Raw genomic sequence first — 139,255 nt, 5'->3', positions numbered from 1 at the left:
ATAACATAAACTTTCATGTGTTCCCATGAGAAAAAGAAAAAAAAAGAATCAGTTTTGCTTTTGTACAACAAAAGAATGATATACAGATATTTGTCATGTATTTCTGATGAGATCTTTGTTTTTATGTGTTTATTGCAGATTTTTCTGTTCTCTTATTGTTTTACTTTCAAAATATTTAGGTATAAAATATAACGGTTGTGTGGTCTTATTGGACCGAAAACCATTGATTCCATTTGGACTCACTAATGGACTGCTGCTTTTTGAGATTTCAATACCCAAAAGGTTTTAAAAGAAATAAAAAGAACGTGTTTATTAAGTTGCTTGATCGTGAATGAGCAGTATCAATAGGGCCTGTTGGTTAAGGGTAACAAACTGATTTTGATTTGAAAATAATGTCAAATTCATATTTGTGAATAGTCTTCAACCTCACAGTGATGAGAAATTCTGTTATTTAAACACATTTTGAAAAAGGTAAATAAAGATATTTTACATTCATATCAACTGTGGTTGATTTATTAGAGCCTTACAAACACTGAACTTAATAATAAACAGGAGTAAAATCCAAAAAACCCTGTTCTTTAGCACTATTTCCCAGCTCATTGTGGATGACCTAAAGGTGTTCCCTGTCTGAAAAGGGTATACATTTCTTGAACTTCTGTATTTGTCCTGGAATCTTCTGTATAAGGAGGCACACTAGATGGTGTCAACTTCTTTACCTCATTTTAGATGTGGAAGAGCCCAAACTCCCTGGATGATGGAACTACGCATCCCAGCTCCACGTTGTGCAGATACTCTCAGAGAATACACTTATTTCAGATCTCATTTGTACTCTTTGGCCATGGTTCATACCTTTGCAACATGGACACACCAATAAATTTAAAAGTTTACTCTTTCCCTGTGGGCTAGTCAGTAAGAAGCAAGAAGGTTCCGGGTTTGATTCCCGGCCTGGGGTCTTTCTGCATAGAGTTTGCATGTTTTCCTTGAGTATGCACAAGTTTTCTCTGGGTACCCTGGCTTCCTTCCACAGTCCAAACACATGACTGTTAGATTAACTGGCTTTTTTAAATTATTGTACTTGGGATAGGCGTGACGAAAGATGGATGGATTAACTTTTTCCCTTCATTCTTTCTTTAATGCAACAAAATAGCCTGCATTAGGATATATTAAGCCAACATCAGCCATCATCCAAACCAAAACTTCTCTTTTCGTGACCAGTGTCTGACAGAACTAGCTACATTTTGTGGCTCAAAACAAAGCCCTCCGTTAAAAAAAGTAGTATTAAATGCAATCAGAGAAACTTTATTTAAATGTTGTATCTCCCACAGTAGATCTGTCATTGGGTTGTCAGAGGTTTTTGGCTGTAGGAAGGAGGGCTTTGTGTCTCCTGTAGTGGTCAGCCTTACAGAAGATCTGGCAAAACTTCAATTGAACAAACTGTTATTGTTCGACATTCTTCTAAAGAGGGTTTTCCATAATTAATTTTTATTATCATCTGTTTGTGCCCTGTGATGGACTGGCGACCTGTCAATTCAATTCAGTTTATTTATATGGCACCAATTCACAACACAAGTCATCTCAAGGCCAGGGTGTACCCCACCTCTCGCCCATTGGCAGCTGGAGATAGGCACCAACACCAGCACCCCTCCCAACCCCACTTGGGATCAGACATGTTAGAAGATCGATAGATGGATCTCTGTTTGTAGCACTGTTGCCTAGCAGCAAGATGGTTCCGGGGTTATTCTTAGAACATGCATACTCCACACTTTCTGAGATTTTGCATGTTTTCTGTGTGCTTCGGCCTCCCCCCACATTCCAAAAACATGACCGTAAAGTTATTTGGCTTCTCTATATTGCCCTTTGGTGTGTGTGTAGTTGTACATGATTGCATATCTGTGTTGCTCTGCAACGGACTGACTTGCCCAGGGTGTTGTCTAACCTCTGGCCCATAGACTACCGGAGATAGGCACCGGCCCCACCATGACTCTGACGGAATAAGCGGGAGAAGATGGATGGATGGAAAATCTGATACCAGTTTTGGTTGGAACCCTGATCCAGCTCTAAAATGGTGGTATTGGTATCGACAAGTACCAACAAATAGGGCACCGATACCATTTTGAGAGCCAAAAGTTTATTCAACTATTGTCACCAATTCCATTTAGGCAATAAAAGGTTCTACTGGATTCACTTTGTATTATTCTTTTTCCTGCTTCACAAAGGTAGGAAGCAGCTTGACAAAGCCATGATGGCAATTATTTTACATCCAAGTAGTATGCGGTTCTTCATATATACACACACTCATCAATTTCAGACAGATGGTATCTGTATGGTATCAGTATCAGCCAATACTGCACAGCCAGGTATCGGGTAGCAGTATGGTATCAGGGGGAAAAATGGGATCGGTGCAACACTAATATTAAGGTCACCCAGAAAAACATCAGAGATTATTGTCATAAAGGAAAAGCTGATAATGTTGATAAAGACATTTACATTAGTCACCATGGACAGTGCTACCATGGCACGGTAACAGACACAATAACAATTTGAAATCACAATTTAGGTTTAAGCGTTTCCACACCTCCTAAAGAGTGAAAATAAAAGCCTTTAGGAAAAATCCAGACCTTGCAACTATCGACTCACACATTTAACAAAAGTCAGCTTTCCTAGGACTTTTTACAAACAACCTCCACAATAAAGGCTAATGTACGGAAATTTATTCCATTAAGAAATCTTTTCTTACCAAGTAAACACAACACACCACTTGGAACCATCTTGGTTCCAGATAAGTCCTACTAGTCCAATTGTCTGGGGCTAGAATATCTTTTCACTGATGCAGAATTTTACCAGTTCCTTTTATCAGACAGCTTTAATAACAGGCTCCACATTGAACTGAGAGGCCCGGATTTATCACTGTGCATAAGTTGATTTGGATATAATTTACTTTAAGTAAGACTTGCCAGGTCTTCTGTAAGGTTGATGTTGAGTCACACACCAAAAGAATATCAAACTGTACACAGCTGCACACACAGACTCTGGTGTGATCTGTGAATACAGACTCTGCCTATTGTAACATTAAATACCTGCAATTTATCAGTGGCTTCCTCTTCTGTGAGGTCCACTTTTAGCAGCTGCTACACTGGGCACCCAGAAGTGGTTTAAAAAAAATAGGTTATTTATTTTTGAAGTAGATAAAGTGCCACACAATCTTGGCTAAAAAGAGTGAATAACATGCAGTGAATATAAACATTTTACAAAGCCTTGTAAAAACATCAACTTGGAATTAAAATTAAAATCGATCATCAAAGCCTCAATTAGAAAGTGTTAACTAAAGAGAGGGACATTCAGTACAAATCCCCAAGCTGATTGGGTACCTGCCTCCCATGTCAAGTTTTTAGCCAATCGGAGCAGCAGTAGCAGCTTGATTTGTTTTTACAACTAGTGGAGTAACTGATTAATCAAACTCTCATCCACAAAAATGCAAAATTCACGTCGTTTTGCCCGTATTTTAAAAAGAAATAGAGAGAACTCCTGCTAAAACTGATGCAGACATATGTGTTTTGCTTCAGCCTTCCGCCTCTGTTTGACATGTTGACGTCATACATGTCACTGTATATCATTGATTCGAAACATTTCTGTTTCAATGCTAACATATCTCCTGGCTTCTGGCAAGAAGTATTTTTGGGAGTTTGTGAATTCACAAATCTTAGAACAGTTTATCCTACTGTAAGGTAACATGAGGTCCTTCTTTAGTCTGACATGCAATATACCCTCTGGAACTTAAAAAACACAAAGAGGAAATAAATTAAAAGCTGCAGTAACGTAGTTTTATAAACTTATTGTTGAATGAATATGTTTGGAACAACTTTCCACTTTTGGAAAAGGGGCCATTTTATTTGTTCTGGCGATCTAGTAAGTATGCTTTCAGAACTGTTTCACAAAAGAAGAACCATGATATAGACTCACTAGGGAGCTCATATCTCAAATCTGGTGAAAATATTGTAATAGGGACCCCCAGATTAGCTTGAAAAGGTAGCTGGAATTTTCAGTTAGGCCATTGCTGTCATAGACGAGACAGGTGGACCCAGAATTCAAGGTGAGACAGGCAGTGGGAAAGTTTAAAAATTTTTATTGGAAAAGTCTATCGGCTCTGCCAGCCTTCCAGGACTTCCAAACCAGCTGTGGTGCAGAGCCATCCAGAGGGTCCCCAGCAACCCGCAGCAACCCCAGCGAGCAGGCAGGAATTGATGCAGGTCAGGAAAACAGAACAGGTAGGAACAGTTCTGGAATCCACACCAACAGATGGATCCAGGGTTCCAGGAATCCACAGAAAATGAAGGCAGGTTCAGAGTTCCATGCGTCGAGCAATGAGCTCAGACAGAAAAACACAGATGCAGACAGGCAGAATCCAGAAGGAGTCTAAAGATCATACAGGAACGGACAGACTCAGTGGGTGAGAAGAAGAACAGAATCAGGTAATCAAAAACAGGAATCACTGAAACGCTCTCACCACTAGCTAGTGAATAAACTCGCCCGAAGACAGTGGCTCATAATCTCCTCATTGGAACAGGGACATGAACCTTGAACTAACTCAAACTAATGAAACAGAACATCCAAAAAATCAAACAGCAAACAATGAATGATCTGGCCCCGATAGCTGGGCTGAACCGTATATATAGCACAGGGAGCAGGTAAATAAGATGAATGATAATTAGAGAGTGCGGAGGGCATGGCAGGAGAATGAAGTGAAAAATTAAGGTCAGCTATACGGGCAGATCATGGCAATTGCCCAGCAGGAGTCAGTCTTGGACGAATAGAAGATGGAAAGATTAGGACTGTCAAACTACTCTTTTTTAGGGCGGGGTTTACCGCAATAGTTTAGGACAGTAGGCTGACAGGAAAGGGGCTATGAGAGAGGGGGAGAGGCATGCTGCAGAGGACCACAGTCCTGATTTGAAGCTACTATTTCCTTTTAAAACATGTTAAGCAAACAAATATGATCCAAGAGTTTAGAACACAATAATTTACTCCATTTATCATGCATGTTTTATGATTAAATCAATACTTTTCTTGCATTGAAACCGTTTACAGAAGTACAATAGAGCAAAATATAATATAATAAGACGGAATAATGGAATTAAGTATTCAATTCAATTCAGTTTATTTATATAGCGCCAATTCACAACTCATAACATCTTAATGCCCTTTACAGATCACCAGATCATACAGTCAAATTGATTCAAAGTTTTCTATCTAACGAAAAACTGTTAATTGAATTGACTCATTGACTCAAAGGCAATCCCTCACACTAAGCATGCTTGTAGCGACAGTGGAAAGGAAAAACCTCCTTTTAACAGGAAGAAAGTTCTGCAGCGTTGTTCAGCAGATGTTGAAGGACCTCAGCCACCTCAGAAGATAGATACAGCTCAGGCCCTTTCTGTAGAGGGTATTTACGTTTTTAGTCCGGTACATTTTATTGTCCAAGGGCACCTCTAAATATTTCCAAAAAAAGTTAAAAAACAAAACCACTGGACATTTTTTTCCCAAGTTTGAAGATGTTTCGCTTCCCATCCAGAAAGATTTCTCAATTCAAAATGTCTGGAGTAATGTGGAACTTAAAGCTATATAGAGAATTGCCCCACACAGCTTTATTATGGCTGGCTTAGAAAACATGCAAATTGAACAAAAACAGGTTCACCCCTTTGTAATGGGGAGTCGTTAAGGTCGTTTTTGACCTGCAAATTAAACCAAAACTGGCCCACACCTCTGTAATGGCGAGCCATTGGGGTCATTATTGACCTGGCTTACAGGAGCGATGTTTTGATCACCTGCATTGCGACGAGGGTTGAGGTGATAATGGGAAGGAATTAACTCTAACAAATTTATAGGCTTTCGAGAGCTGAGTCATCCCCCTCTGTTTAAGTTTTTTTTTTTTTTTTCTCTTAACATAAATGGCTTCCTTCACATCCCTTTAAAACCACTCAGACCATTGTCAAATTATCTACTGGTTAATCATTATGTCACTTTACAGAGACAACACAATCAGATTGGATAAAAGTTTCTGTACAGAAAATACAGCCAGCATCCCTGACTATGAACATTACCAGTTATGTTAGCCTTTGTGTGGTCCTAATCTTCTGTCTCTGCTTCTTAGAAGAGCCTGCGGACCCACCGCACAGCAAACCATTTTCTCCTAGTAACATTCAGTCTACCACAGTCAGAGTCAATTTTTAATGAAGAAACTTTTGACCTCAACCTACCTCACTGCTACCACAGATATTTGACTAATCCCTTCAATTCTTTAGCCATTTGCCAAAATTCTTGTGCCGACTTCTTCAGAATGTTAAACAAAACTGAGGGTTTTTCAGCAAGAGTGCAAATGACAGGGTGCAAACCCTTATGCAGTAACCTCACAAGGTGATGGTGTCCTGTGAGATCCTTTTATTTTTTACTCATGGGATATATTTACTGGGCCCAATGCTGTTGATGGATGAAATGTATTTGCTGCAATAATACTCCGGATTAAATAAAATATTATCCTTATTTAAATGTTCAGTTTTATTTAGTCAGGTTTAAAACAGTAAGCCATATTTTGTTTATGAAAGTTACTGCACATTGCTCTATTTCTATTTGTAATTGTGTTGCATTCTTACCCCACTAACAGTTTCCAAAGAGCAGCAATACAGCAATAAAAACATTGGATTGTAAAGTAAAGAAAAATTAAATATGTCGTTTAATTTTTTCTTTGCTTCAGGAATATAGACATAGGAATTGTAGAATAATTTTGAAGTTCAAAGACATAGAATATTGAATTTGATATAAACTGGCTTAGTAGAGAAATTATGAGACTAAAGACATATTCTGATTGCATTAATAGAAAAACAGGGTTGGTTACAGGTAAGGATGGAAGTTGAAGACACCTTAAATATGTTGTGCTTTTACAGTAACTGATGTTGCTTTTTTATAGCAATACAGTCCTAAAGTCGATCTAAAGAAAAAAAGGTTGCCTCCTTTGTGTTCAAGTGTCTTGTGTATTTTGTGATAATCATTGTTTTTCCAAGGTTTGAAAATGCTCATCAGGTGCTTATCATTCCTACTATCATTTCTACTCACTATTCCTATACTAAAAACACTAAAAAACATATGCTTGTGTTACAATAATAAAGTAGTATATGCCAAGCATTCATCCTAATAAGTCTGAGAAGAACTTTTGCGCCGGGCATGAACAGCAGACATAAGTACTGTTGTACGATCTCGCCTTCTGCTGGCAATACTCATTCATGCATCCACATGCTTTGCAACCCGTAAGTCTTTAGGTCCCACTACAATGTTCATATCGTATTCCGGGACACTGCACCTGCCTTATCCCTCTTGGCATAAAAAAAAAGAAACTAAAGCAGCTAAGCAAGTTAGCATCTTCCACCAAAGCCGATCATTCAACTGTGAAAAAAAATTATTCACAATTGGAAAAGAATTTCAGTAGCATTATTCCCAGGAATGGACACTCTAGTACATTTAACCAAACACAAGCTTTGCAAAGCTCCGTAATTTTAAAAGCCTGAGAAATAAATTCAATTAACCTAACACCTCACTGATCATATATGTTGTAAACTGCAAGAAAAAAACAGGATGCATATGGCTTCTTCATACAGACTGCCAAATTAAAGCCTCTTTTCTCTAAAAGGAAATAGGGTGAAGTTGCTGCATACATGAATAAAGCTCTGCATAGTTTTTTTTAGACATCTGAAAAGACAAGTTCACCATAATGTTTTGTGTTATGTTTGTTAATATACGGTATCTAAAAGAGTGCACCCCTTAAGATTGTTAATTATTATTTTTAATTTATGAAATATTAAACATCTCTAAAGATAAAATGCCTTGATGCAATATAAAGGAATTAATGTACAGCTTCTATATGAGTGTACATTGGCCATCCTCTTAAAATATTCCAACATACTGTCATTAATGTGTGAGTCAGCCTTTCAAAAATCACCTACTGATAGCAAACCAACCATGCTGCTCACGGCTGACACCTTCAAGGCTATTTGCCTCATTCAGTTGCTTTGTGTCTTTTTGGTCCATTTACATTCTTAATGTACACGATATTTATAATAAAGGTAATTAATGCTGATGAAAAAAAGTTAGCATTTTAATTATGCCCTCTAGTGCATACAGGTGCTGGTCATAAAATTAGAATATCATGAAAAAGTAGATTGATTTCAGTAATTCCATTTAAAAAGTGAAACTTGTATATTATATTCATACATTACATACAAACTCATATATTTCAGATGTTTATTTTGTTTAATTTTGATGATTACAAATGACAACAAATGAAAATCTCAAATTCATCATATCAGAAAATTAGAATATTACTGAAGACCAATAAAAACAAAGGATTTATAGAAATGTTGGCCAACTGAAAAGTATGAATATGAAAAGTATGAGCATGTACAGCACTCAGTATTTAGTTGGGCCTCCTTTGGCCTGTATTACTGCAGCAATGCGGCGTGGCATGGAGTCGATCAGTCTGTGGCACTGCTCAAGTGTTATGATAGCCCAGGTTGCTCTAATAGTGGCTTTTAGCTCTTCTGAATTGTTGGGTCTGGTGTATTGCATCTTCTTCTTCACAATACCCCATAGATTTTCTATGGGGTTAAGGTCAGGAGAGTTTGCTGGCCAATTAAGAACAGGGATACCATGGTCCTTCAACCAGGTACTGGTAGCTTTGGCACTGTGTGCAGGTGCCAAGTCCTGTTGGAAAATGAAATCTGCATCTCCAAAAAGTTGGTCAGCTGCAGGAAGCATGAAGTGCTCTAAAACTTCCTGGTATGTGGCTGCGTTGACCCTGGACCTCAGAAAACACAATGGACCAACACCAGCAGATGACATGGCACCCCAAACCATCACTGACTGTGGAAACTTTACACTGGACTTCAAGCAACGTGGATGAAGTGCCTCTCTTCTTTTCCTCCAGACTCTGGGACCTTGATTTCCAAAGGAAATGCAAAATTTACTTTCATCAGAGAACATGACTTTGGACCACTCACCAGCAGTCCAGTCCTGTTTCTCTTTAGCCCAGGCAAGACGCTTCTGACGCTGTCTGTGGTTCAAGAGTGGCTTGACACAAGGAATGCGACAGCAGAAACCCATGTCTTTCATACGTCTGTGTGTGGTGGTTCTTGAAGCACTCACTCCAGCTGCAGTCCACTCTTTGTGAATCTCCCCCACATTTTTGAAGGGGTTTTGTTTCACAATCCTCTCCAGGGTGCGGTTATCTCTCTTGCTTGTACACTTTTCTCGACCACATCTTTTCCTTCCCTTCGCCTCTCTATTAATGTGCTTGGACACTGAGCTCTGTGAACAGCCAGCCTCTTTAGCGATGACCTTTTGTGTCTTGCCCTCCTTGTGCAAGGTGTCGATGGTCGTCTTTTGGACAACTGTCAAGTCAGCAGTCTTCCCCATGATTGTGTAGCCTATAGAACTAGACTGAAAGACCATTTAAAGGCTTTTGCAGGTGGTTTGAGTTAATTAGCTGATTAGAGTGTGGCACCAGGGGCCATCAATTTTGAACCTTTTCACAATATTCTAATTTTCTGATATGATGAATTTGAGATTTTCATTTGTTGTCATTTGTAATCATCAAAATTAAACAAAATAAACATCTGAAATATATGAGTTTGTATGTAATGTATGAATATAATATACAAGTTTCACTTTTTAAATGGAATTACTGAAATCAATCTACTTTTTCATGATATTCTAATTTTATGACCAGCACCTGTATTTAATCTTATCACAAGATATTTGTTCAGATGTATCTATTATTACATGAGATGCTCCTTCTGGTTCATCTCCTTTGAATAAACAGTGTGACAATTATCTTATCATAGCCCCCTTTAGTATGTGTGAAAACTGTACATCTGAGTGAAACTGTTTTTGAAACTTAGCCAATGTCATGATTGGCACTGATGACTGGATTATTGGTTCATTCCTTCCACCTGCCTAGCTCCATCCAGTTTTCATTATCTTTCATCAGATTCCTCGTTCAACCTTCTACTTAAACTGATAGGTCCCAGGCATCAGTGCCCGGTTTTTGGAGCCGTAGTTGAAAGTTGTATAGAGTAACCAGTTTGTTTGTTCTTATAACCTGATCCTTACTAGATTCTGCCTTGGACCTCTGAGCTTGTCTGCCCCTGTTTTGATCTGTTTGCTTGGCCTGTCTCCAGACTCCTGCTGGATTCTGCCTGCTTATGACCTTGGATCTGTCTACTGACCCCTGGCTTGGATTTTCCTACGGTACCTCTTCGGATCTCTGATCTTCTCGCCTGAACTTCTGTTTGCCTAATTGACAACCACTTTGGCTTCTCCTTCTGGAATCACCTGCTCTCCGTCATCTGCCAGCTTCTGTTCGTCAGTCAGCTCTGCAGCCTTTAGTTTTTGACTCCTGGAAATAAACCCGGCAGTGTCCGTTGCGTGCTATGGAAAGTCATTTGGCTGGATTCCAATAATTCCTCTGGGCTGGGACTGAACCTTGTAATAAGGTTCGTGAATCACACTCTCATAATCGCCCTCCGTAAGAGTTTTGTGGTCACTAACCTGTGTTTTCCCCTGTAGAGAGTTTCCGACCTTTCTGTTCTAGCTGCTGAGTCTCATATTCATTGAGACTAATGCTCATTCACTCTGCAAGGAAAACAGGAAAACCCTCACTCTGTCAGGACGATACCATTATTCTAGTTAACAGTGATCAAATGCCTTGCCAGAAGCTTTTCACTGATAATGTGATAATAAAAGCATATTGCTGAAGTACAATTTCATAAGAGATGTCTACTAAATACTGTTCCAGGTCAAGGTTTAACACTAAAGCCCCATTCTAATGAAAAGATTATGGGAGAAGTTTAACATAACCTATTTACATGTTTGGTAGAACACAGGTTCTACTGTAAGTTTGATCTTTGAGGGTCAGACCTCAGCACTAGCTTCCACCGTCTTCCACTAAAGACCTTTAGCTGATTACATGGTTTCAGAATACCAAAATCTTGTACAAAAAAAAATACTAAGAGCCAAAATACCAAGGCATCAAGCAATGTTTCAATGTTTAAATTTGTAAATAAGACCTTACTTATAAATAGACCTTACCTGATTTTATTTTGGCATCTTTTTCTTTGGTTTGTTGCACAAAGCACACTAAAAAAATACACTTACTCTTGGACGTTTATAATATATTGTGGACAATATAACTTTGCTTATTTGTCAAATATCACTCATATATTAACTAGTCCTACAATTCTCTGCCAATATAACTATTGGTTTTTATGCATTTTATTCTGTGAAAATCAAAAAGAAAAAGTAACGATTTTCACTCAGTTTGTTTGAGTAAAGTTACTCAAATGTTGTTAGTAAAATGTACCTGTCAGCTGTGCTGCTGCCATCAACACCTTGTTTATAGATGTTCGAGATCGGCCTGTTTTTCAGTATAGTCCTGTTTCTCTCACTATGACTGACTGGATGTGCTCTCTTTATCCTCTGACATGGGAGCTGGTTTGGAGCTTGTCTACCTGGGTTTTACAGTTGTCTTCCGCATCTCTGCTTCTGTCTCCTTGAACCCCAGTCGGCCTCGGCAGATAGCCGCTCACACTGAGCCTGGTTCTGCTGGAGGTTTCTTCTTGTTAAAAGTGAGTTTTTCCTTCCCACTGTCGCCACAAGCATGCCTATTGTGAGGGATTGCCTTTGAGTCAATGAATCGATGCAATGAACTGGTTTTCCTTAGATAGAAAAATTGAATCAATTTGACTGTATGATCTTGAGATGACCTGTGTTGTGAATTGGCGCTATATAAATAAACTGAATTTTATTTAATTTAATTGAAGTATCTAATTTCATTCACTATAACCGAGAGATACAATTAGGCTAAATCTGCTTTACATTGCAATACTATACATAATCTTAGAAGAATCTCCATGCAGAAAGATCCTTGACTGGGAGTAAACCCGTAAACCCACTGTGAATTTTGCCTATACACTTTGACTCCTCAACTGAAATCTGTGCTGCTTACCCAACAGGGCATCTAAATCACAGTGTAACGATACAATATCAAAATTGCTGTCGTATTCAAATAGAACAATAAGAAAACATAATTAATGTGTTTTATATAGACTTAGAATGAAGATATTAACTCTAATTTTGAACATTGTACAATTTTTCTGTGCAGCAGAGATTTTACTTCCTGATATTTTGAATTACAACCAAAAATTTTTGTTTTTATTTTATCAGATTACTTTATGTATTCTTGTTTGTTTATCCATCCATCCATTTTCTTACACGCTTATCCCAAGTGGGGTCATGAGGGGTGCTGGTGTCTATCTCCAGCTGTCTACGGGGGAGAGGCGAGGTACACCCTGGACAGGTTGCCAGTCCATCGCAGGGCAACACAGAGAAAATCAGGAAAAAAAACATTCATGCACACACTCACACCTAAGAGGATTTTACAGGAGCCAGTTAACCTAACAGTCATGTTTATGGACTGTGGGAGGAAGCCAGAATACCTGGAGAGAAGCCCTTGTTTGTTTAACAAATGTAAAATATATTTTAAAAAACAGCTTAACTCATAGTTGATTAGTTGGCAGGTTTAGTAAACAGATAGATATCATCTGTTCTGAAAATGAAAACACGTGGTTTGGACAAGTGCGGTAAAACTAGTCTTTGGTTTGCGCTGAGGGTAGGACAGCCATTCTTTTTAAAACGGGGCCTAGCTTGTTTGACATGGAGGCAGGTGGTGAATTTTGCTGCAGTGCCCCTCAGCTACCTTCCAGTCTACTGATATCTGGTTTGTTTTCTGTTCTGCTTTAGCATGGTGTGTTAAACGTTTACTGGCCTTAGGCTGTCAGGAAGGAAGGGGCTGACCACAAACCGTCCTGTGGTCAGTCACACATGCAGTGAAATCTGTCTCCACGTGTGTGTTAGAGTGCTATGGAGACAGAAAGAGGTTCAACACTTCCACCCTACATTTTTTTGTGAGGACATAGCTGTGAACGTTTTGATCCTTCTATTATAATGTAAGTCCATGTGCCTATCATCTGTCCCTGCATTTATTTAAAGTTGGTTTCAATAGTTTAATGATTGTTTTAAATTAGAAATATCTTGTGATGGGGTGAAGTGGTTTTTAACAAAGGACCCTCAATCTACAGGCTTACTGGTAATTACAAGTATGGGAGGCAGATCTTTTAGTTATGAGAAATAGATTTCCAGTTTAATCTCTAAGGTGGGAAGCCTGTCTTCAAGACTAGGGTTGTTCTTTTTTTTTTTTTTTTAAACTAGAGTTTGAGTGGCTCAGGATATCCTGAACTACTGTATCGCTATGTTATATGGCTATAGGCTGCTAAAAGACAGGGGGACCACTTCATATCATTCTGTTTCATTCTTCTTCGGTTTACCAACTCTGCAGTATTTTTTGTGTAATCCCTGACTTTATGCTTGCCCTTCTTTTTTTGCCACAGTAAATTTATCTGGCCTTGTTCTTTTTTGCTGTCAGATCATCCTGGAAAGAAATATCAACTGGGCTGCTGCGATCAACGTCAATTTATATGTTGAATTTGGGTGTGTTTTCCAGTGCTTAGTCCTGTTTCTCTCCTAGACATGTGCTCAGCTTTCACTGTTATTAACTACATGTGCTCTCTTTCATCCTGTTTGAAATGAAACTGGCTCAGAGCTCATTCTAGACTGTTTTTGTCCTAGACAGAATCACCTATTGGGCTTATTTACTGTTACCATCTCTAATATAGAGATGGTGTTTCTTTTGTAAGTCTGCTTCTGTTTTAGTGAAACCCCAGTGGGCCTCAAAAGAAGGCCACTCACAGACAGCCTGGTTCTGTTAAAAGGGAGTTTTTCCTCTCCACTGTTGCTGCATTCATACTCGGTCAGAGGGATTGCTGTAAAGTCAACAAAACAATGCAAGCAAATTTCTACTATCCCAAAATGATATTCCAGGAGGAAATCCTGAAAATCAATTACTCAATCAGCTGGGTTTTCTTAGACGGAAAACCATTAACCAATCTGAGTGTATGAAATGATTTAATAATATTTGCAAGATTACTTAAAATTACATATGTTGTGAATTGGCACTATATAAATAAACTCAACTGAATTGAAGAAATTTAACTAAAGTTGTCATGTGGGTAATATTTTTTATATAAGGTAGAAATACGGTTGAAAGAAAAATTATGTAGTGATTTAAGTTAGAATGAAAGTAAACTTATGGCATATAAGGTAGGTACTTTTACCTTAATGACTATTAGCATTGTGTCACACAGTGCATCTAATTATAGAACTACAAATAGTTTGCTGGTGTAAAATTGATACTCGCCTAGAAGGTTTTAGACTCTTTTTGTTGAAAATTATGGTAATTACAGTCAGGGTTAGATTCAGGCAGACTTATATAATTCTGTATAGTCTTTGGGTCTGTGTGTGATATTTAGTCCTAACAAAATAATTAACTTGGCTGCTCAGTGCAGCAGTGGGTGGCACTGCTACCTTGAGCAAGAAGGTTCCGGTTTCGATTCCCGGCCCGGTTCTTTCTGCATGGGGTTTGCATGTTGTCCCTGAGCATGAGTGGGTTCTCTCGGTACTCCGGCTTCCTCCCACAGACCAAAAACATGACTGTTAGGTTAATTGACTTCTCTAAGTTCTTTGGTGTGAGTGTGTGCGTGAATGGTTGTTTGTTCTGTTTGTCTCTGTTTTTGCCCTGCAATGGACCCGCCTCTCACCAGTAGATAGCTGGAGATGGGAACCAGCAACCCTTGCGACCCCACTTTGGATAAGCGTGATGGAAAATTATAAAATAAACTCAAATGTAAAACAAATACAATCATAACGTTAAAGTTTCCTAGATTCATTTAACCCAACAATAAGCATAAAGAATGAAGTAAATTGTTGTTAAATAAAAGTGCTTCTTCTTCTTCCTCTCAGACGAAAACACAGAAGTATGGTGGGGGTGCGAGTGAAATTGAGTTATTTCTGTAAAATTGAAAGACCGTAGTAGCCACTTCGCTCAGCCATGTCTTTGTCCAAATATTTTGTTGCCTTTTTTACACAAATTGCCAAGGCAGCGCGTTTCACTCTAGTGAGCTTCATATTTAACAGTAGACATCAACATTTCTGTCTTTTTCCTCCTCTTCTCGTTTGCCATCAAAATAGACAAGTCTAAATAGCGCCATCTCATTGCGGAGCTTAGTTTGACGTGGTTCTTAGATGTAGAGCTTGAGCAGGTAGATCATATCAGAGCTGTAGCTGCATACAAAGATTGAAAAAATCATATCGGCTTAAAGCGGCCCTTACTCTGTGCTCCATTAAGAGCAGCATAAACCTTTAACAGAAAATGTCCCGTGTAAATGGTGACATTTCCTTTCTCTTTGTTTTGAAGCTCATAGTCTTAGAAATGTTGAAACTCTGGAGAGATAATCATCTTTACAGAGTTAGATTAGTGCATTTTTGCTGTTATAAATGGGATGTTGGGATAATATGACCGTCAGATAAAGACAACCTCAGCAAAGAGCCCCCCCCACATACAAACGAGTCAGCGGTTGTAAAAATAGATTAAACTTTCAAGAGTCAGCATTTGTTTGTACCAGCTTGAAGGTGATAAATAATGAAGAGGAAAAAAAAAAAAGTAAGCATGCAGACAACAGGCCCCAGCTGTTCAGAGACCACCGATGACACTCCTGACCATCACGACAAAGCACTGCCCTTCTTTACACCCACATCCATGTGGCATCAGCCGAAGCTAATACTTAGGGATGCCTGAGTACACAGCCAAGATCCAAACATGCCTCGTTCTGAAACAAAAGTTGGAACAAAACTGAAAACTAAACATGTGGATACATTTTTTTCCCTGAGTAAAGATGTGACACCCTCACAAGGAGTTTGAACAGAACCTGCTGGAAGGTGGCATTAGTCTATATAAAATAAAATTACTTGGACCTGCTAGGAGTAAGAATTGATAAGTCTGTCATTTTGCAATGTCAGAACAAACCAGTAATGTTCAGCAATCCCCTGTGTGGCTGATGTTTGCTTTCAGCCTTGCTCTCGTCATTCTCTCGTGTTGCGAAACCTCAGAAGCATCAGTTTACCGCAAAAAAGGTAAGCAAATCTATTTATTTCTGGCTGTAATTACTCAAAACTGTATTGTCTTGCCAGAGCATACGTTTGCACATTTTCATGATTAGTTTGTTACTGTCAGCAGTTGAAGCAACTCTAAATGGCTGAAAACCAACTTTTTGTCCTCTATGGTTGACTTTGCATTTGAAGTCTTTAGGCTCTTTGCAAAAGAACAGTGTGTCTCCTCTGACCCCCACTTCTCAAGGTGACAAGCCGCATGAGGAAAGCTTTTCACAGCCTTTAGGGGTGGAAAGAGAATTTACTGAGGACATAAGTTAAGCCTTTAGCATGCATGATCCCTTCCAGCAACCTTCAGATGTTCCACAGAGAGAGTAAAGTAAAAGTCCTTCCATTGAAACATATATCAAGTACAATTTCACTTAGCATGGTCATAGCTTTGGATACTTGGAACATGTTGCTGCAGGCCACAGACATATGTCACCATAGTGCTCCTTTCTTCCTCAGGGATCTGTTCATACAAGGACAAGTTCTTCAAACCTGGCGATACCTTCAGGAGAGGCTGTGACAAGTGCTTCTGTCATGAGTTTGGGTTTTACTGCTACTCGTGAGTAGATTTTTTCTCTCATATTCATTACTTGATTTTAAAAGTTTAGCTTATTCACAATTCTCTCCACCCCTATTCAGACCAAAGAAACCCACCTCATGGCCGAGGAAGTGTTATCGGGTGCAGACAGACTGTGGATATATGGTTGTTTACAAAGGAAACCCACTGGTGGAGTGCCGTGCTTACAGCTGGATAGGCTAACTTCAGTGTAGAAAACAACATTGCTCATGCCTTATTACTTTTCAGATTTGTTTAGATTTTGTTTAACAGATTTGTGCATTTTGCCTTTGAAATTTTTAAGGGTTTCAGTGAGGGCTAATCATATAATGAATTATGGTGTTAAAGAGCTGGTTAAGTAGGTTGATGGTGAGAACAAAGGTTAAGTGACCTTAATGCATGCTATAGTTTTGTGTGCTTTCTCCACTTGTTTCTTTTTAACTCTGGAATGTGGAAATGTTTTATTGATCAAGGTTTTTATGAGGTCAAAGTTTTATCCATTGAGCATTTGTAAGCCCTAATTAAAAACAATAAGTGGTGTTTTAATGCAAGGATCAGTTAGTAAGATCCCCAACCTTTTTGATAACATTTGATGACACCTAGAAGATGAGACGCATTAAATGTTACTGATGATAAATTACTTTGTCATTATCACAACATTTCAGGTAATAGATGAGAATATATGGTACGTTGAAGCTCTTTATGCTGTCATTAAGCCCAGGTAAAATTTACCTTATCAAAATGAAAGCTCACTGAAAGAAATATAAAAAAGAAGATAATAGCTGTTTGAAATTATTTCATTTTCTTCTAGACTTTACATTTTTATTGCTTTATTTGTTGTTTGTTTTTTCATTGTCTTTAGTCTCGGACTGGAGGGATTGCTCTGTTAGTAGGACCTTTTAGTTACAGGTAGTAATTAGTTCTTTAAGACCCAGCTTTGGAATTAGTCTCGAAAACTATTGTATTTCCAGCATATATGTTGTAATTCTTTTAATGTGGTATGAGGGATTAAAGTACAGGAAGAGACAGCACATTTATCAATAATTCATCGTCTGTAATAGTATTGAGATTGTGTCCAGTTCTTCTTCACCACAAAAAGACTGACTTCCTCAGTTTCCTTTAGCAGTTTGCACCAACGATGTAGTTTTTGTTTGCAGTTTTTAATTGGAATCCAGTTAGTGTGTTTGGACAAAGTTTAGAGAACTTGTCCCGCTTTAGAAACTTAATATGCTGCTTTCAGTATCTTAAAATATTAGAACAGATTTTTTAGCTGTATTAGACGAGGCTCCACTATGCTGACATCTGGTGGGAGCAGATAGAAAGCTGCAGCAGCTGATATAGTCTCTCTTTTGCTTGGAATGTTTCGCAAGGCTTGTATGTGAAACCATGGTTGATGTTTTTAAAAATAGGTCAAACAAATATCATTCAGGTGGCACACAATCCCCGACACAAGACCAAAAACAAGTGTTTGCTGGAGAACTAGTAAAAATAGTGATCAGCTCCAAAATGCCTTAAAGGAATAGTACACCCAAAACATGATTAGCCTTCATTTTCTACTCACCCCCATGCTGAACAATACTCTGTAGTACTTTTTTGATATCTCAAATGCATCTGGAGATCTGGGAGGCTTCTTGCTGTCTGCTGACATTCAAATAATGGAGGTCCATGGTGCCCGAGACAGAAAGGTCCATAAAAGTCCACAAAAAACGTGTCAATATTCCTCCATACTGCTCGTCCAAAGTATTCCAAGTCTCCTGAGTGGGTAGCATTCAGAATTTACTCGAAACGAAGTCATTTAGAATGTTTTTAGAGCATAAACAGTAGTGTATAGGATTTCCTGAAAGCGCGCACATGCGCGTTCATGATGCTACGGAAGCCGGCACACCAAACCAGATGAAAGTGCGCATTCAGCGTCTGCTCTGCCAATAATGCAAGCGTAGAAGAAGAAATGTGCTGTTTACCTGTGCAAAGAAAGAAACAACGAAAGAAAAATGTCTGAGGACTTCAGTGTTGAGGAAGAGCATGAGTTCTTTGCCGAGCTGAATGCGCTGGTTTGGTCTGCCGGCTTCCGTAGCTTCGTGAGCGCACATGTGCGCGCTTTCAGGAAATCCTATACACTACTGTTTATGCTCTAAAAACATTCTAAATGACTTCGTTTTGAGTAAATTCTGGATGCTACCCACTCAGGACACTTGGAATACATTGGACGAGCAGTATGGAGGAATATTGAAACGTTTTTGTGGACTTTTATGGACCTTTCTGCCTCGGGCACAATAGACCTCCATTATTTGAATGTCAGCAGACAGCAAGAAGCCTCCCAGATCTCCAGATACATTTGAGATATTAAAAAAGTACTCCAGAGTGTTGTTCAGCATGGGGGTGAGTAGAAAATGAAGGCTAATCATGTTTTGGGTGTACTATTCCTTTAAGACAAAGATACTTAGACTTAGATTAGGACATTCCTTCAATTAGTCATTTCTGATCTCATTAAGACTACAAAAGATTTTAAATATCAACATATAAAATCCATATGTAATGATGATGTTCTTTATCCCATCTTCTCTGATTTAATTTATTATGACTCTGCTGTATCACCCACTCTACTCAATTGTACAAAATATCAAATGTCTATCTTTGTTTTTACAACAGCTGAATGAAATAAAATCTGTGCATTTGTTCATAGTACTTGCTCAGGTTGTCTGTGTGTCTTCAACTGAGAAAAAAATTATTTTAGTTCCACTAATAATGCTAGAGGGATGTACACTATGAACCCCTTTCTCATTTAGACATTTAAAAAACATAAAGATTCACATTTTTTTCTATGAGAAATATTAAATGCACACTTTCAGAGGTTTATATCTGTGGTGAGCTACGGTTTCAGACAGTCATTGAAGTCCACCTTTCACTGCAGTTCTTTGAAAATGGCCGAGGGTCGAAAGAGAAAAAGTGTCTACGAAGTGTATGAGAAGAAAAGAAAGGCCTCAGAAGAGGCACATATATACCAGAATGCTTTGTGCAGAGAGCTCTCCGCACAAAGCATTATGGGATTTGTGACATCCTATTTCCATAGTATGTCGCTACCTGACAGCAGCGACTAATAACAAAGATGATGCAGGCACTGCGTGGTGGAGGAGTTACGTGACTAACAGGGAGCAAAAAGCAGTGATCATCTGTCTGAACGGTCAGTTAACTGAGTCACTATAAAGTCCACTATATAGTCCCAGCTCTATATAGTGATTGAGTAATTTAGGTGTTAGGGCAGACATTCGGGCACAGTAAGCTTGTATGAGCTATAAGAACAGAAATTTTTAAGCAGAGCGTACACTAGGTGAAATGGCCTTCTGCATGCTCTCGCACACGTTTAATAAGCTTACCTTATTGGGAGCAGGTACCAGCTTCTGCATATGCATTTTTTTTTTAATTCGAAAAATTTGTGAAAATCCTCAACAATACCTTTAACTTTGAGAACTTTAGTGACATGGAGCAAGAAAGAAATACAGACCAGGACTCTTTATAGCAAAATTCTAGAGTACACAGTTAAAATTCACTCAACATTCTTTTAGCATTTCTTTAATGAAAAATGAAAACCAATGATTTTGCTTTTAAAAACATTACCTAAATGCTAAACATTTGTCAAAAAAACAGTCAGAAAAGAAACAAATAAATGAACTGCTGAATATTTTTGCTAATCTGGACAGTTAAGGTTCCAGTGTTTAGACAAAAACCATAAAGCTTTATACCAAAGGTCTGACGAAAAAACTCAGGGGGAATCAAGAAAAAAAAAGGAAAAATGGCTAAATTTCTTATAAAGGTCAAGTGGAAAAGATCCTCTTTCTGATGCTAAACAAATGTAACAGGAATTCCCAGAATATTAAAATTCAAAGATGCCCTGAAGCTGTCAAGGTCTTGCATCTGAAAGCATGTGGCTGCAAGAACTTTCCATGGTCTTTAGGCCTGCAGGCTCTTTAGAAGGTCAAACGGAGGTCAACCATGGGTGTTGAAGGCACTGTGCAGCAGTCACCCGTCTCTCAGAGTGATAATCCAGCATAGGGAGAAGGAAATCTGAGAATTCAGAGGCCTCCCCTAAGAGGAAGTTATATTTCTCAACTAGAACATCATAAAGTCTCCAGGGCTTCAATGGACCTACATGACGGAGATCACCTGCATAGCAAATACCATTTTAAAGTTCACATAAAACATTTTGTAAACTTCAAGATAAAAAATAGTTTAAAAAGGTTATCTTGAAGAAGAAGGTGTACCTTTGCGGTTGAAGTATTCAGCTGAATATTTACCCGACAGGGCAACATCTGGTGGAATTTTGCCGAGGAGCTCAATGATCTGGGAGATATGGTCTGAGGTAGATGGAGACATCACAAACATTATACAACAGATTCACAGTTTCAAGACAAATTAGCATCTACAGCTACAATGAAAGCATGCAGTAATCCCATTTAATCCTGTGCCAGTGCATGTTTCTTCTCAGTTAGTGTCAGCTCACTGAATTAAACCCACCTTCCTCCAGGGAAATGAACTCGCTGGCTTTGGGATGGAACAATGAATCTCCAGTGACCAACTCAAAGGCCTGGGAGAATTCAGAAGAACATTCAGGGTGACATGTGTGGCAAATTAAAGAAGGAAGCATAAACTGTTACAGATGGTTTGTGCCCGCATTGTTGTCATCTTCAGACTAACAGTCAGTTAAAGAAGATTTATTCTATACAGATATTTTCAAAGGTTACCCCAATGTTAACTGCATTTCATATAATGCTTACTGCACAATTAGCAGCATTTGCAGCTAACAGATGTGCAAAAGCTCCACATCTGTAAGGTTTGACTCAGTGAAACCTCTTTATGCCTAGATCTTGAAACAATTGTCAAAATTTTTGTTTTTTTCACTAGAGCTTTCATTAAACGACAAATTCGTTTGTTCAACTTTTGTGTAGATTCCCCATTTTCTACATGTGTCTAGTTGTGAAAGTCAGAGTTTTCAAAAAGAAAATTACCAAACTGATGACTTTGTGTAAAAGGGCTAAGTTTAGATACATGAATCTGAAATCTTAACTCTTTGCCGTAGGGTAGCATATTTAGTGTTGATGCTTTTATTTTGGTCAGAGTCTTAGCACATATTATTTAACATAATGCTTTCTAAGAGCTTGTGTTTTTAATCAGACGCACTGGGAAAAGATCCTAGATCCTGATCGATGTATTGATCTATTTCAAGCAGAAAAGCAAGACAATTTCCTTTTTGAACATAGTATCTGGAGACTGACGAAAATTCTCGTATCTCTAGGATTTCTAGTGTTAATGGTTAAAAAAGAAAATAAAACATTTCTAATGTCGATCCTATGACTTGTATGCAATGGGAAATAAAAAATAAAAAAAAAGATTTTCGGTATGCAGTACCTCCTGACTTTGTGGAAAAGTTAGCATCAAACCTGACTAACGAATGTGTAAAGTTTCACTATGCTGCTCATTCTGGGGCCATTTAACAAACAATATAAAAATATTTAATTTTCCAGCATTTTTATTGTCATCACTCTGTCACGAGTACAGAGCAACAAAATTACAGTAACTCTCTGCATTTAACCCATCCCCTTGGGGAGCAGGGGCTACCATTGTGCATCGCCTGGGGAGCAACGTGGGGCTAAGGGTCTTGCTCAGAGAGCCAGTGTGGCAGTCCATGGGAGTGGGGCTTAAACTCAAAACCTCGATTGCACTACCCAAAGTGGGCATTAGTGTGAAGGGTCTTGCCAAAGGACCACACTGATAGCTCATTCCCCCAGACTTCCTGCTTGCAGGACGGGTGACTTACCACTTGAGCTAGCTAGCCGCTAAAAGTATTACTACAAAGGATGTTCAGTATGTTCACTCCAACACACGGGTGCTATTTCATGTAGACAGAAATGTATTGGCAAAGAAAAATGCTGAGTTGTTTAACAGATGATTTCTCACCATGCACGCCACACTCCAGATGTCAGCTGGCGGACCATAGTCAGAACCAAGCAGGACCTCTAAAGAGCGATACTGACGGGTCTGGATCTCCTCACAAAAATGCTTGTACTGGATCAGGGCCAAGAAAAAGGCAGCCAGGAAAAAACAAAGCAGATACATTTTTCAGCATATGTAAACTATCTGCACTTTTTTGCACAACAAATACAAAAAAAAAAAACTCAGCTTGAGGCAACAAAGAGGCAGCAAAGAGCAGTTCCTAAAATAGTCATAGAAGATAATTATGGAGTTAAACTAAAGGGTTAGAAAACAGCCTGCAAAGACAGATCCTTACTGTTGAATGTGTATGAAAAACAGGAATACTAACCACCCAACAGGAGCTTCCCAAATCAGCAATCTTTACTGAAATTTCCTTTAATCTGTACGGGTTCACTTGTTCTGTCTCTGAAGATGATAAATAAGTATGAAGTTAGAATAAAATAACTTCTAAAAACTTCAACTAATGTAAAAATAGCACTGTAGTATTCATCATATTTTCCACCTGAAGGATGTTTTGTCCTTTTTTCATTTCTTAACTGAAGTAGGGATATTTGCTTCATTTGCAGACATATTACAAACTTTGCCTAATTCAAGCTTGATAGTATTAAGAGATGCGATGCACATATTGTTGGCTCATAAAACAGAGAAACACATTCTGTCAAGCAGAGATTTGCATTTGAAACCCTGCAGCATGTGTAAGAATCTAGAAAACATCTGTGCCTGTGTTCTCGGTTTCCTTTACAGCTGGTACAGAGAGGAAACTGCTGCCCCCTGGTGGTGTAACATGGGTCTGCTCCTTTAGGTGCAGCAGGATGTTATCTGGTTTGATGTCTGTGTGAATGATTTTGCAGCGAGTGTGAAGGTAGTCCAAGCCTTGGAGAACCTACAGAGAAATGAGGAATTGAGATGTTGCTAATGAAAGAGGAACAGATGAACCACAAACAGCTGATTCGTCTTGGAAATGGTCATCTGAACAGGTGTAGATCTCCCCTATTGCTTACCTGAGTGAGTATTTGTTTAACCCAAGGCTGCAACAGGCCTGGATTTCCAAAACAGAGTTGCCAGCTCCTGAGGTTGAGTCCCAGCAGCTCCAGAACCAGGCACATGTCTCATCATCACAGGTTAAGGACAGTTTTAGAATCCACATACTTAAACTATAATACATCACTCAGCATGTTCATATGCTGAGTAACCATAGCACAGTGGGAAAGACCTTAGCACTCATATATATAAAGTTTTGAAATCACCAAAGATACGGACACCGTTGACTCCAGCAAGCTTGAATTCATCGAGCAGCTGAACAACCCTTTGGCTGTAAGGGTGACGACTAACAGGGCCACTGGACTGAAGAACAAGAGACAGTAAAGAATGAAACAGGGAATTGGTGTTTTAGTGATGCTATGTATATTTTAACATCAACAGAAAGAGGCGGCGAAAAACTGACGTATCGTAGGAGAGTCAGTTCATCTTGTCCTGCCTGGGTAAACTCTGCTCCGCTCTTCAGCACCTTAACAGCAACTCGCCGACCTGACCTGCGAACACAAACACCAAAGCAGTGCTTTCTTTTTATTTTATAAGGATATAAATGTGCAAAGTATAGAATCCCCCTTTGAACCTTTGCACAGTGGTTTGCAAATGACAGTTGAAGTTTATTACATTTTTCTCATCACAAACATAAGCCTGTGTTTCTTTGGGATTTTATGTCACAGATTAACACAAAGCCTTGTGCACAAAGTATGGCATAGAGCAGGGGACTTTAATGTTTACCAGGCCAAGGACCCCCAAACTGATGGTGAGATGGAGCGGGGACCCCCTAATTATATATATTATATGAAATTGTGTTATATCAAACTGGTCCTATAGTCACTCTATTACAGATAGAGGATGGGACAGGTGTTGTGAATAAAACCGTGCCCAGCTTGAAAGAGCTCCTGCGTGTTGCTGAATGTATGAATTGATGACTGAAAGATATCTTCTGCCTTCATTTATCTGTTTACTACAGTGTTCAATTCATGTTAATGTGTATTTAAAGACATTTCAATTAGTGAAAAAAATTGCGACCCACATGCAGTACCTCTGTGGAACCCCTAGGGGTCGCGGACCCCCTGTTGAAGACCTTTGGAGCAAAGATTACATGGTCTTACATTTCATTATATTTAAAAATCTGAAAAGAGTCATATTAGTTTGTAGATTAGCTCACAATTAGTCAGACTTCATCAAGGCTTCTTTCAACAGCAAGACAATGAATTATGTTAGGATTGTTTTTCTGTCAGAAAAACAACCCTAATGCTACAAGAAAACAAAGTAGAAACTCTGTCACTGGTTCTACCAGGTTTTTCTTTCTGAAAGACCTTGGATTAAGTTCAGACCATCCAAACATCAAACTAAGCTTTCATATTTCTGCTTAAGATAGCATACCCACAACATGACACTATTATTGACAGTACATGGTGGATACACACAAACTATGTTGGTCAAATTTGGACTACGGCTTTCCAGAAAAGAACTACACAAAACAAAAAGTTACACAAATGTAACAAATGGCTGCATTTCTCCCTTATAAAAACTAAAATTCATGATGGAGAACATTTGCATATTTAATACACAATACATGTCATGGAATAACAATTTTTGTATTTAACTCTGTGAGCTGGGCTGTCATTAGCCTGACGTAGTCCGACTCAATTCTAGTCAGAATATGAGTCTGATACTGCTCCATAGAGCTGTGATTATGGGGCGTGTTTCGAACGAACCAGGAAATAAAATGCCTCTGCACTCAATTGGATAGACCTACAACCAATAAGAGCAACGGAGTGCGTGACGTATCTTAAGCGAGGCATAGTTGTTGTCCACAAAAATCAAAGCGTGCAGTTTCAAGCCTAGAATAAGAAGATGAGACTTGATCGCGTTTCTCTGTTCCTCTTTTAAAATTAATTTGCTGTCGATATCTTCTAGAACAGACTTAATAGCAGAATCTACTCACCCAAACTCTCCAGCGGCAGCCATTATTGTTGTCACCCAAGCGCGCTTTGGTCACGTGGTTGATTACGTTACTCTTGATCATCTGTCCATCATCGTATAAAGCCCGCCCTGACAATTTGATTGGATCGCCTGACAGTGGGCGATAATACTCGCGCTACTATGGAGCAGAGCCAGACCGAACTTCCCCGAACTCAAACCTTGTGGGCGGGACTAAGTTCGGACTGGCACCCAGGCTAGGCTGTCATTATGTTTTCTATCACTATAGCGACTGTGGGCGATTGTATAGCTCATAGCGGTGGCTAGAGATGCAAGGAAGCATTCCTGGCTCTTTCTCACTGCCAGCACTTTCGGGTGGCACTCTTAATGGCCCCAGCAGATACACTTCTGCCTGTGCTTAGAGTCCTTACTGATTTTTAGTGTGTTCAGGTGACATGAGTTAACTTTCTGCAAACACAGTTCAGTGTTTAGCTTGTAGGCCAAAAGGTTCAGGTATCTTTATATCAGCAAACTACAACACTGCTTTGCACAAACTAAAGAAACCAATCATACAATTTTAAAGTTTTTAGCAGAAAAGAAAACTTTTTATCTGTCTCCAATAAGCCTTTGTGCAATGAATTAGTGTTTTTCCCTCAACAGATTTGTCCCCCCTGAGTTTCAGATCTCTGCAGGCTCCCCAGAGTTACAGTGAGCTGCTTCTTCTAGTTAATCGTTTTTGGTTTTAACGTAGCAAATCATGGAAAGGTTCACTCAGTGGTGATGTTGGCAGATTTTGGAAGACACTGTTTTCACGATTCCTCATCTTTGTTGCTAAAAACCATACCTGAGGTCTATGCAGAGCCATACCGTGGCAAAGAAGCCCCAGCCCAGTTTAGACACCACCTGATATCTTCTGTTGAAAGTGTCCCCAATCTGGACGGGATGGTAACCACCTGGGGAGATCCACAACTGTAACAAAATCCTGGATTAAGCACAGAAAGATCCAGCAGTACCCAGCGATTTATATAACCCAATGTCAAACGTCTCCTAAAGTGATGTGAATATTAAAAAGGAAAAGGAAAAAAAAAAAAACAAGTAGGAAGCTTCAGCCACATAGTTTATAGAGCTTGAGCTATTTCTGGCAGAACAACTTCCTCAGAGCCCTAACATGTCTATTGGTGAGTAATATGCTCAGACCTGCCTGCAGGACACCAAGGCAAGATGCTGGATTATCATGTTCCTGTCCTCATTTAACCCACATGACACTTTCTTATTATTATTATCTAGGAGTTAGAATAGGATCTCTCTTTCTTATATACCAGAACACCATATGAGGTGGTATGTAATTTATGACTGTGTCAGGCATTTTCAGTATCACAAGGACAGCAGAGGTACTGATACCTGCACAGCTGTAACACAATGGAACGGGAGGCAAGGTCAGGTGAAAAAACATGCAGATTACTGCGGATTACAGCATGTAAGTGAGGGATCCAGGAAGGCTGTGAGGAGCTCCTGTTATTTCCACAAATCTCTACCAAGTATTGTTCGTAATCTCTGTGTTTGCTTTAAAATAGAAACAATTTGCAATGAAAATGGAACCTTAAAAATACCCAACCCAATATATTAAAAAACAACACGGACACAGTTCAGTTCATGCTGCTTGTGTCGGTCAAGAGGTCATATATGACTATTTGTATTGTTGCCCTCCAACATGTTTAAAATTCTGAAGATCAAAGTTCAGTGCCATATACACAGAGCAATACTACCTCGAAGTGATCAAATTATTAGGAGAGATTAGCCAAAAAAGGTCAAAGACTCTCTATAGGAGCGGATCTAAGACAGTTTACATGAAGGAATCTTCATTAGTGCAAATAGAGTGTTTGCTTAGTGTAAATGAGATTAATTAATGTAATGCAGTTAGATTTGACCAGCTAATGTGTGCCACAGCAGTACCATAGATATATATCTCAACATATGGTAGCTCAGAAGTGGGACACATATGCTGCAGAGTATTTCACCAAGTCCACATCCTCCATGCCTGCCTGGGTTTGTCTGCCTAGAGATGAAACTGTATAAACGGTATTTATACAGCGGAATTTGTTGGAAGGTGGTGGTAGAGGTATATTCATAGAGAACAGCATAACTTCTCCCAGTATTACAGGGTCAAACCGATACAGAATTATTTTTGCATGACTTCAGCTATGACCTTACAAATTACATACTGTTTTATTTTAGTAGGAAAAAATTTCCTTATACTGTATTTGTAAGTATTTGGTGACCTGTCCAGGGTGTATGCCGCCTCTCGCCCATAGACAGCTGGAGATAGGCACCAGCACCCCTCGTGACCCCATTTGGAATAAGCGTGACAGAAAATGGATGGATGGATGGATGGATTTTTAAGTATTTCCCATGACTCCTAAACTAAATACAACAGCTTGTGCCCCTTCAGCATTTTTAGAGCCCTTAACTCCCAATAAAATATGGATTTTTTTTTTTAATACAGTGAATCCCTGATTTGATTTATTGTTTTGCCTCAAGCAAGCCGATTCATCAGACTGATTGTTCAATCTCACATCTGTAAAATACTGACTCCAATTTTGTTATTTAACCCTCCTGTGAATGAGACCTCCAAAACATAATCCACATAAATCTCAATCATTCCTATTTCTGTCAGTTTTTGATTTGAAACAATCTTTTCATTTTCCCAGATGGTTTCTTCTCCTAAAATATTATTCTAATACTCTCCTGAAAATTAAACTGATTCAGTTGAGGAAGCTAAAGATTAGGGTTATGGTGAGGAGCCCTTCCAAATTGTGTGTGACAATTTTTTCAATACTCTTTTTGCTACTGTAAACATTAGAATTTCCCCATTGAGTGACAATAAAGGGATTTTCTTTTCTATTTTATTCTATCATATTTTAAATTCAGTCTGGAAGTTCATTACCAAAGATGAATCATCTGCTCAGACTTATTAGAAGGGTTTGATTGCTTTAATCCCTGGTTTTTTTATGATTTGTAAAGATGAAAATTATTCCTCCATTCCTTTCATATTTATTTATTTTTTATCAAACTGATATGCCTTTTATATCCATCCATCCATTTTCTGTCCCACGTATCCCTTGCTGGGGTCATGAGGGGTATTGGTGCCTATCTCCAGCTGTCTATGGGCTAGAGGCGAGGTACACTCAGGACAGGTCGCCAGTTCGTTGCAGTTGCTTTATACATTGTTTATCTTTAGACTGACTCTTATCAATTGAGAAAAAGAAACATCTGCCTGTGCTTTACATACCATAGCAGTATTCTCTTGGGTCTTCACAGTCCTGACCTTCCTTAGAACAGAGCTGTTGGCCTTCAATGGTTCCAGAATCATGAGAGGAACCACCACTACTCCTACAAACACAAAGAGCACATACAAAAAAGAAAATGCACTTCCTTGTTCATCTCACATGTGATCTCCAAGGTATTTCTGGCCCAAACTCTGCATAGCACCTGGGCCAAGGGCAGCTAAGCTGTTTTTAGAGTTTCATGCAGTGACACTATGCAGCCGAAACATGTCTGACTGCCAGGCTCAGAAGCGACCGAACCATTTCGGAAGTTGCACTATTTCTGACAGCTGTTAATCATTTCGTCATGCAACCAGAGAACTCAGCGTCCCAGCTGCCACCCATCTCTAGTCACAACTTGACTGGAACCTTTGTCAGAAAAGAATTAGCACAGATTTCGTTTCTTTGTTTGATGCAAAAGACTCTCCTGTATTGTGTTGTGAAAGTCTTTGCTTCAAGCAAATAGTGATATTTTTTTTGTCCTGGCCTCATACAGGTATATAAGGTTCCTTCAAATTATTTTCTTATCTTTGCAAAAACCAGGAGGCAGTTTGAAAAGAGAAAACACATTTCAACATGGAAATTTAACATTTGACTTTCTGGAAGATCGTCAGTTTAAGTAAACTGTCTTGAAAGTTTGCAACGTTTTACAATTTTCTTCAAATTAATTTTATCTTACACAATCTTGCAGTAAATCCAAAAGTAGATCCAAAAGGAAGCATGCAACTGAGGAGTAAAATATACTCACATGAGATGCTGCATCGTGAGGAGGCTCAAGAGCTGAGTTACTAACCATTAAAGTAGTTGGATATTTCCAGCCTGTAACAATCGAAACTTGGCTTCAGGTTGAAACAACAGACAAATACAGTACCAAGAAATGAATGGAGCTTTTGCCTTCAATTCTGCAGCAGTTGAAAAGCAGCAGAGAAACAGAAAAAGGGAAGGTGGGGGTGGTTGGGTTGATCCCTTCCAAGGCTAGAAATACCAGTAGGAGTCAGCAGGATCTAAACATGGAAATCTCCAGCCGACACTGAACTCAACGCCTGTCGACCTTCACCTGGCTTCTGCCAAATTTCCCTCTCAGTCTCTAGCTGAGTTTAAATCTTTGTCTCCCTGTTTCATTTATTAATATGTTGTAGTCCTCAGTTGTGGGAAAGAAACAGCAGTGTGCAAAGAAATGAAGGAGAAATGTCCCATAAGTTCAAAACACATGAGGACTGAGCTAGAGACAGCTGGTGATTTTTTTTTTTTTTTTTTTTTACTTTGGACCCATAGGAAGGTCGACCTTTGGGCTAAACTTGGCATCACAATAGAATTCCTAACTTTAAACATATGACTTAGTTTCAGAAGGAAAGAAAGTGGACATTTCAGGAATGGAATACATTTAATTCAATTTCAGTTCAGTTTATTTATATAGCCCCATTTCACAACACAACTCATCTCAAGGCACTTTACAGTTCAACCAGATCATACAGTCAAACTGATTCAAAGTTTTCTATCTAAGAAAAACCAGTTGATTACATCGACTCATTGACTCAAAGGAAATACTTCACTCTTAACATGCATGTAGCAATAGTGGGGAGGAAAAACTCCCTTTTAACAGGAAGAAACCTCCAGCAGAACCAGGCTAAGTGTGAGCGGCCATCTGCCAAGGCCGACTGGGGTTCAAGGAGACAGAAGCAGACTTACAAAAGGCAACTGTAAAAGGCGGCCCTGTTCAAGAAACACACAGTCAGGCAAGCTCCCTTTACACCCCTAAATATGTCCAAGTCCAACTAATTGTCTCATTAGACATAATTATTTTATGATGCAGACCAGTGTTTACCAACATTTTTTGGCTCGTTTAGCCCTTTGGGCATTTGGTCTTGCCATGATTACTGCTCTCAGTCAAAAGTATTGATCTTTTTTTTTTTTTAAGTGGAACGTACAATAACTGATTATTTAAAAAAAATAATAATTTTACTAAATCTTTCATTTTTTTTCCATCTCAAATAAAAAAAAAAAAAACAACATAAGTACATTGTCTGGAAGTGTCATGTCCGGCTGAACCTTTCTGACCCACATGCAGAATCAGGCATGGACACAAATTATAGCGAGGAGTTTTATTAAGCCTGTTCGATATTTTCAATCGTTGCACGCAGCTACAGCTCAAACTGTATGATAACACAGCAGGGTTTAAAAGTTCACAGCTCATGATGTATATTCTCACACTGTGTGGCCCGACACTCTGATGCGATCTACCTGCTCACACTACAAGTCCAAAAATCACACATCCATCTAGTTAATCTGGAAGAAGAAGAACTCTCTTTTTTGCACATGCGTAGTGCTGGAGGCTCTGGTAAATTGTCTCCTAGCTCTGCTTCAATAAGATGATTTTTCCACAAACACCTTAGGACTGCCGACTGAATTTCAAACATGTTTGATTTTCTCCCGACCTTACAATACCTGATCGAGAGATGGTCGTGAGAGTTGTTACCCCCTGTATAGTACACGATGCAGTACGCAGGAGGAGGCTGAAAGTTGGTCTGATCGAAAAAATTCTCATAAAACTGAAGGATTGGCCCGACTACGGCAAAAAATGGTACAGTGTATGCCCGGCTTTAGAAAACTCAGCCAAGCAGGAGGGGGAAAGGACTGGCAGTCCATGGGGGAACACAGCTACTGGCTTTGCAGGATGGAGGCTCACTCTGGAGGCGGCCAACATCCGAGAGGTGGGTTACACTGAAGGGCGGGAACTGAGTCTCAGAGCTGTCTCAGAGTCGGTAGAGAGCGAGCAGGCAGAGTGAACCAGACCTGCAGATGGGACAACAAGTGAGCTTGACTGGTATTTTTTGAAAAACAGCAAGAAGAAGGCAACTACAAACCCTACTTCCAGTTTAAAAAAAGCCACATATGGATGACAGAAAACACATGGAAGTAGGTGAGAAGGGCAAATAAGACCCAAGCTGAACATTTCTTCCTACATCTAGAATGGTATGTAAGATAAAACACTAATCACTGTGAATGTATCACTGATAGTGACAACAGCTGGTAGCATCATGCAATTTAAGCCGAGATAAACCACTTAGTAAATTATTACATTATTTTCTAGTTTTTATGTGTGTGTCAAATCAAATGCCATTAAATAGGTTGAAGTTTGAGGCTGGGTAGAAGGATTTAGATTGTTCAGGTCGGTTCTGGACCATGGCAACGCTATCTAGCATACAGCTGATACTGTTGAAAGGCCAGTATCAGCGTCTCTAAAGGCCCGCGTTAGAGACGCAGATAAAAGGCAACGTTTATGGAGATATGAAGGAGCACTTGACCTCTTTTGAACAACAGTTTCTACTGACGTTCACACAGCCACACCTTTTAAATATGGAACACAATGCATCTTTGCAGAGTGTGCATAGAAAGATAACTTACCAACCTTTCAAGGTATTTACTTTTAACATCTAACAGACATATACCAGCTAAATTCGATGACAGCATATCGGATGTTCCAAGATTAAAAATAATAAAACAGTGATGTGGATTTTTTATCATCCCAGAGATTAATGATTTATTAGACTTTTACAATGACCCAGTTGTTTTCATGAACTAAGAATTTGGTATTACATCAAGTGGCAAAGAACAGTTTTTAACTTTTTAACAGTTCTGAAGAAAAAATTACATATAATCCTTTTCAAAAGGTTAGGAAGTGACACCTCATTTTATTTCAGTGTTAAATTCTGTTTAAAGTGAAAGATTATAAAAAATGTCTGCAGACCTTTTCTTTATTTAGACCCTGCTGATTTTTTTATTGGTTACCCCTGGTTTAATGTTTATAAATGTTTATTTCACGTCATGTGCGCCATCCAATGCAGATCATTGGCTCCATCCACATATAGTGAAAACTAGTGAAATTGGATGAGTCATATAACGCAAAAACTCATTAGTTAGCTAAAGGAAATTATTAGAAGCATGCAGGTGTTCTTCAAACTGCAAACGTGAATTCTATGCCATGCTACAATGTCGGATTCAGAAAAAGATGTTGAAATGTCTGAAAGGTCGGACACAGGCGAAAGCTTATCAGGAGATGGAGACGGACGCCAACAAGACCTCCCTCATCCTTGGCCCTTGATGTTTGTTTTTTTTAAGGTTACTTTATACTTTAAGTAGTTTTTGGTGCTCATACTTTTCACTTTTACTTGAGTAAAGAGGTCAAGTTTATACTTCAACTTTACCATAATGTTTTAAAACTGCAGTATCTATACTTCTACATAAGTAACAAATGTGTATACTTTTGACACCACTGGAATTTAGTTTGCAGAATAATACAATCTAAGGAGTTTGAGATGTAACATTTTTTTTTGACAAAGTCCAGCAGGAATCACCAAAGAACAAGCAGCTAAGTTTTCTGTTCAAATTGCTAATTTTGATCATTGTTCTTCAGGAGCTAAAACTTTTATAAGGTAGAACTTGGAGCTCAAAATTATGTCAATGTTTCCAATTTGAAGGTCAGTTGTGCTCATGGTCGTATATTCCTTTGACTTAGACACACTTTGTCATTTTTTACATAGGAGATGGACAATTCCCTGGGCCATCTCCTATGCCTGATACGAAAATGCTTGGAACACCTCCTTATGAACGTGTCCGGGGGGCTTCTGAAACAGATGTCTGAGCCACCTCTGCGGACTCCTTTCATTGTGAATGAGAACCCACTCTTTTCTGAGCCTGTCCCGGATGACTATGCACCCGACCCTGTTTCTAAGCAAGTACACCATGTGGATGTCATGCTTCCTGGCACTAGAGCTGGTCTGATTCCATATTTAACACACCTGTTAGCTCCATCCTTATCCCAATCATCTGCTCAACTGACTATATTACCACCCTCACACTAGACTGTAGTGCCAGATTATTACAAGCCATTGGTGAGTTTTGTTCAGCATTCCAGTTACCTGTGTGTCTGCCTGATTTTGATTTGATTCTGCCCCGTGATTCTCTGAGCCTGCCTGAACCCTAATGGACCTGTTACAGTGTGTTTTTTGGATTTCTGACCTGTTTGTTGCGTCTAACTGACTTCCACCAAACACAGTTGGAAGCCATGAAAAAAACAAGAAAAAAAAGGGTTTTATCTGAATTTGAAGTGCCCAACTTAAAAAAATGTGGGGGATAACTGTAAAAAGGAACAATTTCTAATTCTCATTTCTGTTTTTGTAACATTTCTGGAGATGACGTGTTGTGAACTGGTACTAAATAATTAAACCTGTGGTGAATTGGATTTAGGTCTGGACGTTGATTGTGTCATTCTTAAGTACAGCTCTGGCTCTTACTGGAAATCCACAGTCTTCTTTCCCAGTCTCCAATAGGTTTTACTTCAAAGACAGTTAAGCTTTTGGTAATTCCCATCTACACTTATCAATCCGGGCTGCTCAGTGGTGCAGTGGGTAGCACTGCTGGGGTTCTGGGTTCAATTCCTGGCCCAGGGTCTTTCTCCATTGAGTTTGCATGTTCTCCCTGAGCATATGTGGGTTCTGCATACTCCCACAGTCCAAAAACATGACTGTTAGGTTAATTGGCTTCTCTGGTTGTCCTTAGGTGTGAGTGTGTGTGTGAATGGTTGTTTGTCCTGTGTGTCTCTGTGTTGCTCTGTGATGGAATGGCGACCTGTCCAGGGTGTACCCTGCCTCTTGCCCATTGACTGCTGGAGATAGGCACCAGCACCCCTTGTGACCCCACTTGGGACAAGTGGGTCAGATGGATGGACTTATCAATCCATAACAGAATCCCAGTCCATACAAAGAGAAGCTTGGGTCAAATTTGACTAGAGGACCCTCTTGGACATGTTTACTGAGACCTTACATATCTAGTAACAAAACTTTAACTACAATTCTTGCCATTACTTCATAAAAGACAAATTTGTGGAGTGAAGGACTAACAGCTGACGAACTTTGAATTTTTTATGTTTAAAACTTTTAAAACCACAACCTTCTCCCTCACCTGTCTGCTGTATTATTAGGGGTTAAATTCTATATGTCTGTTCACTTTCTCTGTAAGTCAGCTAGAAGTACATTCCAATGCTGAAGGCTAAGATGACCTATAATGACCTTTGAGGTGCTGTTTTTACCTTATATTGTATGGTTATGCTAAGGTCTGGGACAGAAGCCAGGACACTGACTCTTGAGAATTTGGAAGAGGCGCCTCCTGGCTGGCTGTGGAATGTTTGGATACATTGGAAAACATTTAGTGGATCTGGGCCATTTAGCTGTTCTAACAGAGGTCGAGAAGGCAGGCCTAAGATAGAAGGTGAAGACTTCTTCTGCACTTTGTGCTTATATGAACAATTTTGTTAAACATGACTGGAATACATTCTGTCAATACTTAAATGTGTTTTTTTGTGTGCATTATCTGAGAAGCATTCCTCCTCAGATTTTAACCAGGTGATCAAACTGATGATCGAAAAGTCTGCATTTACTATTTTCTACTTTTCTATTTTTCTACCAATTGATGATAAAGCTACAACAGTTTTTGAAGAGAAAGTAAAAGTAAAAACACACACTAGAACCATCTGTGTACATACACTTTATTAGAACAAATTAAGAGGTTGTTAGGCTTGTCCTATCAGTTAGTCAGAGAACTCTATTTACTGGGAAACAGTATGCATCTACAGGACTGACATCAGAACTCTGACTATCTGCTTACACATAATCTGCAGGCAACATTAATGTGCATGGTGAAAAAGAAAAGTCTATGTAATGGACAGTTACTGCTTGCAGCAATGTGAAATCGTAATCTCTAACTAGCTTATATGGGAAAAAACGGATTCATGGGAAATTCTGATTGTGATTTTGACTTGAATCATTACAGTTACCTTAGAGAAACAGCACGCGGTACAAAGACAGGACATAGTATCTTTTCTATAGTAAAAACAGGAATCCTATTTAGAAGGGCACAACAAATACAGCTTTGTAGGTCTGACTGAAAAAAAAACTAAAGAATAAATGAGAAATAAATAAAACAATAAATTAAATTCAAAACAGCAACTAAAAGCATTTCACATGTGGCGTCAAGGAGCAAGAGGCACATTGTTTAAAAGTAGTCCTACAGAATGAATTATTAACAAGATCAGGAGCTTCGCTCTGCCACAAAACTGCTAATTTCTGACACTTTGACACTAAAAACATGAACGTTAAAGCAAAAAACTTAGCATGGGCACATCTGATTCATCAGTGAAAACATCTGAGTGGATAAAACCAAATGGAGGAAACATTCAGCCCCTCTTCATACAGTAGTAACAAGTAGAGCTGATTCGGCTCAGAATTAAAAATAACCCTCCTCCTAAATAAAAAAAGCAAAAAGAATAAATAAAAAATAAAAGACATGAGGCCCATTTCACAAAGCAAGTTTAACAAACTCGGACTCAAATCCTCAACTCTAAATTTATCGAGCCTGAGGTTGGAAACGCAGAGTTTTCGGTTTCACAACAGCTGCTGTGGGTTAGTTGAATCAACTCTGAGTAGGTCCACTTAAAGAAGAGGCATCATCAGTGGAGCACTAGTTTGATGAGTCACCATGACAACAGACAACAGAAAGTGACTGTTTTACACCATTGGAACTACAGATACAGAAATGGGAAAAAAAGAGGAGAATGTGTTTCAAAGATAGGGAAACAGTGCTACAGCTGCAAAGAAAAGGGAGATGGTGTAACAGAACATTGACTGAGTCAATGTGTATAAGCTGAGGTGTATTCTGTTTTGGCAGGCTGTTTTAACATTTATTAAAAGCACTCTCCTCTCTAAATAATACAAATTTTGATTAGTAACAGTAGGAATATGGAGATTTGACAATTATTTTTGGACATTTAGAAAGTTTATTTTAGATAGAAAATGTTGTTTTGGTTGAAATGCTCATTTGGACAAGAAAAAACGTTCAGATATCAGAAGTACATAGTCAGAGAACCTAATAGATATCAAAACAGCCTGCCATAGGCTGTTCTAACACGATAACATGACGGGGAGAAGAGTTTATTACCTGAAAGGTAGTGGATCAATGTATTATACTTAGGTGTGATCTCAGGGAAACGAATAGAAACTGTCAGCAGGTGAAGTACTAAAAATGATGCTCAAACATGTAGGACCTGAGCATCATCTCAATGGGTTCCTTCCCATTTTTATTCTACTTCAGTCACACAGTAAAAAGTGATAGTCTGGCATTTAATAAAAAATAAAAGCTGTAATCACACACCAATGTTTTCTCACTAATATTTATCACCTAATGTGTTTAAAAGGTAAATTATTTCATTTTTATTTTTCACAAAAAACTAAAACATCAAGAAAAAAAAAACAGATAATTGGCTTTACGGATGATGATGACAGAGGAAACTAAGTTTACTTAAAAAAACTGCTCCCAGCCATGTTAGCTCTGGGGAGAATGTTACTACAGTGACTGAAACAGGGGTTGAGAAAACTCTCTTTGTGAAACAGAAAACTCAGAGTTTGCATGAATTCAGGTTTAGAAAACTTAAAAGTTTTCACTAAATGTGCTTTGTGAAATGGAGCCCTGAAATCCATTCAAAAAAGTATGAATAAAAACAGTGCAGGTAACTGAACACATTTAGGAAAAGCACATGTAGGAACAAACTGTACAAGCAAAATCTAAATAAACAAAATACATTTTGGGAAATTTACACTGAATTTAAAATGTGTTATTATACTTTTTTTATCCAATACTATACAAGCTTTTGAAAAATAAATCTGGCGAGAGGAGACTGGTTTCAGAAGTACAGGCCTAAATAATGTGTAGAGAACCATCAATTAAAGGTCTGTAATCTAATTTTTGCTATTGACCAGAAATGCTGATTTATTCAATTTCCTTTTTATAGTCTACAGAACATACATATCAGCTATAGCTTTCCAGCTCCATTAAGATCCACAGAGGAAGCAGGACTTTTGTGACTTTCCTGTTATCTGCTGGTCGTCTTTCTCCATGTCCCAGTCAAATCTGTAATCTGGTACATTTTCTTTTTAGAAAGGTTTTAAATTTTGGTGATTTTTCTAACTTCATTCTCAATCGGCGTAGTATATTTCATGAGTAACGGCTGTCACATCCAAAAAGTGCAGTAACCGTGACATGGTTGTGCTTACTCTGATATATTCACTGATTGGAAAAAGACTGGATCTTCAAGTTTGAAAAAAGCCAGTCAAACTGTAAAACATTTTGCTGTGTCCAATAATGTGTTTTTAACTTTTTCTCAGTTTTTCTTTTTTTTTTTTAAATGGGAATTTTTTTTTTATCTGTTGAGTATTTAAATATAAACATGGCTGTTTAAACTCTGTGGCTGGCTGGATGTGCTCTCTTCTTCCTCTGACATGGGAGCTGGCTCAGAGCTCGTCTGCCTGGCTGTGTGTTTCCTGGACGGGGCCGCCTTTTACAGTTGCTTTTTTTTTTTAATCTCTGCTTCTGTCTCCTTGAACCCCAGTAGGCCTCGGCAGATGGCCGCTAACACTTAGTCTGGTACTGCTGGAGGTTTCTTCCTGTTAAAAGTGAGTTTTTCCTCTCCACTGTCGCTACAAGCATGCTTAGTGTGAGGGATGCATTCAAGTCAATGAGTCAATGCAATCAACTGTTTTTCCTTAGAAAACTTTGAATCAATTTGACTATATGATCTGGTGAACTGTAAAGTGCCTTGAGATGACGTGTTGTGAATTGCCACTATATAAATAAACATAATGTAATTCATTTGAGCTGTTCTGGTTCATTTACTAATAAATTGTCTTGCTTTTAATCATAAAAAGATTAACTTGATTACTACAAGAATCATAAAAATAAGTTTAAATAAAGTGTTTAGGGGAGGTGCTCAAACAAATTTTGGGCAACTTAAACAGTGAATATAACGTTTGAAAATACATCGACGTTTCAGAAAATGAGCCACTAAGCTGTCTTCAACAAATAAAAAAAAAGGAAGATCCACAGAGGTCCTTGAAAAATCAAGGCACCAATAACATACTGGAGCAAAATCAGTGTAAAAACACAACAACCATAAAATGAAGAGTAAGACTTGAAATAAAGGCTTAAAACAGAAGTCACTACTGTACAGTATGTGTGTATCCTGTCAGTAAGACTGGAAATAAAAGAGGAGTTATTCAGCAGTGTCAACCTTTAAGGTGAAATATTCCTTCTTAAAAGCAAACTTTGTTAGATGGGAATGTTCTGCTCAGTTTTTCCAGATAACATCCTTTAAAAAAGCAAACAATTTGTTTTTCCAAAAATGGAATGCGTCTTTCTTTCAAAGTATTAAGTCCAAGGTGAAAAACCAATCAAAGGAAAATGTTTTGATGTGTGCTATAATCCACATTCCTCTCAAAACTTCACTCCATACTGGTGTGGAATCCCTTTTCTCCAAGTGAGACGACAACTTTATTCACAAGAAATGAGATCAGGTTCTTTAAAGTCAATTTGTCTCATGTCTATCCAGTGATGTCATAGTTTGGGTCCCAATATTTCGCTGTCATCTCTGGGTCTTACTGTAGATAAAAATATCCTTTTTAATTATCCTGAAAAAAAAATCATGGACAAGTTTTTTCTGGCTTTCCCTTCATGATTCAAGACAATATCACTCCTGGCACCAGGGTCATAGGTCCGTAACCTTGTTTTCCACAGCAGCAGCAATCTGTTGGAGTCTGTAACCGAGCTGCATCTTTTGCGCAGTAGCATCCTCTTCCAAAGCTGTAATAATCTGACAATAAAATGCAAAGAGTCAGTTGAAAGGTAAAAAAAAGGTACTGAACAGGACTGGAATTAAAACATTGTGACTTTGCAGCTCCTTTTCAATTCTATATTTAAATTGTGCATTAAAAACAGATTTAAAATAAATTCCAACCACTAATAACATTTATAAAATGTTAAAAAAAATTGCAAAAAACTGAAGTCCATAAAAAACAAAAGTGCATCCTGGATGAGCCCCCAATGATTCTATGGCCAGCCCAATAATAATAAAAATAATTGAACTTTATTGATCTCACATTGGAGAAATGTACCTCTGCATTTAACTCAGCTCCTTGGGGAGCAGTGGGGGGGGGGGGGGGGGTTAAAGGTCTTGCTCAGGGACCCAGAGTGTAGGCTGTGGGTATTGAACTGGGTACTTGCAACCTTCTGAGAGCACAAGCACACTGCTCTAACCACTAGGAAAACACTTCTCCATCCCCCGTATTTAGGCAAAATATAAAACAAGCAATGAACAAAGTTCATCAGACAAGTTTATATATTCAAAGTTTTCTTTCAGAATCATGTCGATTTTTTTTTTTTACAGATTTTACCAAGCAGGTCTTATATTAACACCTGCACAAAAAATAAACACTACAGTTTAATGAGAAAAAAATAAAATAAAAAATTCTCTAGAGCAGGGGTCGGCAACCCAAAATGTTTAAAGAGCCATACTGGACCAAACAAACTAAAGACAGATCTGTCTGGAGCTGCAAAAACGTAATAGGCTTATATAACCCTCCTAAGGGCTCTACATGTATATTAGCCCACTATCAAAATAATAATGTGGCTTAAATACATAATAAGCATAAATGATTACAAATCTTGGTTGATAGAAATGTTAACACTAATTTATTATACAAATTTCTACAGCAATGGAAAACATAAAGAATGTTTGTTCTACAAAAATCGATCTTTATTCCATTTTGTGTGCTTTGAAAAAGGGCCGCAAGGGGGGATGGGGGTGCGCTAAAGAGCCACATGCAATACCAGGGGAAATGCAGAGACGTCATATGCTGGAATATCTGAAAAGTAATACTTACTTGATCATAGTATTTATTGATGTACTTGTACAGCTCATGTAAAGCTACATGGCAGTTGACCTCTGCTGCATAATTCTGTTCAGGGACAAGAAAAAATTCAAAGTTAATTGTTTTAAGGATCCTGGACAACTAGCAGCTCTAGAAACTATTTACTCACACGAGAGAGTTCTGCAAGAGCTGAGTTCATCTCCTGGTCACTTGCAGAAATTGTCTGTTTGATGTCAGCATAGTACCTATAAAAGCAGAAGAGTAATAATACCGTATTTTCACGACTATAAGGCGCACCTAAACGTCTTTTTTTCCCTCAAAATGTGGGGTGCGCCCTATGGTGCGGTGCGCCCTATCTGCGGACGTTGTTGAGACCACCATGAGTATGTGAGAACCTTAAAGGGGGAAGTGTGGGCGTGGCTTGTGTATAAAAGAACAGGTATGTGCTTTATGCAGAAAATTGTTGTCTTAACACATCCTGAAATTGGCAAAGAGACACGCCTATGAAGCCCAGTTTAAACTGAAGGCTATCAGCTACGCAGAGGAACATGGAAATCGAGCAGCTGCGAGAGAATTCAATATAAATGAATCGATGGTTCGCAAGTGGAGGAAGCTGGAAAACGAACTCCGACTGGTGAAGAAGACGCAGCTGAGTTTCCGCGGACATAAGGCGAGGTGGCCCGAGTTGGAGGAAAGACTCGAGCTGTGGATCGTGGAGCAAAGAACGAGTGGGGCCAGCGTTTCAACGGTCACTGTTCGACTAAAAGCAGTAAAGCTGGCGGAAGAAATGAAAATTTTCAAGGAGGTCCATCGTGGTGCTTCCGTTTTATGAAACGGTGCAATTTTTCCATCCGGACCAGGACTACAGTTGCTCAGCGACATCCGGTGGATTATGATGAAAAGCTGGCGAGCTTCCACTCCTTCTGCAGCAAACACATCGCTGACAAAGTCATCCAGCCAAGCCACATCACCAACATGGACGAGGTGCCGCTCACTTTCGACATCCCGGTGAATCACACCGTGGAGAAGAAGGGGACCAGCACTGTAGCGATACACACAACGGGGTATGAAAAGGCGTCGTTTACTGTTGTGCTTGGCTGCCACGCAAATGGACAGAAACTGCCGCCTATGGTGATTTTTAAAAGAAAGACTTTGCCTAAAGAGGCTTTCGCAAAAGCCGGCATCATTTCCAAGGAGCCGCCCGGCACGGAAAGTGACTCTGACAGCGAAGAAGAAGGGGAAACTGGCATGTCGGATTTAGCGCAGCTGTTTAATTCAGAAACAGAGGATGAGGACTTTGAGGGGTTTGATTAATACTCTGTAATAAATACTTGAATAAAGCACAATCACTCAGTTTTGCTCCCGCTCTATTTTTCTACCTGAAAACTTAATTCAACAGCAGCCTCTGGGCCGCGGCGCATCCGGGCTCACCTCGGCAGGTGTTTTTTCATCTAAATCTTTTTAAGTGAGAAAGTCCACCTGAAAATTTAATCATTGTAGTCAGTTCATCCAGATTATTATCCTGCCTATGTTTTAAGTTAATTTATGCGTCAATAAACGAAGAAGAAGGGGAAACTGGCATGTCGGATTTAGCGCAGCTGATTCAGAAACAGAGGATGATGACTTTGATGGGTTTGATTAATACTTTGTAATAAATACATGAATAAAGCACAATCATACTCAGTTTTGCTCCCGCTCTATTTTTCTACCTGAACACTTAATTCAACAGCAGCCTCTGGGCCGCGGCGCATCCGGGCTCACCTCGGCAGGTGTTTTTTCATCTAAATAATCTAAATCTTTTTGAGTGAGAAAGTCCACCTGAAAATTTTATCATTGCAGTCAGTTCATCCAGATTATTATCCTGTCTATGTTTTAAGTTAATTTATGCGTCAATAAACTGTATCAGAAGAGTAATCACAGCCCTGTGTCATCAGCGATGTGTCTCTCACGGCCGGTTCCCAGGTTTGAATAATACTTTGTAATAAATACACCTTGCAGCTTTATTTGCTGTGATCAGTGGGAATAAAGTAGTTTTAATATGTTTTTAAGTGGGAAAATCCACCTGAGAGGACATGTACCTGTATATAAAAAACGCGCCCTATAGTCCGGTGCGCCTTATGTGTGTGTTAAATACAGAAATGGCACACATAACTGAGACTGCGCCTTTTAGTCCGGTGCGCCTTATGGTCGTGAAAATACGGTATTAGTTATTATTGCTTAACTGTATCTTCTTTCTATTTTATTTTTCTCAGCAGATTCTCATATATACAGGCAATATAAAAGTTTATATGATGGTTACTTTTAAACTAACCTTATAAGGTCAGTGAAAGCAGCTCATTTGTTTGACAGACTCCTGCTCGGTGATGCTTTAACATATTGCTAGTGTAATCTGCATGGTTTAATGTGCAGCTGACAGTAGTAACGGTAGCAGTCTGCTTTCAGACTATCCATGCATGGAAGCCCTGCAGGCTTCATCTACCTTATGTCAGCCACTAACAGATGTCCTCAGCTTCCCTCCCTCTTCTCTCCACCAAAGAATTTTTTGTGCTCGAGGTGAAAGGGGCAGCTGGCTGCTATATTCTTACCTCTCCACCATCTGTTTGTAACGTGGGATGTCTCTGGCATACAACAACTTGTTGATTGGAGAATCCTGAACAAAGCAGAGATTTTAAGACATGAAAAATCTGATAAATGGGCAATACAGTATAAATAAAAAAAGGAATAACCAAATATGTTCTGTGTGCACAACGTTGCTTCATTTCATTTATACAAATTATTAATTAATCAACTTGCAAATTAATTGTGATCTTTAATCCATGTAATTACTCCCTTTATCAAGCTGGGATTTGTATACAGTGTTGCTGACATTACTTAGTTTCAGGTTTCTCTAGTTTTCCAGGTTTTGAAAATAAATTTATATTAACAGGGTGGGAGGGAGGGAGGGAACATGAACCCAACAGGTTCTGTGCAATGACTCTGTATCTCCTCACCCTTCCCAGTTTGTGGTCAGCAATGGTGCAGGAATCCATGAAGGTCTGAGCGATGACAGACAGCACAGCGTCTACGTGATCGGAGGTCTGCACGTCAAAGATGAACTGGGGATTCTTCAGAATATTGATCCAGAACCGCAGCGGTAAACTGTATCAGAACATGCCACAACATTTTTAATAACAGTAAAGTGAATGTCAGAAAATTTTACAACATTTTTTCTCCAGGTGCACAGTTTTATATCATTAAAACACTTTACACTACAGTATTTTATTGTTTATCTTTTATTTTTTTCACAATTATGTTATTCAATACAGATTCTATTCTATTAAACATTAGTGTTGTCTTCTAAACATTTACTTCTCACTAAGCTGACAATGGAATAGCCTGTTCATCTCATTGACTCCTGGAACTGGATTTATAGACATTATCTAGAGATGACAACAAGCCATAATCACACATCTAATACAAAAGAAATTGTACAAAAGAAAGTTCTAGAGTTCTTTTTATTGCCAAAAACAGGCAAGGGCCTGTTAACCAGTTTAATGGTAAACCATTGAATGAAAAAGCTCTGGTTTCAAATCCGTCACAATTCGTGCAATAAGTGAGTTCCTTGTATTTTTTTTATATTTGAACCTGGTCAGAGAAAGTGCTAGACTGTGACCAACTGGTCCCCTGTGTTTGGCCCCTTCAGACAAGAAGCCACGCCACAACGCTGCACCAAGAAACCAGCTAAAGTAATTTACATAGGAAAACTTTGGCTACTGCAGAAGGACAGACAGCAACGGCTTCGAAGGAGCTGCTACTACAAACCAATGCTTGATGTATTTTCTGACATATTCAGGCAGATGGGTGTTTTATATCATGTTCAACAATAATGAAATTTAGCAAAAACCTGCTGTAGATTGGTATTATAAAATAACCCCAACCCTGACCAATTAGAGCCATTTTTTTTATAGATGCTTTATGCTATGAATTCTACCATTGATGGGGATCTGCATCCCTAATGTAGCAGCTTTCAGAATGCCCCACCCTCTTCCACACCTAGGTTACCTGTTAGTTTTCCAGATGTGAATGGTCTCTGGGTCAGTGATGCCGTGCTGCAGGGCCTGCTCATCCAACAGGTCAAAAAAGTATTTGACAGCCAGAGGGACGGGGCGGCTGGTGCTCAGGATGGCAGTGAATAGATCATCCACAAACTTCTGCAGAGTCCCCTGATATAGAACAGAGAAGGTGACAGAGATGAGATTTAAAATAAAAGAGAAGAAGCAATTGGAGATAGATAGGAAATCAAATTCTAACCCTTAAAATGCAGAGGTCTCAAAATCTGAGAAGAGTTAAAGGTATAGTGGAGTATTCTCAGAAATTTTTTAAAAGACCCACCCTCTCTACTTTAAAAAATGAATGCACATGCACAATCCTGTACCTGCTCCCGAGAAGGAAAGCCTATTAAACACGTGCAAGAGCATGCATGACACATTTCTCCTTCTATGCGCTATGTTTAAAAGTTGCTGTTTGCATCGCTCATAAAAGCTTACTTTCCAAAAGAAGATTTGCAATTTTTCCACTATGTCAGACTCACCACCAGTAAGTGAAAATGGGGATGAGCACGTTGGCCTTACGTAAACCTATCACCAGAATGATTGGCAATTAGGAGGACCACTTACTGAGATGATACACCTGCAAAAAGAACATCCTCCACTATACCTTTAATTTAAGTCAACTAAAATAAAGTGGATGACTTTAATAGTAAATCTTTGGAATAATCATTACAGAGTTAAACGTTTTATAGATTCCTTATATTTGTTTGTGTTGACATTATTCATGTTTCCTAAGGGATTTCTGACATTTTTCCTTTTCTTTTGAAGAATGTGACATTCTCACTTTCAGAGGATGTTTTTTTTATTATTATTATGGTCTTTGAGCCATTTAGGTACAGTTAGACTAATTTCCTGAACCACTGCATTGTCAAACAGAGACAATTCAGCAGCAACCAAAGATTACATTTTAGGTAACTGGAAGGGGTGTAACAATAAATCCATCCAAATCAATATATTGATTAAATGATTAACAATTTCAAAACACTGATGAAAAATTTAAATATTGTTAATATTCTCAGATGTGCTCACTCCAGCTCTACCAGATCAGAATGTAAGGTGACCTCCTTCTACGGTTTTTGTTAATTCAGTTTATGTGAGTATATGTAGATGTTAATGATCATGTTTAATTGGTATATATTATCAAATCGTATCAATAAGAACCTCACTAACTAAATTTCTTTACTTGGCATATCAGCAAACATCAGACTGTCATTCAAATAAATCGATATAAAACTCATTATGAGCTGGTGATTTACATTCCTGACAATGAAGCCTAGGAAAAGTTAAAAATATATATATTTACTTGTTACCATAAACTTCCTGATCATGCAGAAATCAACAGCATGACAAACATTTTTTTAGGAAGCAACAAGGATAATTTTGAAGACAGAAAAAACTGAGGATCAAATGAACTTTGATGAATCAGTCAGGTCAGATTTAATTTTCCTCTGCTGCTTAAAGACAATTTCAGGAACTATTTTGTCCAGTTTTACACTTTAATGAGCAAAGCATTACAATATGTAAAAGTTTTTGTTTTAGGAGCAGCTGTAATCAGCAATGTTTTAAAGCAGAGACAAAATGTTTAAGCTCTTTAAGTTTTACTATTAGCAATAAGATCAGCTGTCCCTTATTGTATTTCTAGTGAATGCAGATCTTTACCTGAACTAAAGATACAAAGAATGATGCAAAGCAGCTTCCTGTTATCTGTCTCTTTCATAATATCTTTGCAGCCTGAATAAAGTACACGTTTTTTACAGAAAATATTCAGTTGCAAATAGCTTCTCATTGTGCTTCCTCTGATTCCCCAATGATACACCAATGTTCACAGTATTGTTGTTGTTTTTTTTACACAATCTGCTGCTGCTGCTTAAAGAGTCTGTGTTCACTGATGGGAAAATAATGGGTTTTTTATTTATTTTGTTTGTATGGTTGAGTATATATATCCATCCATCCATCCATCTATTTTCTAACACGCTCAATCCCAAGAAGAGTTGCGAGGGGTGCTGGTGCCTATCTCCAGCTGTCAATGGGCGAGAGGCGGGGTATACCCTGGACAGGTCGCCAGTCCAGGATTTATATATATATATATATATATATATATATATATATATATATATATATATATATATATATATATATATATATATATATATATATATATATATATATATATATATATATATACACACATATATACTTATATACATATCTATCTATCTATCTATCTATCTATCTATCTATCTATCTATCTATCTATCTATCTATCTATCTATCTATCTATCTATCTATCTATCTATCTATCTATCTATCTATCTATCTATCTACACTACCGTTCATAAGTTTGGGGTCACATTGAAATGTCCTTATTTTTGAAGACAACTTTAAACTAGTCTTAACTTTTAAGAAATACACTCTATACATTGCTAATGTGGTAAATGACTATTCTAGCTGCAAATGTCTGGTTTTTGGTGCAATATCTACATAGGTGTATAGAGGCCCATTTCCAGCAACTATCACTCCAGTGTTCTAATGGTACAATTTGTTTGCTCATTGGCTCAGAAGCTAATTGATGATTAGAAAACCCTTATGCAATCATGTTCACACATTTGAAAACAGTTTAGCTTGTTACAGAAGCTACAAAACTGACCTTCCTTTGAGCAGATTGAGTTTCTGGAGCATCACATTTGTGAGTTTAGTGAGTCAATTAAACGCTCAAAATGGTATTCTATCGGTAATGGAGTGGCCAGCGCAGTCACCAGATCTGAACCCCATTGAGCTGTTGTGGGAGCAGCTTGACTGTATGGTACGCAAGAAGTGCCCATATATATATATATATATATATATATATATATATATATATATATATATATATATATATATATATATATATATATATATATATAGGCTATATAAGTGAATTTCTCCGCTGTGAGATCAATAAAGCTCATCTAATCTAATATATATATATATATATATATGTATGTATGTGTGTGTGTGTACATAGCATATAAAAAAAACTTAGAACACATGGAGGCTTATTTGAAATCGATGCATGGTGTCATAGGCTGTTTAGCTCCAGGTTACTAGAGTCAACCTGGAGCTAAAGAACCTCACTCAGCGGTTTTGTGTTGTTCCCCCTTTTCTTACTTTACATGTGGAATGTAATTAGGTTTCTTGAAAGGCTCTTTAAAAGAAATGCATTATTATCTAAAACGTCTTTTGATGAACTTAAAATATATCTGTTCTAAAACAGTGTAGATGCCCATTCATGTGGTACATTTCATTTTACTATCAGTCATATTGTGCATGTTATCTTACAGCCCACTGCATCTCACTAAGTTTGCCTGAAAGTCCTCCAACAAAGTAAAACAACTGCTGCACAATATGTTGGGCCATCATACATCATAAAGATGAATATTTCAAATGCTTTTAATAATGGAAAGTCACATTAGTTCACAATGGATGGAGGTTTCTGTTTGGAAATATAGGCTGAGAGAGGCGCAGAGCCATGGGTCATTAAGGCTGCTGTGCTTCAGTGTAAGCTGAGTAGAGTTAAATATGAAGGATGGTGAGGAAAAGGCAAAAGACAGAAAGAGATCTGTTTTCTTCAGAAAGATCTTCCATTTGAAAAAGAACTAACATTTTACTGCATCATTAGGCTGAAGCAAAGTATGAGAACAGAGTCACACAGTGATAAATCATTACAGACTACTGGGGAAGACTAACATTATGTTATTGATGTTTAAGGTACTAATGCTGATGGCTGGAGTGAGCAGTTTGATTCTCTTTTTCTTCAGGAACATCAGATTCAATCCAATCACAGAAGTTTTGTATTACTTTTATTTCTTTGGTTTTTGTTAGAGCTAAAAATAAATTTCACCAGTGAGCTGACAGAATCAGTTTCTTCTCCATGGCTGCGTTACCTTCATGGAGAGCAGCCGTGTGAGGTAGATCTCAGGGATGGCCTTCGCTCGCTCCCCTCCCTTCTCCCTCATGCTGCCTCTCCTATGCTTCGGCAACTCTGATTCGTCACTGGCTTTCACCAGATGCCAAAGCCTCACGCCACCTTCCTCCCCATCATCCAACATGGGGGTTTCTGTAGGAAAAGGGAGAACAGCTGGAGCTAAATGTCTGATACCAAGAGAAACACTGAAAGAGTTTGCTGTGGAAAAAAAAGCTGCAGCACCCCAACCCCTTTACCAACTGATGTTAGTCTATGGTGCAATTTTCCATCTTCTGGAGTTAAGAATTCAACTGGAATGTCCATAGAAGCCAGAGCAAAGTCTCTGTAACTGGATTATACCAGCCTTTTGCTTTTAAGATGGATGCTATTCCCTGTTAAACAGCAGTTCGACTTTTCTTTTGAATATTTGTAGCATTTTTTATTACATATGCAGCATTTTGTCTGTAGTTCAAGTGTTTATAAACTGATATGTTTCAGTGCTGCGTATATGTGCAGAATATTGTGTAGAGCAGTGTTTTGGATTTCATGACCATACTGATCATGGAGAATAAAACTGTCCACAAACAGGAAGGTGGAATGCGTCTACATAGGAATTACTGCTTCTGAATTTGAAGTCCGGATGATATTGGACAGCAGCATGGCCCCCATTTTGGCTAAGAAGCCATCACTGACAGGCTTCCTGTAGGAATCCCACACAGGGATCTTTAGAAGAAATCTGGGATTTGACTGAACTTTCACAACTTTTAATTTGATTATTTTCATGTAGAGCCCTGGTTAGTTTATGCCCAACAAGTCCTTTCTTGTTATCCTACTTAATCAGTTTATGACTCATGTGTCTGAAGAACATACTGTAACTCCAGAAGACAAAAATGTTCTCCTTTTGAGTCTCCCACTAAAAGATAAAGGTGTGTCCCCGTTTTGTCAATGGTATGGCCCTTTTGGAGCTTTTAGCCTCTTGCTGTTTTCAGGGTAAACCTCCAAAGATGTCTACATATGGATGTTGATTGACAGTGTTTCTGCTTATAGTTTTTTTCTGTACAGTAGCTTATTTAAAAGATTCACAGTGGCTCCATTGAATCCATAACAGGACCTGGAAACTTCTACTGTTACCTCTATAGATCTATAGAGATTCAGCCTAGCATTGAGGAGTGTTTGTCTGGTTTAATTAATCCTTTAAGGGTAACTATAGAGTATAGTACCCAGAATCTATAGATTCATCTGCAACTAATGTGATACACGTGTCCCTTTCTAGTTACTTTAAAAAGATTTTAAACTGTTCTATTTATTCACTTAGGATACTTAGGATTTTAAGTGTCCTATTTATTTCCCAGGAAAGGATTGCTTTTTACTTTGTTTAGCTCTAATAATGAAATTTCTCAGTGCTTTTAAACTCTAATAGAAGTATCTGTAGTCCTAAGACCAGGTTGTCTCTTTGGTATCTGTATTAATGTGCATTTGTGACTCACTTTCTCCTGGCATATAGTCATGGCTGTCATGAAGGTGATGCTTGTTGCTTCTAGGAACGAGGGCAACGGTTGCGCCATCAGGGACCTGCATCAGACAGCAGCTGTGTAAAATTTTCCGCAGGCACACAAACAGTTACAGAAACATTTATTCCCTCTAAGCTTTTCCACATTTTGTTGTATTGAAGCCACAAACTGTCATTTGTTTTAAACTGATAAAACAAATTTCACTGATGTTAGCTATTTTAAATACATTTGGACTGATATACAGGAAAGTTTGCGTTTATAATTTGAAAAGATATCGAGAGGGAAGCGACGAGACCTGACCTTGTAGTGCTGTAATGTATTGAGACGCTTCCAAGAGCCTTGTACTACTGATGTCAGGTCCTCATCTGATAGGATGAGATGTCCTGCAACCCCTGCCCGCCACTCTGCAGAGGAGAAACATTGATCATTAAACACTTAAGACTTCCAGGTCACAGCACGAAGAGAGTAACTGATGCAAATTTTTACTCCGCTTGCTGAACTCATATCTTCATGGGGTACTTGGTTTACCTCATCCTAATGTTTTAGTAAAGGTGGCCCATAAAAGTAAACCACAGAAAATCCTTCTGGATAACAATAATAATTTAAGTTGCACATTTAACTTTTTTAATCAAATGCAAGCCAAACATTTGGCCACCAGGCTCCGTTATCAGATGAATTACACATTCAGACCTTTGTTTAAGAACTAAGATGCACTAACCAAGATGTAGGGAATCTACGTGTGGCCTCTGTGAAAAAGACATTCCTTTCCAGGATTGTTCCAGAACCTTCTCCTTCACTTGAGTGATGGTGTCACAGTCCAACACCTTCGCAGGGACCGTCTGATTGGTGGCGCCTCCGCTGGTGGTTGCGGCTGGTATCACAACATTCAGAGTCTGCACAGGGAAATGGGAAGGTTTTTAAATAAACTATTCAGATCAGAGACTTTGAGAGAGATTTCTCAGTCTGACCGAGATCCACAGTTAGAGAAACAAACCAAAAAATCGTCCTTATGGCAAAAGAGTTTTCAAAAGAAGCCTTCTGTGTCATAAAACATGAGAGCCAACCTGACAGATGTTGACATCAAGAAGGAATACGGGGCTTGCAAAAGCATTTTTACCTGTTGGTGTTTTTATTTCATCATACTGTTACAATTAGAAACTTCAGTTAAGTTTTTGGGGGGATTTAACGCAACATATCAACAAAATGGAGCCTCCAACTCTGAACTGAAATATAAAATACAGATGGAGGATGAACAAGGTTAGCATCTACTGTAGTTTTGTTATCCAGGGTTTATACAGACATGAGTAACTCTAATTAAATGCTTTTTAATGCAGTTAGAAATAGTTTTAATGCCATCAACAAGTACCCTAAGAGTTTATACTATATATCTCAAAAACACAGCAAAATCTTTCGTCATCTTTACCGTCAACAGGTTGCAGCCATCTCCCGAATTCCTTGTTTTCCAGCCACTTTTGTTGAAATTTACATTTTCCCATTCTCTAGTTTTTTCTCTGTCTCAAGCTTTTTTTCTAAACATACGGCTTTATGATCAACCGGAACCAGTTATATCTGATATATCTGACGAAATTGCTTTTATAAATTGTTTTTTTTTTTATTAAAGAATTTTAAATGCCACAATAATAACTTTTCATGAATTTTAATGCCAATTAAGAATTGAAAAAAATTTAAAAAATAATAATTTAACAGCTTTTAATGATGTATAATGACCCGCGGAAACCCTGTTATTACAGACTCTGACCTGGATATTGGTGTGGATTTTGAGTGAGCCCTTTAAAAAAATGTATACACTTTAATTTAATCCAAAGCTTTATAATAAATTACCGTATTACCATAAGACAGTAGTCATTTAAAGGTCCTCGGATGCAACATGTAGAAGTTTGGAATAATTTGAGGTGAAATGCTTTTTAAAGCGTGTTGTCAAAAATATAAAAGACCATTTGATGAACCCTCACTGTCCTTAGATCCCCAATATAGATCTCAGAAATCCTGATGATTATTTGGAATTCATAAAGTATGTTTGAATTGAATTGAATGGGGAGCAGTTCTTAAGACATTGAAATTACGGTATGTTAAAGGAAGAGTAGACAAAAATATAGGTTTATTGCAATCTACATTATAATTATACTTCGATTTCCTGATGAAGCTGAGAGTTGAACAACTGAACTGTATCTCTTTCTAATTTGTCCTCCTTTTCTTTAACTCTGACCTAATGTTGCATTTCTTCTAATACAAAAGCTCACAGTGTAATGCTGCCACTACCATGTTTCGCTGCTCCAGTCCTACCAAACCTTTAATATGGATGGTCAGAACGTTCTCTGGTCCCTCTGACAGGAACTAATGGATCTTCTTACAGATTTCTTTAACCTGTTTCTTTCTCACTGCTATTAAGGTCAGATTTAGAGTGTGTATAAGAAGCAATTAAAACAACAACAAAAAAAAAACAGACAAAAAAAGTGATATGACTATTAGAAGCCACTGTTAAAACACTGACATAACAGATTTTTCTGGTAGAAACTTTAATGAAAATCTCTTAGAAACAAGGTGGATTAATCTTCACCAGGGTGCGGTATTCCACGTCCTCTCGCAGCAGCCGGTTATCATTGAGAGTATACTTGGCTTTTCCGGTCACAGCATCCACAGGTCCCTTGTCCACCTGGTGTTTTATTGCTCTGAACAGCATGTAGAACGACTCCCCTGCTGATTCCTGGCCAAGCAGAAAGGATTTATTCATTTAGGACTTCTTCCAACACCAAGTGTTCTCTGTTTAGACAGCCAGCTCTGACTGGCTTCCCTTAATGACAAGATCTGACATACTGTGATTTCAATGCAGGCGATCTGGTTAACAGCCTTATCCCATGTTTAAGAGAAGATAATGCAGCATTAAAAAAAAAGCACTATAACTATATGAAAACAGTAGGATTTACTTGTCAGAGAACAGACCTCCGTCTTAAAGGACGACCCTGACTAGACAGATTAGTGGGTTGGGTCTGGACCCTATTCTCCAAGGTTACACATGGACCCCCAAATTGTAGCATTTAAAATATCCCGCCATCAAACAAGAAAATTCTTCAGGAAGCTGAAATATCACTGTTTTTCTATTTTCTCCAATGCCTAAAAACATGCAACTTAAAATTTAGGTTTGAATAAACAGAAACAATCTGAGTTTATTCCTTCACCACAAATCTTTACATACAACTAAGTAAAATTTTCTTCCACAATCATATTATAGTTACATAATAATCTATCCATCCATCCATTATCTGATACGCTTTATCCCGAGTGGGGTCGCGAGGGGTGCTGGTGCCTATCTCCATCTGTCTACAGGCGAGAGGCGGGGTCCACCCAGGACAGGTCGCCACTCCATCGCAGTACATAATAATCTAATTATGTTATTTTAAAGGAAAATAAAATAATTCCTTTGGAAGACCATCCCATTTACCTGTCCAAATTAACAGCAAAATTGTAGTTTTAGGATTTTCTTTCTCTTATTTTTACATTCAGATTTTTCACAGTTTAGATAAGACTATGTTATTGGATAAGAAGGTAAATGAAACTATGAGTGATTGAGGCAAAAGGGCAGAAAACAAAAGTCCACTCTATAAAATTAGTTAGAAACACGTACAAAACATAAAATAATACTAACATAAATAAAGCATATGAAACAACGTTCGCACCCAATCTAGAGAGGCCAACACAGAGTATCAGAACTGTTCATTAGTCTCCTACTTGTTGAAATGTTTTATTCACTAATGGCAATTGTGTTGAATTATGATTTCTGTCTGTGATACCCCTAGTTTCATCTTAAGCTGCAAATAGGACTAAACTTCTCCCATTAAACATTCATTCTGTTGGAGTCTTTACGCAGTAATGTAAGAGGCTGTGAATAAAAGCAAAGAAAACAGGTATATCTAAATTTCACCAACTAGACCAGCCCTGTGATGTTTATCTGTAACTGTGTCACAGAACTTTAATTTATGAAGCTGAAAAGCACTCTATCATATAATTATTATATAAAGAAGTGGTATAAGAATATGTTTTATAGTTTTTGTCTGGTGTCAATGTTGTTGGGTTTTTTTTGGCTGTCCGGTCACAATATTAAGCATTGAGAAAATACTAATATAGCTTCAACTTTTTTAGATTTCATTTTTTCCAACGAACCTATGGTACCATGCAAAGCAATTGGACTTTTTATCCATTTCAAGGTCAGAGTAATTCATTCATATTAGTCATATACTCAATAATAATGACAGGGTCATAACTACGGGATTTTTCTTATACATGCTGGTCACTAATTCTTAGTGCTTAAAATTATTCTTTCATTTGAAGCCATAAATTCTTTTCTGGTTTACCATCTTGGAGGTTTACAGCAAACCGATCTAAAATCAAATCCTTCTGATCTTTGAACCAGTTAGTTGCAGTATTAGCTTTTGTAAAATGTTCTCCAGTTTTTAATCATGATCACAGACACAACTGAGAACATCTCTACTCTCCTGGATTACAAGCAATCTGAAAGCTTCATACCTAAAGAATTTACCTTTACCTTATAAATAGAGTATTACTACAATATATCCTAAACAAAGCACCAATACTCAGTTGTCTGTCCTTAAACCCACTGCTGGATTTCATTCTGTTTTTAGTTGCATCCTTAGAAATATACCCTCTTTTTTGCCCTTTTTACCAGGCCCAAATATCTCCAACCATCCACCTGCCGCTCTCTAAACAAACTCCACACCTGGAGCTTTGATTTCGGAACTTCCTGAAACTATTTGGACTGCAAACATGACCGCTGATAATGATAATGCTTCCACAATTTAAGCTTTTTTCATCATGAATTATCATACATCTGATTACTCTGTACAGTAATTTAAACATTCTTCACTGCCATACTGAAAGACTTTGAAATTATTGAGTCCCCAGCCGGTGGTTTAGTTTAAAATCCAGCAGGACATACCCTCAGGAAGGTATAGAGACAAATGGACATCCAGTTTGTCAGCAGCTTCTCCACCACTGATTCCGTTCTGGAGAAAAAGAAAAGGGAGAACAAAGAAACCTCAAGCAGGTGGATAACAAAGGTTTCTTGCTCATTTTTTGGTAAAGAGTTCTCACCTTCTCAGCATGAGTTTGGGATTTTTGGCCACATATTGTTCCACCAGGTCATTCAGCAACGTTTTAAGGATGTCTGTAAAGTACTCCAGTTTTCCGTGCAGGGCCACAGTCAGAAGAGAGGCCACATAGGCCCGGTCCCTGGGGGAAAAGGTCCGCTGAGCCTCAAGGGTGTGAATAAACTGCAGGGACAACATGCAGAAGATGTAAAAAAAAAACTCTTGCTTTATGTGAATAAATAGAGAAGACGTTTTGGGCTGTAGCTTTGAGGGTTTTACTTTGGTCAGAAAGAGTTTGCTGTTGAGCAAATTGGACAGCTGAACCAGCCCCTGCTCCACAGTCTGTCTTCGGCTCTCTGGAACATCTAGATCTCGCCTCAGTGGCGACTCCTGGTGGCCTGGGAAGAAAATGCGTTCTGCGAATGCCCGGTAGTCGAGGAAGGGGATCCCCGAACCCACCAAATCGCTGGACATGTCCATCATCTCCGTCATCAGGTCTATAAAATGAATAAGGATCTCAGTGAGTTCACTCTCAGGTGAAAGAGCAAAAGTTGGTAGGGGAAACTGACTTACCCGTGAACTCCTTCTTACAGCGGTCCCTCACACTGGTCTCCAGGTTTTCAAGCTGGATCTGTACTTTCTTATAGTCTCTCATGGCCTGTTTGCTCTTCCTCCTGATAGAAACAGAGTAAGCACTGATTATTTTATATTAAATGCATGAAGAAGGAATGACTGAATAAAAAAATAGGTTTACCTGTAAATAAGCACGATGATGAGCACGATGAGAGCTACGATAGACGCTCCCACCCCGACTCCCACCTGAGCCTCCAGAGGAAATGTAGACTGGGCCTGGATGTCATATTGCACTTTGCCCAGGGAGAAGTTCAGATTTCCCATTTTCACCTGGAAGTGAAATGCACACAGAAATTCAGATGTTCTCTGTTTTATCTAAGAATATGGATCATATTTACACGTCTACAGCTTTGGTAACATCATGAGGCGTCATAAGGCAATCGAAACATACATCAGTAATCCAACCATTTTAAATCATTTTTTTAAGGCATGTCCTGCATTTGTTTTTAATCTCTAATATCCTTCTCCAGAATCATCTTGTGTTTTTGGCTCAACCCATCTTCTCATCAATTGACCATTTTCTCATTCCACCTAAAGAGAGTGAACTGTAGAGACTAATGCTGAGTCCTCTACGTTCTCTTCTGACTTGTTTAATAATGTTCTCTGAAAACTTCTGAGGCCTTCAAAATACAGCAGTATTTGAGAAGTTGACCGCTGAAGGTTGCTCAGTTGCTCTGGATTTTATTCTATAATAATCTGAATTTAGATCATTATTAGAAATACAAGACCATTTAAAATGATGCATTATTTTTTGGTGGCACCTAAATCCCCTTAATACAACCTAAGGTTCGTGTTTTCATGAGTCTGGCACATACAGATTATTCCCCTCCTGCCTAAGGGTTCTCTTGAGAGATTTAGTCTCTAAAGATGATCTTAAGTATTCCATCATTTAGGGCAGATTGCTACAACAAATTATGCTTTTTTGAGAGATGTTATACAAAAAAAGTTTTAAATAAACATTTTTCAATTAGTTATTTTTTGTTTATACTTGAATTCAGATGCTTCTAGTGCATCATTATTAAATGGATGGTGGAGGGTGTTTTTTTTTTCCTTTTTTCTGGGTGGATCATCAAAATAATATGCTTATGTAAGGCTGTCCTATATGCTTGTCCCCAGGTAGCTGTCTAACCAGTGGTGAGTCTGACTTGGTGGAAAAATTGCAAATCTTCTTTTGGAAAGAAAGCTTGTATGAGCGATGCAAAAAGCAACTTTTAAACAGTGCAAGCATGGGGAGAAATGGGCTCATGCATGCTCTCACATGCATTTAAAAGGCGTTCCCTCTTAGGAGCGGGTAAAAGGTTGTGCATGTGCATTTTTTCTTAATTGTGGAGAGGGTGGGTCTTTTAAGAAAATTGTGAAAATCCTCCAAAAATAAGAAAATCTAATAGTTTGTAGGTAAATAAATGAAAGCTGTTATTAAGACCAAATTCATCTTTGAAAACAAAATGTTTTAAAGAAGGTGCATCTCTTTTCATCTGACTCACAGTGAACTCGGGCAGACTTTCCATGCCATCGTGCTTCCTATTGGTTGTGATTGAAGGCTGCTGAGCTGTTGGCTCACAGTACAGGTGGTTGTGGGTCAGGGTCTTCACAACACACAAGCCCCCTCCTATCCGGGCCTCCACCTCGTGCTTGTACATGGCAAGGTCCAGGTTTTCTCCCTAAAAGACAAAGTAACTTTTACGTTTTGACCTTATTTAACAGCAGCAACAATTTCATCACCGTGTGAGTGAATAAGTCCACTGCTGGCGCAAGGGTGTAACTTTGTAATGAAAGTTGGTGGGGACACTCGGGGGGTTGGCTGATGGACCTACAGGTACTCCATCCAAACGCTTTTATTAGGTTTCTGTAAATGAGCTAAAACATTTATTTAGTGAATGCTTTCCTCTTGTTGAGAATACAAGAGAACCATAATACACTGATATTTATAGATAGAGAGACGCCTCTTTGTGACTTACATTATAGGACCCAAAAACATTAATGTATAAAACAAATTACAAATAAAAGTCGATTCGGATGCCAAAATTGATATACCATGCATCCCTAGAATGTACAATTTAAATTCCATCCATCCATCCAGAAAAATAGATATGCTTCATTTTAAATACAGCATATTTATTTCTTGTAAGCTTTGTGGTAAACTTAAAGATCTATTTTATTTCATGTTGCATATCCCAGTAAACCTGTTTAACCTTTAAATCTGCAGCTCTCCCTACTTCTCTCTGTACTCTGCTTAAAGAGATTTATGAACCTCTTTACTAATATGATTCCAGAAACAAAATTTCAAGATAATGTAGAAGCTCTGCAGTCTGATACTGTCAGTACAATAAGAAAATATGTGTTAATTTTAACCTGTAACTGGGAGTCATGGTCCTCTGAGAAGCAAAGATTTATTTAACTAGTAAAGAAGAACAAACTATGTTTTCTCAAGCTTCCAGCATTATAATTCTAACTTGTATTAACTTACAATCTATTGCAGTTTTTGCTGAAAAAGCTCCGTATGTCTAACCAATGGATTTTTTGGTGGCATCTCAAAATTTTTTTTATCCAACACGTCTCCTAACTTTTATTTAAACATATATCAAAGTAGCTGTTAGTTAAATTCACTGAGTGCTGCTGTGCGTCTCTCCTCCAATCACGTAGCTACTATGTACGCAGTGAAATGCGACCGCAAATCAGATGTCTCAAAGCGACAGATCCGATGATGTTGGTGGAGACATGTCCACACCAATCCTTTAGAAAGTTACGCCTGTGTGCTGATGTTCTGAATCAAAATTACTGGTCCAAACAGTTTTAATGGTTTCATGCAGAAAGAAAGACAGGAGACAAAGCTCACCTCGACAGAGATGATGCTGCCGGGTTTGTGGTGGTAAGGCTTGTTTGGGTCGTTCGTGTTCAAGGCAAACAGCTTGGGGTTGGGCTCATAGCTGAAGGTTTCACCACCCACAGTGCTGAAATCAAAGTGGAGGCTGTCCAAAAGGAAGTGAACTTTGACCCTGGCCCCTTTGGCCTCTGAACCCACTGCCGGAGTCGGACACAGGATGAGAGTGGAGTTGTGAACTGTGCAGCGGGATTCATACTGAAGAAGAGAAAAGGGAGCTGTAATCTTTAGAGTCACAAGTCCACTCAAACTTCAAAGGAAAATAAAATGAGAATCAAACCGACTTGTTTCACACTGCAGAGTGTTCCCTCTGGGCAGTTTGCTTCTGGAACAATCCTCCTCCATCTCCTCAGAGGACCTCTGTGTTTCTGTCCTCTGTTTAGGTGGTCTTTCATTTTCTTCCTGATGCTCCTCCTCCGTCTGGGAGGCAGAGCATCAGGCGGACTGAGGGTCACTCTCATTTTTGGCTCCTGGACGACATCCAGGTTGTGGCCTTCGACTTTGATGATCCTCCCTCCACTTGAATGCCACAAAAAGTCATCAGTCTTCACATATTGATTTTCTAAACTTAATGAACCAGAACCTTTTAAAGCAGTTCCTTTGGAGTAATGGAGCAAACTACCTGAGGAAGCTTTTAGATGGCGCTGCCCTTGTGATGTTTGGGTTCGGGGTGTAATGATACACTAAGCCCTGCAGATGGCGCTCTGCTCCACCAAAGCGGACCATGATGCTGTGCTCTCCTGTCCGGTTGCTGCCTCTGGTCAGACATTTGATCTGATCCTCCTGGATGTTCAGCCTGAACATAAAAGATATTTCTTCTGTACTTTATCCACAGAGTCACTCATAAAACACATCAGTTGTCTTTAATAGTATATATATTTTTATTAAAACGCCCCTTGGGGACCCTTACACTGTGCAAGGCACTCCTCCTATCAGGACTCCGACCTCACTTGGATGACCAGTCCTCAGTTTACGACCTCTGATGGTGAGAGATGAGCCCCCTGCTTTGGGTCCTCTTAAAGGAAAAATGCTGCTAAGAACTGGATTCTGGACATGGATGGAGAGAAGAAGGAGCAAATATAAAGTGGAGGATGTAAATATTAAATGGATGGAAAAAGGAAAACAAAAATTGCGTCAAATAGCCAATTTTGAGCATGTGATTTATTAGGGAGATAAAACAGAGCCCAATGGATTGTGGGAAACAAGTGAATGTGGCCTCAAAGCCTTGTAATGTATTAATTAGGCTTCCTTGTCATCTGTTTCATTAACATTGCAGTAAAAGATAGCATGTTTTACGATGATGTAAATAAGCAGACACGTTGTTCCTCTTGGATTGCATTTCATCAGGCACTAATTAAGAAGAGCCACGGGGGCTGGGGAGGGGGGCTTTTTTCTAATTGGACATTTATCTTAAAAGCTTTTTCCCCCCTTTCCTGTGTGATTTGTCCCACTGCTGCATTCAGTCATCTGCCACATCAGACAACATATTCTTCAAATGAGGCATATTAGTGTTTATTTACCAGAAAATGAGCCTAAGAGAAACCACTGTCTTTGAACAAGGTGTAAATTACCCCCAAAAACATGTCTTTATTTGCTAAATGTTTGTTTATCCACTTCTTTGCAGTAGATTTTTATAAATAGTATGAACTTTTTTATTTATTGGTATTTAGCTTTGCATGTTTAGTTTAATGTTGTCTTTGCCAGAAACATCATTTTTATAGCCAGTTTAAAGGTCAGGAGAAAACTTTAAATAGAGTGATTGTTGTACATAATATGTACAGATACAATCACATGGATAAAGCAAGCCACTCCCTGGTCCTATTACTGCCTGTTGAATTAAGAATTCACTAGAACCTGGCTGACAACATGGAAGTTGGCTAAAACACCAATTTCAAAAAGCAAAAGCAGAAATACAAGGTGGAAACACCTTAAAGAGACACTTTATGTTCAAAAACAATGTAAAACATCATTCTTTAGCAGATGTCTACTTGCTTCTTTGTTTGCATTTTTAATAATATCATCAGCATATGCTTTGTGTGCAGAAGCACTAGGGAGACATTCTTCATAAAAGTTATTAACACAATCATATTCAATGAATAAATATACTGTTCCTATAATGAGGCACAATCCTCAGATTAAATAATATGTTTGGAAATGTAAAACCTGAGAGGAGGTGTAAAACACACATTTCACTAAGCTCAAACTAAAAAGTGTTTATGTTTTGGGTCTGATGTATTACTCTAATCCTTGATGTTTTACTGTAAGTAAAGAGTTATAATTAACATAAATAGTAGCTTAAAGGAATTAGTATGTATGTTATGAATCTATGTAATATGTTTCTTAACAGATTATGATTAAATGAAATGAATGAACCTTTCAATAATAGTCTAATTACTTGATGTGGTCCAAATAAAAAAAAGTAACAGATTATAGATCTTGAGGTGTGCCAATGTTAAAATGAGCGTATCAAAGGTAATCATTTAATAAGAATCATGACTGTACTGACCTGAAAACTGAACATCTGAGCAGATTGCCCATCTCCTCCTCCTCTTACTTTGACAAAGGCATGGCCTGTAATCTCCCCTCCACTGCTTGCAGTCTCACAAACTATCCTACAACACATAATGACAGTTGTTATAAATATAAAAATGGATGTGCTGCTTGCTCAAGGCAAGCGGAGTGTGTGGAGTTGTGCAAACGGCTTGCCTGGATGAGACTTCGTATCTGCTGTGGATGACGGTGCATGGCACATTGGCCACTGTGACGGAGCTCTCGATGTCCTCTGCCCTCTGACCAAGATTAGAGCCAGAAATGGTCACCACTGTGCCTCCCTCGATCGGACCAGACAACGGGTCCAACTGAAAACACAGGAAAACACCAATTATGACATATATTTTCTGACTGATTATCAACATTTAGCTGTTTCTTTTCTTTTCTTTTCTTGGATAGATACTAAGACATTCTAATTAGTTTGTGAAATATCACAAATGGTTTGCACTTAAAGTTAACATCCAATCAACAGCCATCCTAAAAATGGAAACTTTTTTCTAAGCTTTTAAAAAGTATCAGCTTTTTGTCTTCAAGTTCTGGGGAATAATGTTATCCGTTGGTAGTCCCAAATACAAATCATTTTTAAATAATTTTTCTCCTAATACTGTGTCTGAACACTTCGAATGTTTCTGTATCCACTGAGCTTCGGTTTCAGCCATTCACTGTCACTCCATCTTCATCTCACTGTGTACTTTAAAGAGTCTGAGAAGCACATGACAAAACGGTCTTAAAAGTTTATGAGAAGCAGAGGAAGGCCTCAGAAGAGAGAAAAAAGATCAGACTGTATCTGGAAGATTCTTCCACTCGATGGCTGAAGAGCAGTTATTTAAAAAGTGACTTAGGTGGTTTTTTTACACTTAGTTTCCAGAAAAATCATCCTCTATGCCTTTTTTTCCCCATAAATAAAAAAACAAACAAAAATATATTACTTTGGTTTCAAAGGAATCTAGGATAATTGGCACTGGAAACTTGAGTGTTTATTTTAAGAACTTCATACACCTATTTTATGAGCAAAAAAGTAGTAGAATAAAGCTGAAATGTTACTAAGAAAGTGACACCCGTTCCTTCATGCGCCCTGTCACTGTTTTGAAATTGAAAATGTAGTTGGTACATTTTCCCATGGATGACACAATCAAACATTGTCTTATCAAGCAGGCCCATCATGTCTAAACTTGACTCCTAATCTTTCACTTTATCTACACTCCAAACAGAAGAGGATGTGCTGTATGTGACAGTTTGAAACAGTTCCTCTGCTCTAATGTGTGAACTACCATCATAACTTTACTGTAACTAAAAAAATTGATCCATCTTTTATTATAGCGCCAGAACCTGTGGTATTTCATTTGTGTACATTTTATGGCGTCATGATTCTGCAAAAAGTCCACACCCTGATGAATACTCTTAGGAGCAGCTTTACTTCATAAAGACGCTTATAAACTCTTCCTCACACACATGTTTAGCATGTTACATGCTCACGCAGCCCCACTGCTCCTGCTGTGTGGACCTGTTTCAGTGCGCTCAATTTTGTTCCTTTGCAAGCGTCACCCACCAGTAAAGCAACTTGCAAGTAATTGGTTACTTTTAATGAAATTCCGCATTTTGATTTGTGAAGCATTGCCACGGTAACAACTGCAAACTATCTTCCTGCTTCCAGCTAACGTTTGAATTGGCAGAAGCTACTGGGTATTTGATCTCAGAGCTCGTCTGCCTGGCTGTGTGTTTCCTGGACGAGGCCGCCTGTGGAGCTGGTTGACAGTTGCCTTTTGTATCTTTGTTTTTTTTACTATGTCTGCTTCTGTCTCCTTGAACCCCAGTCGGCCTCAGCAGATGGCTGCTCACACTGAGCCTCATTCTGCTGGAGGTTTTTTCCTGGTAGAAGGGAGTTTTGCTTTCCACTGTCGCTACCAGCATGCTTGGTGTGAGGGATTGCAATCGAGTCAATAAGTCGATGCAATCAACTGGATTTCCTTAGATAGAAAACTTTGAATCAGTTTGACTCTATGATCTGGCTGAATTGTCTCTGTAAAGTGCCTTGGATGCCATCCCTAGGTTGTTGTGAATTGGCACTATATACATAAACTGAATTGAATATATTATAATATTTTAGCATAGAGCTCCTCCTCTGTCCTGGGTCCACTTTTATGCTCTTCCTGCACCTGCTAACCACAGGTTTCAATAGGATTCTGTTCTGATGGAGGGATTGCCATGAAGAGGATAAATCACATGCTGATGTGTCCATATTTTGTGGGTCACTTTAATGCTGAAGTGTTAATGATGCCATTATGGTTCCTTCAGAGCCTTAAGGAAAAACAACAACAACAAAGACCTTCCGCCTTCCTTAACAGTGGGAAAAGTTCCTCCTCATATATTCTTAGACTAAAATTCCCCTAAATTATTAGTTCCTAAAAATCTTAATCTCATCCAACCAAAGCAAACATCTTTTTTTGAGCAATTCCACATTTTAAAATCGCAATCAAGCATAAAGAAAATGATTTTAGCTCCCAAGAAACTTAAGACAGGATTTTACACATACTCGCTTGATATGGAGGTGAGAGGAATATCTCTTTTCCTTTAGCTTTTTCCTAAGGACTAACATCAACTGTCCTCACTGCAATAATGTTTTGCTTTATTTTCTATTTTTTAAATCTTAATGCAGAAACCATCATGTAATATTCTTATGTAGTAGAAGACTTTCTAACTCCATCTAGAGTAGAGAAATCCTTATTTCAGGTGTAAGGATATCAAAGGTTCTTACAAAGTGAATGACAGGTGCGGGGCAGGTGTGTTTGATCTCATCAGCACAGGAGTCTCGATACACGCAGCTGGAGCTGGAAGCTCCACCGCACCAAACACAGCCGTACTTTGGGTCAGCCGTTCGACACCTGCTGCAGTCTGATCGGCCCACTGAACAGTTGAACAGAGTCACTGAGACAAAAGAGGATAAAGAGAAAAAGAGGATGGGATTTATTGGATGATTACACAATAAACTGGTTTAATTAGATTGTGACACATCAAGGGGCTTTTTTCTACAAATAGAAAGACATACAGCAACAGAACTCACCCTGCAGATCCTCAGCGCTGTCAATCAGGAAGTTGTTTTTTCTCCTGACGTTGATTGTTGCTGAGTATTCCTCCATTAGTAGGGAATAAACGTACTGCAACAGAAATAGGTTTAGAGGTCATTCCCATATTTGGCACAAATGAAAAAGTTGTCTGAATGTGTGTAAACTAATCTTCTGGCTAACTCTGTCCTATTCTACAGTTGTACTGTTAATACAATGCTTTGTCCTTCAATGAAAAGTAAAAAAAAATACATTGGAATCCTAACCTCTACCTGAAAAGCTTTCTTAAAACCCTTTTATTGCCAAAATAAAAATAATGTAAATGTTTACATTTCAGGATTATCCTAAAAATCTCTTATACACAAACAGGTAATTATTAAAAGATCAAACAAGGGTGCCAGGAGATTGTGAGTGCTGCTCACAATTGACAATAATACAACTAGGATATTCAAAGAAAAAACATATTTTTCTGTATTTTAAAAATCTTTAGATTATGTGGTAAATAAATCCAAACAGGCCTCTTTGTTTAAAACATTTTTCTGACCCTCTCTCTCCAAAAGGGATACACTTCTATATTAGATACTGTAACATTTGAACAGTCAGAGTTGCTACTGTTGCAGAAACTGTTTTCTTGACTAAAAACATCTTTCTAGTAGGAATACATCTAATGGATCTGGCAACCATGTTGGAAAGTAGTAAAAAAGTTCCAAAGGGTTCAGAGTTCGGTCCAATTCGCTTTAGGGCAAATGGTCACCAAGGCAAACTCCTTATGACTTTAAGCAGCTCGTGTTCACTATGTTTATGTTTTATCCAACTATTACACTGCTGGTTAGCCTAAAGTGTTGTAGTGACGGAGCAGCTTGAAGAACACAATTGTTGATACACATCTGCATGCAGAAGTAACAATGCCAGGCAGAAATAAAAAGCTAAGTGTCTGTTCTGCTGCATGTTTTAATTTTCAAGAGATAGCAACAATAGCCTATTTCCCACTGAAAATACGGGTTTACACGTGTTTTTCAACCCGCTAACAATCGGCATTTCGCTCTCTTCCAAAAGAAAAGCTGGGTCTAACCCCCCGCTGGCAAGCTGAGTGCCCTCTGTCCCGCTGCCGTTGCTTCTCAGGTGATACCTTTGTGATGTGGTGGCGTTGATGATGTCACCAGTGTGACAGAAATCATGATAGTAAACAATGGAGAGCAACATGTACTGTACATAAGGAAGCCAGGGTGTAATAAATGTTTCACATTTTTATCTTTCCAAATCCCGCTCATTCTTGTTTATTGAATTTCAACAGAGTTGTTTTGGTTTGTTAGATTAGTCGTAACCCAACTTCATAAAATTTACTTGCATATTTTAAGACTTTGAGTAGAAAACTCAAAGTTGTTTTCCTTGAAAAATAAACCGTTAAAAGCCCCAAATGTAATTTGACATTGATAAACATGTCTAAATGTTAACTTTTGACAAGAACTATAGGTGAATAATTATAATTAAATGTTAAACCACTTAAATCATGTATATATATTAAAACAACACCTGCTTAGACATTAGATCAAAGATTTAATATCTAATAATCTTTGTTATTCTACCTATATTTACTCTCAGATCAAAGAGGAGCTTTTTACTGACTTGGTGTGGTTGACAGGTGATAAAGAAGACTGATGGTTGACCAGCATCTGGCTCTACGGAGGCCTCAACCACTACGGACCGATTCTCCACATCCAACACACACTCATAATCCAAATCCTCATCCTGAAACACAAAGAGAAGAAGAAATATTGCCCTCTTTGGCTTATAATTTGCAATTTCTTTAAGGACATAAGTGATATTTTCCCCTTTTTTAAACAAAATGAAAATGATGTCCTGCAACATTGAGCCAAAATGAACAGAAATGTTGTGTGAGATTTACTTGTAGTGTCTTTTCTTTTTACCTGAAAAAGATGGAGGTGTTGGCCCACCAATGTGATCTTTCTCTCCACGTTGACAGGGAGTAGAGAAGAATCCTCTATCCGCTCCACACACGGGCATTCCTGCTCACACATTGTATAACATTATAAACTCAACACTTCCTCTCTAAATACTAGAAAATGTCCTGATTCATAGCAGTTGCTGCAATCCACTAAAATGTTATCAGTTTGGCAGGAAGTGAATCATTTTTTTCAATCCCCCAAACCATGAACAGACAAAACAGCCATGCTTATCTGATCTGCTCTACCAGCAATGAAATGATCCACATTTTTTCAGCTTAAAAAAAAAGGCAAATCATGTTGCAAAAAATAATGTTATTCATAATGTAGAAGGTAGAAGAACGTAGAAGTATAGTAGAAGGTTAGAGATATGCATACAGCAACATGCTTGTATGTCAAAGGAAATGCTGAGTTAGCTCAACGTCATTACCTGCCTGTAGGACTTAATGAGGTGAGCAAAAATGATATGGAGAGAGCAGATGAGTCAATAAAACCTGTCAGGTTAATGCTTTAAATTACTCTGCTGCATCCACACATTGGAGACGGCATTGATTCCTCAGCCATCACAGCAAGATTTATAAACCGTAGAGGCTTTAACAAACCTATAAGTGTAGTGCAGTAAACACTGGTGCCTAATATGAAAGCTTTTATCCTCTGGCATTAACAAGGTCTAATAAAGGAATCATTTTGGAATTCTTGAAGAAATAAAGATTATTTGGTGAAGTAAGAGGTTAGTATGAAGACTCGTAAGTAAAATAAACAGCAAGCATTTATTTTTTTAAAGTGATTAATAAATCAGGTTCTGACCTGTGAATCTGAAAGAATTTCTGATGTGGTGGTAGATGAACATTAACATGATTGCAAAGAGCCAAGCGAAAACTTTCCTAACAAACTCAACGATTTATGCTAAGCTAGCAGGTAGTTTATCTCATAAACAAACACATTCTTTTATGAATGAGAGGGAACCAACATATTGTTTGTACATCCTTTACAAGTGGATATCTGAAAAGTGAGGCATTTGTATTTAATCCCCCTTTCTCTGTGATCGAGCAACAACTGATCAATGAAGCTTTGGTTATATCTATAAATTGATACATTTTCCAATTTTCCTTTAATGAATAGCTCCTGCTCAGTTAATCAGACCAGGCAGTTTAATTTCAACCATTCCATTACATGTTTGGCTGAGTCCCTGTTTCAGGTCTTTTGAAGCTTCTTACAGGTTTTCTTCCAGAATCGTCCACCCAACCAAACACCAAGCATCAATTAGACGTTGGTATTTAGGTTAAATCTGATCGATCTCATAGTCTACATTTAGTCCAAGAATTAAAAAAAAATTCGCCAATGTTTGGTCAGTCTGATTCTGTCCCGCTCGTACAAAAATAGACATCTTTTTAAGGGAAAGGTCCGGTCATATTCAGAATTCAAACTTCTAAAAATACTGTAAATATGGAATTATTAAATACTCTTCAATAAATGATAATTGTTTTTAATTATGAGTAATTTTCAATTGAATGTGCTTTACGATAGATATCCATGTTTGTCAAAGAGTGCTACTGCCCCCTACAGGTTTTTGACGTCACAGTGCGGTATCAGCTGTTGAGCAAGTCCCAGTGTTGTTTGTCACAACGTTCTATTATCCAAGTCATCTTGAAAACATTCTTCTTCCAAATGTTGGCTACATATTACATGTTTTTTCTCTGGCCAGATGTTAGATGGTAAATCCTCCCTCTTAAAGATGGCAATCCAATGACTGTGGAGGATCATGAATCGGAAAGATTAAATAACTAATTTTTTTTTATCCACTTTTACCAGATATATTACAACATCCAACTACCATGTATGTGGGCATTGTCAGTTTAACTATAGCTCTGGTGAATTTCAATGGTGAAATCCTCTGGAAATCTTCAATAATTGTTGTTGATTGCAGATGTGTCTAGTAGTTCCCATTGATTTTGCTTGTAAACCAGGAGAATGGCGCTAGGCTTACCGCACCGTGACGTCACCGCTGGAAGATGCCAGGAGTGAGATGTTGCTATAATTGGGCATTATGAAAATGATTGTTTTCATTTTTTAACTTATTAAAGCTAAATTCATTAAATTACACCTTTTCATCTTTCACTTTTCAACCAAATGTAGACGTGGTTTTGGACGTAAATCCTGCCTTCTTTTCAATGTCTTTTCAACCAATTATTGGTCAGTGGAACATAGATCCATACCTCTGCAAATCATTTCACAGCAGCTGCTCTGCCCCTGCTAAAAAAAAAATGATCTCCACATGATGCCATTGCAACAATGCTTTATGGTTAGGATGGCAGAAGGTACTTTTCAGCCAAACTATAATGGGTTGGATTATGGTCTATTTTGATTGGAGCACTTTTTTTTCCACGTTTGACAGAAGGTAGCAGGTAGCAGGTTGCTACCAAAGGTTTTTTTTTTTCTTTCAATAATGAATTCCTTGTTAAAATTCCTCAATTAAGGCTAGACATGTGAAGCTGCAACAAAATTAGCTTGGCGGCTTCTGGCCTTAATCCCCTCCATGCCTGGCCTGTCAGTTTAGGTGGAGAAGCTAACCCCTTCTGATTATGGATTAAAACGTGCTCTGTGAGAAATTCAAAGCTTGTGGGTTATAACCCAACACTGCCTCGGTCCGCAGCTTTTTCCCTGAAGTATCTGCTGTATTTTGATGGTCTTCATGATTCTGTTTGTTCACACATGTTCTCTAAAAACCTCTGAAGGTTTTCACAGAACAGCTGGATTTCTACTGTAATCGTGTAAAGATATCAGAATAATGGGGCATAATTACAAAGGCACAATCACTATTTCATTTTCATTAAGAACAACAAAAAATACCCCACATCTTTTCGCCTAAGTAATATTTCTGTATTTTGTTTGTTTTTTAGATAAAATGTGTAGCTCGTTTTGTGAGGTTAATCTCTCCTTCCGGCTCATTGCGGAAACAGTAGATTCTTTCAGAGATTCACTAAACATGTTCTGCATCACGCTCTCATTGAAGCCTCTAAACTCACCAAAGTAAAAGCCTCAAAAGAAGAATCAGACTGAAGGTTTGTTGGAGATTCAAGACTGACATCAACAACTGTTTCTGGTGATGGGGTCGGGAAGAACGAACGGGCGACAGATGGAGTCACTTCAGAGTCCACCCCTGGTTCTTCCTGTGATTTTTCCCTGTCATTCATCCTCGTAGGTGAGACATTCTCCTCAGAAGTGGTCAGAGGAATGAACTCCTCGACCTCGCTGATAGAGTGGTCTATCAAAGGGGCCACTTCACTGGTAGGAGTGAGGTTTATCTCAGGGGAAGAACTCAAGGCTTCACTAGAAGGGACTAACATTCTCTGCGAAGAGTCTATGTAGCCAGTGGTGCTGCTTAGTGATGTGTGGCTCATTCCGTCTGTGGCATTTAAGGTTTCCTCATCTTCTAACGAGCCACTGAGAGAACCAACAGTTTGTCTTGTGACTGCCTCTGTGTTGGAGAGGTTTCCATCTGTTGTGGAGACATCAGTGTCTGCCGTGCTGGTCTGGGTGGAGAGCCCGACAAAAGGGGAAGTTGTGGAGAAGGAAACTGAGGTGCTGGATTCAGCATTGGGGCTGGTGGTGGGGGTTTCTGTAATGGTAGTTGTGGAGACAGCTGCTGTGGTGGGGGTAGATGTCTCTGTGGGTGGTGACTGTGTTGTTGTAACGGCTCTTGTTGTTGTTGTTGGAGCAGTCAGAACAGAAGGAGGCGACGGGGTTGGATTTCGGGTTGGTGGCGGGATGGTGGGTGTTTGTGGTGTGAACTTGATGATGGAGAAGCACGAGCAAAGACGAGACAGAAAAAAAAGCAGGCGGGGGGAGAAAAAAAAATTAGGATGAAATAAATGATTTGGAGAAACAAAGAAAAAATGCAAAATGATATAAAAAGAATGTTTATGGATTAAGTCAAATGGATATAAAAAAGCAAAACAAACTAAATGAAGAAAAACTGCTCAAGTCAACTAAGGGGACTATGAGGAAAAACCAAGTGCTTTTAGCTCCTCGTCTGACTGGAAGGGTTGAAAAGAGCGCTGGACCTACGGATGACTTACGTGTCGGTTGTGGACGGTGACTCCTTGGCTGCAGGTGTGTTTATGTGTGCAGACATGCTCATGGATACACCAGTTACACCCCCAGCGGCTGCTCACACACCCTTGGCATCTGGCAGGGATGCAGGTAGAACAAGAGATTAAGATCAGAATTTCAACTCCAAATAAAGCAAATCTGTTAAATCTCATGGTAAATACTCTCTAAGCACATTTTCTTAATGTCTTCAGTCCAACATTAGATGCGACAAACAGAAAGGTTCTATAAGCCTGAATTAGATTTACGGTAGAGATGCATAGATCTTATATTCCTGGCAGATTTACAATCATTGTGTTTTGTAAAGGTTTGAAAAATGTCCTATTGGTTCAGTTCATTCAAGGTTCTTATAAGATATAAGAACAACAATTAAGATCTTGTTTTTCAAGCCTTTAGGCCTTAAGTTGTTGATTATTTCACTTTCAAACATCTCGCTGTGTGAGAGGGAGTAGTTACTGTAAAATTGGATCTTCTTAATATTTCAAAATAAAAGGCAAACCGAGCTGCCGCTTCAAGGTTAACCGTTACTAACCAAACAGTTGTCTTTGTATTTTCAATAGAAAGTAGACTTTCGTTTAACCTGTAAGTATTCCAAAAGGCGTCTGAAATTTTTTTTCCAGCAACTTTCATGACAGACAAATGTGGAAGGCTTAAAAGGATCTTAGATCTAGCATGTAGAGACTTGTTCATCACTACTCTGAAAAAGACTGGATTTACATTTTTAGAAAAGACTGGGTCCTGGTCAGGTGGCCATTATCCAGAAATAAAACCATCATGACAAACATCAAATCTTTACTCTTTACTTTCCTGAATGGCACCTATACTCACGGTCTGCGGCCAGAAAGCTCCTGCACCAGGCTGCAGTTGTAGAAGGTGAATTCTGTCTCGGCTACAGTCACGTTAATGAAACGCAGAGTTAACGTCACGGTTACAAACTCTGCATTGCAATAGGAGACAAAAAAAACAAAAACATTGAGATCAGTTAATCCTTTTAGCAGAATCAACTGTAACATTTTGCCATTCGATCAAAAGCTGCATATTTCTCCTAGATTCAGTTAGAACTCTATGCAGCATTATTGTGCTACCTTTTGTGAACATTAAGTATTTTAAAAAGTCTTTATAAATAAAAAAAGAGTTTGAAAAAAAAAAGGAAAAAAAAACAACAATAGCAAAAAAAGCCCATCAAAAAATGGCAGATCACATTTCTTCAGATACTCAGAGGAGCAGAAACAGAAAACTTTTAAGTATTGAAATGCAATTTGAGTTTTGAAAATGTTTCTGATATAAAGGATTTAACAATAACTCTGCTTTCACAGAGTCAAGCATTGTTTTAAACCTTTCGGGTGATAAGATTTTCTTAAACCTAATTGTTACATGTGGATATGATAATACAAGATACCACTGACATAATCTAAGTAATGTACAAATTACTTGAAAAACAAGCTATTTCATGAAAAATGTTTCATGAAAAAATTGTAAAAAAAAATTGTAATTTTTATGCCCAGGTACAGAAATAAATAAACATACTTCAAAAAGTGCTTTTAAAGGTTTCAGAATTTGATTTTACAGGAACAGCCAGAGGCTAAGCTTGTCTATTATTTTTAAATTGATTATTCAATTATTCAATAAAAATTGCCATCAACTGTAAAATTTTGAGTTATATCTGCATATAACCTCAAATACAGGTCATAAGCCATCTAGTTAATTTCTTTCAGGCAGATTGAAAAGTGTATCCATTCAGCAAACATGCTAATAGCAGGATCATATACTGTTGACAGTTAGTGAAATCGTTCCAAATCGTTCAACTTCACCTGAAACTTGAAATCAACTGGAGGTTTCAGCACAACTACATTCTGAAATACACATTGGAGGTAGCTTTGGAGGTAGCTGGGCTAAGATAAGCCTTAAGAAAAATCCTCACAAAAAGGTAACCTCAGACATATCCAGAATCTGTTAAGAATGCTTAAAAAGCAGAATGAGAGGTAATGTAAATTAAATATGCCAATTAGAGTGGTCAGATATCAGACTAATATCACACCAGACGCCGTCAAACATTAAAACATATGGGTAAGGTGTGATTTTACAAAAGAAAAACACCAGTGGTGGTATCTATATCTGACGCAGTACCAACATTTTTTGATTCCATGTAAACTTGTAATAAACATTTCTTTTTCCAACCTTAATAATTATAATAAGTTATAATATATGTTTTTTGCATAAATATAAATTATGAACAGAAACTAACCATCTCCCTGACTGATGGGGGGCAGGCTGCTGGCGTCCGGGGTGGAGCATATAACACCAGTGGTGGTGAGCAGGGCAGGGGTTTCTGTGTCCTGAAAGAAGCAGGAGTAGGCCTCGTCTTGTTGGAGACTGGGCAGACCCTCCACTGATAAAGCAATCTGAGTGGGAACAGACATTATGTGGAAGGATAGAAAGTAAAGAGATCAAACATGACTGTAGTGTTCCTCCTAAAGTGGGTAAAAGTAGAGTTTCTTTACTACAGCCATGGTATAAAACAATGCTAAACAGCAAAATGAGGCGCATGGCTTTTATATGAACTTCTCTGTATTACATCTGCTTTCTCTCCACGGCTGATGTTGTAGAGGCTGAGGCGCTGTATGCTGAGGCACTGCTGCGTCTGATTGAAACTCCACAACCACTGGCCCTGCAAAGAGCCTCGCTGGCACTCCCACCGCTGGCCACAACTGAAACATCATGGCAGGATTACACATAACAGGATCATAAATGGAGACATGAAAGAAGCAGTGGAGATAAAACTCAAACTCTGAACACCCACCGTCCTTCAAGGACACACCAACCGCAGTAAGGGTCTCTGGCAGAGAGACAGGACAAACAGTCCAAGTGATCTCCGCATTCTGCTACAGGACGCTTCTCTACCTGAAAATGACAGAAGAACAAGCAGAACTTAGATCCTCACATACATGAGAAACACGTCATTCTAAATGTTAAATAGCAAGAATAGCATATTCTCATATTTTCTTTATAAAGTCCAATTTTAGCAATGTTATTTTTACAAAACAAAAAGCTTTAACTTCAAAACAGAAATATATCAAATCTAATAATGCAGTGAGGCTAAAATTCACATAAGTAAGTGGAAGTAGAAAGAAATAAATGTTTTTAACTTGCTTGATTTCAAGCTTAAGAATTGTAGCTTCAATTAACTTCAAAGACATTTGATGATTTGTATCTCACTTTGTTGCAACATACTGAAGAGTATTTTTTAATTTTGTTTCTTAATTTGGACTTTAAATCTTTCTTAACACAATACAAACATTTAGAGATGTCTGTTTAGTCATACATGTCCCCTAGGGTTTGAACACCTTTGGGTTAGAGAAAGGCTTTACCCAGTTATCACATTCTTTTGCTTAGAGTAGCTACAGGTGGAAAGGTGGCTCAGAATATTGGGGTGGGTTGCCAGATTAACCCCCACTTCTGTTTGCCTTTGTGTCCTTATTGTCAGTTCACATTGAACACATTTTGGGCATCAAAGCATCTGATTCCAGCACAGATTATGTTTGAAGGTGGACTTTCTTGCTTAAAAAAAAAAAACGGTCAAAACTACAGTAGTAGCCATTCAAAATTTCCTCACTTTCCTTGATTGGCCCTTGGATGGTCCCCTACAATTTCTTTATAAACATCAATATTTGTACTAAAATATTCTGACTTGATTTGTGGACATTAAGATCTAAAGAGAAGCGTCCTCTCCTGATCAGATCTTGTTATCAGTAAAAGGGTGGAGTCAGAGTAGAGGTGAGTATTGGCATGAGTGTTGCGATTCGATACATGTCGCGATACTTGGGTCACGATACAATATTATCACGATATTGCAGTATCACTGTATATTGCCATATTTTCCCCAGCTTTCAAAATCAAATGATGAGATAAAACAGCAAGTGCTGTATATTTTCATCAGAAAATAAAGATTAGGTATTATTATCCATGTTGTTTGGGGTTTTTCTTCCACTGTGACTGCCTCAAATACAGATTTGGTGCTGCACGCACAGTTAAAGGGCTCCACAGCGCTTTCTGCCAGAGTGGTGGTGCAGAGGTAGCCCATTTTCTCATCAATGTTTTATGTAACCATTTTTTTTTTTTTAATCGATACTAAGAAGTGAAAGATTGATATTATAGTCCAGCCTCCAACTTCCAGTGGCTGGAAGTTGGAGGCTGGCTTTTGACTGGGAAGGGCCATTTTGAATGGCTTCTACTGTATATTTCTAAGTCATAAAGTAAATAAAACCACAGCGAAGAGCATCAAGGCTGTCGAAGTGTAAAAAAACTTGACCAGGATTTGACCCAGCATCCAAATTTAGTTTTTTAAGCGGTTTTGACGCACAAAACTCATTCAGTGTGAACGCACCCTAAACTTTTCACCTGCTTTGCCTCCTGCTAGTGGTCAGATGGCCAGATGCCGCCCAGCTGTGGCTAGAATGTCGCCGGCTGCCATCAGCGTGTGAAGTGCTGCTTGAATATAGTAGGTGACTGACTAAATGTACATACTAAAGCTGCAGTGTTAAAGTAACACTTTAAGAGTACGTTTGGTCCCACACTAAGTCAGAGTGGGACCAAATGTACACTTAAAGTGTTACTTTAATACTGCAACATTTAATGTGCAGTGTAAATTTAACATTACCATTTATAAAAACAAGTATAGACAGATGCTACAGACATTTTTAATCCTTAAGGTTAATCAAATGCAGTGAAAAATCAGGTATTTTAAGTTCAATTAAATTTAGCTTATTTATATAGCACCAATTCACAATATGTCGTCTTAAGCCATTTTCCAGAGACAGTAAAGTTAGTTCAGATATTGTGTGCTGAATATGAATTCCACCCAGATTTAAAGGGTTTTCAAGCTTTATTTCACAAATAACTTAGTATGAAGCCTTTTAAATCTCTAACTCTACATTTAAAAAGAGCAAAGCAGCCAGAGCAGCTTTGCTGAAACATCAATATTCTGTAATATGTCCTAATCCAAGAACAGCTCAGACCAAGACATTTTGATTCTACATCTGACATTAACCATTCAGAGTAAAGACCCGCAGTTTCCTCATCATCATTTATCAGCATCTACAGCGTCCCACACACACTCTGTAGGGAGCGTGCCAAGACAATACAGGCCATTTTTGTAGATCAATACTATTGTTAGGAATGACCTCACACCTCCTGCTGACTGCTGTGCCAATCTCACTGGGGTTAGTGACCTCTGACCTCAGCTGCCAGCTGGCTTCTCTGTTTTTTTGACATAGCTTGTAGTTTTTCTTGAGGGAGACGCAGCTTGAGGAAGCATGCATGAAAAACTCTGTCAAAGCATAAATTGATGAATGAGATTTCATGTTCATTCTTATTAATGAAGACATCTGGGTAAGTGGCTGAATAGAGGGAGATGGCCACATCTGTTATGATACACCTGCTGAATATTTTAAAAGAAGGAGGCTTGCCTGTCCCATGCTGTGTGTTTGTTTTTGTAAACTTACTGTATTTTTGGTCATAATGTAGATATGTGAGCCCTGATCGTCAAGAAGTAGATCACTGTGGATAGGGGAATTGGGTTGGATCGTTGAGTTTGCATATACCTCCACTGCCCCATTCTTGCCAAGATAAACCTGTAAACATGGGAAAAAAAATGAATTATTGAATTCAGAATCAGACATGAATATATTCGGCACTTTGGGTATGAACACTGACCTATAAAATAATTTTCTATTAACTGAACCAAATTATCCATTGGAGCATTCAGAACCAATGGATGCTAAACCTGATAAAAATGGAGAAGATGCTGGCGGACTCCCAGAGAACCCTGCTGATGCTATCTCCCCTCACTCTTCTCAACAATACTGCTTCCACTGTGGACTATTTCCAGCTCATAGGAACAACATTCTCTGTTAACCTGAGGTGATCCTCAAACATACCGTCTGTATGGAAGTAAAAGGCCTGCAGAAATTGTAGTTCCTTCAACAGCATTCCTGGAATAGTCATTCAGTCTTTTTTGTGCACATCTATCTCAGTTTGGCAGGCATCCCAAGTTCCAAAAACTCATTTCAGGGAGATGCTTACCCCCCGGGGAACAACAGACCAAACACAACACAAAACAGAGCAGTATTGTCCTTTTCTTTTACATTTTAAATACTTTCAATCATGTAGCCTTGAACATCGGTTGTGCTTCATGTTTTTCATGGGACTTCAGCATAAAGTGCACCTCGCCACGGTGTCACCATTCCTCACCATTGCCGGTTCTAGACAGGGGCCAACGGGGGCCAGAATTTCTAATGATGATATACACTGTAACAGACATGGTTACTGATAGGTCCTTTGGAACTACTTCATTCTTTTTCTTTAAATATTCTGTTTTACTAACTATTCAAAAACAATAAGGTGATAGCTTCAGTGGTACTGAGATAGGATCCCAGTTTTCATCTGCTTAAATGTCTTCCTCGAATTTTTACAGATGAATTTAACAGTTTTTCTTGAGTTCTAATTCAAATTTTATAGAAAACAGTAGTTTTAACTTAAATCAAGTCCAAAATATGTAAAATTCCAAAATAATAAATGTATATTAACCTAATAAGAAATAGAATTTCTATTGAACCTAATTGAAAAGAAATGTCACTTCATGCAGCTCTCTTAATATATTTGAATCTCTTGCCCTGATTATTTATATCATGCTTTACTGTGCCCCCATGAAAACATACTGCCCCCCCTGGCCCCCTGGTATATTTGGTCTAGATCTGCTACTGTTCCTCCCCTTCAATAGACGTGGATATACTTTAGTATATTCTGCTGTAAAATTAGTCCTATATATTAATTTTTTACTCGAGGATTCAACCTCTGCCGTTACACAGGATGCACAGCTTTGAGTGGTAACTAAGTGACTGTTAGAGAGTAACCCAGAGAAACTCATCGGACTGATCCAATCAGCTCTCTGACAATCAGTCGCCTGGAACGCTGGTTGAACAGAGCATCGCTTTGGACAGACACGCTGCACAGGTTTCACCAGAAACCTCCTCCCCACACCCCGCTCTCTCTTGTTGTTCCTGCGCAATTGAAGTAGTCCTTATCTGCACATGATGCATGAATTATTGCCTGCCTGCTCTCACCCGCATTAAAAAACACCACCTTGCAGAGTGTAAAATCCTGGCATCCGTGAACAACTATTGATATCAGGGAGACTCCCGGAACTTCCGGGAGACTTGGGATGTCTGGTTTGATCATGTAAAAAAACAGAACAGGTCCAAAATGCAACCATTAGGTCTACAGATAGGATCATTTGGACTGAAATTTTCCTCCATGCAATGCAATTCAGATCATTTCATCTGAGGGCACTGTATATAGACACCTCAGTCAGAATATCAAACAAGATCCAGTCCGATTGGTAAAAAAGCTTTATTTTCTTTCTTTATTTATTTATCTATTTTTTAACAGTGTCCTGAATGGCAATGTGGCAATAAGAATACAAGTTTTCTTTTCAAAGAAACCCAGCTGACTGCATCAGGTCATGGACTTGGAAGGATTCCCTCCTACTGGATAGGCATCGATGACCTGTTCAGGTCCACAGCCAGAAAAAGGGCAGCCAACATCTCTGTGGCTTCCACACATTCTGCTCAGAGGCTGTTTGAACTTTTACCTTCGCCATTAGTGCTACAGAGGAAAATTGCAAAGCTAAAAAAAGGAATTTTCTGGAATACCTTTAAAGGTATAGAGAACAATCTTTTATATTTATTTTCTGGGTGGATCATCTAAATAGTTGTCCTCCTAATTTTGTCAATCATTCTGGTGATATGTTTACATACGGTGGTCTTATGTGCTTGTCCCGTTAGCTAGCTTTTTCTGCACATGCGCACTTTCAGGCTATATCTGTGGTGAGCTACAGTTTCAGACAGTCATTGAAGCTCACCTTTCTCACCGCGGTTCTTTGAAAATGGCCAAGGGTCGTACCAGAAAAAGTGTCTACAAGTGTATGTGAAGAAAAGAAAGGCCTCAGAAGGGGCATATATATATATATATATATATATATATATATATATATATATATATATATATATATATATATATATATATATATATATATATATATATATATATATATATATATATTTCCCCCAGCCTTTTACTGTCATTACACTGTAACAAGTACAGAGCAACAAAATGGAATCTGTGCATTTAACCCATCCCCTTGAGTAGCAGTGGGCTGCCATTGTGGGGTGCCCAGGGAGCAGTGTGGGGTTAAGGGTCTTTGCTCAGGCAGCCAGAGTGGCAGTCCGTGGGGATGGGGCTCGAAACTCAGAGCCCTAACCACTAGGCCACCACACCCCAAAGCAGGCATTAGCGTAAAGGGTCTTGCCTAGGGATCCACACTGGCAGTTCATTCATGTTTGCAGGACGGGTGACTTACAACTTGAGCAAGCCAGCCGCTAAACTCTATCCTTCGAGCCAGATTTCACAAGCAGGAATGCTTTGCGCCACAAGCTCTCCACACAAAGCATTATGGGATTTGCTGTCACAGCATGCGTGCTGTTGCCATAGGCTGTCACTACCTGACAGCGGTGAATAATAACAAAGAGGGCACAGGCAATGCGTGGTGGAGGAAGAGTTACCTTACCAACGGGGAGGAAAAACCAGTCATCATCTGTCTGAATGGTCTGTTAACTGAGTTCACTATAAAGTCAACTATTTAGTTTCGGCTCTATATAGTGATTGAAGGATTTAGGGGTTAGGGCGGACGTTCGGGAACAGTAAGCTTGTGTGAGCTATGAGAACAGCATGCACGCTCTCTTGAGCGTGCATGAGGAGAAATGGGCTCTTGGATGGCACCCGTTTATTAGCCGTCCTATTGGGAGCGGGTACAGGGATGTGCATGTGCATTTTGAGAGAGGGCAGATCTTTTAAAAAAAAAACACGAAAATCCTCCACAATACCTTTAATATAGTCAAACAAATTTTGTCTGATACCGAAGAAATATTTGATATAAATATATATTATCTTAATATCTTAATCAACTATACCCCCCCCATCTCAGCAGAGAGCTAATGGCAAAACAAAGCAACACAGAGACAGTTTCCCCCCAGGGCTGTCTCTCTGTTGGACAAAATAAACACATCATCGTAAGAGTAGTCAGGGACTCTGTTAGAAAAATTAAGGTATTGTGCAATCTACCTTCCTCTTTTATTTATTAAGAAAAGTAAAGAAAAGATTTCATTTATGAAAATCGTTGTTCATTCTAGTATTCTACTATTTTTATCCAGTCCTCTTTAATGCTTTTTACATATCTTGGTGGTGGTTGTACAATTTTTTATTGTACAGAACAGAGTCCGATAGAAAACAGGCCACACTATTGCCCCCTTCTTTCGTTATTCTTATCCCTTTGACCACAATCTCTCTCAAAGTAGGACGGGATGAAAGTAAAACCGAAAAAAAACAAAAAAAACATTTGGAGAACTGCTCCAAATGACACAAAACTCATATGGGTGAGTAGAACATGATGTAATAACGTAAAATCAAAGGCCCAATTTAAAAAAAAAACAGTGTTCCCCTTTAAGTTGATTCAGATGCTGGATAGAATTTATTATCATTATTTTATTTATTTTTTTTTAAGTCGGAATACTCCACAGTGCTGCAGTGCTAAAATGCAATATTTGACCAAAAAAAAGAAAATCTCCTTGGCTTGCAACTGAAAGAAAATCAAATCACACTTGCACAGGATTGCAGGAGAAGTGGCCATAGATCGGATTATCACACAAACAAATCTAATATGAAGCACAGGAAGACACCTCTGGCATGAGTGATACCAAGCCTTCAAACTCTCATGTTACCTACTGTTAATAAGATCACTACGGATAAAATAAAGAATCCGTTGTCTTCCATTAGGAGGATGCACTCAACACATAATGGTAAGGGAAGTTCTTTGCAATGATTAGCAACTCAGAATAGCAACTGATTACTATGTTATATTCAGTAATTAGCATAAATGTTCGATTAGTCTGACGCAGAAGTGAATACAGACATTTCCAGTAACATTTCATGCCTATTAAGGGTGCAGAGTATTTTATTGACAAGGCAATTTAATCAAAGGCAGGAGAGAAAGAAAATCTGTCTTTTCAGGTATTGACTCTGTATAGGACTGTGGAAATTCTAAAAGAAGATCTGTTACAGATGCTCCACAGTTAATAAATTACTTGTTAACTTTCAAATTCTTTATAATCTTAAAATTAAATCGCATGCCTTCACAATATTATAGTAATTTCAAGGTATTTCTTTAAAGTTATGGTGACCTATCAACACAAACAGGAAACAAATGTAAAGCTAAAGGAAAATGTATACATGGTTTCAAAAAAAAGGGGGCAGGATCTGCTTGAAAGCATAGCTTCCAGTTGTAAACTCAACAAACCTGCCAAAGAAATCCAATTTTTCAAGTAAATCATGAAAAATATTGATGATAAAATCCGAAAATCTATATAGAGGAGCCAGCTACAGGTGATGCAAAAAAAAAAAAACATGAGCAAAATGTGAAAAGTAAGGCAACACTATGATTCTATGATCAGATGAAACCAAAATTTGCCTTAAGATTAAAATATGGCAAAGCACCATGTCAGAGGGAGTGCCCCACATCACCTAACATATCAGTGTGGAAACATGGTAGTGGTAGCATCATACTGTGGGAGGAAGAGGAAACAAAGAAGCTGGTCAGATATTCTGGGAAAATAGATAAGGGTAAACATGGAACAAAATACGGAACAAGGCATCTTAGAGACTGCAGAATTCTTAGGCCTGGGGTGGAGCTCCACCTTCCAGTGGCAGAATAAGCCTTAACATGCAGAGCCAGAGCTACAATGGTAAGATTTATTAATAGCAACATCTTGTCTTAGAATGCCAAAGTCAAAGTTGGGACTTAAATCATCAACCGGTCTGCAGAGAAGGTGATTGGCTGCAATCTTTCATCTCTCCAGGTTCTGCACGGAAGATTGTTGCTGATCCCTCACACCCAAGTCACAAAATATTTTATTCACTTCCTTCTGACAAAAGGCTGTGGTCCATCAGGACCAAAGCCTCACACTATGTTGATTAATGAAAGAAAGTAAAGAAAATCTGTGTTTCTTCCAGCATATAGAAGGAAACCCATAAGCTTTGTCATAATTCAATTACAAAACACAGCAAACCACAATTAAACTATAATACCATCAACAATTAGCTTTTTGTGTAGATGCATTACATAAGCTGATCAAAATATTAAAATTACATGCAGAATACTAACAATGTGAATAAATAGAGAAGAGGGGATGGAGGTTTAACAGGACTGCTTAAAGATTGTTATTTTCAGAAGCTATAATTAGTCTAACAAATAAGCCTAACTGAAATATATTTTATAATATATTGAATATAACTACATATATTGACCCAACATTTACATTTATATTATAAAGGTATACTTCAAGGTCACCCCTCACTATCAATTATAGTACAAATAAACCTCTTATATTTACAGCTGCAAAGCAACTGGGACAAGTAATAAGAAACACCCTGGCTTCCCATTTGATGAGTATTGATGTTTTCAATTTATGTAAAATCACTCTTGTTTATGAATCAATTAAGAACTAGACAAAGACTTTAATTATGTGTAGTTTCATATGAAAGCAGGAGTCAATGTGTAAGCTGCTTAGATATTTGAAGCTGTTGAAGGTCAAATCTCAAACGACGTACAGTAGGGAAGCCAAGCCGGTCTTAAGCTGAAGCCATGTTACGTTACTGTGAATAATCAACACTGTGTTTTTGTCTGTTTATTTCCTCTTTGTCTGTAGAGTCAGGGTGCTAAGGTTTGATTAGATAGCATTTTTATCCTTATACGTAGGGGCGGCCATCTTTGGACAAAGTTTTATGACCGTTTGTCCAGGCTGGGTCCCGCCCCCCGTAGCTGCTCCAGTGCTGCTACATTTTAATGCATTTCTAAGTTATTGTTCATCATTCACTGTAAAACCGAATGAAGCTTCACTTTCTCTTATAGCATCTAATATCTCTGAATCAGTTGTTATTCACATGTATCTGCTGCTATCCTAAAGAACGCCTTAAATGCATTAACCCATCAAGCCTCAAAACTTAAACATTCCTTGAGATTCTTTGAACTTTCAGTAGTGTTTATTGTTTCCATAGTTATAACACATAATAATACTGTAATAGTGATTTATTAGATAATAAAGATACAGAAATAAGTTTTTGCTCTGTTCGATTTTGCACTTTCAGGTGAACGAATGAATAACGATCCAAAAAATGTAATGTCTCATAACATAGAACAAATGGAAAAGAGGAAACTATTCCCCCTGGATGTAACGTATACATTTTGACAAGAAAATAAGCATTTTTACATTATTTTAGTAGTATGCGAAAGTGGTTAACAACATTACCAGCTGTGAAGAAGATGCGTAACAAGTGTGTGTTTTGTCTTTGCCCCTAAATTCACATCCACAAGTATATAATCTATTACCATTTGTTGGATCGACGAATATCATTTGGAGCATTTTTAAATATGGTCCAACCTTAGGGGATAACCATAGTGTAAATTACTTAGAGACAACTGGATTTCAACAGTTTCAGACATCCATCGTTTTTGTTAAAAGACTAAAGAACCTTGGTGAGTAAGCAGATGTCAGTTATAATCATTTAACTAATAATCATTACTGTAATTGAATGAATGCAACCTTGACTTGAATTACTGATAAATTAACTAGAATTATTGATATATTCATAATCTGCTAGTTAATTGCACAACAAAGCTTTCATAGAAATCTAAGTGAACAGTATTGTTGGATTCATAAGTTCATAATAGTACTGATGGCTTTAGGAGCGTGTTTTCTCTCTTTGCACAGCAAGCAGGAAAAAGGTTGTGTTGATTATGAAAGCATGGATCTATTAGGGCCTGACGGACAGAACGAAGATATTATTCATAAGAACCTGTCTGACAATACAGTGTAACCTAAAATCAACAATTAAAAACATATTAAAGTTGTATTATTTATCTTTTTTTTTCTTTAGTTTTTACAGCACTAGTGGCTCGTTTTTTAGACAGTAGGCTGACAGGAAAGGGGGTGAGAGACATGCGGCAAAGGACCACAGGTTGGATTCGAACCTATGTCAGCCGCGTTGAGGCCTCCGTAAATGGGTCATGCTCAATAACCACTGCACCACCTGCACACCTAGAATCATCCCATTTTTAATAACAATATATTAAATTATGACAAATTCATATTTCTATAGCTTTGGTCTTGAAATAAAATCGATTTAGGAAGCCTCATGTGGTAAATGCTCAAAAAAGGGAGGGAAATTTAGTACATTTCTTCAAGCTAATTGGGTATCGGCCTCCCATGTTGAGTTTTTAGCCAATCAAAGCAACAGTAGCAGCTTGGTTTGTTTCTCATACTAATGCTCGCTTCTCAAAATGAAATAGAGCATTCCAGCTTGGTGACGTGCTGACGTCATATACGTCACTGCATTTCATTGCTCCAAAAAATTTCTGTATCGAGGCAAATGCATCTGCTGGCCCCTGGCAGTGAGTCAATTCACAAACTTTGCAACAATCCATCTTACTTGCAAGGTAACAAAGTCTCCAGACCTTAAACCAAATGAGCATCAGTGGGAAGTTTTTTAAATCTTTGGATCTAATGGTGTAAAACAGTCTAACGAAACAGAAAAGGCAAACAACACATTATTAAGCAGTTGGTCATTTAGCTTGATCATTATTTCTCACTGGCTAAAACAGAAGAAATGCTATGAACAATTTTATTTCATCTTCAGAAAGTCAAAACTAAAGCCACTGCCTTTTGGCAGTACTTAAAACACAGAAACACGCCACCAAGATGTGTATATGGATACAGAGGGATTCGACTTTGTGTGATACTATAATCCTGTTATAACAGCTTGCCACAAAGGCTTACACAGAGTTCTGGTTTGATCTTCTAAGTATAATGACTAAGTCTAGCTCTACATTGCTCTCCATTCACTCCACACTACTTCTGACAAAAGAAAGCCTTAAAGAATGTGTCTATCTGCAGTTCTATTATCTTGATCCTGGACGGCAACAATTACATCTATGTAGATGTGGTTACATCAGGTTATAAGTATATTTTCTTACAACTACAGAGGCAAAAACTCTGACAGAAAAAGAACCATCCACAAGTTGTTAAAAACCACTTACTTTACTTTAATCTTTAAGGCAGAGAATACAGACCCTGAGAACAGAAAGTTCTTTTCTGAGCAACAGGATTATAAGGGTATGTTTAGGGGTGTGTGAGTCTGTGTTGGAATGCTGTGAATCAGAATCTTCCAGACTGCACATAGAGACTGTGGTGATTAGATGTGGGCCAGCTCCCCCCATCAAGATTGGAATCACTCAAGGTTTCAAACACTTAAAAAACATTTTATGGATGAATGAAGCTTAGAGTCACAGAGTGCTGCCTGTACATCTCCTGGTACTGCACACTGCTGATCAGCTGGCTAAAAGATGGCTACTACATTCTTCTCCTTTCTTATAAAGGAAAACCTTCTAAGACATTCTTTGTGATTCTAAAAGAGATTTTTCTTTTTAAAATGCATTAAAATCAAGTAAACTTTGCAAAGAAACTTAACCTCCCAACTCAGACGCCTCATGTTGAAGTGCACTAAAAAAACATTAATTAAGCACCAAATGCAAGATTAGTTGAAAAACAAACAAATTTAGAGGTGGTTTGTCACAAATTTTTAACACAATTGAAATCAAAGGCTAAACTGCGAGTTTGTTTTTCCATAAGTAGGAAAAAAGTCTAAAACACTATGAATCTGAATTCTTTTTTTTACAATTTCTTTGTGAAACCCATGACTTCTGTGAAAACTGGTAGTTTTAATTCTAAGGACAGTCAAAGATTTATAGTGATTAATTTTTCAGTTAGAATATTATTAAGAAAAATAAATTGAGCCTAGATTAAATTGTATTAAAGACAATATTTTCAAATTAAAATCTGAAAAGGGATACAAAGATTATTGTACTTTATATACAGAAAGCTATACTCTAATGTCAAAAGTAGGGTATGTTCACTCTGCAGACAAGCAGACAGAGCGGGAAGGCAGGGCTGTATGAACAGACCATAGCTCAGCATCAACTCTTGCAAGACTCCATTCTTTTGCAAAAGGCTCTTAGGGTGTAAGAACAGAACACTCCCTTAACGGGAAGAGTCTTGATGGATTAAATATTCCCACGTTGATGGTGATGAGTCAGGGATGTCTCCCTGCCTTAAGCCAGGTTCATGCAAAGGGGGGAGGGGTGAGTACTATACCTTGTGAAGAATTCCTTTGGCATCTCCAAGGAAGGCGATGCTGTGTCCCTCTCTGACACTGACTGCAACGGCGGTGAGACGGGCCGCGGAGGTTTGCCACACAGCTTTAGCTTCCAGGGGTATTTTGCTCGCCATGGGACTGGGGGTGTGGTCAGAACCACAAGGGTACGCATTGAGAGTATTCTGAAAAAAGGGTGTAAAGTTTGTTCAGTGATGCATAAACAAAATGACAGAGTGAATGAATGTAAAGGTACACCGTTACATTGTTTGAACGTTTTTAAAAGTATACGGCAGTAACTCACCATGGTTGCATACATTTTCATGATAAATTACAGCATCCTGTTGGCATAGTATTTATTTTTTCTTTTTACCTCTTTAAAGCCTTCCTGTGTATGTTTAGGAACACAACATCATATGACCAGGATCATGTAACTGGATGTGGACAATTGCTAAACAAGCCAAAGCAATGGAGCAGTGTGGAACTTTCAATCTAGTTGCACAAAAAGGAAAAGTGAAAGTTCCAGTGTAAAAAGGCACTGGAAGATATTTAATTCCACGAGGGATAAAACTCAAGTTATGCTGTAAAAAAAAAAAAAAAATGACTTATGGACTACACTAACGCTGGAGCTAAAGCTAAGGAAGAATTCCGATATTGATGCAAAGCTGATAGTCGCTTTAGGACATGTCCATGCAAATAGTGCTACTGATGTTAGCACTACTTTTAAGCTCTTCCCTCAGAGCTGTTGCTTTCCACAGGACAACAGAGTATGATGGGACTTATTTAGTATATTCATCAATGACCACTATCTGGCTTTCTGGTCGTTTAGTGGTACTTCTGATAGTGGTGCCACATCTGTATATAAGCTCTTAACAACCAGGGAAAGGGTTCTACCGAAGCTCAAATAGGAATATAAAGCAAATTGGTTAAGAAAGACTCAAATAATTGGCAAAGAAGAACAAAGGTAGAACTGGAGTACTTGTTTTAGGTTATGATTTGTTTGCATTTTAGAAGCAAACTTTTCATTGTTAAAGAACAAAACATGAATCTTCTTCATTTATCCTTGTTTTGTCAGTGCTCCACTTTCCTCTCATCAGCTCTTGTGCAACAGTTATTCTGCTCCCATCTTTGAGTTTCCTCCCATTCTGCTCCCTCTCCATCGCTGTCCTCCTATCTTTGTTTGTCAGAGCTCATTAGGGAAAGGAACACATGAGTTGGGGTTGCTTTTCTTTATTGATCACTAACGATCCCATTAAATGGTTCTGAGGGCTAACGGGATCAGAGCGACTGAGATCAGAGGAAGGGGCTTTCTGGACAGCTGCAGCTGTGTTAAACTGCTCCTCGGGCATCAGGGAGCTCCGAGTCTTTGAAAAGGAGCCTCATTACCAGGCCTCTATCCATTACTCGTTCTCATCATGCCAGCCCAGTCGTTCCTTGTTACTTTGCACTTCGTTGCATTTGTTTTACCTTATGCTGAACACTTAAGTGAGTCAATACAGCTAAGGTGCAGGCATTTTTCTCATGATGTATAGTGGTAATGCATTGACTGTGAACCTATACTTCAGCAAATACCTATAGCAGCAGTTAGAATTGTGCATATATTGATATATGTATGTCAGTTTCTGACTTTTAATAAGAATTCAATTAAAACTAATTTTTCTATGGTGGAATAAACATACTAGAACTAAACTAGATTCTAAAAATTCAAACTGGCTGAAATATACAAACATTTGGCTGGCTTTACCTCAAAGCATGCTTTTACTGCCATTAACTTATTGGTTACTTTCCTAGGAAGCAAAGTAGGACATTAGCAAGGAATTAAGAAAGTATGCACAAAGTTAGTGAGGTTAATCATTAGGACATTAATTCATGTAGTGTGAGTGTCCAACAACAACCACTGAAAATTGAAAGAGAAAAAAAAAAAAGATTCTCTCAGTTCTCTCAGCGGAAGGTTGTTTTCAAAACCCTACAGCTCTGAAATGTTTGTTTTCCCACTTCCACATCTGCATTTTTGTTTGGGTCCAAAAACATTTTTCTCGTGCATTCTTACCAGAGGGAGGCTGGCACAGCTGGACTTGACTTCGTACTCTATGTACGCCACCTCTTCTCTACCGTCAACCAACCCATTTTGGGTGTAGCAGAGGTCACGGGTGGAATCAATGTGCTTGTCAAGCTCATCCAGGGGGAAGACGCACAGGGCAGAGGAATCCAAGGGGCTGTTTGTTGAGCCAGTGCGGGTGGAGAAGACTCCCAGCAGATTTTCGCCTTGTTGGCCCGTACCTTGGCCCACCTGTTGCAACAAAGGTGTGGGAAAAAACAGGACAGTACATCAGCATGACAGCCTGCTAAGGGGAGAAGCTTGAAGAGGACAGAAATATGTAATGTCTGAATTTAAGTCTTTACCTGGGCTGCCTGAAGGATGTTATATTTCACAGGAGAAAATGGAGATCGACAGACGAGGGGAATTTCTACATATGAATAGTAGGAGGTGTCCTCCAGACACACCCGAGCCATGTAAGTCCGGTAGTCCCTGGAAACTGACCTGATGTCTCGCCGGTAAAAGAGGAAATACACATACGAGTGACGAGTGAAAGCAGTTACAAAATTATGATCATACTCCGACAGGCGTCCTGCAATGACGAGCTTGGCAGTCTCCTCATAGGAAAATATAGGCTTTGATGAGAGATGGCGTGTAGAGATTGGTGGGTGGTTGGCAGTGTAGCCCCTACCCACGTACATCACTGTCCTCTCTCCACCAGGAACTCTGACCACTAACCCAATGGTTGACACTGACGGGTCGTTGGCTGCAACATACTGAGTATCCACAGGACTTTCAGTGGAGAAGAGAACCTCCTTGATGGATCCTAGGCTTCGTTTTTGGCACAATCCCTGGTAGACACTGCCACATGTGATCAGCTCCAACGCCTTTGGGTCCACCAGGAGCAGCTTGTTGTGATTACTGGTTCTTCTAGCTTGGGGACAATTACTTTCAATGACAGGAGGAAGACATTCTTTGTTGTCGCTTACAGGACCGGTGGTCTCTTCTTGCTCAAGCCTGAGTCCATCTAACCCATCCAGCTGGAAGAGGTGATTCCTGGCTCCCAGGTACACCGTCCCCACAGCAGGGTTTGGGTGAAGCACCAGGTGCTGAAACTCAGTGTCATTGCGTGAAAACTTGGGGTAGGAGTGAGCATGGACGGAAGCCAATATGAAGAGAAGGACGAAGACAACAAGACAGAAGCTCAAAGTCTTCCCATGTAGCATTGCAAATGATCTGTTGGAAGAAAATATGAGAAAATAGAGTTAGACAAGCAGCTTCTTAAATGGCCAATAATGTTTACTAAAAGGGGATCAATCCCTCATAAAAGTGTGTAATTGGGACATGAATTGGTACATTATTAGCACATATTCAACACTTGGATTTTAGAGCTAAATTCTTAAAGTTTTGGGTCAGTTATTAATATATAATACATTATTGCTACATTGATCGCTAAATGATATGAAGTTCAACCAAGCAGATTTATTATACACATGTACACATGTTCAATTCCATTTCAGTATGGCTTCAGCAGTACCAGTTTGTAAGAGAGCATTAGGGAAAAAACATAATTAAGAAAAAGGAAAGTAGGGTGGACAATTTTTTGTTGGAAGGACATTATTTGCATGGGGGTGGGGGGCAGTGTGTAAGAAGTTTAATGCTGGGTTAGAATATGACAAAACATCTTAACCTTTCCACATCTGTCAGATCACTGATCATTTCAACCAGAATATAGAGAGAATAAAGAGGATAGTGTTACTCTAGAGGAGCTGCAGAAATCCACAGCTCAGGTGAGAGAATCAGTTGATTGGACTACAAGCTGTCATTTCACAATGTGGCAACAATGGAAGAATGGCAAGAAGAAATCTTTTGCTAAAGTAAAAGTTTGCCACAAACCATAAAGGAGGCACAGCTAGCATGTGTCTGGCAGGACTCTGGTTAAATGAGATCGGCAGAATGAGCAAACCATCATCCCTGTGGAACAAATACGCAAAGTCGTTCCAAGGCTCAGTGAAATGGACATTTGGAAGACATTTTGGAATAAACAGAATAATATTATTCCATCGACTGAATGCTGAGACCAAGAGATGTACTCCTAATTCAACATAATTCAATTTCACTTTATTTATACAGTGCCACTTCATAGCAGGCAACACAAATGTTATGGCCAGCTGCTTCATTATTGTCCCAATTAGAGGTTATCAGTCTCATAGAATGGCTTCAGATAGTGCCAGTATCACCAAGGTTGTTATCACCAAGTGAATCTTAATCCTAAAGTAATCTATCCATATGTTCAATATGAGCATATTTTTAGAAGTTCATCTATTGTTAAAAAAGCTAATCGGTACATTACTCATTATGAACAACCACTCCCAATAAAATCTCATATTCTGTCAACTAAATTTTTTATAAATTCCACATTAAATCCGTGTGACTAACACATGTAAAATTCACTTGAAGTAAAGCTTTCAAATAAAGTTTCTTTAAAAGGAAGGTAGGCTGTACATAAAGTAAATAAAAAGTATAATGTAGCTAAACATTAAATAAAACATAAGGTTTTAGACAAGAAAATGTTTTAGACAAGGCGGAAGCGGCTATTTTCAACGATAAGCTGCATATTATCAGCCATAAGAAACCTAATAAAAAGGTAAAGGAGGTGTTTATCAACCCATTCTACAGGACGGATAACCGCTAATAACGGCCATTTAATGGTTGAGTCCATCCAAAACGGGGTTATGGCAACATGTTTCAGGATACTTTAAAGAGAATTCCATCAGATCATACAGTAAGATTGGTGAAAAGTCTTACTTCCATGTTGCCACAGCAGATAATCAAACAGCCCCTACTATGTCAACTGTAACTTTGTTGGCAGCATCTCAGCTCATAATTTGATCCCAAACAAACACCAAACTAATCTGGAAGATCTCAAGAAAAATTTGCACACAGAGAAAGCTGTGGTATCTTGACAGACCAAAGAAGACTAAAATACAAATCTCAACTGTAAATCTCTCAAACCAGCTCCATCTTTCTTATCTTGTTTACCTCAAACATATTCCCAAACGATTACCAGCTGAACTGTACGAAATAAATCAAATTCATAAAAAGAGTTTTAAAACAATCAATCGCTGACTAAATTTGTTCCATCACAAAAGCCTGGAATCTGAAAAGGATTGGGTCGACTTTTGACAGCAGATGTAACCCTTCATCGCCCCATCAGCAGCAGAAGCAGCCATTATCTGACTCTGTTCCAAATGTCACTGTTATATTGAGTGTTTTCACAAAGCCAGCAGCCACAGCATCCTTTACATATGAAGCATTCAAAACATCAGCTCTCATTTCCCATTTTAACAGCCATCACTCAACACCTCTGAGGAAAGTGCTTCATGGACACTGAGAGCCTTTGCATTAGAGAGAAACTCTTTAATTATTGAGAAGATTTCACAGACCTTTCACTGACCTTAGTGAGAAAGGTCACAAAAATAAGTAAGTGCGGATCGGGCACACCTAAAAGCAAGGACATGAATGACACTTTGATGAATACTGGTGAGCATTATTTACACCTCAACACCCTGCATAATGGAAGGGAGGACGAATCTATGTCAGTGAGCGACTGATATTAAGAATAAATGTATTATTTTGCAGAATACACTTAAAGTGCAATAGACTACAAAGACATTAAGGATGCAGTAGCATGTCACCTTAGTGTCTACCCCCCACAGCTCCAATCAGGACAAAGATATAGGGGGGATAAAAGGGAGGAGAGTGGAATCCCTGTAAGTGGGAATGGGTTGGTTTGTGTGTACAAAAAGCAGGCACCGTACAGGAGCAGGTGCATGTGTCAGATGAGTGCATCTCTGGCCTCCTCTTTACTTATGCATGAGGACAATAAGAAGTATTATAAGAAATAACCCCCACGCCCACTTTCTATGGACGGGAGTCCTGGATTTGCTGGATGAGTGAGTGAACCAAGGATTATTCAGTCTGTCCAACAGGCCTGAAAACTCACACTGTCCTCTGAGACACCAGAGAGGTCTTTTTAAAACAAACAATATCCTGGGCCTAATGTTTTATTTAGGCAAAAGCTTGGTTTAGGAGAAGATGGGCTTTCCCTTTTTAGTCCCAATGGTTTGAAAAATGAAAGTCCCATTAGATATGAGACAAAGGTTTTCGTTGACCTTTTTCTTGAGCCTGTTAAAAAGTTTCTAGATCAAATATTGATTGAATACTTAAGTCAATAAAAAAGAAAACAAGTTTAAATTAGCTATGAAAGGCATAAATGGGCCATGCAAAATCCTTTGCATCAAACACTAAAAAAAACAATAAACCTGCTGGTGCACACAGACCAGAGCCACAGGATGATCATACAGTGTCTGCCTGACGTGGAATCCCAGTCACTCAACATAATCTGATGCAGAAAATGAGTTCTAGGGCACAACTTTGCCCGCATTAAAGCACTGGATGCATTTCAAACATGCAGGGAAGCGGACACAGAGTGAAAAAGAAAAAGTCTCCCACACAGTTTCTTCATATTCCTTGGATGAAATCTCAAAACTTTAAAACATCCCTATTTACTCCCTTAATGCCAAAATATAGGCCTGTAATGTGAAAGGATCAATCTGTGTGATAAGAAAAGTCAGAGGGATCAGTAATGGAAGGTCTGTGGTTGGTTGTTTATTGCAGAACTAGGATCTGGAAGAAGCTATAAACATATCATGATGTCAAGCTTACAACCTGAGAATGAGGTGTTTAAAATAATAGTTTGCTGACACAAACTGGAGTCTGCTTTGTGAGCCACACTTTGAAAAAGACATTCTGAAGAACTATTTCTGTAAATCTGTAGAGTTTCCAAAAAAAGAAGCATATAACTGAAACACGTCGTTATGCCTAAATTACTACATGAACATTGAAAACACACATTTGAGTCATTTAATATTGCTTAACAGTCATCTTTTATTCAATGTTTAATTCTTTTTTTTTACTTGGGTACAACTTGGGTTGTGCCCTCAGTTGGTTTGTAATGATGCAACAAAATCTTTTTACTGATGGTCTGGTTTTCTTTTAGTGATGCTTGTTGCTGTTTTTTTTTTTTTGCCAACACATTTTGATTCATGGTAGCAAAAGAAAAAAATGCCTGTTTTTGATCTTCAGCAACTTTCAAACTGAAACCGGTTTCTTTAAGAGAGCATGAGAACAACTTCAGATTATTCTGACTGCCACTCTGTGCAGGCATCCTTACCTGCTCTTTGACCGGCCAATGTATTTATAGCCTACAGTGATCCTCAATGCCATGGGAACTTCCTCTTACCAACGAGCTACCATGACAATCTTTCCTACTGTATGTGTGGTGAAAATAAATAGGGAAGAAATAAGGCTGCTCCATAAAGAGACAAAATTGGAAGTTCACTCTGGGACATTGCTCATGATGTTGAAGACCTTTTAAGGGCTTTGCCATTAATTCATCTACACAACTGCTCTGAACGATGCAAGGCTATTTTTTTTTAAACATCTGTTGAATGTTGTGAATACTGCTACTTTATCAAACAGCAATAAGCTAGGAGCAAAATAGCAGCACCACTATGCAGAAAAGCTGAATAATTGCTGTCATGCTCCCTATAAACAATTCCCATACTTCATCTGCTGTATGTGGTATGCAGAGTGTTACACCATGGTGACAGAGCAAGGAGCTAAAAATAGCCTGTGGTTGGGAAGAGAAAAGAGAGTCCCTACTGAAATATTAAGTAAACATTCACATCAAAACATATGAAGGATTTCCTGTGTCCTCAACAAGCTTTGAAAAGCCCTTCCCTACAAGATATTATTATTATTAAGTATTAGATATTATTTTTTTTAGCCATGTTCATCACTTTGTTTTAGTTGTAGCTGTTTTAAAGTGCTATATCAATAAATATAAGGATGATGATGATGATACTGTCTTGGCAGCCAAACAACTTGGTAAAATAAATAAGCATCCGGTGGCTGCTAACCAATGAGCAGAAGTTAAGCCCTTAAGACACACCCCTCCTCATTTGCATAATAAGGCAGACATGCTTACAGAAATGTAAAAACAGGCAGAAATAAATAGCATGGAAGAAATAAATAGGGTAAAAAAAAATACAAAGGAAGAATAAACCAAACAAAAATATTATAACATGCACATAAATAAATACTTAAAGAAATAAGTAATATATAAAGTTGAAGAATATAACGGACAATAAATAAATAAGGTAATTATTACAAACATAAATAAACAAAGAAGATAATCAAAAGAGAGATATATATATATTTATGTCTCATTGTATAACTTTATTTTTACCTACATTTATTTGTTTGTTGTATTTTTGTGGGGGTAATTAATTGTATGCCAATTTATTTTTGGAGCATTTATTTATTTCTGTATTTATTTTTATTCGTGGCAGGATTGGTCCTCCATAGTTAGGTACCAAACAGGAATTACGCATACTTGTAGAGCGGATGTACATTTGACCAATCAGATGCCTCCTGTCTGCGTCACTGTCTGCAGTCACCTAAAAATTTTGGAGAGAAGCACCAGAGTGTCTGCGGAAGGGGCAGGTGTGACACACATGCAGACAACCTGGTTTCTGAGCATAAACCAGCCTTAAGTCATGATGGTTGACATTTCAGAACCGAACTGTTGGGAAACAGACGATTTGCATTTTTCTCTGAGCTTCGGGAGCTTTAGATGCTGACTGGAGGTGAGAGCTTCCAATAGAAGACTTTTCCCTGATGTGAGGCTGGAACAAAGAAAACCCCCTACTGTGTTTCGCCATGTTAAGCTGCTAATTGCTGGAGGGAACACAAACTTTCCAAAATGGACCTGGGCAGAGGTACCAAGTCTGGCACAGTTAAGAGACACATTCTCCAGTTAATATGTCTTTTGATTAATTTTGATAATTTCATGTGTTTGTTGAGTAAAGACAAAGCTAACAGGATGGACCGCATGGTACACTATGCTAACATGTTTGATCTGCTTTCTTTATGAAGTTCAAACAAGCTCAGATTTAGACTTACACTCAACTTTATTTTAGGGATGCACCGATCCACTTTTTGACCTCCGATACGATACCGATATTTGAAGTTTAATGTGCCGATACCGATACCAAAAACAGCACTGACTTATTACCTAAAAAATAATTTTATTGTGTGAAAAAAAAAAAAAAAACTGGGATCATTCTTCTGTGCATATGATTTGACTTCCCTTTTCTTAAAAAAAAAAAAAAAAAGGAAACAACCCAGATATAAATGTTATGACTCATTTTTTTAACAACTGTGCACAAAATCTTAAACCAAAAGTTCTCTGACTTGATCAACATTTTTAAAAAAGTGTCATTATCAAGTATCATCTTTGTGATTTTTTTGGCCTCTATACTGTTACTGTACATGGAAAAATTTCACTTCTTTCCTTTGCTTCCAAAGAAGTTAGCTGCTTCCCGCTGCTTCCTTTTTGTTTGCCGAGTCCGATAATCTTAGCATGTTCCTTGTTATGAAACTTCTGGAGGTGTTTCAATAAGTTGGTGGTGTTATAGTTTAAAGATTTAACACCGCCCCTCGGAACATTTCTCCCACAAATATTGCACGTAGCCATTGGGCTAGTAGGCTGAGAGAGCTTCAAACCTCCACACCGCAGATTCTTTCGCTTGCTCCATCATAAACAATATGGCTGTGTTGTGTTGTTGTGCTGCCGCATGACGGCAGAGCATAGCATAGAGTTAGAATTAATAGATCGGCCCCTATATCAAGTAAATTGTCACCGATACCAATCTGTTTTTTTGTTCATTATATCTGGACCGATACCGATGAAAATATCGGATCGATGTATCCCTACTTTATTTATCTGTTGGGATTACTCCTTCAGGGTATTTCTGGTTCCAATAGCTTATATAGAGTACAAAGACTTAAAGCAAGATGAAATTAAAGATAAAAATACGACAGTCACTATAATGAGAGTGTATATAGTACAAAAAAAGCATAAAAAAGTTGTAGTTTCCTGGAATATGTTTCCCTTAGATATAAATATATCTGCACAGCATAGAGCTAAGGGAAGACTAGCAATGTAGAAATGTACTGACAATATAAATAAGTGAAAATTAAACCAACTACAGCTTTACTGCACTTAGGGTTTAAGCACTGATATATCATTCATGTTCATGTGTTTTCTCATATGCTCATTACATTTTGATTACCAAATTATAACAAAAGTCAGTTAATGGGAAACCTCATTTCTGCTCGCTGTTAGCTCACTCAAAGTACACTAAGAATAAATCTAAAGGTTATTGATTTCTGATTAAGCAAATAATTTACTAAAACATGGTTTGGGCAAGTACTGTTGTATTCACATCGTGGATTTGCATTGTGAATTGGTTTGAAAACTGTCTAATTGCTCTAAATTAGTGAAAAGCTAATTTGATCACATCCCAAACTGTTAAAGATAAACTTTGGTTCTCAAACATAAAATCCATGTTAAACTCTATTATCATCTCATTCATTATGGTTTACAATCATGGTTTCCCATCCTGGTAGGAAGCAAGGGTAAACAGCTCAAACTATTTGATGAAACTGCAGGGTTTAAAGGTTCACAGCTCACTATGTTCTTACACCGTAAAGCCCGTCACTCTGATGCAATCTACCAGCTCTGACATCCAAAAACCACACGTTTAACTGTTCAGACCTGTCAACCTGGAAGAAGAACAAGAACTCCCTTGTTTGCATATGCGAAGTGCGTGAGGTTCTGGTGAAGGGAGCAACGCTTTTCTTCTAGGCTACTGGTTGCAATGAGTATCAAGTATTTTTCTCCAAATAAATCAAATACCGGTAGCTACATTTTTCATTAAGTTGTCTTTGTGAAAGTGTACAGTTAGTTTGAACATCTGAAACAATACATTTCTAAGGGTATGAATACTTTGTATCTGACAAGTATATCTACAGACCTTACCTCCATCACACTTTCCATGTTTATTATGCAGTTGCAGCCTCTGCTGTGCAAGATAATTTCTAAAGAATTTAATGAGCTGTGACGGCCCACCGAGGACCAAAGACCCTATAAAATATGTGAGGTCAACAGCCTCAGGTCGGATCGTTCAGCACCTCACCCCAAGCTGTAGGCCTCAGGCTTTGCGACAGTGGATTCTATCCAAACAGTACAGTAGTGGGGTGGAATTGACAAAGGGTGAAAACAGCAGGGCCAATAACAACATGAAGCAAGAACACACAGACCAGGCCCCTGCAATTGCTTGTAAACACTTGGATTTGTTTTAATAGAGGGGTGTGGAAAGTACTGGCATTTGTCCCTGGGTGACATTCATGACCCGCTCTCTAAAAAGCCTGTGTTGCACTGTTGGCCAAGTCTTCTTAATGCTAAAGCCTGGAACAGACATTGCCAAAGAGGACAAACTCAAAAGCTAAAACGTAAAAGCAGAAATAGATGCAAAATCTAAAAGAACCTCAATAGCCTGCAAAACTAAAAGACGGACTGTCAATTTGAAAAAGTACTAAATAGAAAAAAAATGATCTTATTTTTTTGCAAAAAAGATTAATTAAAGGAAGAGTGGGGTAGAATTGTTTGTTTTCAGGCTTCCTGATAACCACTGGGTTTTAATCAGCAACTGGAGCAGATACAATGGCTTGATCAAAAGATTTAGGATGCAGATTCCTTGAATAAAGCTCAACTAATCTTTTAGAAATGTTGGTGCCAGGACAAGTAATGAATTATGAACTACTGGAATCAGTCCCTAATTAAAACGGGGTTTAGGATTTCTGGTTAGATTATGTATTGGCCAGCTTAACAGGTAAAAAATGTGTTACAGTAATAATAAAAAAATGTATCTTCAAATTTAAATAAGTAGTAGTGAATATGTCTTTTGTTGTTTTTATGAAGATAGAAGATTTTTATTGCATCTCCAAAATAAAATAAACTATCACAGCAGCTTTTAGAGGTGGTGAATTCTAGATTAGATTGCTGGCTGAATGCAGAGCTCTAAACGTTGATTCAATATCAACAAATAAATATAACAAATATTGATCATTAAAAATACACTGCAAAGGATGATAGGGGTTATTTTAATAAAAATGAAAGAAGCCATCAAGCTATCTCTGCATCAAAACAGATGTTTCTAATCATTATAATGAGATATCTGTTAATCTTTTTGGTTTATTTGATTAGCCCCCATCATGATTTGTCATGCAGACACTATCTAGTTTATTAATGCACCACACTTGTTCAACAAGATACCAATAACAGCGATGTATTTCTTCTTGGGTTCAACTTGTACTTTGTGAAAAAGACTTGGACAGTAATTTTGAGTTCCAGTTAGATGCTAAAAAATGAAAACATGTCAAGTTTTAAGATGTAAATGAATGTGGCCTAATTTGGTTATTTCAGGCTGCAGGAGAGAACAACATTCGCCAGATAATAGAAAGGCTGAATGTATCATCACAAAGTTATTCTTTTATCCATTTGATATTTTACACTGTTTGTAATGGGATATGCTCAATTTGGAAAATTTTGGTATTAACCTGGACAACAAGATTAATAAAGTGTAGCTCTCAGTTTCTTTCTACCACAGTCAGTCTGGGCTTGCTCTCATTGAATCCATTCAGAGAAAGGAGCGACATTCAGCCAGTCAAAGTAACACCTTGTGCCCCCTTCCGAAAGTTTGTGCATGCTCGCACTAAGATGTTTGTGCCTCTTCATACTTAAACCAAAGTGCTTATTGTAGTTTCTCTTTCAAAGATTAAATCATTGATTGACCAAACAGATGTGATATTTTGTCAGTTAATTTTTCTTGAAATAAATGTATTTTCCCTTCCTTTGAGCAGGTACTATACAGTAGGTTATTTGCCAACATAATTAGATTACTAACATTTAAAATAGGAAAAATCACAACTGGTATTGTCTTTTAAGTACATTATATATCTTAGCAATTCCATTGGCTGATCATCTTAACCTTCTGCTCAAATTAAGCACAAGTACATCTATTTTAAGAAATCTTTACTCATTTGTAGATGAGATCTTGCACATCCTCTGGATTCAGTTGGGGGCTTGGCACCTCTTCACAGCTGTATGAATCCATCTCATCCTGCTCCCGCCTGAACATTTCGAAAACTGACCTGAAAGGGTGGCCCAATCACTTTGGTTTATTATGGTTTTTGTGTTTATAACCACACAAATACAGTGTAAGTTAGGCTTTCAGCCACAAGTAAATAACTAAGGCTACGTTCACACCGCAGGCCTTGAAGCTCAATTCAGATTTTTTTGTGAAATCCGATTTTCCTGCATTGCTGTTTACATTTCCAAATATATGTGACTTGTATGTGATCTCCTGTTTGAAGTACATTCATTCAGTTTAAGTGTCCCGCATGCGCAGTAGAGGACGCAGTGACATCACAAGCCAACGTGCTCTATGTTTACGGAAGTAAACATGGACGGTAACGCTGGAGCGCATCTAGCTATATTTCCAAACTTTAAAACCTCAATCTTTTCAAGATGGTTAAAAAAAAAAAATACTCTCCGCATCATCGTCAGCCATGGTGTTTGTTTTTTTTGCCCCTTCTGCGTAGCAAGAAGCAGAATAGTGACCTTTGTCGGGTATATGGCGTTCAGGTCGGATCAATGTGATCTGGCAGCATTTGAAAAGATCAGATTTGTATCGGATTCAGGACAACATAGCCGAGTGGCCTGGGTCACATTGGAAAAAAATCGGATCTGTGTTGTTCAGAGAGCCACGAAAAAAAAAACAGAAATGGGTCGGATATGGGCCAAAAAATCAGATTTGGGTCACTTCAGGCTGCGGTGTCAACGCAGACTAAGATAAGTGTTCTGACAGCACTGATGGTATGCTGACAGAACACCTGAAATAGGGTTGAAATAGAGGAGAGGATATGCAACAAATGGTCCACAGGCTTTGGCTTGAATACCAAATCAAGGACCGAGCCTTCGAACAAGGGTCATACTCGCCTTTGACACGCCTGCAACCTAAACATACATTCATTTCCATCACTGGTACATATTTATGGGCTCCTGTTGTGTGAGAAAACCAAAGTACCAATGTTGGGTCCCCCAAGATCCAATATAGAAATAAAAAAAATAGTTCTTACAGAGTTTGAATACAAAAACTTGGAGCAAATAAAAACCTTTTTAAGTTTTACAAATATTTCTACAGTTGTGGTACATTAACCTGTAACATGTTAAACTGAGTAGTTTTTAATGCCCACACCATAACATCCTTAGTGTGACGTAAACAGCTATACTCAGCGTAAAGTGGAAAATCTTCCACAGCAATATGCAAACAAGTAGCTGGCAATGCTAAATGTTCTTCATGGTGTGATTACCAAAACAGCTTTTATAATAGAGTCTCATATGACACAGCAAACATGCTAAGATAATGGCTCCATCTATTACCAGTTTCCCAGTTCCTGCTGATTGATGAAATGTTACTACTGTCACCCTGTGCTGCAGAGGAGCAAGGTTATAAATCATCAATCTGGAGTTCAATGTTAAAAAAGAAAGAGAACAAAATTAGCTTGGCCTTAGCAGACAACAATTATAGATGTGACTCCATTAGCACAAATGGATTGCAATCTGCTTGTGTAACTGAGCAGTATCTGAACAGATACTCACTACAGTAATTTCATTTTCTCACCAAAGCTGAGGCCGGAAATATCAGCACCATGAAATTTATACCTTACTGCTGTCTCTGATGGATGGGCTACTTTCTGTCTCAACCTGCAGGGACCTTCAGTACAGTGGAAACTATATTATCCATGTCACACAGAGACCACAAAAGTATAGGTCAATGTTTTCAGGCTGACTTTACATGTTTTGTACATCTTTTGTACATTATTCTGAAGAAAAAAACAAGCAGCAACACTTTTATCACTTTTAACTGAGAGTGTGTCAGAAAAAAAAAACATTTTTGCAAATGAATCTAAATCTGTGGTCTGAACTTTGACTAAGCCACTCTGACAATGGAAGAGTAAGTAGCAAAGGTACTTTTTTGTAAATCACAGTCTCTTATAAAACACAAATGCAATTGAGTTACAAGCAGCAAGAACTAGATTTAAAAAAATCAGCATTATATGATATAAAAGCCTAATCAACCTTCTTTAAATATAGCTTTAACCTTGTACAAAAAACTAACAGAAAAGGCAACAGCCTTCAGAATATGATGCGCTGCTTAAATTTTTTGTCCTAATGGAAGATGGTGTTCACAGGTTCTAACTGAACTGTGATCTGCTTCTGTGTCACAAGGAAAAGCACCCCCACCAAATAATACAGCTGCTACCGTGTCAGCGGTATGTTTGAAGTGCAAAATGGTATAGAGCAAAAAGGTCTCTTACATCCAAAGCAGCTTCCTCCACATGTCTGCAACACGACTTGTGGAGAAATGCAAGAAAGACAAAGCTTTTTTAAAACAACTTTTTTAGAGCTCTTTTAGTCAAGACCTGGCTTCCACCTCCAGGAATTGATTCAAACCAGTAATTTCTATCTCCTAGTTTTCATTCTCCAGACCAGTGACTGTAGGAAGAAGATACAAATAAATGTGTGCAATAACTTTAATTAAAGAAATGCCCAGTCATCTCAGTGCAAAACTTGCAGACATTATAAAATGAAAAATGAAGGTGAAGAATCGACACGGGTCTTTATGAGAATCCCTTCTCGATTCTCTGCACTAATGTTGTTCAGAGTAAAATGGATGGAATTTTGGATTTTTCTCATTATTTTACATTACTAGAATTTGACAGATACCCGCCATGTTTTCTAACTCTGTCTTAACATTGCAGCTCACACTGAATACGGTGTTGATTCTGTGCAGCTGCAGTGGGGGGAAAGGTGCAAAAAGTCACACGCTGAATGCTGCGGCCAGACTGGCTCAGCTGTGGCTCCTGCTGCAGAAACGGTGCTCAAGAGAAAAGGAGTTCTTGTGAGTTTATGCTCTCTCCGGGACTTGTCATCCATGCACTATAGATACTTTTTTTTATCTCCCAATATCCCCTCGGTTTCCATTTTTAGCCTTTGCTAGTAAAGTTAGCATTGGTTGGAAAGTTGACTTTATTCCAAAATTTACTGGGACATCTTTTTGTGTAGTGCTTGACGGAAACACTTCACGGATCAGAATGGCCTTAATGTGAACGCGCTGATTTGAACAAACTGGTATCCTCTCTGCACCCGCACCATAGCAACATTGCACTACATTTAACGTGAGCCTGGCGTTAATCTAAATCTGTCAGTTCTGTATTTTGGGTATACTTTTATTCATTATTTAATTTATTGGATTTATTATATGTTCTAAATAATGAAACCCACTAAATGGACAACAAAATAACAAAACTTATCCTTCAATTCTAAAATAATGTACTTCAAAACTTCTTCCACATCCAGTTGGTTGTGTATATTGGGGCATAACACTAAATGATGCTGACTGCAAAAATTTTTGTGGAAAATTTGATTTATTCCACTTCGTAAAATGCATTACTATGTAAAAAGTCTTAAATAAAATTTGCAAAGTAATATGAACAAATTCAAGGGGAATGAACACACTGTGCATAATTGCTGATATAGCAAAGCTGAGATGTTTCAATGCGAGTCAAACAATTGAAAGCTCTCTATCCCTCACAGATGTTATGTTTTTATGTCCAGAATGACTTTGAGATCAGTATGTTTAGATCACTAACATTATGAGAGGCAGATGTACGGGGTTGGCATTTCTCCATTTCCGTTGCCTTCGTCTGGGTCAATGGGCATCTCTCTCCCCTTAGTTCATATGCAGACAGAGACTCTCTCTCTCTGCGTCCCTCCGGTGTGCTGAAGGGGCTCTCTGTTTGCTCGCGCGGGGAATAGTGTCCCTTTCACAGCTCTCTGACCAAGTGGCTGCAGTAAACGGACACAGGATAAAAGCTACTTCCCTTAAAACCAAAAAGAAACGTTACCCACACACACAAATCTGTCATGTGCAGACCAACACACATTTATGACAGGATCTATTCACCCTGAGGGCAGCGGCACTTTAGTCGAGGAAGGCAGGTGTTAGGTTCCCCTGCTAGCTCCCACGCGTCACGCACTATCCAAGATCCATTGTAAAAGCTGTGGGGTTTTAATTCCTCATAATCTGACGGATGAGATGCCATTATCTCAAGTCTATAAATGGCGATCATTCACCACAGCAGTTTAACAAAGTGAACCATCAGCGAAGGCTAAAAAGGCCAATCTCGATATTACAAGCACTTTATCAACATGTTAGAGAGAAAAAGAGGAAATAAGGTCCTCGGAACAGCAGTTTTATAGTTCCTCGATGGGAGTAGCAGTACTAAATAATTAAACAGTCAATCACAGAATGGAGCTTATCTAACTCTGCCCGGGGGAAACTAGAAGCCACATTGCATGAGCTTTTTTGAGTTATGGTCAGTGATGCACTGTAAGAATTGAGTCTAAGGCTGAACCACCATGTTGCTTAGGGATTTTTTTTTTCTCTAATTAATTTCAAATCTTTCTAGGACAACCAAATAATTTAATTTGGCCCTTACATGGCTGCCGGGCAGACTTCTCGAAGGGTCCACAACTGACAGAGCGCCGTCTTATGCATTAGTCCCGTAGCCAGTGTCACACGTAGCACACAGGTTATTTCCTTAATTAACTTTAAACCATACTTTAAATGTCGCAGCGCAAACAGGTGGCTGCACATACACTGCTGCTGATTCTTCTTCAATGTTATCCTGAAACATCCATTTCCAGTCGGTGGACTAGGCATCAAGGATTCAAAAACAAACATTTTAAATGGTCACGGGAGAAAAGAAGGTTGGATAACTATTCCAACCAATTCTCAGTGCCTAACCCCATTGTAGAGTCATCAGGCTACCTCTACAGATGACAGAACTTTGTCTTGGATAAAGTTGCAGTATTACAGAGTTTAAAAAAAATTTGGTGAGAGTACTGTCTCTTGTGGTCCTGCTGACTACCTGATTAGAGCGTTCACCCTTCAGTCTGGTCAAATATTCTATGATCAAGACTTAGACAGACTTTAGTATCATGTGTAAACATTTTTAAAGTGCAGCCGTGATAAAGGTAAGAAGCAGTGATAATGTAAACATCGGACTGTATATTAGTTACAGTTCCAACATTCTTTTTTTTTTTTTTTTTATCCAATTTTATAAAACATACAGTAGCCTAATGGTAGTGTGGAACAAACTGTTTTTGAATCTGCTGGACCTGAATTGGATGTTTTAAAGACTCTTTCCTGAGGGCAGCAGGGAGAACAGTCCATGGTGGGGGGGTGAGGGTTCATTGATGATGTTATGGGCTCGGGATGAAATGTCTTTAATGGAGGGAAGAGGAGCACCGATGATCCTCTCTGCTGTTTTCACAACTCTTCTCACCTTCTTCCAGTCTGAGACGCTGCAGCCTCCACCCCACACAGTGAGACAGCTGATAAGAATGCTCTCTATGGTGCTTCTGTAGAAGGTGGTGAGGAGGGGTGGGGGCAGGTGGGCTCTCCTTATCCTCCCCAAGAAGTACATGAACTTTTGTACCCTTTTGAATCAAGTCTCAACAATCAAGGTGATTGTTAAGGCTCCAACCTGAGTCTACAAGAGTTTCTGGGAGGTGAGCACCACTGTTGGTGTCAGAGCTGGAAGATGAAACATTTGGCATGTGAGAAGGATGCCTTGGGTGAAAGAAGGGCAGGATGCATGTTTGACTGTGGGCAGGAGTCCATCGTACTTTTCGTATTTTTTTATTTAGAATTAGTAAAGCTGTGGTGCAGCGTTTTTTTTAGCTTTACTTAGATTTTATTATGAAAGAAGAAGCACGAGAGGTCACCCTTAACATTGTCTGCAGCCACAGTAATAATACAAACTTAATGACAAAAGCTGTCTCGTACCTTGCTGCAAATATTATGAGAACAGTTTTTTTAATTGTGTTTAGGACATATTAGAACTGCTCTTATTGTTCTTATACTAAGCTTTTCTAACATTAGAGCTGAGCCTATTTAGAAAATATCTGAAGATGCTGCATGATGATGCAGAAGGCTACGAACAGACCGGGTTACTTATCATGCAGATATGGCAAAGAAGAGCTGCTGGTGCTCTGATTCACCAGGCAGCAGTTAAACAGCATCCATTAGGAAGGTGGTGGGTATTTAATGAGACAGAAACAAAACTAAATGTTAGACTGACAGAAGCAGCTGAAGCTCCATTTAACTCTGTAACAGCTATAGTAGAGTTTGCACTGAAAATTGGAAACATGAATTAATGTCCTTACAACCAAGCCCAACTCAGCTTTGTGTGCTCTGCATATATAAGAACACAGAGCATGCTGAAAGGGTGGAGGTCGGATTAAAAAAGCTTCTGCTGACAGGAGTGAACAACAGCAGAGCGAGGAGGAGCCAACAAATCATGCCACAATTACAGACTTCAGCTCTCTTTTGGCCTGTAGGAGAGGCAGCACAGCTTAGGATGATAACACTAAAATAACCAGGGGTCGGTTGAAAACGCATACATAAAACCCACTACATAAAAATTAACTCCTTTTTGAATTTTTTTCAAACTGGGGGATGGGAGGTTATCATGGAACACTACAGTGCTTCACTGCTACTTCAGAAATAGATATAGACCAATACAAGTTTTTAAAGGAAAAGTCCGGTCAGCAAGGAATAATCAATGGATAATTATCTATACCTAAAACTAATACGTTTAGCATTAATCCGTAAAAAAATAAAAACAATAATTTGCATCACGATCACCGAGTCTGGGCCATTTTTGCCCAAATATAGTAACACCTCCCTCCTGCCATCTTCCAGCAGTGACGTCACGGTGCGGTAAGCCTAGCGCCATTTTCCCTGCTTTACAAGCAAAATCAATGGGAACTACTAGACACATCTGCAATCAACAATTATTGAAGATTTCCAGAGGACTTCACCATTGAAATTCACCAGAGCTATAGTGACACTGACAATGCCCACGTGTATGGCCGTTGGAAGTTGGAATACATCGGGTAAAAGTGAAAAAAATCTATATTTATTTCACCTTTCAGATTCCTGATCCTCCACGGACGGGTTTGTTGTTGGATTACCAACTTGAAGAGGGAGGATTTGCCATCGAACATCTGGCCAGAGAAAAAACACGTAATATGTAGCCAACATTTGGAAGAAGAATGTTTTCAAGATGACTTTGATAATTGCGCGTTGTGGCAAACACCAGATACAGCACTGAGACCTACATCTGCATCTCTGATGATCTGATGTTCCTACATCTCTGATGATCCTATGACTTGATGAAAACAGCCAATGTTGAGTCTTCTCCCCTCAGTAACAACTTCCACACAAACTATCAGCACCAACAAGTAGCTTATAGTGTATAATAGAGTGTAATTCCCACTGAATCCTGTCAGAACTATAAAGCAAAAATCAAGATCTGAGCAGACACTATGGGACTGGCAAAAGAAAGGATGAACAATAGAATGTCTGCCATGATGAATATGAGAGCAATTTTTGGGTAAGAAGAGCATTTCATATTTTCAACGCTATATTTAAATCAAAGCTATAAGCAAAGCTAAGCTAAGAAAAGAAGAAAGCATTTGCATTCTGGACAGGTCCAGCTCAAGTAGTGTCTCTGTGCCAGTCTTGGGTTTAAATTCAGGCAGACCATATGCTTGCTTGAAACATGATGTCATCAAGCACGCGCTGGCAGAGTCATTGTGTGGCAGAATACTAACAAGGAGGTGGAGAGGGACCAGCATGTGCATTCATGTGTTTGTGGATGGCCTGCATACATTACCACCTACGGCTTGTACAGCCACCTCCCAGCTCCCAGCCGAGTGCACAAACACACACACACACACACCAACACACACACACACACACACAGCCACACACACGGCTGCCTCTTCTTTCACAGCACTCAATAGACTGAGAAAGTCCTTTGTCGTCTTTCGTTGTTGTGACGACGTGCCTCATTTTGGTGAATAGAGTTGAGGTCTAGCTCTCCCAATCTGTGGGCATTTGAATCGGTTTGTCACACTGTCTCTGGACGCTTGAGCAACTCTCTGCCTCACTGAAAGGCCAGCAATGTTACTTGGTGGCTTTTTGCTTACAGCAGAAACATCCTTTAAGATTTATTTTAGGACGTCTGGGTACATTAAATAAGATTTTCAGCCTGGGTATTAAATTAAAGAGTTGAGTTGAAATGGAAGGAGCTGCATCCAGACATGTTCAATGGTAATAAAGCAGAATCTAAAACAGTCATATGCCGGCACTGAGGCTTGCAGATGCCTTTAGCCCAGACACCAGTTTTAGAACTTTTATCATTATGAATCATGCAGTGTGTTTTCTCAAAAGGGTCCTGAACAAGAATAAAGAGCCCTTCATCCATTCCCAGAGGAATCTATGGCTGGATGTTAGAACACTGGAGTGTGAGAATATGATTTGTTTTATTCATGGGGCCCGTGACCCCTGGCAAACCCCTGACTCATAACATGCTAAGTGGAGCCAGCCCAGCTTCCCCTTCTGTCTCACCCGTCACAGCATAACCTCGTTTTGGCCACCCCTCCCTCTCGCTGTCCCTGCTATCCAAGGCGCCTCTCTAGATGCCACGCATTTTCTAAATGTTTAAACAGGGATGCTTTGCTGCTGTTGTCCAGCAGTATTATATCACCCAGCAGAGACTAGTTCCTTAACCTCAGCTGACTGCACTTAGAATAAACTGTTACAGGACAAAATCTATTACATCATAAGTCTTAAATGATTCCTATGATATCAGAAAACTCTGACTCAGATTAAATCAAACTACTTTATAAAGGAAAAGACACTATCTTATGGTTCAAGGATATTATGCATCAGAGTATTAAAAAGTATCTGGTCTTCACAACTTTTGAATTATTTTCAACTTATTTTAAGTCTACAAGAAAATACAGCACATTATCATTTTCAATTTACATAGGTCTAGTCAACACATACAGTAGCAGCCATTCAATGGCCCTTCCCAGTCAAACAGTGGCCGAATGGCAGCAAACTTCCAGCCACTAGAGTGACCCCCTCCTTCTTCTGGGGGAGCAAATGTTTATATACTGACTCCGCCCTTTCACTAAATTACAGAGTCTGACCAGGAGAAGGTGCTTCTCTTTAGATCTTTATGTCAAAAAATCATGACAGAAAAAATATTAAAGTACAAAGATTGTTTGAAAAGGAATTTTAGGGGACCAGCCAAGGGCCCATCAAGGAAAGTGGGGAAATTTTGAATGGCTACTACTGTAGCATGTTTTATTAAAAAAAAAAAAGGAATTTTTACCCGGAAGGTTTTTAAAAATAATACCATACACACAGGAGTTTCTTTAAAAAAAACAAGCTTTCATATACACCAACCCACAATAATATGACTTTCTCTTTTTATTCATCAGGTGCAGAGGAAGCAGTATTCCACAAAATTAAAAGTTGTTAGCCAATCGGAATACTCCAAAAGCAACCTCCTGTTAGGAATTGAAACAAAATCATGGATCATGAATCAAAAAATCCAAATAAATTCTTTAAAGCAAATTAAAAATCAACTAAATTCACTCCATTTAATGGCCAAGTGCAACAAAAACAATGGTTGCACATGTGTGACATACAGATGAAATATTCTTGCAAACAGCGGTGGATATTAGCCGTGTACATATGCAGGATCAAAACCAGGGGGGTTTATGAATCTCCTATTTTGCAGGAGTTTTTAGGATCATTTGTCTTAAGAGATGTATAATACTGGCTGTCCATACGTTATGGCTATAAGGCATAATGTATGGACAAAGCCATAAAAAGTCAAGATATAATTATTAAAATATGAAAAGCATTTTTATCCATGCTAACTATTTCAACTGCTTAAAAACCTTTTCAGGGGAGGATTTCTGAACAATACTCAGTCAAGTCAAGTCAGGCAATCCTCAAAGAAAGTGTTAAAAAAAGAAAAGTAATAAAATGTGATTTCACATATTTGGATGATTACCGTAGAAAGATAGAACAAGTATGCCTTGTTCTGAAGGATTGCCTGAGACCATTTTTCCTCTGATCGAGAATATACAGTAGCTATAAGACTAATGTTTGGACAGTTCCATTTGAATAATGTGAAGATGCAAATAATGTGAAGAAGATAGTGAGGATAATTGGGGATTGTGCACATCCCCATGTTTGAAATAACAAAAGAAAAAGTATTTGCATAAATGTGAGGCATAAAACTAGGGAAGATTGAAGCTTGTTGCCCTTTATTGAGTTTACCACAGTATTCTGAGGTAAAGTGTGAGACCATCTGTTTGACAGCTGAAGCTTGGCCTAAACTAGGTCATCAGGAGGACAATGGTCGCAAAATTCAACAGCAAATCTAAAGCAGAACAACTGAAAGGGGAAGAAATTAGGGTCTTAACATGGAAAACTTGACACTAACCCAAACTGAAATGCTGTGGCAGGAATAACGAAGACCTTTAACAAAAGAACGGCCTCTTTACATTAAATTCAGCTTTGAAGACCTTTAATTATGGGTGTACTTACGTTTTTTTCACACATAATTTTGGCTTCATTTTTGTTTAAATAAAAATATACTGATTCTGCTTTCTGTTTAACTAGTCTGGAATTTAAATACAAAGCAAAATCATTCTAGATCTGATCTGAATTGAGATTTAATTATCATAAACAGTGTTTCAGTTTAAGCAAACTATAGTGCTGATGCAAACTTTTAAACCTAAAGGCAATCTGATGAAACAGTTGCTCTCATTTTAATCCCAAATTTAATCTGTGCTGAGAATTTTCAGAAAAACTCCAATCCCATTTTTTGCAGCTTCTTGGTTCTAAAGGGAGGCTATCCAACAGTTGAACCACTGAGAAAACAATATAACAAAGCCTGCATTAATATTTCACAAGCTTGGCTGGTCACTTGGATGTGCCGAGACTGCCTACTTTCATCCCGGATGCGTTTTATCTCCAGCCAGGGTGCCCATGCTGACATAAACCCACTGAAGCCTTAAAAAGGGAGCAGTGACAGGCGTTCTTAATCCACAATTCTTTCACAATGAAATTTTATTAACCATTAGGTGGCTACTGGTGGGTACTTCCTGGATCCAATGTCGTCATTAGGTTTGCTACCAACAGCTAGATAAACAACGCTACTCCGATAGACATGAACCACTAGGGGAAAAAAATTATATATTAGACTAGACAATGTGGTTTATGGTGCCTTCAATGTTTACCTCTAGGCGCTGTTTGTAATGAAATCAATGACTATATTTTGATATTATTGGTGTATAATACCTCCACTAAAAAAATCACATAAATTTTTCTAAACAGAATTTCATTTAGTTTTTTATTTTTTTTATGTAGTTTACACATAAGGCTAGTCGAACACTTGCTAAGCTCCATGACGGTCTGCCATATTGAAAGTATTAAAAATAAAATAGTGTGGAATAGCATTGCTTTCCCTCAAACAACTAAAAGTCTGCACTACAGCACCGCAACAGTTTCATCATCCCTAAGAAAGCGAAAAGAAAGCTGAAAAGACAATGAAAGTAGGATAAACATCAGGTAGGAATTCTCCAGGTGGGAATAGCTAATGAAGGAGAAAGATTGTAAAAGCGAAGCAGAAGTTACCATAATTCTCTGTGACAAGTAAGTGAATCCTATTGCCTAAATTAGTGCAAAGCCAACTTTTTCAATTTGGTTTAATTAGAAACTGGAAGTATACCAGTAGACCCCAGAAATATAAAATATACCAACTTTGTTGGTACAGAAATGTAGGTTAACGTGGGTTTAGTAGCTTTCAAAGCCGTGGTGATTAGGGGTGGGTATTGGCAAAGAACTCACGATTCAATTCTAATCATGATTCACATGCCACAATGCGATTCTATCATGATGCATCATGATACTTGAAATATTGCGATGCATTGCAATATTTTTACTGAACACTGTAAGAAAAAGATACAGCCATTACCAGAGGCTGACTGGCTGGGTGTGATCTGGATAGTGTGTTCAATTGATACATAACTGAAAGCAACTGAATTCATACATAGCTGTATTTATTGAAATGACTTTTGGAGGTGTTGCCATGAAAGCAAATACTGGACAGAAATATTACTATTACTGGTGTGGACACACTGACAAAAAGATCTTAGGATTTATCAAACTTAAAATAACAAAATAAGGATAATCAGTGCCGTTTACATGGCCTCAGTGGTCCTTTAAACCACTGAAATGAAAACATTCAAATGTATATTTCCCATTTTGCAAATTACGTGCATCATATCAATTTCATTTTTACCTTCACTGTTTTTAAAGCCAAAATGCATCCAAGCATCTGACTTGAAATGTGATGGAGCCGCGGGGCGAATTTTCATAGTGTCCTCCATGTTTCATTTCACATGACTCGTCGCAGTATCCAACGGCCGGACATGCTTGTGACACAAAGCAGCGGGCGTCAACACATCCGCAGCGACATCTGCTGGACTGGAAGTTGTATTCCACTTGGTTTGGCTGATGTGCGGCAACCATTAATGTATTTTATTTGTTCTTTTTTTTTTTTTTTTTTATAATCGATTCTTGCCTTCAAGAATCGATGCCGTAGATCACTAAATTAGAATCGCGATGCATCGTCATGATGATTATTTTGCACACCCTTAGTGGTGATGCTGTTAATTTCAGCTTATAAAGACTGCACTATAGAGAATTTAAATTCATAATTTACTTACCCATAGTATGAGCTCAGTAGTACAAAAAAAAAGGAAACGGTAATCTTTGTTAGCCTTGTTCATGTGCAAACATTCATAGCTCTAGTTGGAGCCTCTATTTCAAGGAATGGGATCAAAGCATGCATAGATAGACGCAAGCAGCGTGTTTTGCCCTTAAAAAAGACTAATTCTTTAGGCTGATGATACTCTATTACTAAAGCAAGCAAAATGCAACTGACTTGCAAAGTAGAGATGATAGACAAAGCATGAAAACAACGTATTAAGTAAAATGTAGACTAGAATATTTTTAATGGATGACAGATTATTTTGGAGACAGTTCAGGATCTGTGAAAATACTGCAGTATTCTAAAGAAAGAGATGAGGAATTATGATTTTTGCAAACACTAAAATATAGGACCAAAAAAGCAAACCCATATCTCATTGCTTCAGTGGTACATCACACCCCTAATACAAAAGTTAATTACTAACTTGAACAAAATGAAACACAAATTACTTTAGATGTTGACCTTTTTAATGAACTTGTACTCTTTTAATTTCAAATAGATAAGTCTGGTGATTTAGCTTTATAAGGAAAGTCGGCAGGTGGAAGTGTTGTCATCTGTCAACAGGATGTTTGATGGACAGCTTCATTAGAAAGAAAATGGTCACCCCTCCATTCCAGAGACACGCCTTTGTCTCCCTACTTAGCTTCCTGAGATTGGGAGCGAAGACAATTTGAGCAGCCCTTTTAGAGTGGGAGGTCTTCAGTTGTCAAACGCCTAATAGACTGTGCTCTCTCCATCTTGCTCTAGAACTAGCACAAAAAAACGAACATACACGCATTACACTCAATGCTTGGAGACAATACCATGCTATCTGAATGTGGCAGAAAATCAAAGATGATTGATGAGTGGATCCTAGCTTTGCTGAAGGTCTGAGGAGTGTGAATGTGGATTAGGAACAGAATCATTGTGAAAGGTTAAGTATATGATAAAATCCACAGGAAGGAACTGAGAGGATTTTAGATGTCATCAATCAAATGAGCAATACCTCATTTTCATTGTGCCAACATCTTTCTCAATCAATGACCAACATAATTATTGTCCTATCGTAGGAGTCAGCTGCCCTAACATTTATAGTGGTATTGTTCAACCTTGAATGTCAAGTTTAAAGTCTGCTCTATTGTGGGGAAATGCTTTCTTTAGGACTCACAATTCAATACGATAGAAAAGCGCTGGATTACAAGACTGCTGAGCCACTGACTGAGTCTCTAAGAGGCTGTGTGGCTGCAATTCAGCAAATCTAGATAAATGCCAAAACCAAACTGCTTCAGGAAGCATTCAGAAGTCTTTGTTCGAGAGGGGGCATGGGCATGGACCCAACACTAATATGGCTAATGGCTTAGGGAACCCCGCTGCTTCTTTAATTGAAGCTGGCTCACCACCGTCCAGAGTGGAGAGAGGGAAGACCAAGATAAGAAACAGCTAAGGAGCGAGAGGGAGAAATTGGGGCAGGGGTTAGGATAAGGCTTAACTGAGATCCTGGAGGGTTGGGGGGTAAAGAGCTTGCAGGTGCGAGAGAGTGTGTGTGTGTGTGTGAGAGAGAGAGGGGCCAATCATGATATCCCCTTAGGCCTTAGGACACCTGGGATCATCAATGATTGATCAAAATGGAAGGTTTAACCAAGAAAAAGATGAGTAAAAAAATGAATAACAGGGACTCAAGGAATGAGACGACAAAGGAGCAGCTGTGTGTCTATATGTCACTGTTGAAAAAAGAATTACAATGAGTTTTATCAGGAATATGAAAGAAATAATAAGAAAAGAAACCACATTCAAAAACAAGAAAACGCTTAAAAAGAATTAAAGCACAGATTTAGTTCACAATGTATGAAGTGTAGAAAGAAAGGGGCTGGTGTAGAAATAAAAACAGCCCCATTAAAGCCAAACCACTGGAACCCTGCAGCCTGCCTGCATGGTTGTGGCTGTGCTCAGAGTGGCGAAAGACAAACAGAATCTTGAACTGATCCACATAGACTGAAACATAAAGCTTAGAAACACAAAGCACCTTTACAGTAACACATGAATGTGGAACTCTTCTTCTTTGAAAGGAAATTTGTCATGCGTGTACGTTTTCTATGAAGACAATGTCAATAGTTCACTGTGGCTGAACAACTGAAGCATTTGCAAAGTTTTTATAATAGTGAAGAAAAATGTTCCTAACCATTTATACAGACGGCATTCAACACAGTCTGTGCATCAAATAGGGGGTTGTGAACTCCCTTAAACAACATAGGATGAAAGAGACATTCTACAGTCTGGTGATGTTACTTCATTACTAATTTCAGTTTAGTTCATTTATTTAGCGCCAATTCACAACACATGTAATCTCAAGGCACTTTACAATTATACATGATCATAGAGTGAAACAGAAAACTTTGAATCAATCTAAGGAAAACCAGTTGATTGCATCGACTCAATGACTAGAAAGCAACCCCCCACACTAAGCATGCTTGTAGCGACAGTGGAGAGAAAACTCTCTTTTAACAGGAAGAAACCTCCAGCAGAACCAGCCTCAGTGTGAGCAGCCATCTGCTGAGGCTGACTGGGGTTCAAGGAGACAGAAGCAGGCATAAAAAAGCAGCAGAGATACATGCTGATTAAGGTTCTCAATCATCCAGGTCATAGTCATTCAGTAAGTTTTTAAAAAAAATCCACTGGACTTGGTTTCCAAGGTTTGAAGACGTTTCGCTTCCCCTCCAGGATGCCTTCTCAATTCAAATGTCTGGATCTGCAGTGAATTTGAGTATTTATATAGACAAGGCCTTGTGTTGCTTGGAAACATGCAAATTGAAACCGACGAGTGGATCGTTTGGTTCCATTGTACAATGGAACCAAACGACCCACTCGTCGTGTATGACGTCATCCGCGTGTATGACGTCACTGAACTGCTGGTGGTTTTACTTACATGTCTGGAAGTTGTCTAGTGCTACTACCACAGATGATCTTTCTCTCCAAATGGAATTGAACGACTACGATTAGGTAGCCGAATGAATATAAAGGGTAGAGCGTAGCCACCTGTGGCCCGGGCTGCCTGTAACAACTCCTGTCCAGCGCGCGGATGATGTCATCCACGCGCCGCTTTGTTTAAAAAAAAATATAAATATAAAAAAATGTAACCACGGATGTCTGGGGGACAGTGATTCGCCTACATGTTATGAATGCTGGTGTACCATAAAGAATAAATTATGAACAGTTGTGCCTTCAAGTCGTTGCCCATAGGAAGACGTTACTTGGATATAACCTAACGGAATATCTTCAGAACAGCTCCAAATGACACAAAGCTCATATGGGTGAGTAGAACATGATGTTGCAGCATGCAGCTCTAGCAAAATTTTCGCTCTCCTCTTTCTTTTGTTGAACAACTGGCTCGCCATGTGAAGATGTCACCTAGCAGTAGCAGCAACACTGGTTTCCCTCCAAGTGAAAAACCTTCTGCTTCTTGGCACCGGATCCAACAGTATCTTCTTCTATTAGAAGCAACAGATTACTGGGTGGTTTTTAACCAAAAATAAATTTGGTTTGAAGTCTTTCAGTTGAACATCTAATCTGTTTCTTTTGTCTTACTACTGGTTAAATGAGTTTAAAAGATGTGAATAGATGTAAAACTCATGAATTTACATTCAAGCACTTTTCTGTATGAATGTAATGATAAGAAGGACTAACATCCAAACTGAATGCTATTCTTTATTTCAAGTAATGTAGCCAAACAACGCTACACTTTTACTCTGAGAAAAGACAGACGAATCAAACCAGTGGATTAGTGCTCATAAATCAGTCCAGCAAATTGAATCTTTAAGTAGCTTTACAATGCATTAAGTAAGTGAATAATAGAAAAGGACAGAGAAAGAAAAGACTGAGCTAGTCCACTCAAGAGTAATTTCCTGTTTGTGCTTCAAGCTTTGCAACATTTCCATACCTACTTTAGATGACTTTTCTATACACTAATGCTGAAGAGGTGCTTCTTAGAGGAAAGCTTACTGTCTCAGTTTACAGAGATTACTTGCTTGACATGCTTTTTCAACCAATAAATATATCACAACGGACATAGTTCTGCTTAAAATAATATCCTTTAGGGTCACTGGAGGATTTAACTGTCCTATAAGGTTTGCATGACCGGTTACTGAGCAAAAGGATCTCCAGTAAAACACCTCTTAGAAAAATCTCGACATATTTTTGCGGCCATGTACCACTAAATTAGGACCTTACATGATTTAGGCTGCAACCATATTTTAATTGGCTCAGTTTGGATACGAAGGGCTTGGCTGAGCACTGAAACATGTTGTTCTCAGGGGGATGTTTTTTGAGTAAAGCAGATTGGCCTCCAGGGTTGCCTTGCATTGTTGCTGAGTCTCCGGATAAAGACCCAAATCCACTCCCTCTGTCAGGACTGCTGCTAAGAAATACATTATTAATGAGAAGGGGCTGACTGATGCTTGGGATTAATTACTGTAGCCCCCTTCCATTTTCTGCATTTTTTAGCCAATCCCCCAAAACACTGGTTTAAGATTGTTTATAACAGCTTGAAAAGGGAATGGGAAAGATGCACTGTAAGATATATATCTGTGATTTATGCCCAACAGGCTAAAGGTTAAGCTTTAAAACGTTTTTAAAACATTTGACGGAAAGAGCTACAGTTGGCTGCTGAAGACAGTTTCTCCTGCCATCGCTTGTAATCTTGTGTGGCAACAACACAACAGGGAAAGAAAAGGTGGTTGACACAAGCTAGAAACAAACCATCATGCTGGCTCTAGGATGCTCCTCATCTTTCTCTCATTTACTGGGCCACTGATAAATTAAATGCCAACTTTTTCCTCAACTTTCTGAGAAATCCAAGTAAGCAAAAGACCAAAAAGAAACACAGACACTGCTAAAAAAATACCTGACAAATGTTAAGGCCATAATCAGGCAGTAATATTTAAAAAAACATTTATTTTCTGCTGTGATTCCAGTTACTAGGCAAATTATTCTCAGCATATTATTTTAGTGTGTTTGTGTATTTGACTGATGAATCAAAACAATGTTTAGGCTAATGTATGTGCTTGGAAGCAAATCAGAAAGAGTAACACCATAAAAACACTTTTTCCACTTCTTTATTCAGTCATTAATTTTATTAAAAGTTTAAATAACTCAGGAATTAAAAGTAAAATCTGTTTCATTTCATAATAAAAGTTACCTGATCCAATCATCTAGGGAAGTCAAAGCATTTAATGTAAACTCCTGGAATTAATCTGGTTATTAGTCTTGAGAAACCATCGTATCTTTGACTAATTTTAGCACGCTATTTAGTGTTTACAGAATGTTTACATTTGATCACTGCTGCACTTTAAGAAATGCAAATTGAAATGTCATGAGAGCTCTACAAGATGAAATTTTGTTTTGTATACATTCTGTGTATACAAAATGACAATAAAATTTGTCAAAGTCTAAATCTAAAAGGAAACAACTGATCAAAATGGAATCTGCTTCCAGTACTCCTACTTGTGCTAAATTCATTTGCTATCAAATGACTGTTCATCAGAAAAGTAATTATATTGTAAATTGATAAAACAACTTATTTTATCCTTAAACCTCAAACTGTGAGCTTGGTACTTAAAAAAAAATAAATAAATATTCAACATCTGATCAGATTATCCAGTAATGTCAATACAATAAAAAATATGTTGAAAAATGATTATTGAGAGCTGTTTAGAATCCAAGTTCTCTCAATCAATAGAACTAGATTAGATTTTGTGAAACCCTGACTGCATGAAGAAGCAGATGTTTTGCCTAAAAAGGTTCTTTTTCCCCCTTATTTTAAACAGGATTTATCATCACAATGATAAATACAATTATAATTTGATAAGATTAATTTAATCCATTGTCCACATTACATTTGATCATCTATATTGTAATATAGACAAAATTTAAACAATTTTAGATATTAGCTAAAATATATTAACTATAATGACATTTGGGAGCTTTTGTAAACCTGTTTTGTAAAAAAACACAATATATTGACAGGTGAAACCTACTGGGATATTTAACACTCATTACTGATTCGGATTGTGAGGCATGAAACCCTTCTACAGAGAAACCTCTAATACAGTATTGGTGGATATACTGTACTATCCTTTTATATGGATTTTAGGTCTTTGACTAAATCTTTCACTTTGATTATAAATCATATTTACAATGTTGTTTTTCTAGTCTGCAAATCTTTTAACTAGATTTTCTCAACAGAAAACAGAACATTATGAACTGAAAAAAGAAAGACCTGTTATTAATGACTGTTATTATTATTGTAAATATAAATAGAAATAATCTCTACCTATATGTAATAAATATTATCCTATTCTAAAAGCTAAAGTAAAAACATACAAACGTAAATCACACGCAAAACACTTCCTGGTCGTCCTTTAAAGCTGACATGTTCTGGGAAAATTTTTCTCCTTATAATCCAATAACAAAGGCCCGGACAAAAGCTGATGACGGGGCGATCACCATCCGAATGCAGCGGAGCCTTCGTCCTTCCCATTCATCATCCCAACACACACAAAAGATGGACAAAAAAATTGCCATTGTCGCTCATGGGGACTTGTTGTTAGTTTCAATTAGCGGAGGAGACATGTGACTTTGGGACACAGGAGTCTCTATTGATTGGCTGAGGCTATAGAAATGGATGTGTCAAGGGCAACTGGGGTCAAACTGTAGATAACAGAATAAGAAAAAAGAAGAATGACGAGAGGCAAACAGGAGGGGCATAAAGGCAGGCAGACGTGGTCAATGTAGACAGCACTTTGTGAGTAAAATAGAACACGAAGATCCATTTATGTGAGAACATAAAGACAGGAGGGTTAAGGATAAACTGCTGCATGAATACTGGACCTTGAACCTGTACAAATGGCTTCACAAATTCTCTAACCCCTGGTTAAAGTGCCAGGGAAGGGTTAAAGCTTGTGCAGATCTGAAAAAGACAGCAGTCTGGTGAAGAGTGTGTTTGAGAGCCAGGCAGGGGGCAAACCAGCAGCTGGATAAACAGACCTGATCCCGCTACTGCTCCACTAATGGACTGGCTATCCAGCTCAGAGGAACAAACGGGTCTGTTTCTCATATCGCCAAGAACAACTTTAATATGAAAGCACAACCTCCTGATAATAAGCATAACTTGTGAGCAGAGCCTGATGGGGAATTTTATTGGTGTACACCAAGAACAACAAAGGGAGGAGGACCCCACCTGGAGACAGAGTAACCAGCTACCATCTGTCTACAACCAAGGGCATCATGTATCCAGCTTCTGACAATTAAATGGTTCCCTTGGCAATGTGCATGATCTACCTCTATCCAAAAAACTCTCCAATGGGTGTTTTTCCTCTGCAAGTCAGACGGCATGCTGACAAGTCCAGGTTATTTGGCCTCGTCAACATTTGTACTCTAAGAATTTGGCTATTTTGTTCTGGATTCAAATGTGAGATTGGGATGTCTTTCATTTTATGGGAAAGAGATTGTCCTTAGTCAAATTTGTGAAAAACTACTTTGAGATGGAACAGACCTTAACAGATAACAAAAGGTCTAAACAAAAAATGTTAACACATGAGATGATTTTTTTATTGAAATTGGAACAATATAGAATAAGGTAAAGTCTGAATCAAAAGTTCAAGGCTTTAATTCTTTGATCGACAGATGTTTCATTTTCTAAGATTAAACTTTTTACAGCCATCTTTTAGGTGGCACAAGTGAACCAAGTAGTTCCCAACTTGGTAGGGGATGCTAAGATTAGCACTGAAGCTAAAAATCCCTCAAAGACACAGATACAGTAAACTGTTCCTGGAAAGATGAGCAAATGCCAGCGTGTCTGACCAGGAACGTCTGTTCTGAGGTCTGCTCCTCCGTCTTCATTCAAACCATATGAAGAAACCCCTATGGTCAAGAAAACACTAGGTGCTAAAATTAATCATTACATAGATTAATGTTATAAATGAATGTTAATCACTGAATTGTGTTTTTCAGAAGCCATTTTCTGCTGATCTGTAGGTATTTATCAGAAAACTCTTAATGTCCTAACCTTTTAACCTCTAATAATAGGGGGGTTTTTTCTACTTAAGCTTCATCAAACATGTGATTTTAAGATTCTTAATGAACCTGGACTTGTTAATCTTGCTTTTCTTACATCTGATTTGCTTTAACCTTGAATAAGTACCATATTATATCTTCAGCCAAAATGAAAAAGCCAAAAGGAAATATATTCTCACAAAGGTGTTTATTATTTTGTTAGCTTGCTGGTTGCTGCTGTTTGAGCTAATCACTTTTTTCCCATTTTAATCTTCTACTTTAAAGAGGGCTTAGTTCTGAGCTGCATGTATTCAAATTGATAGATGAGGATGGAAATTACTAGAGGGATCATTTGTCATTTGATCTGTTTTCCAGGGAATCCTACAGAGTGCTAACCTGACACACCAGATGGTCTGTTACACAGACCAGTCTGGAAAGTCCTGAGCAGACACCATTTGTCAGAGGGCAGCCGTGTTATTCAATCAACTGCCAAGCAAAACAAAGTCCCATTAAGAACACACTTCAACCGATAAAATCAAAAAGGCTACAGGAATCACAGCAATTCAGGGAATGCTAAAAAAAATCTAAACTCTATCTCTAAATACCCTTACAGAACTACAGTGTTTAAGGTTTCTGACTATGCCAGTGAGGGCCAGATGGGGCCACTAAAAATCTTGGGGTGGCCACTGAAACTAAAGCCATAATTTCAGGGTGTGAATCTACTATTGTGGTAAATCTGTCACTGCCAAATGTTACGTCACTGGCTGTGCATAATGGGATGAAATGTTAAACTGATGCTACTACAATTTACAGTGGAGTGGCCGGGGCCACTAGAGACTGACACGGGAGTGGATTTTCACTCCTGTCCCGTCCCACTCCCACAGAAAAAAATTGTGTCCCGTCCCGATCCCGGGCCAGAGTAGAAATCTAAATCCTGTCCCGTCCCACTCCTGGTGAAATTACTCCCACTCCCATCCCACTCCCATTCAGAATGACTCCCGCTCCTGCACCACTCCCATTCTTGTTCGAAGTTGAGTTCACCACTAACTGTTGGTCCCTCCATTGTTGTTTTTTTGAGCGGGGTGAAAAACTCAGAGCGGAAGCACTGTTGGTTTTTGGGTCGTGTAGTTTTTTTTGACTCGCATTATAGTGTAGGCTTCAAGGAAAAAAACTACAAAATGGCGGCGCCAGTACTGGATTTTTTTTCTTTCTATTTTATTTTATTTTTTGGCATCGATCCTAGTTTTTTTAAGTTACTATTGGTTTGCTCCTGCTCCCGTCTGCTCCCGTTAATGTTTAATCCTGTACCGTCCCAATAACGTGATCGTTACTAATACTGACTCCCATCCCATGGGAATCCCGTGACCCGTGGGATTCCCGAAAAAATGTCAGTCTCTAGTGGCCACCCCCTAGTGGCGCCACTGCTAGACAGGCCACAGATGTTAAACACTGGTAAAAAATATCATTGTGAACCTCAAGTGCACAAAGTATAAATTATTAAAAGAAAAGTTGTATCTTCTTGCAAAATTTTTTTTTCTTTTTTCAGAAAAAAGAAAAGGGTATTAGGGTTGTCGCATTACTACATTTTCAAAACAAGATACCATTATAAGAAAAAAAATGCTCTTTACCATTTTCAATCTTGCATTGAGGCACAGTGTTCTTAGAAATCAAGCGAAATAAGTATAAAATTGATTAAAATACAAAAATATTTAAACTGGTCCCTTATTTGAGCAAAAACAAGTATATAAAAAAATTATAATATGGAAACCTCTATAATTTAGAAAGTGTCACTTACTGTTTGAAAAACTTTAGAGGTAATAGCATTTTAAATAATTGTTGATATCTGAGATGGAAGTATCTACCTTCGGTTGATTAATGCAATCTTTTTATTTTATAAAAGCTTATATTCAGTACGTCACTGTTTGATTTAATTGCCTCTCCATGTTACCATGATGCTTAACACTTTTAGTCCTAAATTATTTGATTCCCTAAAGGTTCATTAAAGAATGAAATAAACTGTTTCACTATGAATAACCCATGCAAACCTTATTTTGGGCTGGTTTCTGTTCTGCTCCTCCTGTTTAATAAGTTAGGGTTTGTCACGTTATGTCCTTACAGGTCTCTACTGTAAAAAAAAAATAAAAAATAAAAAATTGTGACTCAGTGAGACCAACTGAATGACTAAAAGTGCAATGATGATAATTTTACAAGTTTAAACGTGACCTGGTAAATAGATTGGAACATATTTAGCAGCAGCCTTGAGAAATCTCCATTTCTGGAAGCATAATATTTCTGCTCCAACATAACCTGGTTTATATTAATACATTAGTTTCCAATACAACTAAACAGAATAAAGGGGAAGGGGCACTTCTTTGTTTCGATTGGTTTACCATTTAGTGGCTGACTGAGCCGTCTTCCACATCATTTTCTTCTGAATAAACTGTCTATGTTAGCAAAGTATGAGACTCCAATCAGTAGAGAATTGTTTTTGTGAGGTGAGCAGCTGCAGGAAGTGGCCGAGCTTAGTGTCTCTATTATTGCAGTTTGCTGCCAGAAAAGAAGCACATCAGTCTGGGTAAATTTGAATGGGTCGGTTTATATTGATCCTATGCAATTGAGTGTCTTTGAAGAATCAATTGTTGTAGAATCAATTGCATAGAAATATTGACTGTTTTGACAGCCATGCTGTGAAATTTAAACAACTCAAGGCAATACCCGTTTATTTGTGTAGCACAAGTCAGCACAAAGTCAGTTCAAGGAGCTTTACATGAATTACATTAGTTAGTTGGACCACAACCTTCTGCAACTGATAACCTTTAACCTAATAGACCGCAGTTAACAGTCTAACTTCAGCAGTCAAAGGCAGGTCTGAACAAATTGTTTTTTAAATTTAAATTAAAAGAATTCAGGCTTTCAGCACATTTACAGTGTTATAAATCTTTGTTCCAGATAAGTGGAGCATAGGAACCAAATGTTTGGTTCTCCTTCTGGGTAGAAGTGGCCTGGGCATTAGAAGGGCTTAAATCAGTTCTTGCTAAAATATATTTTGAGAAAAGGAGGCAAATTGAATAATAGATAGTAGTAAAATATTTAATTCCCAATTTAGCATAAATCATTAATTTGAAAACTCTGAGATTGTTGTCGGTATGTCGGATTGAACAGAGGAGGAAGACTCAATTAAACTGACCAGAAACTGGATAACAAATGCAGGTCATCCAATCCTGACCCATTGAAGAATCAATTAGGGTTACATAGTCCATTTTCAAGACAGGCGTGTAAGATTGATCATTGTTGGAGTTTAATCAATCTTGAGATATGCTGACTGCAACATGACAGGCAAAAAAAACAACTTATATTTAGTATAAAAGACTGCTTTTCCTCACTGCTTCATTCTATTTTTCTATTTATACTACCAACTGCATAAAAAAAAGCTTTTCCATCAATACCTCTTTGCACTACTGACCTTTTTTAACTACATCTCACTGAAATTAAAAATCTTTTCCTTTTTGTCACAAACTCATCAGAAGAATATTTCCTGTCAATGTAGTCTGTTAGCACCCTTGAACTGGTAATTTTACAGCTAGTGAAGAATGAGGAATTGTTTTTAATCAGCCGATCACCATCAGGGCTGTGATTTCTCAGAGTATCTCTATGAAGAATGTATTAATCTAACAATCCTTAGCAATAAATACAAAGACATGTAAAAAATATCAACTCCTTATAATCTATTTTTTTTAAATATCCCTCCTCAATGAATGGGGTATCTCCATTTCTAAATGATGTAAGAAACATTTTAACAAATGCAATGGGGAGTGGTTGTTTACGTATTGCTAAAGTGAATTCCCCTTCGGCTAATTCCAGAGATCTGAATGCGTTTGAAAAAGCAGAAATAGAAGTTTTTGCTTTTCTTCAGACAAAAATACAGTTCTTTCAGAAGATTCTTTCTTTTGACTTGTTGCATTGAGGAAATCATCACAACAGGGTTTTTTTTATATATATTTTTGAGACATTTTTCAAAGATATGTAAACAACTTAACAATATGATAAAATGGTTAAATCCGTTTCACATCCTTGATATGTGCACAGCTGTCTATTACTGTCTGCTGTTTTTTCCAGGCTGAAACTAACCAACCAAAATACAGAAGCATGAAGTGAAACTCCTACTGTAATATTTTCACCTGTAGTTTAAGACAGAGTATCGCATTCAGAGTTCTACCTGAAAATGAGATTGGATCCGATCTTCCTGTTCACCGATTTATCAGTAGTTCTGTGAGCACAGGTCGAATTTATGCAAGAACACCGTTGCCATCTTACTGGATTTTTCTTTTTGTTGCATCTAAAAAGCCCGCTACATTAATTTCTTCAAGCCAGGGGGGGAAATGGCTAATTAATCTAATGCATATTTCATTAGTATGGGAGAAATTGTTGCTCATCAGCATTAATTAATTCACTTTTACTCAACCTCCAGCTGAGTTCTGAGGCTTTTAAGAGTGGTTCCTCAGACCCGGTTTCACTTCATAAAAAAGGTTAAATAAAAGAACCACAAACTGACGCCTTTATGGCATGAATGTGAATGATATGCGCCACCATTTTCCTGACCATAAACCTGTAGAAGTCTTGGGCTGAGGGAAAGTCAACCTTAGTGATTCTACTGAAGACTCTTTTTTTGTTGCAGTTTGGTCTTTGTCCTAATTTGAGAGACATGCATTAGATGCAGATCCCCCAAAACCTGGATAGATTCTTCTTATTAGAACAGGGATTTTCAAAGTTGGGGAGGTACTGTAGTTGGGTCCTTACATGCAAAAGATAAAGATTTACTTTCTTTAATCATAAAACAATTAAACTAAGACTGCACTATTGCAAAAAGCAACAAATATATATACTATACATACAACAAAAACATTGTACCAGCAAAAGTTTTACACATTATTGACCTACAACATTTTTGGTTCTGATTGTTAACCTTTGGTGTACCACAAATGTTATGACTATTATCAGTCATAACATTTGTGTAAAAAGAAAATTCAATGTAATGAATTTTCTTTTTACAGAGGTGGACTTTCAACCTGCAAAAAAAGACTCTTATTAAAACAAAGTTTAAATGTTTTATCTCACAAAAAGGTACATATAACCTATAGGAGGTATTATGGTATTTTACTTACTAAGCATCTAAGTCATCTAAGAAGACAGATGTGAGAAAGATGGCATTATCAACTGAATCAGCCTTGCAGCCTTGATTTCACCTGAACTCTAATCAATAAGATGTTGAACTAGTGTTGTTTTACTTTCTTTTTTGAGAGAGGAAAACTATGTGTAACTACTCTGGCTCCCTTAGTAGCTTTCAGACCTTAAACATAATTAGATCAACCCTGAATGAAGTTTGATGACTTTAACACACTTCCTGGGGTTTCTTCTTGATTTGTAATTTAAGAGCTTAAAAAAATCAAAATGTATCATGTACCATCAGCCCACCAATGTAAAGTGTTCAACCAAGGAGGATGGATCAAAGCTTCCGTGTTTCATGCCAAACTTTGACGTTGTGACTGGAAAACTGCAGCTGAGATTAAGACTGAGGAATGTTCCTTCAGTTTAATGTTGAGTCCAGTTCTGATGAAACTATGTAAATTATACCCTCAGATTTTGCTTTCCAGCTGACAGACGTTGCACCTGTGATGTTCTCCTACTACAGAAGATGATTTGCATCAAGGTTTGATGTGTTTTGCATACAGTGATAGTTTCCATTTAATATTGAACTTCTATGATCCTAAACAATTCAGTTTGTTCTTCTCTCAGGAAACCTGACCAGGCACTGGTCAAGTCCATTGTTTTCTCTGAAGCTGGTTTAATATGGATTCTTATTATGTATGTGCTTATTATTAACTGCCAACTAGATGCTGACTTTTGCCACGACTGAACAGGCTGAACAAAAAGTCTAGATTATTTCCTCTTTTTTCTCCTGCAGCTGCTGCAGTTGGAAGAGGCAGACACAAATGCTCAGTTTCTCAGCAGTAATCCAGCTAGAGGCCAAGGTCCTTTACTGAATCATTCTGCTCTGCTCCTCTCATCATCTAATAAAACATTGAATGAGCAGACCCTCAAAGGCAGGGTAGGGTTTGGAAAAAGGGCATCTGTCAGACCTCGTAAGCCAGAGGACTGAGTCCTTTAAAGCTGCTTTTCAGGTTCAATAACAAACTTCCGGAGAAATTTAGCATGAAACAAGATAAGCATTTCCTGAGGATCCACTGGTTTTGTCCAACAGCAACATCAGCTTTTGAAAAAACAGGCGACATACTGCTGATTTAAATGCAGTGCAAATAAAGAAAAGGGATTAAGAAATTATCAAATTCAACTGTTATAATTTAAAGGAAAAATCGGATCGGCAAGGAATAATCAATGGATCAGTATTTATACCTAAAACTAATAAGTTTGCGGTGATTTAATGACTTTTGTGTTAGTCAGTAAAAAAAGAAAAACAATTATTTTCTTTGCGATCACTGAGTCCAGGTGCAACCATCTTTGCCGAAATATAGTAACGCCTCACTCCTGACATCCTCCGGCAGTGACGTCACGGTGCAGTAAGCCTAGCGCCATTCTGCCCGCTTTACAAGCAAAATCAATGTGAGCTACTAGACACTTCTGCAATCAACAACAATTATTGAAGATTTCCAGAGGAATTCACCATTGAAATTCACAAGTACTATAATTAAACTGACAATGCCCACCTGCATGGCAGTTGGATGTTGAAATAAGTCGGGTAAAACTGAAAAAAAAAAGAGTTATGATCCTCCATGGACGGGTTTGTTGTTGTATTGCCAACTTGAAGAGGGAGAATTTGCCAATTTGCCATTCAAACTTCAAAGCCAGAGATATACGTAATATGTGGCCAACATTTGGAAGAATAATGTTTTCAAGAAGACTTGGATAATAGCGCATTGTGACAAACACCAGATACAGCACTGGGACTTGATCAACAGCCGATACCGCACCGTGACGTCACAAACCAGTAGGTGGCAGTAGTGTTCTTTGACAAACATGGATGTCTCTAGTAAAGCACATTTAAATGAAAATTACTCTTAATTAAAAAAACACTTATTGAACAGTATGTAATAATTTAATATTTAAAGTTCTTTCAGCAGTTTGAATTCTGAGTATGAATGGACTTTTCCTGTAAATAATAGAAAAGCACTTCTTCATTTAAAAAGGAATACAATAAATAAAGTTTGATACCATATTCAATTGTCTTCTGGTTCATGACAGTTATGCATTATTTTTGTTTCTGCCTTCTGAATTTTTAAAGCCAAATATTACATAATTCAAAATATATGGCGGAGAAAAAAAAGAATAGATTAGAACAGAATGGAATAGAAGTGAATCAAAAGAAATGAACAGAAAAGAAATAAAGCAAATAGAATAAAATTCTTCTTTAAATAAGGACTTAATCAACCACATTCTCACATAGTTACTGTACACAAACGTGTTAAAAATACAGATTCAAAACACATAAAAGCACGTAAACAACAGAAAGTACTGATGCGGGTTATGAAATGTCTTAGAATCAACCAGCTTCCTCTGTCCTGGTAAAACTGATGCCAAATAAACAGACTTAAAGCATTATGGTTTAGCTTTTCCTTACCCAGCAGGACACTCAAGAGGATTTTAAATTAATGACAACATTAAGATACAAATATCTTAAGTACGCAGTAAGCTGCTTTTAAAAAACTTAAAAATATATCTTTAAGGGAAAAATCTATTCCTTGAATAGATTTTTTTTTTTAGTTTTTTTAACAATAGTGGCTCGTTTTTCTGACAGTAGACTGACAGGAAAGGCGTTATGAGAGAGGGGGAGAGACATGCAGCAAAGGACCACAGGCCGGATTCCAACCCTGGTCGGCACGGGTGGTGCGCACTAACCACTACGCCACCTGCATGCAAATAAAACAGGTATTTTTAAATATTTTAAAATACAGAAGATCAATCCACAGCTGATATTTGGTAGATCTCTCTTCATTCACATGGACTTTTACACCCCTGCAAAGTATGTTCTAAAAAAGCCTACACAGTACGTAGTTCCCACACCAAGAACCAGCAACACACAACCAGAAGTAGCAACACCCTCCAGCCATCATTATAGAACACCACAAGACAACATGGATCAGGATTGCTTTTATACATGAGAACTCAAATATATATATATATTGATCAAGACACAAGAGAAAGATATATCCTGAAAACTGTTACTGTCCTGATTGACTCATTTGATGTAAAGGAAGGAAAAACATAAAACAATGTGGACAGTTGGCTCATAATCCTTTATTAAGTTAATTATGTTCAATTGTTTTCATATATATCTGCTTTGTACCAAATTTATTATAATACATCTTATAACAACTCTGAATTATCTATATCTAATATAGTATCTAAAATCTAAATAAATCAAGGGTGTTTTAGTAAATAAAAGACCCTAATGAGAGTTTTGTGGCTAAACTGGTCTTTGTAAAGCTACAAACAAGCAATTAGTTTATTACTATAAATGAAATTTCTGAAAATGTTCTAAGAAACGTCTATAGCAAAGGAAACAAACAAAGGAAACAAACTAAATTTCAAATCATCTGGAAGTCCCACTGGAACAACCTGAACCAGAATACGACACTTAATTTCAAATTAAAAATGTCCTGCTTAGTTTTTAAAACATTAAAACACAAGAATTTATTTATTTCTCCTCCACTTGGACTTCACTAGTTCCATTCAGACATGGTTAAAAATCTGCATGCATATTCATAAGTCGCAGAAAGTAATGATTGTGAAAGTTAACCTTTTTAAATAAAATAATAAGGCTTTGCCAAACAAAGGTTTTCCACCAAGGAATTGTGGGTTTGTTGTTTCATTGGTCCTCTATTGTTTCTCACTCAGTTTAACACAAAATTAAAAAAATTGCCCAATAAACATGTCCACAATGAGTAACTGCTCTCAATTAGGTTCCAGATTCTTCCTTTTAATGAAGCACATAGTACAGAGAAACATCTGTTGGTCAACTTGATTTAGAGTATTTTGTTATTAACAGGATGTTTCTACAATTATTGTCAATTTAGTATTTGGCACAGAATCCTTAAGAACAATTGTTTTCATTTCAGTAATATTATTGTGTTACAATTTTTTTCCCTTCACCATTCTTTAACTGTGGATTTAGTTGATTTATTTCCAACTTCAAATCGGACATTGTGCTATTTTCTAAAGGAGGATTTGTTGTCATTTTGCAGGTTCATTCAGACCCTTCAGAAAGACATTTTGTATCAACTTAGACAAAACTACAATAAAAAAAAAAACACAACTTTTAAATATATTCGATTTAAGATAGGAGTCTATGTCCTGGACGTCTGGTCTTCAAGGCTGGACTGAAGGACATAACGTTTTCTATAACTCAAATAAATAATATCCAAGCAATTCTTAAAGGATTTAGATGACTAACAAACACATTGCAGCTCATAAACAGAACTTTTCCCACCAACGATCAAATAAAGGTTTATTATCATATGTTATATAAGATAATTTAAACACAAGCAGTTATAAAACCATGGATGGTTGTTTGGCATTTCTGAAATAAATGAGAGGGACAGAATGTCAGCACAGAGTTGCAAAATAAGGAAGGGCAAATTCACTCATACACAAAATTTAGGCTGAAACAATTAATCGGATTAATGGTGATTAATCGTTTATGGAAATTATCGTCAACTAATTCAATTTTATTCGTTATCTGGAGTATAGAAACTGTAAATCATGTCTTTAGCTGACAAAGCAACCCACTTAGAACAGTAATTATACCAAAATTGTAAAAAGAAAAATATATATCTAAACATTTTGTATTTAAGATTTTGAAAAATATTTTTGCCTGTCAACATGCTCTATCCAGAACTCCTCAAGAGGAAAAGTTTTAGTTTCACCTGGTTTAATTTTGTGAAAAATCTTCTTTTAGGAACCTTTGGCTATCTTAATTATTATTAATCTATTAATCAAAAACACAATCAAGAGTTTAATCGATTAGCAAAATAATTGTTAGTTGCAGCCCTACCCAAAATAAAAAACAATACTTAAATATCAGGGAAAAAGTTTTAACTGTGCTGGATAATAATCCTGCCGGTAAACAGTCCAAGAAAAATGTGGTCTTGCCAACAAAAGGTCTTTTTATTTTCAACCGTTTTTGTGGGATGGGCTAAGGGAATTTAACCTTATCTGTTATCTTCCAGTATCTCAACTGACAACCGGAATCTCACTCACTGATGATAAGTCTAAGGATCAGATGAAAGTTCTTATAGGAAAGAACCTGTGCAGACAAGGAGAGAAGAAATAGGGAACCTGACTTAGCAAAAGGCTCTCATTCTTACTTTACATCCATATGCCTAAGTAATCCCAAATCCATTATCTCAATAGACAGTAGAATAAAGCAGTCCAGTTGGGTTTGCTTGATCAATGGATTCCCAGAATGTTATCTTGACTGATGTGCAAATGGAATTGATCATTTCTTGACCACTGGTGGTTCCAGTCCTTGTTAGCTGAAGTAATTAACTGAACTATTCTGAAGGACAAATTAAGAAGCACATTCAATAAAGGGTGTTTCTCTTAGACGGTGCAATGATTACATTTGAGAGTATTCATACCAGCTGCCCATTTGAACAACCCCCACCTCACAGGAAAGAGCTCATCAACAGATGCAAGGGCATTTCCTTTAGAAAGGGAATGCTCCACCTGTGAGGTTGTCAGATTGCAAGCATAGTTCTACTGTTTCAAAAGCAACTGTCCTGGAGGCGTGGCTCTAGGTTGTCATAGGCGCCATGACACCTAGCAGCCTGTATACATTGAGGGAGGAGAATTTACCAGCAAATGGTCTTACATTTGTATCCATCAAGCACTACATGTAACAAGGGTTTAAATAAAGATAGGAGAACAGACAGAGAGGGAACTACAATCTCCAGAACTATTGGTTAGTTTTAATAAAGACTCAGCATTCAGTTAGACCCCAGATTAAAATCAGAAAATTCAAATTCATCACTGATGTTAAAGCCAGGAATGGAAATGACTAAACTGAGGAACATCATGAAAAGGATCAATATTTCATAGACAGCTGTCTGTAATTTCATTAAGCTGTGGAACAACTATTATTAATTTCTATATATTTTTCCAGTTTTTAATCAATGTTGCATTTAAATTTCTAATTTCTAACCATTAATTTACCAATTATTTATATTGACGAGTCTGTCCTTTAATTTATTTATGTATTTTTAAGTATGGAAGGATTGGTCCTCCAAAGATTTGACAGCAGATTAGAATATATCTATATATTTATATATATCTATATATATCTATATATATCTATATATATCTATAGATAGATAGATAGATAGATAGATAGATAGATAGATAGATAGATAGATAGATAGATAGATAGATAGATAGATAGATAGATAGATATCTATATCTCTATATATATCTATATCTCTATATATATCTATATATATATATATATATATATATATATATATATATATATATATATATATATATATATATATATATATATATATATATATATATATATATATATATATATATATAGTTATATAGTTATAGAAAGATGGATACATTAAAATAAAAAGATTTTGTGATAGAGCTCCCAGATAATAAGATATTAAAGTTAATCTCAATCTCAGTTAAATCTATTTTAGTCCTGACTACAGCATCATGGTTGCACTGAAATCTAAGTGTGTGAGTACTGCAGATCCCAAATTTATCAACAAATAGGAAGCACCTTTTCTTTTAACAAAAACAAGATCAAGATTATAATCCATTTATTTTCACTGCTGCAATCTAATCAGAAAAAAGACACTTCTTTGTGTTCTAAACAGAAAGAAAAAATAGTTGAGAGCCTGAGGCAATATAGGGAAGGGCAGCTGGGGGCTTAAGGTTTTGTGTAGATGATGGGCTGCAGGCTGGACCCCGACTCTCTGGGGAGTTGTGCAAGAGAACAGGGGATGTAGCCGAAGCCAAAAGCTGGTGACATGGCACATACACAACTGTACCAAGACTTAGAGCTGCTTCAGAACAATAAAAACCCCACCCTCTGGGTCTAATAAGGTATTCCATCTTCTGAATTTGTGTAAGAAGATTACACTTAAAAAAGGGATTACATTAACCTGGATTAAGGTAACCATATTGCTCATATTAGTCACTCAAGTCAAGCATCCAGAAAGAAACAGCATATTGGATACAAATAAAGAGAATTCATTTAGAGCTGGCTGTACAATTTTAAACTGTAATCAGTCTTTCCCATAAATCTTGAGTGCAGATGAGATTTACAGCTGTGACAATTACCTAATTGCACTTTATTGAAAACTGTGCACAATATAAATGATAACCACTAATGGAAAGAGAAAAGACGAAGATGAAAACTGTTAACAATTCAATTTTGAATGTTCATTTGGTAAAGAGCTGATAATAAAAATCTGTGACTGCAATTATTCCCATAACAATGAGTGTTTATCAAGAGAGCTGCACAAAAAAAAAGAAAAATAACAGCTCTGCAAAAACAAAACAAAACAAAAAAACAGCAATTCCAATAAGTCAATCCTCCAGATGACTTTTAAACACAGATTTAAACACCAACTCTTACTTTTCCAATTCAACGCGAAGGTGCCTTTATAACTAAACGATACAATTTGGATATTCATTTTATGGTTCAACACATAAAAACAGTCAGCACATATTAACAACTGTACCAAGGATTCAGTTCATCATATTCCACCTTTTATTTTAAATTAAACTCGGAGCTATTATACAAATATTTCAAGTTTGGAAATAATTTTGGAGAAACAACTATCTGTATCAGCTTGCACAATTACAGTGAGAATTACACAAATTGAGTGTTTTAACATATGTGTGATCAGGTTTGACAAGTATTGCCGTTTTATGCCAGTCTTTATCTAAGGAGTCCTATTGTCAGAAAGGGTTCAAATTAATCCAGAGGTTTCCTAGATCTGCAGATAAACTGGGACTGGATAATAGTTCAAAATAAAGACCAACTGCTTGCTGACTGACATTTGAAGCACCTTCTACTGTGTAATAAAAAATAGAATTAGAAATTAACTCTCTGCATTTAACCCATCCCCTTGGGGAGCAGTGGGCTGCCATTGTGCAGCGCCTGGGGAGCAGTGTGGGGTTAAGGGTCTTGCTCAGAGAACCATAGTGCAGGCTGTGGGGATCCAAAAGGCTCCTCACAACCTTCTCAGAGCACAAGCGCACTGCTCTAACCACTAGGCCAACACTTTTTTTTATATATATAACTTTATTGATCTCACAATGGAGAAATTATGTAGTTAGAGTTCCCAGAACAGGTTGAAGACACGTAACCTGATTGTTAGATTTTAAAAATGTTTGTCAGAATGTATTCTTCCAGAATATCCCAAGATAGACAGAACTGAAAATCTTCACTGAAGCATATTGAACCTCAGGTAAAGTCAAACCTGTTGTTGTGGCAGATTGAATAAGCAGCCTTAAAGGTTTTTCAAGAATATTCTTACAATTTTCGTCCTTTGTTATTTTCTCCTACTTTCTCTGTTAATACATTGTTCACTTTCTGTTCTCTAGGGATTATGTGAAGAAGAACAGAATTAAACTGGAATTTCATCTTTTCATCCAACTTTCTTTGTTTAACATCTCACTGACACTCAAATAAGCTGAGTCATCTTTCTTCACTAATAACTTTCCCATGCAAAGTTTTCCTGATTTAACCTATTAGATGCTTTAGCCAACCAGAATCCAACATAATTCTATGATTATTACGCTATTGTACATGCTTCACTAATTTAAAATAAGTGTACAGTCGACACTTAAGAGCAAAAATGCTGCTAAGAAGCTGAGCCCCAGATACAAAAATACTAAGTCTAAAAAAGAATTATTGGACATCTGTTGGCAGTTGAACCATCTTGTAACCTAAACCAGTAATGGTGATAGTTGCATATGGATACCAGTCTGGCACAAAGCAACCCAAGATGTGAACCTTGATGGCATTGTATAGTAGTGGTTAACCAGGAGCCGCTATCTGTCTGCTGAGTAAAATGATTTTAAATTAGACTAAACTTGCACCCAGGCGTATAATGTGACCGTCTGACACATCTGCTTAAGTTGTCTTCTTGACAGACGTTCTGTTACTTTATTGTAAAGTCTGTGCAGTAAATAGGATGAGAGGGTGGAAGAGGATTTCCATTTAAGCACAACAAATAGAGGAATAGAGGCTTGCCTCTAATGAAAAGGAGTATTTATTAGGCTGCCAATCTGACTGTCGGCCAACTCTCTCGGGGGCTTACTGAGTCCAGGGGGATTCAATCTACTCAACAGATAGCAACAGATCTGAAGCTGAGTTTAGACAAATGTGAGATGTTTTTGCATTAACTTTACGAATAAGAAAAGGAATGACTTGGAAAAGGGGAGGAAAATATGAAGTATGAAGTTAGAGTTTGTACAATGGCTCTCAGTTTCCATTATCTTCCCAGGGATGCCTGTGGCCACAGTTGATGCCCGAGCAAGTGTTCTCCCACACCCCATTACAGCACACACACACACACACACATACGGAGGCAGGGAAGAATGTACCATGAGGGACCACCAGCTGCTCCAGCGACCGATATGGGAAACGCCTCAAAATACTTGTCTCTTTAAAATCTGGCTTGCACATTCTTCCCCTCTCTGACACGGATTCACCTACACGGTCAGGATCTTCACACTCTGGTTCCATTCTGCTTGATTTCTTCCTCTGCTTCTAATTAACAGCGCAGTCACTTATTTACGAGAAGCAATCCAGACTGACATTCCTCTCCCGTTTGTATGATGACGCACTGCACAGCTCATGTCTGAAGTGCTAAAAATGAAGCTCATTATACACCTCACATCTTAATACAGAATGGGACAGACTGGTGTAGAGATTCCTATATTATCAACTCAAACATTATAACCATCTTGTTTTATTGATCTCATTCCTTCCCAGTTCTCACGCTGCTAATAGATGAACTACCCGCCTCACTATGTGCCTGACCCTTGACTCCTATAAATCAGAAAAAAGCCTTCCATGCGGCAAACATGCCCGGCAGTCACTTTTTATGATTGATACGAACCAAAGGAAAGTGATGGTTTCAGTAGTAGAGCATTGCCTTTCAATGACCAGCTGCATCTGAAGTGGCCTTTCGACCCATTCCTCTTTGTGTCGTAAAAGGTCTGAGAAGAATAAGAGGCAACCTCTTCACTTCCTCCATGTAGTTCATTTTGTGAACCTCCTGAGTTTGGCCACAAAAAAACAGTAATTTCTGCTTTACATTTTTAAATCTGATGAGATGTGGATATTTCAAATTAGTATCTTAGACATCTTTTTAGACACAAGGAATGATATCTTAGGAGAAATCTTGGCCACCAACATGAAGACAACTCAATTTCTTTTCTTTTTTTCTACTTTATTTTTCTAAGAGCACTAAACATTCTATATCCACCAAGAAATCTACTGGCAAACAGGACCTTTTCCAGCCCTGGCCAGTGACCATCAAATTGGAAAACCATAATTAACACCTTTTCATAATCGGAGAACAACTCCTGGTTGACACACCTGTTTCGGATGTGTTCAACTATTAAATGGATGTTATTAGCAGTTATCAATCCCATGGAATGCCTTCAGGCTATGCCTCCTCTACCTTCTAGAAGGTTTCTTATGGCTGATGACATGCGGCTAACAGCCGCTTCTAATACCTTAAGTTTCCCTTCTTATTAACCTACATTATACATTTTATCCACTTTATTTACAGCCTACCATCTTTAAAAAAAATGTTTTAAAGCTCCATTTTCGAGTGGATTCCACTTGTTTCAGTCACATGGATTTAATGTGTTGTTTGAAAATAAATCTGACAGGATATGAGATTGTTTTGGTAAGGGTTTTTCGATAAGAGCGACATGCCAAACTACTTTTTTTTTACAATACCTGAAGACTAACAAAAATGATATTCAGATTACACATAAATGCATAAATGAATTCTGCAGGTAAAAAAGGAATTACCTTAGAGTTAAGATTAGGATTCATTAGGTAATAACAACCTATTAAGCCTACCGGTAAGAAGGAGGCGCAATCTGAAGCCATTCTATGGGACTGATAACTCTACCTTGGGGGAGTGGCACCTTAATGGTTAGGGCATAGAGCTTGGAATCCTGAGGTTCTGAGTTTGAACCCCACTCCCACAGACTGCCACCCTGGGTCTCTGATGAAGACCCTTAACCGTACACTGCAGCCCAGAATGGCAGCACAATGCTCTCCAAGGGGATGGGTCAAATGCAGAGATAATTTTTTCCGATGTGAGGTCAATAAAGTTCAATTATTAATAACAGCCTTTTAATAAGGATGATAACGAAAGCGTCTGGTTGACAGCACTCTGTGGTGTGAAAGTTGTTAATGTAGGGACGACCCAGTGTTGGCTTTGCCCGGTATTAGTGAGGGGCTCAAATGAAGTCAAAGAAAGCAGAAAACTATAAGAAGCTATCTCGGTGCGAAGTATACAACACTGTAGGCCTACTTCTTCATCATTGCCTGTTTTGCTGTTTTGTGCCAAACCATTTGTGTAAAAGCATGTTAGTTGATATTTCGGGGGGAGAGGCGGGGGGGTATTGAATTGGAAAAAAGGGGCAGACAAAGATCTCAATGTTTTAGAACAGAGCTGCTGTAAATTAAAGCAGTGATTGCCGACCGGGGGTACTCATACCCCTAGTGGTCCACGTGTGTATTGCAAGGGGTACATGAAAATATTTTAGTTCACCTTCAGCTTTGACATACATCAAAACCGAGTAGACTGGATGTGGAGAACAGCCTGGCATCAGCTGTTTTTTTGCACTTAGCAATCAAAGCTCAACCAACCAAGCTCAGGTGTCTTGATGAAAACAAGTAATACTAATTAATAAGAAGAATATTGTTCCAAATTCACGATGACTTGGATCATAGCGTGTTGTGATAAACACCAGATACAGCACTGGGACTTGATCAACAGCCGATACCGCACTACGACGTCACAAACCAGTAGGTGGCAGTAGTGTTCTTTGACAAACATGGATGTCTCAAGTAAACCACATTCAAATTAAATTACTATAAATTAAATATACCTATCATTTATTGAACAGTATGTAATTATTTCATATTTAAAGTACTTTCAGAAGTTTGACTTCTCCTTTAAAATTAGAATGGGGTGATCAGACCTTTAGAAGTTGACATTGGTCTTAGGAATAATGTTTGGTGCATCAATAAATGTCTTTCCTGATGTCTTCAGATGACAAGTAACGGTTAAAATTATGAGCCTGGTGTGTGTAGAAAAACCTACCTTAGATATACAATAGTGTTTCTGATATTACTTTAAAGGCACACCTCCATTCATCCCTAATGTCCACAGCAGGTAATGTGATATCATTCTTTGGAGCAGAGCCCTCAGTAAACAGATGGCCAGCTATTCAAAAATGTCTGGAAACAAAGAGCTGCATGATTGAGGTTAAAGGCTGAAGCATGCAACCACAACAATCTATATCATGCACTTTTCAAAATGGATGGCAAGTGCTATATCAAAATATTAAGGACTTCCTGCAGTTCAGAAGACTGTTCACTTTATGGTGAGGTTTTGGACCTGATTTATTCATGCGCTGTTTCTACATATTCTGCCAGATTAAATCTGACAGCTGGCGCTGAACAGGCAGGGAGCTGAAGTCGAATCCAGACCTCCATCTTCCATTTATAGCCATCTCAACAAAACCCCACAGACACACTGAGGAGGGATTTCTGTCCGACACACGCACTTCTACTGTTCCCCGCTCCTTTATCAGCCCCTGCAGCCCGGCTCATGTTTCACCACATGCCGATCATCCACAAACCTGGGCGCATATTTCACAGCCTGCAAACTTGTGTCCAGGTCAGCTGGTGGCGGAGGGCTCTGCTCTGCAAAGGCAGCTGCAGAGCAACGGCAGGTGAAGCAGAAATCTAAAACTAACAGACATTCCTCTATCAGCTGACATCAAAGAGGGGACCCCAGCGTGGACACAAGTCTGGGATTAGACTGTTAAATGGTCAGATTGGTAATCTGGGAAATGATGCATTTATTGGTGGGACACTGATAAACCAGTAGAGCAAAAAGTTGGTGAAAACATTGATCTTTTATTGTATTCCTCTTTAGTTCTAATAGAAACATGCCAAAGATGATTGTTTTCAATCTTACCTGTTAGGTGCTAAGTTGGTGACTCAGCCGGTCATGGTGAGCAGGGAGACAGACCCACATCCACGCGTGTTTTAGCAGCTGATTTGGCTTCTACCTCACTACAGAGCGGAGGGACAAAATACCAGGCGGCGTATTACAGAGTTTTAACCCCAAATGATGTAATAAAAAAATATAGAATAAAAATAAAAGAAGGGTCCAGAGGGCGGAGGAGTGAATGAGAGTGGGTGTTTTCTGTCGCGGAGACGCAGCTCTGATAGTCTGAGCTTTCAACTAGAGTTAGAGCAGCGGAGCTGAGCTGAGCGGCCTGACAAGTTAGCGGCAAAACCTACAGCAGGACAGCGGAAGTGGCTTTAATACGTCTTCCAAAATAAAAGCTATTTATGCTGCTGTAATTATTCGTATCATTTAAATGTACGCTGTGGTGTGATGACCTCAAAAAAATCACGTTAGTATATATATATATATATATATATATATATATATATATATATACTAACGTGATTTTTGTATGTGTAGCCTATATATGTATAAATATATAGATATATATATTCTGCAGGTTTACAAGTGATTCCTAGACTCTCAAAATAGAATGGGAGGCAGATCTTTTAGTTATCAGGCTCCTCTCTTGTGAAACCAAGTACCAGTTTTAGTCCGTGAGGCAGACACCCTGTCTACTTTGAAGGCTCAAAACTTTCCTTTTTCATAAAGCTTATAGTTAGAGTAGCTCTCTGTAGTTATCCTGCTATAGGCTCAGACTTCTCGAGGACATAGGGACCCCTATTTCATCATTCTGCATCATTCTATTTCTATACCACTCTGTACAATCTGTCAGTTCAATCTCTAATGTTCTGCTCTCTCTGCTCTTTCTCATAGTATCTTTGCCTCGTCTGTTTCTGTTTGGCTGTGACACCATCCTGGAGAGGAATATCAGCTGTGCTGCTTCCATCAACAACTTTGTTTATAGATGTTGGAGATCAGCCTGTTTTTTTTCAGTGTAGCCCTGTTTCTCTGAATGTGATTGGCTGGATGTACTCTCTTCATCCTCTGACAAGGTATTTGGCCCGGAGCTCGTCTGCCTGGCTGTGTGTTTCCTGGACGGGGCCGCCTCTTACAGTTGCACTTTGTATCTCTGCTTCTGTCTCCTTTAACCCTAGTCGGCCTCAGCAGATGGCCGCTTACACTGAGCCTTGTTCTGCTGGAGGTTTCTTCCTGTTAAAACGGCATTTTTTTTCTCTCCACTGTCGCTACAAGCATGCTTA

General features: G+C 38.2%; 2 protein-coding genes across 4 annotated transcripts; both read right to left on the bottom strand.

Moving 5' to 3' along the window:
* Positions 1 to 20,262: 20,262 nt before the first annotated feature.
* Positions 20,263 to 30,064, bottom strand: si:ch211-220i18.4 (SRSF protein kinase 3). 3 transcript variants are annotated; one of them, XM_038270494.1, is made up of 12 exons: positions 29,726 to 30,064; positions 28,944 to 29,044; positions 26,499 to 26,607; positions 24,141 to 24,228; positions 23,953 to 24,040; positions 23,698 to 23,804; positions 23,417 to 23,579; positions 23,025 to 23,101; positions 22,661 to 22,768; positions 21,221 to 21,290; positions 21,001 to 21,060; positions 20,263 to 20,869 (listed from the first exon to the last, which is right to left on the bottom strand). In XM_038270494.1, exons 1-12 carry the CDS (start codon positions 29,737 to 29,739, stop codon positions 20,682 to 20,684), a joined length of 1,173 nt encoding a protein of 390 aa, XP_038126422.1. In that variant the 5' UTR covers positions 29,740 to 30,064; the 3' UTR covers positions 20,263 to 20,681. The 3 variants fall into 3 exon arrangements, with proteins under 3 accessions (XP_038126422.1, XP_038126421.1, XP_038126420.1); XM_038270493.1 differs by having other exon boundaries at positions 20,968 to 21,060; positions 26,499 to 26,623; positions 29,726 to 29,933; XM_038270492.1 differs by having other exon boundaries at positions 20,968 to 21,060; positions 29,726 to 29,929.
* Positions 30,065 to 38,570: 8,506 nt separating this feature from the next.
* Positions 38,571 to 138,285, bottom strand: LOC119773513 (plexin-B1-like). The gene is made up of 38 exons (XM_038270497.1): positions 137,997 to 138,285; positions 88,314 to 89,184; positions 87,961 to 88,200; positions 85,913 to 86,095; positions 76,097 to 76,225; positions 73,396 to 73,496; positions 73,171 to 73,303; positions 72,841 to 72,997; positions 71,424 to 71,532; positions 70,565 to 70,673; positions 69,512 to 70,276; positions 66,450 to 66,548; positions 66,148 to 66,270; positions 64,521 to 64,614; positions 64,215 to 64,384; positions 61,616 to 61,767; positions 61,416 to 61,521; positions 59,820 to 59,956; positions 59,532 to 59,705; positions 59,194 to 59,428; positions 58,865 to 59,107; positions 57,513 to 57,689; positions 56,150 to 56,298; positions 55,969 to 56,069; positions 55,675 to 55,892; positions 55,400 to 55,578; positions 55,245 to 55,311; positions 52,851 to 52,997; positions 50,991 to 51,165; positions 50,573 to 50,676; positions 50,249 to 50,333; positions 48,742 to 48,914; positions 44,772 to 44,932; positions 43,721 to 43,868; positions 43,316 to 43,380; positions 40,900 to 40,975; positions 40,743 to 40,817; positions 38,571 to 39,673 (listed from the first exon to the last, which is right to left on the bottom strand). Exons 2-38 carry the CDS (start codon positions 89,172 to 89,174, stop codon positions 39,569 to 39,571), a joined length of 6,525 nt encoding a protein of 2,174 aa, XP_038126425.1. The 5' UTR covers positions 89,175 to 89,184; positions 137,997 to 138,285; the 3' UTR covers positions 38,571 to 39,568.
* Between the last annotated feature and the right edge of the window lie 970 nt (positions 138,286 to 139,255).

The sequence above is a fragment of the Cyprinodon tularosa genome, unplaced genomic scaffold, assembly GCF_016077235.1.
Source record: "Cyprinodon tularosa strain WSP-4 unplaced genomic scaffold, ASM1607723v1 ctg762, whole genome shotgun sequence".
Classification (NCBI taxonomy): Eukaryota; Metazoa; Chordata; class Actinopteri; order Cyprinodontiformes; family Cyprinodontidae; genus Cyprinodon; species Cyprinodon tularosa.
The sequence above is the reverse complement of the archived record's forward strand: the minus strand, read 5'-3'. Positions and strand labels throughout refer to the sequence as shown.

Coding starts and splice junctions, on each gene's coding strand:
- LOC119773513 (XM_038270497.1), bottom strand. CDS start 89,174: ATGCTACATGGGAAGACTTTGAGCTTCTGTCTTGTTGTCTTCGTCCTT. Junction 51,166..52,850: donor ACGTGGAATACCGCACCCTG/GTGAAGATTAAT, acceptor TTCCCTGTGCAG/ACTCTGAATGTTGTGATACC. Junction 40,976..43,315: donor TACAAACAGATGGTGGAGAG/GTAAGAATATAG, acceptor CTGCTTTTATAG/GTACTATGCTGACATCAAAC.
- si:ch211-220i18.4 (XM_038270492.1), bottom strand. Junction 21,291..22,660: donor TCTGGAGTGTGGCGTGCATG/GTGAGAAATCAT, acceptor GAATTCTCCCAG/GCCTTTGAGTTGGTCACTGG. Junction 20,870..20,967: donor TGAATACTTCAACCGCAAAG/GTACACCTTCTT, acceptor TTTGCTATGCAG/GTGATCTCCGTCATGTAGGT.